This window comes from Pempheris klunzingeri, chromosome 17 (assembly GCF_042242105.1).
Source record: "Pempheris klunzingeri isolate RE-2024b chromosome 17, fPemKlu1.hap1, whole genome shotgun sequence".
Lineage (NCBI taxonomy): Eukaryota > Metazoa > Chordata > Actinopteri > Acropomatiformes > Pempheridae > Pempheris > Pempheris klunzingeri.
In genome coordinates, this window is record NC_092028.1 from 20631320 (window position 1) to 20775498 (window position 144179).

Genomic DNA, 144179 nt, shown 5'->3' on the forward strand with positions numbered 1-144179 from the left:
TCCCACGCTCTCTTGACTGCCAAACACCCAGTAGCCATTGTGCTCCAAACACTTGTCCACGCTTTCCTCCCCCTCACCCAATCACCTTCGCTGCTTATGTTCAGGTCTGGTTTGCAAGTAACTTAATATTTCATATTGGCTTGGGCACTAAATTATTCCAATCAGCTTCGGCATTTAATGTTTACAATGGCTGATCTCCTCAGCAGTGTTTTGTTTTTTATACAGGGAGGGAAAACTCTGACCTGCATCTCATACAAATTCAGAATTCGCCATGAAAGTATACAAATACCAACTCGGTGTGTTTATTTCATGAGAAAGCTCCTCGCATTATGTAGCTCGCTCCTGCTGAACTTTTTACTGGTTACTTATTTACACATCCAGCAGTTATGAGGCCACATCATCATTTATTTGGAGTGTGTTACCAGCCAGATGTTTAAAGCCCAACGTTCTCTCTCATTTAGCTCCATTTTTGGTCTCCTCCACCTCCCGTCTCCACTATGTTCAACAGTTAGTCGCCATGTGTCTGTCTGCTGTTTGGTACTGAGCTGGTAGTGTCGTTTTTTTGGAGCTATTTAGCCAGAAACAGCAGGAACCTTACACCGAAACAGCAAAACTACTGACAAGACGGCTAAACAAGGAGCTGAAACGCTGCAGATTGAGGTGCTAATTCTCTGTAGGGTCATCTCCCCTTTCACGTTTCATACTGATTTATTAGAAAAACACTGCTAGATGCTTCAAATTGAGACGGCACATTTCTCAGTACTAGTGATTCTCATTACGGAGCAGCACATGACGCTGTGCCACCCTTGCTCTGGTGACGACAGGCGGTTAGATGACACAAATTTGGTCAGGCAACATATGCACGTAAATATTTTCCACATCCCCAACACAGAGGTGGAAGTACAACGATGGCTTGCCGGTCTGTGAGTCAGGCGTTGCAAATTATTTGGGACCCAGTCCTCGGTGTGACGCTGGCTCTCCTGGTGTGCTGGAGGTGTGATGAATGAGATTCTCTAATACAGGGAGACATTTCAGTGGCGTGCAATTTTAAATCCTCATATTGCGGCAACAAAGTGTACAAGTTAAGGTCTAGTGAATATTCTCATCAGTGATTATAGTCTGCAGCCATGTATAATAAATTCAGTGTGTAATACGCCTAAGCAGCAGCCCTGTCCTCAGCATTATGCAGAACACAGGATTGTTTTCTGCATGTGCTCTCTTGCATTTAGAAATAAGCAGGGGGGGGGGGGGGGGGTCTACGGCCCCCATGACTCATCGCTTTAGGTCATAAACACAGCCTTGCTCCTCATCCAGTTTGAAACATAACCTGCGTTCATATTTATCAGGATAAACTTCTTCTTCTGTCTTTTTTTTTTTTTGTAGATTAACTTATGCAATGCTCCGCAGAAAACCAGCAGGGTGCAGACATGAGCTTTCTGTAAAATGTAATCTCCATCAAAAAATAATCGTTGTGAGATGGAGTTTTATGGTGAACTTTACGCAGCAATGAAACAATTCACAACGTAATAAGCCCTCGTGTGCAGCAGCACGATCATTCCCAGCTCTGCAAGTGGGCACATGAATGAGGAGCAGCAGCTCTCCGCACCTCCAGATAGCTCAGATAAGGAGATCTGACGTTTGGAGTCCTACTTGTGCACGGATAGAGGGGAAAGTGGGTGTACACACTAGTTGTGCCGTGTGGCTGCACGGTGCTTCAGTTCGGATGAGCTCATCCAGCCGATGCGCACATCGGAGGATCCTACCGATGTGAGAGGAGCGAGGAGAGCAGCAGCCAGAGGGGGGGACAGTGGATGATTTCTGCGCAAAGGCTGCAGACTTTCTGCACAAAGTCCACAGAGAGGAGCGTGAAGGATTGGAGAGATTGAGTGGATTCGTAGGTTCCCCGCATGGTGATGTGAATCCACTCCTGTATCGCAGACTGGACTGGACTTCGGGCTGCTGAGAAGAAAACCCACTTTAAACACTCACTGCTGTTCATTTTCTTTTTTTTTTTTTTTTTTTTCCCCTCCACCTCTTCATAAAATGCCAGGATTCCGTTCATCATACTCTGCCCAGTTCAAGCCAGGCTGCTCATTTGGAAGGACGCCAGACCTCCAGCCTCTCAGATCCGCAAGTTCAGTCCAATAAATTGTGACATTGTCCGTCAGCCTTAGAATAAGAGATCGATACTCAGAAGGGGCGCGATATTCTTCCGGAATTTTAACGATCTATTTCCCTGCTCTCCTTATAAAGATGCTGTTTGCTCGGACCAGGCAGCTTTGGTGTGGCTGCACGCTGCTTTAGCTGATACTGACTGATTATTGCTGTTGATTTTTGTCCATGCAAGACTCTGGGTGGAAACATGTCTGGCCACTTCTTTGAGAGGATCACTGCTATCAGAGATGGCATTTTGGTCCAGCACTTCGGTCTTCACCTCTAAAGTGCCCCGGAAAATCTTATTCATGTTCACCCTCTCCCTCTCTGTCACCTACTTGTTCTATAGCTTGATGAGCTGCTACAACTCGCTGCAGTTCCCCCTGCAAGAGAACTACGCGTACCAGGGGAGGCTGGTGACGGAGGAGACAACTTTTGGGACGCTGAGGGAGAAACTTTATTCCGCTTCCCAGGGCTTTACCCAATTCACGGAGGCCGAGAGGACCACCGCGGTGTCCGCCGCGAAGGACCATGCCGAGGCCGAGCACAGGACCGTGGAGTGGATTAGGACTCAGCCGTCTCCGACTAAGTCTGCGGCGGCGTATCACACCACCGCGCTGGAGCGGGAGCACCAGGAGGTCAGCACCACGGACAGCGAACTCAGGGTGAACTGCACCATGGATTACGGAGAGAAGAAACTTCCCCAAGCCATCATCATCGGGGTGAAGAAGGGGGGGACCCGCGCCCTGCTGGAGGCTCTCCGGGTGCATCCGGACGTCAGAGCCGTTGGGAATGAGCCACATTTCTTTGACAGGAACTACGAGAGGGGGCTGGACTGGTACCGGTGAGTTACCCCCCCCCCCCCCCCCCCAATCCCCCCCAGTGTTTGTGCATGCTTCACCAGAAATGACCACAAATTAGTGTGTGTGTGTGTGTGTGTGTGTGTGTGTGTGTGTGTGTCAGTGATCACTTCATTTCAGTGCAGGATGGAAATCAGCCCTGCAAAAGACAGACAGACAGACAGACAGACAGACAGACAGACAGACAGACAGACAGACAGACACAGAAAACCTGCTAGAAAGAGAAATAATCCATCGCAATGAGCAGCTTTCTCTGCCAAAGTTAATGTGCTGTAAACTTTTCCAGTCAATCTGCAGATTGCAGCACAATAACAACATGACAACAGCAAAGAACTGATGTAGTGGATCTGCACACACACACACACACACACACACACACACACACACACAGGCCCACATATAGGCTGCATGGGATCAGCAATGGCAGCAAAATAATGCCTAAAACAACCACAGCAGCGACGCTCACGTGGTTTATGGTAAATGTCTAAAACATGATAAAACTCTCTTCTGGTCCTGTAACAATAATTTGACTCCTCCTGCAGGCGAAGCAATGAAGCGAGCTGCATAATCAAACACACACTAACACACACACACACACACACACTAACACATGGATCTGGTAAAGAACAAACCCACACTGTGCCACAGGTCTGTCTGCCACAATCTTAGTTTAAGCTCAGGCCCTTTAACAGGGTTACACACAGGCTTTTTTAAAACATCCAGTCCTAAGCTGCTTGTTGCTAAATCACGTTTTAGTTTACACACATGTTAGGTGCTTTGCTGTGTTCTCCTCTTGTAACAATGAAAAACACAACACGCAGTGAGAGAATCGTCATGTGATGCTCACATTAAATTATTAATGTGATGGCGGTAATTTCTAGATGCCATCTTTGACACTGACCAAGAAAAACTGGCTGCTTATTCAGTTCATTATTCCTTCAGTTTGAATCTCCCTTCCAGTCAAACACACTCATGCATAATCACGCTGGCAGATTAAAACAGAGGGGAAGAGTCCTTTACATTTTGAGGTTGTTGGATTGTGTGTCGCATTGGCTTTATTATTTTGTAGACATAAAAATTTAAAGGAGGACAAGCTCAGTTTTTTGGTTTTGTTTGCGTTGTTTCCGATGTTTACTCTGTTTTGATTTCACAATCATTGGGGATTCAACAAAGCATCAGTCACCGGAGCACCTCCTTCACGTGGATCTCATATGATCTGAAATGCAGTCGTGCTGTCAGCGCTTCTGGTATTTTGTTTCCCAGCTGCTTCTCAAAGGAGCTTGAATTGTTTACACCACCTCTCGTGTGTGTGTGTGTGTGTGTGTGTGTGTGTGTGTGTGTGTGTGTGTGTGATGGTTTGTGATGACATTCACTTTGAGTCCAGGTTTATTAGCCAGAAGAAGTCCCTGTTTATCATCCCCATGTTCATTGGAGAAAAAAATCAATTTGTGGGTTCATTCATGGTCAGTTGGTCATGGCTCAGCTCGGCGTTGTTCCCGCATAATGATGTTTGACCAGGGGAATTTAAGATTTTCTAATGGAGTCAATGAGCTGATGAGAATGACGATGACTCAAAGTCCCGTCTGTTTCTCTGTAGATCCCGAGTCTGTTACGCCGGTGTTTGGGTTGTGGAGCATCTGCTTTCATCTTGCTGCATTGACATGGGAGCTCTCGGCTGTTCATTTAGCCTGTGTTAATGCAAGCTGTTTCATCGCGCTTACGGTGAAAGGCTCATTAGACAGGAGGATGACATGCTTACATAAATAATAATAAGTGTGCTTGTGTGTTTTAGGGCCCCTGAGCCAAAAAAAAAAAAAAAAAAAACACATCCCAGAAGGAGCCGTCTGCCGTTGTCCTGTGTACGACATTCACCTCAGTCGGGTGCATTCTGGGGGCAAAGGACCATACAGGCACCAATGGGTGCTTGGATAAATGGCTAAGAATAATCCCAAGCTGAGCCTCTATTTCAGATGCCAGATGCTGAAATAAAAGAATCATTCAGACCACGTTTGTTTGTTTGTTTCTAAATGATGCATTATACTGCAGCTCTCCTCTCCGTTTGTGACGCTCTGGCTAATGTGCACTTAATGGAAGTGAAATTATGATCAGTTACAGATGTTTGCAAACCATTTGACATTGGTGTTGGTGAATGAGACCAGTAATCTCATAGAACGTGATTCATACATTTGAGCCTGTCTCGGTAACACCTGCTCCACATTATGATGGATGTGATGACAAACTATGGGGAATGTAACCCAGTGGCATCTTCTGAGTGTTTGCATTTACTCCAAAGCTCATTCAGTCTGGTATTAACACAGTGGCTCTGTGAAGCTCGTGTTGCTTGGTGATTGATTTGTCCTTTACAGTTTATCCTACAGATTTTCAGGTTTAGTGATATTTACGAAGAACGGTGTGTTTGTGTCCGGTTGTTGCTGCTGGCGAGCGTTTAGGGGATTATTCTCCTGCGACTTTGTGTGACGCTCCGGAGGGAAGGAAACAAGACGGAGGAAGGTTCCATTGAGTTTTGGCTGTGAATTAAAGAACCTGCCATGAGGAGAGGACATAGTGTGGTTTCATTCATGCTCGCCTGGAGCCTCTGCTGCTGCTGCAGTGTTGTGTGGGTCACTGAAGGTCATGGGTAGTAGGGTTAGTCTACCTGAAGAAGACTGTGATATCTTTTCAGCTGAATCTTCAACATTTAGTTCCCACCTTTCAGCTGCAGACACCTGATTTGGAAACAGCGTCTCTGTGCAGGAGTTGGACAGTAAATGCTTTTTGCTGTCACTTTTTTTTAAAGCTTAGGCAAAGTATCATAAAGAACCAACCAAGGATGTTATCATTACCCTGGAAAAGGCTTGACATGGTCAAACGCCTGTGACAGTGAAAGGAAGAAAAAAAAAAACAGGAAATATGTGCTCTTTTATGTAGGCAGCAGTGAACGCCCCCACCTTTTCCACAGCCTCTGTGTTGGGAGGTAAAGCAACCAGCAGGCTCTCACTGAAGTAATACAGGCAGCAACCTGTTTATAATGTGTGGAGGCTGTACGTCTGTTCTAGAGAGTGCCGACCCTAATAACTGCAATTTAATTTTTAAGGTATTTAGAAAATAAATGAATAGATAAATGCAACGTAATTGACTAAGTGGAATATTTCCAGGGGGGCTTGAGTCAGTTATTTTTAGGGGAGGATGCACAGTAAACTGTGGACTGTATCACAGTCTGTGTTACAGTAGTGGGATTGACTAATGCTAATGTTTCCCATAGACATAGATGTTTAACATAGACAGATGCTTTTCCTACAAATCATGCAGTGTGTTTAATTCACTGTTAGAGAAGGTTTTCTGATCCATTTTCTCCACTGCTGTTCCGTTTATTACTGAAGATATACTAAAGTCTTACTTCATACAATCGTGCCTCAAAAATAGCACAATATTTTTACTGTTATGTTGTTTTAGCTGGAAAACTGACCCATTACAGACACCGTGAGCCGCTGGAGGAAGAGGAGGAGAAAGAACAAAAGTAATCTGAACTAGTGGGAAAATAAGAAGCAGCTTTTCTATTCCTGGGGGTGATGCAGACAAAAAAAAACAAAACAATGCTTTAAAGACCAATATTTTGTCTACGTGGCTGTTTGGACAAGTTCAAATGAAGTCTGTGAAGTATTTCTCATGGATGTGGCATGGAGAAGGTTTTTAGCCTCCTCTATGAACACAGAGCTCCATGTCTATTCAAATGTCTGCACACATCTAATATTCACATCAGGACTCCAAGTTTAGTGTGAGTCTGCGACGAACCTTCATAGACGGGCCCAGATTGGTGATTGGTGCTGCCTTCCTGTTTTTAGCACTCTTGGACAGTTTCTCTAGTGTGCTTTGGGCTTACTTGAACAAGTAATTAGCGATGTAGTGCCATCATTACCGTACACAGAGGACTTTCAACAGCCAATTGGCGCCTTAATGTTGCCTCTATTTCTGAGTAAAGAGGATGAGCCACCACCACAAGGATTTAAGCATGTCTCAACCTGGTGCAAACGCCCATCCTGGAAGAGGAAATGTTTGATGCACGATGACCAACACAGCAAATGTTGATCAGAATCTGTGCCAGTGTCCTTTTACACCAGTGGGAAGACAATGTGCCTCACAAATTGTGCTAAAGAATATCATCGATTATCGATCATAGTTGAAGATGTACGTCTGCTGTGGGTGAGCGCTCTCAGCAGCAATTCACAGTAGTTAAATAGCAGCTTAATGAAGGCTTATTGTTGAGGTTGACTGCCAAACAAATAGCATTTACTTTATTTTAGTTCTAACCAATAAGGTTTGAAGGGAGCCGCGGCTGAAACAAGAACCAGAAAGAACAAAAGTCTAAAAAAAATGCTGTCTGAAGAAGAAAAACACAAACACGCTGTGATCAATTACAGAACGGACATCTGTCTGATTTATAGATGGTTAAACTTTTACGTTACAAAACGAGAAAATGCTAAATTTTCAGGCCCACTTGAGTTGACGTGCAGATTAACAGAGGCAGCATCAGCCAAGCCACACCGGGAGAAATAACACCATCTTGAAAAGTGTCAGATTGTCCGTTTCAGATTAATTCCAGTCGAAAAGCATGTGTGTCCAGATCAAATAATACCGCAGGAGGCATGAGATTTCTCATCTACAGAAGCTCAGTGGAATTCTGCTCTGCATTGATGTGTGAACTGGACAGTCAGCAAAGTGGGAGCAGCTATATCAGTCTTTCCACAAGGAGCGAGAATCGGCTGTCTTCACGCCGAAAGCCTGGTGTTGTGTTGAGAAATATGCTATGTAATAACGGGGTTATGCAATAAATATGTAATTAAGTGATTTGGAACGCTGAAGCACGAATGTGTCCTCAAACATCTCTAACTTATGATTAAGATTCAAGCAGATGAAAAGTGCATTTCACTATATGCTGGTACTCTAAGTTTAGGCTTCGGTGTCTGCGTCCGCCAGAATTGCAAAGTTGAACTATTGCTGATCAAAGAAAAAAAAAAAAATCGATACAAGAGTCTGAGATGCAGCTGCGTCGATTTGAACCAAATTCTGTGTGAAATTCATCAAAAATCAATGTGGCTGCGAAACACTGATCTTAAAACTTCAAGTAACTCTGTCTTTGTGTCCTTGTACTTCTGGTCTGTGTTTATTGTGTGTATGTGTGTGTGTGTGTGTGTGTGTGTGTGTGTGCACGGATCCCTTGTAACATACAGTACCTACTTTAAGACATCCACATCCTGAAAATGATCCCACATGGAAGAAAACCGGACTCTGCTTTGCATGAGACTGAAATCTGGACTGAAGAGCTGCTACGCTAAAAAAGATGCATCAATAATATGAAATGTATCTGCAGCGGTATGTGGACCGTGTAGCTGAACACATACTGAAGCATCGGAGAGGACGAGATGCACAACCTTACATCCACGCCACATAAAACACAGAACAACATGTGCGCTGCTTGTAGAGGTAGAATCAAACCCTCTAGAACGAGTCGTCCATCCCTTTAATCTGTGTATATGAACAAGCCTGTTTATTGTTTTACACTCACATCCAGTCCAACAATAATTGGCCAAGAGTCATAAATTATACGTCGCTCATAAAGTTTCTCAGTGTTAAGACTTAACAGGACATGAAATTGATTTCTATACTGTAGTGAATCAAACCAGCCGCCGCTGAGAGTGTGTACTCCAAGGTAACAGCAGGCCCAACGACAGACAGTCCAGTGATCTACAGAGAAACATTTGTCCCTCTCTGTAACTGGAGTGCAGATGCTGCATATAAAAGCACAATAGGTATCCTGAATATCTTATCGCTCTCTCAGGCCAGCACGCTGCAGCTGCCTGCCACCCTCTGCAACACCGAGCTGCACCGCAGACTCTACGGATTTGACCCAGTGTTAGAGGATTTACAGCCAAACTCGCCTGTTTATGAGGTGAACACACCATTTATCAAAATCATAGCCCCACAGTTGGGACTTGGCAGCATTAAATTAAAAGCTAGATTTTAAGGAGAACAAGGCAAAGCAACAGCAGGTCGTAATATTAGTTTGAAGTAGCTTCATGACTTTCATTTGTACGCTGCACGCAACCCTGATCCTGACCAGCATTAGTGAACAGGAGGAGCAAAGTAAAGGACAAAGCGAGAAGATTATGACGACATGAAATTTAGATATTTCTGATCAACATATGACAAAATTACCTTTTACATTGTCTCCTGTGGACGGTATTTATAAATCAGCTAACTGTTAACCAGGACCAAAGTTTAACTGAGGTTTGCAAGCTCTGATATCTCTGTGTTATTAAAACGTCACTTAAACGCCCCGTGCAATAAAAGTGGAGGGGATGTGCCTGGAAATCTTTAGTGCGTTGCTTTTACCCTTTGAGGGGCTGCGTTCCTGGGCTGAGAAACGTTTCGGCACCGGCTTCCAGCTCCATGGTGATTAGTCCCAGGAGACATCGTTTTTTTATTCCAGCATACTCTGAAACTTTAAAAGGATGTCACAGAATGAGCCTTGCCATTTCCAAGGACCTTTCTCTTTGTGCGAGTTGTAATTTGCTCTAATCAATAGATCCTACGCAGCTGCAAAACTTTTACCCCAACCAAGGTCACACAATAGAGTGCGTTCACTCATCACCTTATCAAAGACATAGATCCTTTCTTTGCTCTGCATTGTGAGAAATTCTCTCTCTCTCTCTCTTTTAAAAACATTTTTTTTAAGTATATTCATGGAGGCAGTGTCAGTGTACTACATCTGATTCACCTGCTGTGGGACTTTGAAGGAACACAATGTACCGCAGCACCGGCTTCAGTGTACATGCAACCTCCGGTCGCAAGACAGGACGCGGTGACAGGAGGTGTGTAATGGAGACGTGGATCCACCGCCGGGCCCAGCAGCAGAAAGTCTAAATCCAGCGCTTATCCGTTGTTTAGCCCTGCTTTCCCTCTCTCGGCTGCTCCATGGGCAGCTTAGCCCCTTACTCTTGCCACCTGACTGGGAGCCCATGACTCCTCTCAGTAGGGAGATGGGAGAGAGCAAGGTGGGCCAGATCCCCGAATAGGCAGGATGCCATCCCTTCCAGCTGGGCCTGTGTGCTGCTGCAGTGCTTCCCCGGGCCGCGCCTTCCCAACATGGCAGAATCTGCCTACGCCTGATAAGACGTCGCCAAGACTCACAAGGACGCACCTCTGAGTGCTCTGATGCCAGCGCTGCAGTTGTGGAATTAAACTTTTTAATTAGCAGCATACCCCTGCGCTGTCAAGAGAGTGGACCGCTTCAGTACAGCCTTTCTCATTCCCCACCCTCTTTCCACTTGATTAAACTCCCGAGCATCATGGAGCTCTGAGGTTCCAGTTACCAAAAGAGTAATCATGTTTATTTCTTGTTTGAGTATCTCTTTTGGTGCAGCACAGCACAGGAAAATTACTCATTATATCATACAGCTAAAAAAGGGCAGCCTTTCACCCCGGTGCTCTACCTCACACACGGCACCACGTAACTCAGTGTGTTGAATGGAGAGCCTGCTATCCTTCCACGGTATTCACGTCCATCCTGTTGGTTCAACAATACGATGAAGTCATTTGCTCTGTGAGTGAGAAGTGACTGCTTATTAAAGAAAAAGGCCCTCCTCCTCCTCCTCCTCCTCCTCCTCCTTATTAAACATTCAGCTCATCGAGTGTGTGTGTGTGTGTGTGTGTGTGTGTGTCAAGTGTCACGGTCGTCCCAGCGACTGTCTGTGCAATCTCCAAACTAAAAACTGACTATCCACATATTTTACTCTTGATATAATACCAGTTAACGATGTCTTGTGTGAGGAAATGAATATGTGAAGTGATGTGAATTGTTAAAAACTTAGCACCGTATGTATTAATGAATTTATTTATTCAACAGTTTTGATGTGCGAGGCCATTTCTTGACGTGTTGGTGCCCTTGGCCAGACATCCATTAAAAGCACTTTAAAGAGCTTCATCTTTTCATTTCCAACAAGTCCAATTATCATTTAATACTTTACGCTAAATGTAACTCAGCCTCTGGTCGGCGTCGTGCAATCAACGTGTGTCATCTTTACATCCACACTAGATTCTGTTGTGTCCTCTCCTCATATTTTGGATACCATATGAAACGTGAACAAGCGGCTCATCAGTACTATTATTCTGACCCCTGGAGGTCCGTACATGAGCGTGTTCAGCAGAGTTAGTCATTAGTCAGTTCTGTGTATCTGAGGGATGTCCACCACTTTGTTATGATGAATTGTTATTCTTATTTTAGGCTGCTTTGAAAGAGAAGTTTGACATTTTGAGAAACGCAATTACTCGCTCTCCCGCTGAGAGTTAGATGAGAAGCCACCAAAACCACTATCATGTCTCTGAGACCAATATAATCCTACCAGCCTGCAGCCGGCTAGCTTAGCTTAGCTTAGCTTAGCTTAGCTTAGCACGGGGACCGGACATGGGGGGAGATAACCGGATAACCCATCTTTGTCTGTGGGTAAAAAAAAAAATCTGCCAACCAGCAACTTTAATTTATCATTCAGTATCATCTTATTGTGTTAATGCATACAAACATTAGGAAATGATGTGCTTGACTTTCTCTAATTTATTTGAAGAGGTGTTGGGAAATTAAATGTGTTACATTTTGAAGCAGGCTACACTTGTGCTAGCATCTGTCTCAAGCTACATATTTAAATCCTTATTTATTTTATTTTATTTTATTTTATGATACATAGTATAAATATTCCATAGTGTAAATATTTATTTATCATCACAACACATATTTATTTTGCTATTGCTTTATTTTCCCCTGTGGGGGATCAATAAAATAAGTCTAAGTCTAAAGAAAAGACATGAGTTTTTAACTTGCAGCAAGAATGCATGTAAGTGTATTTTCCATATTTGTAAAACTACTTTATGGTCAGTGAGCGTTTTGGGTTTTGGGCTGAATATTACAAATACAAATACATGTTGCGTAATTGATTTAATTCAGTGTTGCCTTTTCCAGTATCTAGCCAAGCCGAGGCCACAGACGTAAACCATAACCACGTTGTGCGCTGGCAACAAGTGGATACCGCTGGAAAACAAGCGGACATGAAACACACCGTCAGCCAACAGCGACGTGTGCAGACATTTTGAGGGGCTGTCGCTCTCACCCGAAGAAAGGGCAACATTTCCTTTTGTAATGCACTGATTAGATTTGAATTTCAACAAGTGCAGCGACAAAGCTGCAACTATTTCAGCACAGCTAATTAGTACGACCGTTACACCGCTATTCTCCAGGTTCCATATTTTCTGCAGCAAATATCCTAATACAGTGGATCAACACACCCTCGACAGAGCTCGGTGCTGAATTACCTTTCAGGAGGGTTTTTTTCCTTTCACTGGTGTTTTGTTTTGGCTGAATAGAGGCTCTTTTTTTCATTCCATTCCAGGATTGCAGATGAGATTGATCTTATTCTTGCAATTTCTATTGTAACATGGGAATTATGAAAGAAGTAATACAGCTCCATCCTTTTTGCATATGGAAGAAAAAAAAAAAAAAATCTCTTGAGCAGTTAATGGGTATAGCCAATTCCATCCTGCCTTTGGTCCTGTTCAGAATTCATGTGCATTCCTCCTCTCTCACACACACATTCATCCCTTTCTCTTGCCCCGCTGTGGCTACACTCTGATGCTTTCAAGTGGAAGTCTATTTTACTTATGGTTAGAATTTAAGTCACTGTTTTTTCCCCTTCCATTGCGATGAAGTGGCCGTGGGTTATGGTTCACCATCAAGGCTCATATCCACTTTATTTTTGTGTCCATCAAAAGAGCTAGATAAAATTCAGAGCAGCCTTCTCCTCCGTCATTGCTGGAATAGAAGGGAGGACTTAGGCTTGTGTTTTTGTTCCACGACATGGACAGATTGTCTGAAAATGAAAGACATAGCTTCATCTGTTAAATTATTTATTTTGGACCCAAAATAAAGTATAAGCTGAAGTCATTTTATGCTCAAAGGGATTCATGTCTCCCAAAAGATTATTTGCATGCAACAGAATTGCCGTGATGTGCTTCTAGTCTGGGGGAACAATGATTCTGTTCGGCAGAATGCTGGTTTACAAACGTCTTTAAATCTCTGCAAATAAGACTACCTTGGGACAAATACGCATGTCAATCATACTTGTCAAGATTCCAATTTTCCTTCCACATCTCCTGGAGCACTTGCAGCAGCTCGTGCTCCTTATTGGCTGCGAGGGATGTGGTCTCATGACACAAGCTGATGCATTTGTTCAGTCAAAGGGAAAACCCTGACAGGAATGGTCATGAAGCCAAGATACAGGGACTGCTGGGAGTATGTTTCAAATGTGTGTCCATGGGCTGATAGGTATTTCTGTAGTGTGTTATGCTGAGGGATGGGGGAGGAGGGGGGGGGGGGGGATGGAAATGTTGGCTTCTCCCACTTGTATAGGCAGTGTTATCATATGACCGCTGCGCAGTAGACATATACAGGAACGTGGCTTTTTTCCATCAAGGAAACCTTTGCTATTTTGTGAATGTGCAGAAATTAGCATCTAATGCCGGCTGCTACAATTTCAGCTGTTTTTTCAGGATTCTCACTTTTCACCAATTCCATTTCTTCAAGGATTTGATTGAAAGGAGAAGTTGGGACCATTTATGGAGGCGATCTCTGCAGCCTAAATGCATCTTGTGCTCGTCACAGCATCTACAGTTCGGCAACAACCTGACAGACTTAATTCAATTATGGCTGTGTGATGTGTTGAGACTCCGGAGGTGCGAGCTAATTCCTCTGTTTACACCCCTGAGTCACTGTCACAAACAAAGACAAACACATTCATTGGCTTCCAGGATCTTGTTTGCTGTGATTGTCCCATCGCCTTTGAAGTTTCTCATCACTTTATGTTGCTTACTTATTCATGCTCTTTCGTTCCCTCAAATCACCATGGGGTATTCCGTTAGAATAATTTTTAGCACAGTGTGAAACAATGTATGAGCTGAGTATTAGATGTGTAAACTGCACTCAACACACTTCTTACATACAGTGGAGAGACGCTGCCGTGCTGGACTGATTTGCACTTTGAAGAGGAAATCTTCGATCAGTAAAATTCTGATTTGGTAAGTCTTTGATGAAACATATTGCTGACTCTCCGCCACCAGCGCTCTCAGTGTGCTTGGTGTGTTGGAAGTCATTACCACAAGCTGTGGCATTTGTCAAACTCCCCTGAGACTCGGATTAAACCAATGAAATTCAAAAGGACGCTTTTAGGGATTATGCTAATTGCTAATGGCTGTATCAAGAGGCGATTGTTTTCCCTGGATAATTTGGATTATTGGCACTGGAGATTTAGGAGAGTGTCGGCATGTTCTGCCTTTCTAATAAGTTTGTCACCTGCACTCGACCATGAAGCCAACTCTTCCCTTGTAGGGCCGTTGATACGTCTGATATATTGTCCTCTATGCATAATGCACGTCTGGTCATATTACATGAATGACTACCAAAGACACAAGACCTGATATATTTTGATGATTTCATGAGACACTGAGGTATTTGGATGAATCAGGTGTGTTAGTGAGAGGGCTGGTTTTGATGTTATGTTTAAATAAACTTCACAATAGGTATAAAAACACGGCCCAAAGCTGGTGCGTGTTTTAATCGAGGAATCCATCAGGGACACAACTGTAAAAACACCCCCGTGTCCTCTCAGGCTGGTGTGGATTAGGATCCTTGACTTCTTTCTGGGGCTTTTTTCATTAGGAAGTTCATGTGAACTGCGCTCAGTTAGTCATTCCATGCATTTTAAGTACGTCCATGGTGAATCTCCCAATAGTCGCTTTCTACTCTGATCGACCTCTAGTTTGTTTCATGTCTACAAGACGAGAGGAGGCAGAATCCTAAGTATGAATTGATTTTTGGATGAGCATACATTTACTTTTAAACACCTGCAGAACACACTGGGGCTATGCTGTGCAGCAAACAGGCTGTCTTAATTGATTTGAGTAATGAACAAGGACATGCTCTCTGTCTTTTGACTCAAGGTCATTTTGTCATCACAGCTTTAAGGTGTGTCCTCTGGTCTCTATAAAGGAACAACTTACCATGAAAGTGTATCTGGGCCGAGGTGAGAAGGTAGCTGCTGTAACTAATGGGTTTATTTAATTCAATTTATTGCTTCAGCCGCTGCATCATATGAGACATGCTGGTCACTGGAAGATTGAGGTTTCTTCATGAAAGAAAGAGAGATTAACCCCTTTTTTTCAAAAGGGCAGAATAGATTCTCATGTCATGCTGGATTTTTGTGCCTAGATAGCTGGATGTATAAATCTGCAGAACTAAATGAATATAGGTTTGTGGTGAAATGGGGCTCTCAGGCTTATTTCGTACAAGCCTTCTAATCAGCATCACGCTGGGGCTTCGCTCGCCGGGCTGGGAATCTGTAATAAATGAGGGCTTTGTCAACATGTCCACTGTTGGATGCAGGGAAGCAGCGTCTTTTGATTTCAATGTGTCAGCCGAAAGGCACTCCAGCATATTGGTCCGAGCAAATGTTCAGCATTCACCGCTATCTTTTCATCTATTATGTATTTCTATGGATTGAGGATGGCATTCTGTTTTCACCCTCAGCATATTGTAATAATTAATTCAACCGTAATACTATTATGTTGGCTACATGTCAGAGCATATCTACCTCTTAACACATTGTCTCCAATTAACATTTTCCAAATTTCTGATACAATCTGTAGAATACAAATGAAGTTGCCCCAGCGGCTGCTGGCTTTGTGTTGTTTCAGCTCACAGCGAATTGCCTTCTTTTAAATTTGTTTTGTAATACACCTCATTTTTACAGGAATAAACACGTACGCTCTGCACACTGGGTAAACTCAAACAAAGGCTTCAGGGTTTCGAAAATTAATGTGCCATGATAATTAGTTAGGCAACGGAGCAATGCCAGAGGAAGGAATTTCACACCTTGGTTTAATAACATATAGTGTAATTTGCCTTGGTTGTAATGTGCATATGCTTCTCGGTCTTATTTCATGCTGCTGTATTGTAACATCTGAAAAGGTGGATCATCACATGCGGGCTACTTATTTCAAAACATTGTTATTGGTGAGGATATTTTAGTCCACATGTAACACGTCAGGCATTTTTCTGATGTAGCACGGCTCTTAAATAAGTTCTATAAGATGTTTGCAGATTGTATTTGATTTGAAGACTGTAGAGCAGCCTAAAGTCTGTCGTTAATGCCTCAGCATATACGTGTTCAAACAGGCATCTGCATACCAGAAAACATTTAGGCTTCCTGAAAAATCCTCAAATGCAACTCAAACTATGAAAATATGGCAAAATACACGAACAGGATGTTCAACACAGGACTGTTTGTACAATTGTAAAACCATTTGTTACTGTGGTCTTGAGGACCCAGAGCGCTGCTTCCCTCCTTCCTGCCAGGTAGTTGATTGCAGGTAATTTCCTTCACCTGGCGTCCCAGGTGTAAACCAATTCCTGATTACATGTTCAGAGTGAAAACCAGCAGGTATTTAGGTCCAGAGGGCTTGGATTGAGAACTAGTGCCTTAAACGTTCATCTTCTTCCAAACCAATCTTCTCTAATTGCTCTCCAGCTATTTCGGCAAATGTTTTCTTTTTAGAATGTAATTTAGTATTACATTTCTTCCTGGATGCAGCCAGAGCATTGCTTACCTTTATATATTTATATATATATATGTTTTTATTTTAAGTGTTCTGAGGCCATTCTTTCATTCACAGAGGAATGTCTGCAAAAGTGCAATAGCAAATTATTCTGGGTTATAATGAGACGGTGGGTTGCACAGACACTTTGACATCACTGAGGCTGTGCCCCCTGCCCTGGATAAGTGCTAACCCACAGAGTCAGACATGGCTCTTTTTCTTAATTACATCATTGCTTCATTGTTTCCTTAGTCATTTTTTTTGACTCCTGAAAGCTCAAAATCTGAAAAGCACAACAATGTCCACCACACGTTCTGTCAATTTTTGAAAGTTGCCAGAGAAATCGTGCGGTGAAAATTAATGTAATCATCCAGCCTCCCGTTGATTTGACGCGATTACAAAACAGAGTGTCAGGTCTTGAAGCTATGAGCATAAACCAGGGTCCCTCCCCGCTGTCTACTGTATTTTAGATGGAGTATCTATGACAGGAGGAAGTTTAGAGAATAAGAAGCACTAGTTTAACAGAAATGAGGAGTTTGACGTTTCTTATCTGTGTGAACCCAGGAGTGGTAAATATAGAAAAGTGATGAAGGGAAATTATATTTAGCATGTATGCAGTAAATATGTCTATGATTGTAGTAGGCAGCCTGACTGTCCTTTATACTATGTAGTTAAATGACCTCTTCTGCTGTGGACACAGGGATCATGTGACACTACAGCAAAACACACACACACTGCATTTGGGATGTGATTTTGATCGTGTGAAGGTGAATGAAGTGATGACTGACCCTCATTGGTAGATAAATGTGTTGGTATTAAATGTAGTTTAGCCAACAACAAGTCAAAGTCAAATGGGAAGTCAGAGATGCAGCTAATTTACAATGTACAATATGTTCCAATTAATTTCTAAAGAACATTGTGTAACATAATCACAGGGCTGAGAGCTTTTTTAAGGCTCGACTACAATGAAAACATTTTAGTGAAATTCCAAAACTAGTTTCTCACTTTCCAGCAAGTTTATGGATTTTTCTTTATGAAATGTTGCAAAGCAGCTTTCTGCATAGATTTTGGGAAAAGTTCATGTTTGACCATCATTAACTATCATCAACCAGCTTGAAAGCCTCAACAAAGGAGGGGGGGGCATGCAAATTTGACAATTATCAACTTTACTGAATTTATAATATATTTAGTAATTCTTCAACCCAAAAATACAACGAGGCATGTAAATCAGTGTCAGTGTATTGTTGTTGGAGTAAAAACAAAAGACAGCATCATAAAGATGGTGCAGGGAGAAGAGGCTGACACACAGGTGAGTAGTGTGGGAGCACTGGCCAGGTGATCCCAGTTGGCTTAATGCCACAGCTCCTCCCAACAGTAAACCTGCAGGGCATAAGACACAGCACACGGTACACAGGCACGAGGGCTGCAACACACACCACAAAAGCCATAGACAAAAACACCTTTTAAAACATGCAAGGTATCATTTCTAAACTCCAAATCAGTTGAACAAGTTAATTTCCTTTTTTTAAGCAGTACTCAAGACATCAGTGAGTCGTGCTCCGCAGCTCTGTCAGGCAACAATTGCACTACAGTTGGACTTAACCTTCACTAGAGTCTGAACTCCTCACAATGTGCCTCACACACAGTTTGATGTGATGTAAATTCATGGCCGTGATGTAGAGAGAGTTGATGGGCAAACAGGAGGGCCGCATAATCCCACTTTTTCACAATAAAACAGCTAATCGGTGTGAGTTACAAGGAATTTTACATATTAGACAATAAGTGTATGAGTCCAAAAAAATGTAAAGGCTTGTGCAAACATTTTATGTTGACAGACAGATCAAGTGGATGTGAGTAGGAGTCAAGAGCCCGGTTGGCTATGTGGAGGCTGCATCTTAAGAGCGTTGTTTGCATGAAGCGAGAGCTCTGGGGAAGTACATTGAATGAGGTGACGCACACTCTTGGCCATAATGAATATTAAGTCTGTGAGAGGAAAAGTTGTGCGGCAGATGGTTGCCGGGAATGTGTGTGCTACGTTTGGCATTTCACCAAATGAGCACAACGTCATTGTAAAGTCTTGACTAAAAAATAATTTGATCATTGGGGAAATTTTTCAAAAGTTTGTTTGGAAGTGACAGATATGTTCACTAATATGGAGCCACATTCTGTATTTCTTTTGTGGATTATTTAAACATTCTCAGTCCTCCGAAGAGATTTCTTCCATTTTTATAGTTTGCTGTAATTGTTGTGATGTTACCTCCAGACAAACTGATGCTTCTGCCATCAGTATAAAACTGGTTCAACAGGCTTAACAAGCCCAATGTTTCAGACAGATTAGATGCTCCACACAGTGGCACAGTTCCATATCAATGTTGGAATAAGCAACAGTCCTAGTTTTTGCAGCCATTAGTTTTTCCATATAACCATTTGGATTGTGCAGGTGGAATAGTGAGCACACTTGCTGTCAACAGCAAGTATGAAAGCATCATGTTGATGCCCGGTTTATCATGTTAGCTGTCGTGCTCTTGTCGTGTAATTTAGTAGACATTCGTGGTCCCCAAAGGGTTGAAATGTAATGGTTCAATTGATGAGTGAGTGTCATCATCGCGTCAGTGCATTTATCTGTCCTGTGACATATCTCAACATGCACTTGATGGATTTGCGCAAACCTTTATAGACAATTATGGTTTCCAGAAGGTCCAAATGACAAACTACAAATTACAACTGAATTTATTGCCACAGGAGTTCATATTCTCCACAAGATCACATTTAACCATTTTTAGGTCTTTTATTTTTATGACGGACTAAATACCTGCAAAACTAATGACTCTTTGTCCTTAATGCTGCCAAGCATTAGCATTAGCATGTTAGCATTGCAACTGGCTACTGACATTTTAAATGGTTCTTTGCCTGAGAACAACCTTACAGAACTACTAACATGGCTGCAATAATGTATATTGTATATAATAATCTTGTTAAATCAAGAACCAGTGATGCACCTACAACCTTACTGTGAGCTTGCACTCACCCAGTCCGGTTGTTTTATCTTGGCCATCTAAAGGAAGGGGAAGAGCTTTACAACATTTGAGAATGAACAGTCAGCTGCTGGTGCTGTTGTACCGACACATGATGTTGGACTTCCATGTTGACCGTATGAGAGAAGCCTCTGGGTGGGATTTCACCCTCCTCTATGCTGTGTTGTGTTGTGGTTTGTTTATTTTGTGGCAGGTTCACTGCCTTAGCTAGCCTCTTTATTACTGCATTCCCTAATGCCTTGATTTAATGCACTCTCAGAGGTCAGATATTGTGCTGGCAGCCACAGACCACTTCCTTCAACGCCGCCCCATTAATAACAGCAAATAAATCAGGGCGCGCTGTGGATTTCCTTACTTGCATGCTGGAGCTATTTGGGAGTGCTATGGGGACATCTTTATTACATAAAGGAAGTGTATTGCCAAACATCTGTTTACACCTCAATCCCGAGTCCAAAATGTGTGGTCGATGTCCAAATTAATTAAAGGTGCTATTCCCTGTTGGATGCTTACATTTGCATTCCATTACAAATCCTCAGAGGGCCTCAAATTGATTCGTGGAGGATTCATAAGACCGTGTAAGGTTCACTCACTCCACAACTCTTGGAAAAATGATTCTTTCCTGGAAAAAAAACAACTTGAGCTTGTTTTTAGGTGTGTTTTATGAATGAATGCAGACAAGTATACACCTCTTATCAAGGCTTGGGTCTGTAGTTTGTCACAGAAACCAACACGATAGTACATTTGTTCACTTGTAGCCCAGGATGTGCGATCCAGGTTTGTAACTAACCTGTTTGAAATCAAACAAAGGGTAAAATGAGTTATTCTCAGCAAGTGGTACGGTGCCAGAGATTTGCCATTTAGCGGCCCGGTCTGTGCACATACATATCAGATTTCGTTTCATCATCTGATGATACGGACGTGGTCAGACAGAAGAATTATTATTGTTGTCAGCATGTGTTTATCTTGATTTGGCTCTGTATAATCAGCCTTACCCAGCAAGCACTTTTCGTTTTATTCAAGTGGAAATGTGCCTTCAAAACCCTTGCGTGTCCTTTGAGATTAAACCTTGAATTATACCAAATATCTTCTCTACTACATGAACAAAGAAATGCATAAAGATTAAAAAAAAAAAGAGATGCTCAGGAAACTGGTTCAATGCTTACAAAGTCATTTATATTGTTTATGAACCATTAATCTCTGACAGCATTTCCCCCTTCACTTCTCACATGAAAGCATAAATTGCTGCAGGCTACTCTCATGCAACAGCAGCTCATACTGTCCGTACTGTAACAGAGAGAAGCAGGCATCGTGTTCACATAACTGCTCCCCGGGAGTGAAAGAATCAGTCTAGAAGAAAATAAAAAACACATAGGACACCACTATTCATGGTTGGAGAGATTTTATTATACATAATTATGATTTTGTGAAAATAATTTGCCTAGAGTAGAATATTAATTTCAACCTCCTCTCCTCTGAAGTAATCAAAGACTCGGCATTAATTACATACACAAACAAAGGAATCTTGTTAATGGTGATAAACACCATCAAAGTTACTGGAGCAACTTAATGCAAATAGGATCCTTGGACAACAAATACACGTGTGTGTGTGTGTGTGTGTGTGTGTGTGTGTGTGTGCTGGCATGAGTACTGTAGCCTCTATATGGGCAGTCCATGATTCTGTGATGATTCATGCTTGTCTCAAGGAAAACCAAACATGTTGGTCTGCCCAAATGAATAATCAACATCATTAGCTATTCTATTTTTTCTCCCCTTGCTATTAAAAATGAACAAACCCACTATAGCTGCAACACTTGGCAGCAGGGACTTCGTCTTGATTTGCGAGGCAGCCAATGAAATGTCTTGGCGGGGGCGGGCATTCTCTCAGATGTTAAGACGTATGAATAATGCAGAGAGCAGCTATTCCAATATTTATCACTATATGTGATATTCGTTTCTGCATAGGGGGAAGCAGGCGTCATTACATGACACATATTTAGATTGAGTAAGCAAAAAGTGTCCAATTATCAGTTTTTCAGTTGTTCAGTCACCATAATCTCATTACAACGCTGCAGTCAGCTTAAGTGGATGCTAAGAATACAACTGAGAGAGTGAGAGTGAATGGATCTTATGTTTTCACTTCCATGCTCAACTAAATTATGCACTGGAGCATTGTTTATCCATCAAACCAGGCCCTGTTCCAGCAATCCACTCACAAAGAAATTCAGAATTAATTGGCAACACCAAAGTGGAGACACAGCAAACAGACAACTTTCTTTCTCTGTCCATGATGCAAACAATATCCAGTGTGGGGGGGGAAAAAGCAGAGCTGGCTGTCTTTTATGTCTCGTCCCCTCGATTCTTATGCCAAAACTCAGTTGCTGTGTGGAGTCTTTAACCTCTTCACCCCCGGCTCCCTGAGGCACTGGCAGGAATATCCCGACTAAAATTAATGCAGTAGTGAGCAGCGATTGAAGAGGTAAATGAAGGATTGTGAATGACGGTCTGATAATTGGGGTCTGCTGCAGCTCCCTGTCCTCTCTCTGATCTGGGGACAGGAAGGGAAGGGGGAGTCGGGAGGAGGGGGGGGGAGGACGGCAGGGCTTACTCAGCAGAAGAACCCATTTGAAGCAGGGATACACATCAGCCCTCTACCTCCTGCTCTTATAATAGTCCTTTAGTACACTCTCGAGCGGCTTGCTTGGATATGTTGCGTGTGTCTTACCTGTTTTGAAAGTTACTCTTCAGCCGAGCTATCGGCACACTCGTGGAGAGTGCTGCTCATGCTCGCTCGTAAGCGGAGGGGGAAGAGCTGCTAAGTGGCGCACCTTGGCGAGAGCCGTGTTTACCCATGAGTACTGAGCACCACCACGACACACGCTTTCGCTTTGGCTAATAAATCATTGAAGGTCTGATGTGCATCGATGGGAATGCAGTGTCAGTTTTGATACTTGATTAGCATTTCTGTCACTTTGCCTTACGTTTAACATAACTCCAGCTGTGCAACTCAATTCGCACTGCCCATGGGCACGGCTACGACGAGCCATTCCTCAAGCTGACAGCCTGTCATAGTAACACATCGACAAATGTGCAATTTCACTGAATATCTGCGACCGATCAGATGTGTTGCAGGGGGCATTTGCATACAGTATACAACAATTAGAGTAAGAATCTACAGCAGCATTTATCCTCTCTCTCTCTCTTTAACATGTATGTTCTTCCAATTTTAGCTTCTTCACTTTGTTTTATTCTCTCGGATGCAACACGCCAAGAAAATTGCCTATATTTCTCTTTATAGCCACGAAGCTTAGTTGAGTCGTGTTCAGATGGTCGGATTAGACGGAGCCTAATCTGTGTTGAGGAAACAATCCCTGAACTGTTCTATACATCACGCTGCCCTGACTGCATGTATATTTTAGGTCACGATATATAGACACTATAGCAGCCGTTTGAGGGTCTGGTACCGACAGTTATGACACATTAAGAGCAGCAGCCATCCGTTCTGCCTGTTCTAGTGTTTGGATGAACAGTAGCTGAACCCTTTAACCCTGCTTGTATGTTCCTACATCCGTGCTTTATTTATATACTGTGTGACTCACTGATTAAAGTGAGCTGGTTGCATGCTCAGTAATGTGGAAATTGCAGAGTGTATGTTGTTTAATAGCATGTATGTGGTTCACAGCCCCCCTTATATTATGTAAGCAGCGTGCTCTGTACAGATTTGGATGGAATTACCACCCTGCCTTAGCGTATGTTAACCTGCACTCAGCTCAGTCGTCCCATCTGTCGAACTCCACTGTTGGAAACAGCGAAGGGGACACATCTGTCTGCAGTGCCGGCTGAGGAGCAACACAGGAGGCACGGCTGAAGACTTCAACTGTCTCATTTCTGATTGTTACATCCCCGCTAATATGACGTCCTCCCTCCGCTGACAACACGTAGCATTTACTCACACCTTCATCATTTCGAAGAGATTATTGTTTGGTTTTTTTTTTTTTTTTTTGCAAGCGTTTCAGGGAGTCTCTGTCTACAATATCTGCCATCTGAGCAGAGTGATCTCTGCTCTCGGCACAAAGCAGGAGAAAATAATTATAAATACAACAAACACCCTCACACTCAGACAAAAAACACTCACTTACTTAGCTGATAAAATAACGCCCTCACATTGTTGACCCTCTTTTTTCACAGAGAATATATATCACATATTGGGCTTTGAAATGCTGATTTATTTAGACTTTTTGAAGGATCAGAGTTAATGTAGCAGCGACCTTGGAATTGAACTGTCGTTTAATTGAGGCAGGCCACATTGCGCACTGTTAATATGGTAATGAGAGAATATGTTAATATCCACCTTCATTCTTGTCCTCATTCATCCTGGCTGCAGTGATACCTGTCTGTGGGGATGCTCGCCGCATCCCTCCTGATAGACGCCGGCCTGCCTGGAGGTGACATGCACTTAACCCTTTCACAGACCAGCTTTTCACTCTCCTGTTAAAGATAGTGAGGTGCAATACCACATATCGGTCTGCAATCATTTATTTATTCATTCATTCATTCGTTCACTCACTGATGGACTTGCAGTATCTAGTCAGTCACCGCAGACTCGGCACAAACTGACAACCACCTGTAAAAGGTAAATTATGGCAGTGGATCATTAATTCTAAAGCGTCACCTGTAAAATAACGAGTGCTTTTTAGATGCTGCATCAGCTTCTATTTTCTCCATTTAAACCCTTTTCTCTGTGGCACTTGCCCCGCAAAGAGTTAACCTTGTGTTTCTACGACCTAAATGAAGAGGAGTTATGGATTGCTGATGAATTTTTAAAAAGAGTGTGAAGAGCACTTAGATTGCGGCTCTTCGTGAGACGATTCGGAAAAATGCTTTCTATTGTTTGACTGTAAAACCTTAAATGAACACAGTAACAACACTGGTGTGTACGGTTCTTGTTCTTTTCTTGGACAGGACATCTGGTTTTTATCATTCTAATTACTTAGATTCATTATCGTCAGAGCAAAATCCTCTTTTAAACTGGTGAGATGAATAATGTGTGATGCAGTTTTCCATGGTAACTGACTTTCTCACTCTGCTAGCCAGCTAATCAAAATCAGCTCTTGACACTGCACAACAGATTAGCCAAAGAACTACCCTTGAATCAAGGAAAGTAATGAGTCTCACTACTTGCGACATTATTCAGCTGAAGAGTGTTCATGTAATTTGCCACTCTGTGATGGCGGGTAAATAGGGCTGCATATGAATGCGAAATGTGCTGAAAGTCCCAAGATTCTCCTCTATTGTACTGAGTAGGTAGGACCGAGGAGCTGCTGTGTAGCTGAGCAACATCTCTCACAGTAGAACAAAAGATGAGAGATGACGTTTATCAGCGTTTGGGAATCGGCGCGAAGAGTTCTCACTTGATACTAATGCACCCGCTGATGCTATAGTTTTGAAATTTTAATATGCATCTCACAATAATCCAGGAACTTAATAAATGTTTAAAGATTTTTTGCCAAGATAGCACTTCAAGCTAGTTTCAGCACTAATAATCAACAATCATGCAGAAAACAAAGTGTTATATAAGTTTCAGTGAGGTGACAGTGATATTATTGAGTGATGAATGATGAATATTTAAAAAAAAATCATGTTTTGTATCATTTTCGCACCACTTGTTCAGTTTCATCTCCTCGTCAAAATGAACATGTTCGTTCATTCATTTTTTTTTAAAAAGCAAAAAAAATAAATAAATATTAACGTAATTAATGCAGCTGAAGTTTGTTGTGTTATCGTGTCGTCTCAACTCGTGATAATCTCTAAATACAAACCCCCACCTCATTGTCAGACGAGTGTATTTCTGCAGCAGGGACTACGGTTTAAGCGATGAAACCAAAAAAAACTTAAAATAAAAATCTCTGCTGATGTTTATGCATCTGCTGCTTTGCTGCCGTCGCACCAGATGAAGCTGCAGCAGCTCCGTTAAAAACTCAACCACAATTATTTTTTTTCCTTTTTGGCTTTATTGCTAAAACATGTGAAACCTGTTGTCACGGTTACGGCCGTGTCTCCAGTCTCTCCTTGTGTTCCTTGGATCTCCTGCACGTCCTTGTTTGTTTCTCTGTGTGTGTGTGTGTGTGTGTGTGTGTGTGAAGTGGGCATGGCGCTCTGTTTATTCAGCCTACACATGAAAACCTGTGTAGCCAGAAGACGTTTGAAGAAGACGCAGTAGATCTACAGATCTGCAGTGGTCTGTCTGTCTGTCTGTCTGTCTGTCTGTCTGTCTGTCTGCAGAGGCCAGATCTGTGGAGGTGTTGGTGTTAAGTGCATATAGAAGAAATGTTTGCCTTCCAAGCTGATATTTAATTTTTCAATGGCCTTGATGGTTTCGAAATCCAACTGGCACTTTGACATACCGGCCTGGGAGTTGTTGTTGTTGTTGTTTCTGTTTTTGAATACAAGAAATCTGCCTTTCAAGCTGACAGTCGGCTTCGAAGCTTTGATGGGTTTAATTGGAAATCTGAATAGTTCAATGGTTAAAAAGATGCTATTAAACAATAGCGGTGACATTTAAATAGCCTTCATTTGTGTAGATTTGACCTCAAGTCTGTTATTTTACATGAAAATATCCATTATTACAAGTCAGTCTTAAGAAATAAGATAAATCGTGATTAATTACAGCAATTTTCTTCAATGAAGAACTATTTAATTTGTTTTTAATCAATTGGCCGCTGTAGTTTTAATCAACAAAGCTTAAGTGCATCTTTTTAGGCTTCAAGGATACTTCCTCTTTAAACGCATTGTTTTGAGGTTGTGAGCTCTGCTGAATGTGTGGACAACATGCTCCTGATGACATCGAGTATCTCAGACATACAGTTGGATTAAAATGACTGACTTTACATTCACTTTATAGTTTTAGGGCGACGTAAAACTAAATGGTTCTCATTCCCAACATTTACAGTAACCCGCTCGTGCTTGGGTTTATTTTCAGGTCAAGCTCAAGTTAATGAGGCTTCCACGGTAATTAAAGCCAATATTTTCAGTAATGTGTAAGTGTAAACAATGAGCGATAAACTGATCATTAAACACAACACTGGTGCCATGAAGATGGTTTTTAGAGACAAATGTTTTCACGTAGTTCATTACTTTGAAATCTGAAGAAAACAAACAGACTTATGACCTTGTTTAACTGGATGACTTTGTTTGTGAGTAATTACTGTCTTTTTTTCATAAATAGTTCTTTATGTGTTTAAAGCCCTGAAACGCTGAATGAAACTGGGATGTTTTCCGGCATCATTATCGTCTAATAATGACTTACACAGCTGAACCAGGCGTTTAGGTTGCCTGCTAGACATCCATTACAAGTCCGGGATATTGACACACAAATAAAAATGTAACTACTAAAATGACTTGAGTCATTTAAGAGAATAATTCTCATGTGAGAAGCACCAACGAGGGGAAACTGTGTGTTGCATAGCAGCAAAATGTAATTACTTGTGTTTACTTTGTTTGTTTTTACTACCGACTGTAATAACCTAGCAGAGCATGAAAAACTCCACCGGACCAGTCTGGGTTTGGTGGGCTTTCTTCTGATTTGCTTCCAGAGTTGGTTGGAGAATACTCTGTGGGGCTTGACCCTCGCTTTAAGGCTTATGGCCTACATTGTATTGAACAAAGTAAATCTCCTTTGTCTTCCCCTCTGAGGGCCTCTGAATCAGAAACATAATGGACACAAAAAGAAATGTTTTTTGAGGGGGAAAATGCTCTTGGGGATGGTGTCCTCTTGCTGTAGCTCTTGTCTGCATTATAATGACATCTTGGTGTGTCCTTGTTTTGGAGGTGGGGGCGGATCTATACGCTAAAACAGTGCGTTCGTGGAGGAGTGGTCTGTGAAGTCAGTCGGCCCGAGATGAAAGCGCGACACAGCTTTCAAATCTTCTCATCTTTAGAACAAAGGCACGTCGCACTGTGGTTGTACTGTCTACGGTGACTGTGACGGTCTTCATATGTAACAGCAGCACGTGGCGTCCGGACATCACTCACATGATTATCACATCATCCATCTGGAAGTCTACGAGGTTTAAAACACTTTACAGTGAAGCAAAACTACAGAATGAAATTTATAAGCAAACATTGACAGAGTTCAACATGTTCAGCTAAGAGGCCATAATATAAAAGACTTCTGTCGACTGGTAAAAAGGCCCACAATGAAAAATAGTTTAATGTTAATTGGATTCTTTTTACACATCAGGTTTATGACCCGCTCTGCATCCGTAGCTCCAGTATCTCCGCATGGCTGTTGACTGTAGCACCAGTAATAGCATTACAGAGCTTGCAGCTGTACATCTGCCCTGCTGTTACAGGCTCTGACAGGTTTAGTGGCACAACTGCATCAACCCAATACTGAGGGAAAGAGCTGAGTCTGCCAGTCCGCCGTCCCATTTTCACAGGCTGATCTCACGCCGGACAAAGCCTCACACTTTGATCTGTTGAGTGAGTTCTGCCAGAACGTCTTAACTGCCTGCGACTTCCCTCCTCAGTTCACTCTGTCGCTCAGACGTGTGCTTGTTCTTCAGGGGGAACAAAAGACGAGCTAAAAGATTTGGCTCGACAACGAGTGTGACTGCCACTGTAAGAAAACACTAAACATTATACAGACCGGTGTGAATTCACTCATTTAGTGTCCAGATTAACATCCACTGTCACGTTCATTACTGAAGGTGAAAAGCAAATATTTACCGGCTCAGTCACGATTTAAGTCCCTGCAAAATGCACCAATAGTGTTGGATCTTAACGTTTATCTCATCCTGCCATGTTGTCACTTTTAAAATGTACTTAAAGGTACAATTTTAACACTTGAACCGTTGCACACGACTGTGCGCCTCAATTTACTCGTGTCTCTAAAGTGGCACATAATGATGCTAATGCCTTTCCAGGAGGAACCGGTGCCAAGTATTGTGGTTAGTTTTCTGCATTTCAAAGTGGCTGGCTCACCTTTTACACTTCATATTTCCTTCTATCTTCCTATTTGTATATAATAAATACGATACGATCAAGAAAACTCCAAACTTTCTTTGGGGAAACCAGTTCACCGAGGTCGGGTCCTCGTTGTTTGACCAGCGAGTGGAAGTAAAGTCAGAGGTGCAAATTCAATGAAAGAAAATCCCCTTTTCCTTCATCTTCACACTCTGTCCTTTTATCATTTAAAATGGAGTGTAATTTCATTATTGAATAATTTATTCCTAAGGGCATCACAGCTATAGAGTTGCAATGCCAATTTGGTTACTGTTAACAGCATTGAAGGTCATATATTTGGAGTAATTGTTACTCAAAGTCTGTGTAATTATATCGTTGAATAGCCAATTAAAATCCTTGTTAGAGGTTGAGCTATTCCTTTATTTACCTTCTCTCTGTGGACTTCCCTTGCTCTTGTCATTCCTTAAAGCTTTGCAAGAGCGCACCGCTCTGCACACCCCACCACCGCCGCCGCCGCTGCCGCCACGTCTGCTCTTGTCATGCTGGTTTAATAAGAGATAGCATAGAATTAGAGGAAAGACAATACTGGATGTTTGCACTCCCCCATACTGGGGTAATGGCCTGGGGAAGCTGATTAAATACCATGGGAGCTTCTGTCCAACCAGCTTAATCTGGACAATACAGTATGTGGGTGAACACTATTCCATAGTGTTCACACCCGCCTATACAGAAGAATGAAATTAGACACACATCCCCCGTACTCAAGTCTGTTCTTCCTCTGCAATTTCTTTTACATATTTTCTGTCACACACGGTAATTATATCAATTGCGTAAAGCTTTATGTGTTAACATCGCACTTTGTGTTATTTAGGGAAGCGCAGTCAAGAGACACCTAAAGCTACAGGAAAAATCTTCCCAATGCGTCAGTGCCTGCACCTCCGGTAGTATCAGCACTTAAAAAAAAAAAAGCAGTCCCCAGGTGGAACTGTGAGAAAGTGGGAGGGGATGTGTGGATCTGAAAATAAATCTTGCGATGAGTAAAAAGACAGACTGAACAAATGTGAAAGGCTCACCCAACGTATGTGACTTTTATTGTGAGAATGTGCGTGAGGGAGGATTTTCTTTGTCTAGCTGTGTTTCAGTGTAGTGATGCTCATAATAATTTGATATTTAAAGGTTAAAAGACTGCTATATAATCAATAAACTGCTTTACAGCAGTGCGATAAAACATTTTTTTGCTTGATATTACATAATTGTGTAATATAAAACAATTGCCCTGCAGCGAACGCTCATTTTCTGAGCTCTTACACTTGTGATGTTGTTTGTTTGGGGGTGAACTGTCCTGGTTTCCATATTATGAGGCCTAATTCATATATAGAATGAACAGTAACACGTGACAATATCATACAACTCTACACAACATTTGAACAAAGTCACATGTTTGATGTGAATTTGACACAAATGAGCTGCTATATTGGGTTTCAGTATGTGTTACTGTATCTGTGTGTACTTTTAGAGGTGCGCTGTCCCGTTCGCCTGCCGTTAGTCAGGGACAACCACAGCACATGTGCGCTGCCTCGGTGAACCCAGGGGTTCGCCAAAGATGCAACACCGTGCACGACCTGTGATGCCGAAGAGAAAGCTGCAGCTGATCCTTTCTCATTTCAGTGCACTGAGCACGTTGGGCCCATAATGCCTTGAGTGCTTGCCTGAGCAACATGACATCACTCAGCTCAGCCACTCTCCAATTCTAGCTTCTCCTCCGATGTCCAGGGCAACAAGAACAGAATAACTGGAAGAAAGAAAGGTGGAATAAGGGTTTTAACAGTGGAGTGTGTGTGTGTGTGGGGGGGGGGGGCAGGCAAAAGCCCGCCTGGGGCAGAGCACACCAGAGAGCTCTCTCTGGTGCACACTAATCTGGCCACCCACTAGTTGTGACCTATGTATTCCCGGTGTGAGCAGCGTACTCCAGGACAGGCCCACCCTTCCATCACTGTCGCACGCTGCACTAATGAGTGCCAGAGGGCACAAGGTCAATGACTAAGCTGATTTGCCTGCTGATAAGTAATCGCCAGGAGGTACTGCAATGGAGAAACTGAAAAGAAGTCCTCCATGAATTTGCCAGCCCAGATCTCTTTTAAAAGAAGATGGTGAAAATGATTGCCTGCTCCGGCTTCATTCCATATTCTCAGCAGTGAGACGTCCAGGGAGCTAAACTTAGCAAATAACCAAATCACTGCTGTTGCATTTTCATTTTTTTAGAGAACGGGATGTTACCATGGGTGTAATCACACCCCAGTAGTTTTTTAACCTTAAGTAGTGTTTAGTGCTGTAAAAATCCAGCTGCTTATCATTCTCCGTGTGAGTCTTTGTTATTCCTAATGGCAGAATAAGTGATTTGAGAGTCAAATTGCTCCTCAGTGATTTCAGCATACCATTCACATAGGTAAGTGATAACAACTAATTTACATGAGATTATGCAGCTGTTACTGTCTAACTTTTAACATGTGATCGCAGCTATTTGCTTCATGTAATCCGACATGCTATAGTGGGAGAATGAATTAAAGGGGTGTGTCTTGATTCTTTGCTCACATCTCACCACTCCTCACATTTGTCTTCTTGCTGAAGTGTGTTTTTCACCTTTTTATGTAACACTCAGGAAGTTTCCGAGGGGGCACAGGTATTACTTCTAGCGTTCTTTTCGTGATGTGCCGGGCGCCGTCAAAGGCAACATCTAACACCGCAGTGGATGAAAGGATAAAAAAGAGGAAGAAGAATCTGTGGAGTAATTACCTTTTACCTCGTCGAGCTGAAAACATTTTTGTTGTGTTCTATAGATAGCTCTTCATCATCGTATTCCCAGCTTATCTTGATTTCTTTCAACTTCACCAGAAGCAGCATGAAGCTGTCAATGACTTTAATCTCCCTAAAGATCCCTCAGTCTGGAACATATATTCCAGGCATCAGGCAGGATGCAGTTTCCTGTCCACTTGCAGAAGGTCTTAGCTTTGTAATTGTAGATACACACTTGATGCCTTTATTTTGGCAAGACGCTGGATATTGGCAGTTCTCAGGAAGACTGGCAGTAGCTGTAATCAATCAGGTCATCTTGTGTCAGGAGGAGACAGCCGAGCCCAGAGGCTGTCTGTCCATCAGGGAGCGTGGCAGCCATCCCGGGGCACGGGACTATACCTGCACTACCTCCGCACATGTGCATAAATGAAAAGGTTGTTTTAATTAGTCAGTGCCTCCTTGAAGTTTATCCAATCTTCCGACCGCTTACTGTCATTAGGAGGTGGTTAAATAATGCAGCAGGTACACAGAGAAGAGTAGGTTTTTGTGCTCCCACTCAGAGGATTTGCAAATATCCCTGAAAGATTTAACAGTTTGCTCTGAAGCTTTTACATCAGAACGGTTTCAGCCTACTTCACCGGAAACTCATGCAGACATCAGTGTTAGTAGTTCACGGTTAGTGAAGGGGTTTCTGTTTGGTGGGGTGTTATTAAAGAGCAGTAACATCTAGTTCAATATGTATCATTCAGTAGCTTTTGTTGGACTTGTTTTTGTATTCATTCTGGGGTTATTTGGAGATAATTCCACTTAATTTGTTCAAGCAGGAGGACGGAGACAACATATGCCACTGCAGGTGGTGTTTGTTACGAACCCAACAGCAAGTCTATAAAACTAAAACGTCTCAAATTTCCTCTAGATTTCGTCGGTATTGAATAAACACACATAGAAACATCTTGTAGTTACAGCTGAGGAAATAAACATTGGCAACAACAATGTTTTTTTATGCCTTTTGGATTCGGTATTCTGTTTTCTGCCACCTTGGAATACTTCGAGAAATTTTTTTTTTTTTTTTTCAAACCTGAAAGGACACACTAGAGTTTGGATGTGTTTTCATTTGTTTGCTCAGTCTGTTTCTTCTCACAAATGGAGCTTTAAAAGCCATTAATAGTTGGAGTTTAAACACTTTTTATAGCCCAAACATGCATGTAAAATTCATACTTGGTTGTAAATTATTCATTTGGCAGAAACATGTCTGTTCCTAGATAAATAGAATAACAATTCACCTGTGCTTGTTGTCGTGGAGTCAGGAATTAGAGCTTTTAATGAAGGGCAGTTAGACTTCTGCATGAATCTCCAGCACCTGTTTGGTCAAAAGTTTGACTTGTGTGGGTTCTTGTGCATAAGAAACCTGGCAACCGGTTTTCCAAACCTGCAAAAACTGCAGCTACGTTGAAGGTCCAGGAGTTCCCTTCAGTCTAAACACACAGCATCTTTTCATTGTTATGCTCTTCCCATTTTCCTGGAATCAGTTTCGGTGTGTGTGTGTGTGTGTGTGTGTGTATGATGTTGCCAGTCCATGAATGATGCATGCACAAGTAGAGCTGCAGGGGCTTTCTAATAGTGACCCTCTGTCACCTCGTTCCCAGGACTGGAAAGGAGGGAAAAAAGTGGCAGCCTGTAACCGTGTTGACATTTTGGAGCGAGTGATCCACAACAAATGTCCATTAATGGTGTGCTGTGTTTCATGCAAGTCTGTTGTATTCTTCCAGCCCAGCGCGGGTCATCTCGGCCACGCCAGCCGAGGTGATGCTTCATCAAGCTGCACAAATCAGCTTTCCATTTCACTCTGCATGAAAGACACTGTTTCAAAAAATGGTTTCCGGTTGATAAGTGGTCGCCTCCCGTGATGGAAATACAAGTCACACTTCCACTTGCTGTCCTCCAAGAGCAGCAACCGCATGGTTATAGTCTCACACTGCCATGATGGTGAATTAATGCTCCGCTGATGCAGAGTCCGCACCGAGCATCCTGCCTGCAGAGTGTTTGGTAATCAGTGCTCAGGACTGCAGGGATGGGAGCTATTAAATGGAGTTTAATAGATATGAGACGAGACGGTTTTCTGCCCCTCAAGAAAAGGGCAGTTAATGTGGATATGATCTTAAAAACATGTTTTTTTTAGAAATGACTGTCCAAGTCCCTTTGCTAACAGAAAGCTGTTCTACCTAAACACCTAATTGCTTTAAGGCTGCAGGAAGCTCACAAAAATAGACAGAGAGGACTGTGGAGAAATGTTCCATTGTCAATCCAAAGCAGTGGGCCTGGAGCCCATTACTCCACACACCACAGGCAAAAACATTGATTTTTCATGCACCGGACATTTTGGACTTTTTTGCTTCCATGACATGTCTTCTTCTTTCAGACAAGTTGGAAAGAAATTGTCCAAAATACAGTAGTTCATTTAAAAATGTTTATTTTACGTCACTTTGTCTGTTTGCATCTGTGCATTTCTCTTTAATTTATATATTTAAAGGCTGTGAGTTTGTTTTTTTTCTCTCTCTGAGCCAAAAATCTCCACTTCAGCAGCACTTAAAGACACCAAACTTTCCAATTTCCAGTCTGTATTCTGAAGGTTGTTACAGAGGGGTTTGTTCATTCAGAGCCTGATTTTTATAAAAAAAAAAAACAACTGGTGAAAATAGTTTTCTATATGGCTGCTGTTTTATATTGTGCCAACAGAATCAAACAAGACTTTTGAAGATGGCTTCATTAAATGTTAAGACTCATGCTCTGCTATGCAAATAAGATAATTTAAACATTTAAACAAAACATTTCAGAAAACTTGCATAACAAAAAATAATTGTTTTAATGTATGCAAGCAGCTGGGGAGGTTTGACAGTGACAATTCTTATGTTCTTTTATTGAACAGTGGAGTGAATATTTTGGACCGTTGGGCAAAGAAAATGACGTTTGTAGACATCATCTTGCTCTCTGGGGAGCTCTAATGGGCTTCATTGATTTATCTTATTGCATTTTATAGACAAAATGATTAATAGAGGAAAATAATCGGCTGACTAATCAATAATGAAGATTATCAGCGTGCGCTGAGACTGAAAAAACCCACCGGATCATGATGATTATGAGGTAAATATCTGAGAAGTGTCTTAATGGGTGCTCACACACAATGGATACTGCAGAGACACCACTTTCTCTGAAGGCTGATGCCAGCAGGACGTGTATCATGTCTGCATAAAAGGGGGCGCCAAGTTATTTTATTTTTTTGAACACCTTCTCCATGTGCCCCCCCCCCCGCCACCACGCACATGCCCGAGGCAATCGCCTGGATTGCTTATACCACGAACCAGCACCTCAAACTGAGACACCTACGTTCTAGATTATACTTAATTTGTGCCATTTATCCTGTGGGAGAAGGAGGATTCCCATGTTGTATTTTCTTGAGGAGCTCCAGATAAATCATGATAATGAGAATAACGTCGGCATATTGGAATAACATGTAATGGTATTCCTCTCAGGCGTTCAGGCACAATAGGGCTTAAAGGGAGATTTCTTCCATGCTCCACTCCCATTATCATGGAAAACTCTAAATCTTAGCAGATTATTTATCTTACTGGCTTTAATTGAAAACTTGACTAGGTAATTGTTAACATGTTTTAAAAGGGGAGATAAAAATGGAGCTCCAGGTACAGCACGGAGGCCCAGTTATCTCCGTGTGTGAAAGGATTCTTACATTCTCTCCCTTCATGCATACAAATAAAAGCTACACAGGACATTATACTGCCAAAGGTCCAAAATACTAATTACCTGCTGTTTACTGGGCTTTGTACGCCCCACCTTTCGTGGGACAATCAATAATTACACACAAAGGCCAGGGGAATGAAATCACCCTGATAACCATTAGCATGAAACTGGATGAAGTTCATTAGCGATTCTGCGGGCACAGAGTGTAATATCCAATATCGGAGACAACTAGCTCTGTTATCCCTTTGTCTTTTGTTCTCAGCCTGTGTACAAGGCACACAAGTTGGTATTCTGTGACAATTCATTACAGCCTTTCACAACATGCAGTCTAATATATTCTCATAACAGCAAGATGAGCTCTTTTTGATGCTGTTTTTTTGCTGTTTGCTCTCTTCCGAATGGCCATATGGATGCTGCAACCTCTGTGATCTACGTGGAATTACATTCCCCACGTGAAACATTTTAAGTTTGATAAAATGCCAAATTTAGAGGTGATTAAGGAAAGACACCGAATCCCTAAACATGAAGTTGTGATCACACTGTAAGGTGAGACAGTTTTATTTATATACCTCTGAATTATCCTCATGGCTTCTGTGTATCTATGTTCTCTTTTTTATAATGTGACAAGTTCCAAGATCACAATTACCACCGTTTAACTTATAGTTTAATGGTTTGGCCGTCCGCTGTGTGGTGGAAAAAAATGAATTTTCTGATTTGTGAAACCAGAAATCCTGTCTCCCATCTCAGCGTGGATACTGTGCAGCTTCGTGTGCCTGAACATGTCATTGAGTGTCACACGAGCCTGAGCTCCCTGCATGCTCTAACATTATGCTGCATGACTGGCTTCCTATATGCGCCGGAGAAAGCTCCTTTCAAGCCGGGATGGACGGCACAAAGGGGCCGCGCATGCAGAAAATAAATAAATGAAGAGATATGTTAAAAATTAACTATCTCTGCTTCTCCCACAAATGACCAAGTGCCTTTAAACAACCACAAAAGCTTTCAACAGGCGAAGTAGGCCGGCGCTCGGGATCATTGTTTGCTTGAGCCTCACTCGCTCTTAACCAACCAGACTGACTGAATACTGTGACACTTCCCGACTGAGGTAAAAAAAAAAGTAAACTACTACAAAAATTGAGCATTAATTTTCCATTCAGCACCTTTTTGTTCATCATCTGTGTGTGCTGTATTTTTACTCTAGTCACTGAACCCCAATTTGTATCCCGTATAACTCACTGCAGTCATTTAATTAGTATGCGGAGGCACATTTACATTTCCTGAATATTTATGCTGAATTGCATCCTATTAGTCCAAATATCTTATCAATTAGAGTGATTATGCACATGCTGCTCGTAAGGCGTAACACTGGAGAAGGGAATACTTTACTTTATGGTCCTTTACTTAAGTAAAAGTATCAGTATCACAACATGATAATCCTCCACATGTACAATAAGTACATGTTTAGTAGTAGTAGTGGTATTTAAATGTCCCCTGTGACTGATGTTTAACCACATATGACATTACTAGACTGCTATTACTGATGAATCTGTGTGTGAGTTATATTTTACAGCTGGTTGGGACGGAGCTCCTTCCTGCTACTTTCGCATCAAAGGCTGCGAGTGAAGAGTGAAGAGTTGTGAGATGATTAATGAAGTAGGAAGGAAAAAAGTGACTTTCTGTTTTTTTTTGGATGTTATTGGATGATTTTATTTCTCGGGACCTCAAACATTTATTTATGAGAGACGGTTAGAGGGCAGAAGTCTGTTTGGTGGAGCAGCTGTCGACTCATAAACACCTGACATGCAACAAAGGGCCCCTTATTAAGTAATTATAAGAGATCCTAAGTGAAAACGGTTGAGAGTTACTGACCTAATCTTCAACACTGCATTTTATTCTGTCCAGTTTGTCCGTCCCATTCTTGTTACCTCGATACCTCAGAAACGCCTCCAGTCAATTTCCTTAAATTTAGAACAAATGTCCACTTGGAGTAAAGAATTAACTGATTAGATTTCGGGGGTCAAAGGTCAAAATCACCGTGCGCTTACCGAAACCCATTTCTGGCCACAGCTCGAGAATTCATGCGGTAATTATTGCAAAATGTCACACAAATGTTTAATAAGATCAAATCATGTGATGACATTTTAGATCCAAAAGGTCGAAGGACAATTTCACTGTGACGTCATAATGTTCTGCAAAAACACTTTTCCGGTCGTGATTCAGCACCGTAACTCGGGAACGGGAGGGGAGAGTGTGACCGTATCCTCCATCTGGTTGGACGCTGACTTGGTGACGGTGATCTTGGGACTCAGATGTCAGCAGAAGCCCACGACCACAAGGTGGTGACTCTGATGAAAGCTTAGAGTAAACACATGCAGGAAAAAATACAATATTTCTCTCTGAAATTATGAAACATCATAAAATGGAAACGTTAAGCACCTTTTTAAAACTGTGCAGTACTTCAGTAAATATACTTAGTTACAAAAGACCCAAGTGAACAAAGACAAATCCTATTAGTCTCCTTTTTAAAGATGATGTACCTGATATTAAATAGTTGATTGATTAAATGGATTGAGTTTGAACTGAGAGCATTCACATATTTATCCTGCTGTCTGTGTGCATACGTTCACGGCTGTCGTAAGGGATAAAGATATTTGACCTACTTAGTAAATGCTTGGCTGATTTTCCTTTTTTGCTCTGAAAATACCTCTCACTCCTGGTGAAGCTATTGGAAACCGCCGTCCGTGCAAAGCGTTAAATGTGGAGAACATTTGCCACATCACCAGATGTCAGGAGCAGAGAGAGGAATCTTAATTTATCACAGGAAAGCCCTTTTCACCTCTTTATCCACCACTGAAGGGATATTAAATCACTGCTACTTTATAACAAGAAATTTTAGGAGAGTATAAATCTTTCTCACTCCTGGTAAATGTTAGTGCTATGTTCAGATATTTCTAGGACAAGATAAAGTCTCCTGCATTTGTGCTGCTCAGACCTAATTAGGGAACAAGGCAGTTTGAGTACTCTTCACCAAATTGTAAGTACTCGCATTTGCACACAAATGGCACCACTCAGTGCACAATTTAGTAACAGATCCTTAACTTCAGAGTGTCTCATTGCAGCTAATGACAAACCTGTGGAATGTAGCAACGAGCTTTTAAACTCACAAACCACACCCCCAAAAAAAGAGCAACATTTAAGAGATATTTGAATTACAGCACAAAGCACAGTGGCCCATCGATGGACAGGAATGAAAAATAGTGAGGTCAACAGGACCTGTGAGATAATCAGTGATGGTGTTAGTGTGCTGAAGAGTTTACCTCCTTTTACCCCAATTTAACAATGTGAGGACGTGCAGCACATGTATAAACCTGATCGTGACATTTCACACAGGTAATAATGATAATAATAACAACAATAAAAGTATATATGCTGTACTTCTCTAGCAGAAATGTATCGCTCTCAACAGATGTCCATCTTTCCACTTAAAGGCTGTTTTTCTACTTCTAGTTTAGCTCCTAACTTTCAAAGTGAAAAAGATAATTTAGTGTGTGCCGGGGGAAGCCTTGCTTCACTCTAGTAAACCTATGTCTTTCAAGTTTTCTTCTTTGCAGTCTCTGCAGTAAATCAAATGAGCGCACTTCTGTTTCTCCTCTCCTGAGACGTATTTTGTTTCAGTTTTCTGAAAATCACACAGTTTAGTCAGGGTTTGAGGGTGTTGTTTACTGCAGCAGAGCCACTGCTTGGGAGGAAATCTGCTCTGAAACAAATATACACTTTTTTTTAAACAGAATTTTGAAGCTAAATGTGTTTACTTTTGCTTTGTATTTTGTAAAAACACCACGCTGCCACCCAGCTACTGCTGCGTGAATCATGCAGTGGGTTCAGGGTGTCACTAAAGAGACCAGGGATGGATGGGACCAAAGACATGGTTGTAAGTGCACCTCCTTCACTGAGAAGGGATAACTTGAGTCATATGATCAGCTCCACTTCCTTTCTAACCTCACATGTGAAAAAGGATGCAGCCTTTACAGCCAAAACAATGATTTCTGGACCAAGTCTATATTTTGAGAATTAGAAAAGTTTTATTTTGAAAAGCATACCAAGGTAGCAGTTGAGAGGCAGTGCTGGGGGAGTGCCTGCCTGCAGATGTACTAAAATCTGCACCAGATGAGGTGAGGCGGGGAAAGGCAGTTCTCTTTTCACAGAACACTGAGTCACGTGACACCGAGCAGATACTGCAAGAAAATACAAAGCTGAAAGATTAAAAAGCACCATTGTTGAGGAAAAACACAATGACAGCTTTCTTCATTTAGTGCACATGTTCTTGAAAAAAAAAGTTCCCTGTGAAGTTTAAAAGTATCAGCAGCGGCTCATCATTGTGAATTACAGTCATTCTTCAAGTGATTTTGTAGTCAGTTCTTTTTGTTCTTGGTAAATGACGGGAAGATTTTTTTAGATGCTGTCTCAATTTTTAATTCTTCTCTCTTACTGACTACATTTATATGCACAAAATATTCCAGCTTTTGTTCCTATTCCAAGACAATAATCCTACTGAGCACTTTACACGACTGTGAAGGGGAATATTCCGCCGATGTTCTGCGTGTGCACTCCAGCTCTCGGCTGTGCTTGACAGACGGCCTAACATGTCGCCTATCGCATCAAAATATGGAGAAATGGCTTCAGCCACTTGCTTCTTTGAATGAAAACACTGAGCGGACACAGCCTTCCTCTTTCATTTCTGCAGCCACCCTCTTGAAAAGTTGATATTTGTGCACATCTAACAACTTATCTTACTCTATCCAAGACTTTCTGTATATTTAAAAGTAGGCTTGTCCGTCCAGAAATGGACATTTATCTGCACTAGTTAGTTGGTTGGAGCTGACTGAACGGTAGAGATGACATGAGAACAACGAATGCTCCTAAAACCTGAATAATATCAGCATATCCCACATGTCTTACTCAGAAGATGCTACATTCAGATTAAGGCCCAATTCAGAATATTCAAACAGATCATGCTGTTTATGACCTGCATCGAACACAAAGTTCACTCAGAGTAATAGTGGAATATTGGTGTGCATGTAGCCTCACTGTTACATTAATAAACTACTGTCATCTGAAAAAAAAACCAGATTACTACTATTATTATTTTAGGAACTTTACAGGAAATCTGTGTCAGTCCCCTTCAACATGACTGTGCATGCTTTTCAAAAAGCACCAATTAAAACAGAAACGATGAAACGATGATATGAGGTCATCGGGAACACGCTGATCGACAAAGTCATGAAAAACTGGACTGATAGAATAAAGCAAACAAAAAGTTGACTTCTGGGTTTTGCAATCAGCAGGATGATGAATTCTGTGTTGGAGGAGCTGCTATTTGTATGATATTGATATTTGATATTTGTTGCTTTGCTCTAACATGAAATATTCAGCAGGTTGTAGATTCAGAGACAAAAAGTGATCCGGCCGTCGTCTGTCTCCCTCGTGTGATGACCGCAGATAACCTCTGAGCGCTTGTCCATGTCTGGTTGGATGCTTGATGAGAGACAAAGAGTGTCTCAAGAACAGAGGGGATGTTAAAGTGCTCAGCATACCCTTCCACTGACACTATCTCAAGTGAGACTTAAGTGCAAGTGGACAAGAACAAAGTGCAGAAAACATCGCGGAAAAAGGAGAGATAACATTGATCAAGGAGAAAAATAGGATCCTCCTTCAGAGTCGTTCATCATCACCTCCCTGTGCTGCTTCGGTCCAGACGGCTCGAAAGGATACGTTACGCTGATTACTACTTAAAATAACAGCGTTTGAAACCTGCTTTCTCTATGAAACCAGAATAATTAAATGACCCCTCTATCTCAGAATTTCTTTATTCCTGCACACACTTGGTGCACATGTGTCACAGTGCAGGGTTTCCCAGTGGCCTGCTGGTTATGATGGATACTGTATAAACACAGCTTTGGGCCTTTGCTGCATGCGTGACACCCCCTTCCCATGTTCCCTGCCTGTATCTGCACCATCTATCAAATAGATGGCAAAAAAAACCAACATGAAATCTCTACAAAATACTGTTTTCATGGCGCTCGGACGTTTAAGTGACAACTGATGACCTCTCACTCATTCTGCTGTATTTTAATCATTGCATGCTTTACATCAAATATCTACACAGGACATTATTGCACTTAAAAACATGAACAATAACCCATTTTAAAGATTTAAATCAGTAGATCAAGAAGAAGCTGAGGAAACATTTTAGAGAGAATCTGTTGTTAAAGGAAAATGTTGCAAACACACAAAGCATCCGTTCTTACAAATGTTACAGAACAGGGATCGTATCTATTAACGCAGGTGTCAGATTTCTACAGTTACTGAGAACTTTAGCACCTATAAACCATAAAATACGATGTAGAAATAAACCATTTTCTTCTATTTTAAAATCTCAACAACTGTAACCAAAAAAAAAAAAGTGCTCTGATCCTGTGACCTCATTTATTACTCAAGCACATATCAGTAGAGTCGCTCCACCATTACCAAGACAAACATAAAGAAACAGCAGCCCTGACCTTAAGTGCTTCCATGCCATTGAGCATCCTGTGGATCAGACAGCAGCTTTGAGCAGACCTTAGCTTTTAGCGCCTTTTCACCCCGGGCATATTGCTTACAATGGCAGAACACAGTATTTCTATTTAAAAAAAAAAAAAAAAAGGGTCTCTGTCTTATTCAAGGGATATTTTGAGGCATTCAGAGAAGAGGAGCCCTCTGTAAACATGTCCCCCGTCCTATAACCGCTAACGCAGTGCAATAAATAAATAAAAGCACATACAGGTCTGCAGTTTACCCCCCCAGTCTAAAGTAAAACCACTGTCGTACATCCTCTGTTTCGAGTTCTGACAATTTAGGAACATCTCTTTGATGGGGGTGTTTACTTTAAGACGTGCTTTGAGCAGCAGCTAAAATTGTTTGCTTGCTCAGTTCTATTCACTGTTTATCCATTCAGTCTCCCTCTCCCACACGGATTAGCTGGAAATCTATGTGCCAGTTTAGAGAGGGGTTAGACCTACTTGACAGTTTTTCCTATCTCTCTAAAATGACAAATGCCATCAAAGAATCTGGAGGCTATGGTAACACTGTTTGGCTTGCAGTTTTCCAGGTAATTAAAATGGGTGGGCAGCTGCCTCCCTAATGTCAGAGTGGTTTTCCTTATCAGCTTCGCAAGGCGCTATGAAATGAGTCTCCGTGCGCCATAGTCTTAGCCGTTCCATATCTTTCTCCTCAGACTCTGGCTTGAGTTGCAGTTTTAGACAAGGTTGCCATCCTGGACCCTTGACTCGATCATTAGAAGGTCAGAGGCACACAAAGAGAGACAGATTGCGCAGCCACCTCTCAACAGGACTCATCTCATCTCGTTTACAGCACAGTGGGCTGCTTTCACAGTGCTATGCCCAGGAAAAGTGACATGGCTAACACTGACAACTTGAAATGTACATGAAACGCAGCTAGAGCTGGCGTACCGCCCTGCCCAGTAGGAAAAGATTTGTTTTGAAATGCAAATTTTTTCGCTAAAACGCGTTCACACCTCACTTTTCTGACAGTGTTGTCACATGGCTGAGTACTGCTCCCAAAGCTTTTAGCCTAATGATGCCGCCGTTGATGAGACAGAGTTTGATGACAAACTATTTATCGTGCACTGAATAGCAGCACTGCATACAATTCATGCATGCAATATATGCTGGCATGGAAATGAGAGCGGGTATGAAAAGCTTCTCAATGTGCATTTTCAGCTCATGAATGCAGCACATCTAGTCATGCACGTAACGGCAGGTCTCCAGTGCGATACAATGGAAGTGAATGGAATATCATTTTTGTGTTCAGAGCGTTGAAAAAGAGGATTACATTCAACAGAAACATGCCCCTGTTTCTTTAAGAGGAAGAGATATTTGGATACTTCTAATATGGTGGAGGCAAAACGTCAAAAAAAAACAAATATCTTGTTAAATACCACTGTGGATAAATGAGAGAATACTTTTTTTTGTGATTTTGGAAGAATCAACCCTTTAAGTCAAACGTAGGTTTGAGGAGGGCACGACATCCTCGAGGAAATTCAAATGCACACTTGACACGGCGCTCAACGATGTGGATGCTGTGCCAAGTGTGCGGGGAAGCAAACTGCGGTGTCATACAGCAGGACAGAAGTTCATCACTTCTAAATCTCAGCCACTGTTTGATATTCCAACTTCGCGCTGGATCAGAATATTGTCAAGTATCCCTTGGCACTTTCATTTGAAGGATGGACACCGAAGGTAATAGGTCTTCTCATACTCTATTTTCTGTCAAAGAAAACACACGGCGAGCTTCAGCCCTCTCATCATATGTCACCGCGTCCCATATCAGAAGCACTTATTTACACACATGCTGCTCACTATGGAGGAGAATACCCCGGCACTTGAAACATCTCGAGTAATGGCTCTGTCGCCCGACCAACTCCAGCCTGATGGCTGTGGTTGTTGTAATTTGCGCTGCAGGTTTCTGGATCTCAGTTATGCTAAAAGTGAGTCTCTGTGTGGAGCCTGCACATGACGCTGGACGGTGTTACATGGTGACTGGGCCCGATACCAAAGCTGAGCACGCGTCATCCTCAAAAGTGCTACATCACCAATGAGTTTTTTTTTTAAAAAAAGCAGGTCTCTCTGCAGCTTTAGGGAGTAATTAAACCAGCTGCATATGAAGCGACTGAGTAATTCTAACAGTTGCTCCTTCTGGCTGAACTGATGTTTGAAGAAAATGATTGTCCAGTGTTTAGCAGACACTTTGTGTTATTTTTCTGTTTTTCTGTTTTTCGTACCTGTGAGCTGGTGTGTTTTCACCACAGAGGGGAATTAGCTGGTTTGTAAGATCAGCCTACGCAAACTTTCCAAAACGAATGACCCATTTAAGGTTTCAGTAAAAAGAGGTTTTTCAGATATAGGTTGGAAAGTGAGTTAAAATGACCACCTATTATCTGTATACCTATATCCCCACTTTCTCTCCCCCCCCATCTCTCTCTCTCTCTCTCTCTCTTTCTCTCTCTAATAGTATTTTTTTTCTTGCTTTTAGTTTTATATGACAAACCCCTTTTTCTGCCTCTCAGTCTCTCCGCGTTTATAAAGCTTTTAAACATTGATAGCGCCTGCCGAGTGCACGGAGGCCCACGTGGGAGAAGAGTTGGTGACCTCAGGTGATTTTGAGCACCTGGCTCTCAGAGGAGACATGTGAGGAGCAGCTCCGTAGTCTCTACTTTGCTTTTAGACAGAAGTGAGCAGGCTGCAGACCCACTTTCTCCGACTGCTGATGAATTCCCACGTGTGCCTTTGATCACTCTGTCTATTTTTACAGTCTTTCATTGTCACCAAGAAGTAAAACTAATAGAAAAACATAAAGAGACCAGTATTTTGCGGTATGGAGATCCAGAGGAAAAAAAGTGGATCTCGGGCTTATCTCGGATGTTTGACATCAGCCCTGTAAATTAGTGATAGTATTTTTCATCTGTATTTCCTGTGTCTGGCTGCCTTCAGCGCTTGTTTGAAGCTCGACAGACAGCACATCACAGTGTAATGAAAAAGACAGGCAAACACAGCACACAGCTTATTTAGGATTTCCATCATAGTCACAGCACATTTAGAAATCATGGGGTTGTTCTTTGGCATGCAGTTTTCTGCTGATTGCTGATTTTATGTATCTGGCACAAAACCATATGCCTCTGCATGCTGGAATGTTTGGTAAAGAATGCAATGAGTCTGTTTTCCAAAACCTAACGTATTTCCGAGGATGCATTTAGTCATACCTCATTTGGTTTGAGGACACTTAACACGCTCAATTAGTTGGTCTGTTTTTGCTGTCATTCATTTTAATAACGATTATTGTCTGCTTTATTCTCAAATAAAATAATTATGACTTGCACGGCACCACCTTCCCAGCACTGATGCTCGCATGTGATCTCCCCCAGAGAATATTCTCCAACAGGCTGCCGTACATGCTGCACATTACAACCGACTGTTCTCCCCCCCACGCATGTGCTGACAAACATTGATTTAGATGTCAGAACCGTCTCTGTTCACCACGCTGCTGTGCTAAAGCAGCACAGGTATATCAGAGCGGTCAAGTGTGGCATTACTTTCCCAAATTCCCTGAATTTATTGGGTTTTAAAGGATTACCAGGGAGCACACAGCTCAGTGCTGCTCTAAAATTCCCAGATTTTGAATTTGTAGTGATTGATATTTCCAGCCTTTTTAAAAAAAAAAAAATCTGTGGCTGCTTATAATCTGGTCAGGCTGGCAAACCTCCACTAACATATAGCAGCAGCCTGAAAATAAAATGTGACTGTCAAACAAACCTTTTGTGTAGAATGTAATATGTCTTCTGCTATCTGTCTTGACAAAAATACCAAAATAATGTCTAAGAATAAATAAAGAAACTGGTCATTTTGGCCGAAAAGAGTAAGAGCCATCCACGACACGCTCATTTCTTTTATGGAGAGACAAGATTATCTTCCTAATAAATTACCTTGGGAGGAAATGATCCCTCCTGAACAACGAAATAAAAGAATTCCCTTTGAAAAGCTAAATACATTTCATGTATTACTTAATGCACATTTATCCTTCACGGCAAAACACATAAATAAACTCACGACGGTTTATAATTCAACAACGATCCATTAAATGTCTTCTCTGAGCTGTTGCTCATTAATGGTTGCTGAAAAATGCATAGTGTTAGCATTTAAGCAGCAGTTAGCAATTAAGGGCAGTGTAGGGACAGGTACTGCAAATTAGCTTGAGGCTGTGAGTGCTATGAAATGTGGCTGCAGTCTGATGGGTGAATATTCATGTGGATTTTTATGTCCCTATAAAAATAAACAAACCATTTCTCATATTGACCAGGGCTTCTCATTAGCAGGAATAACTGGGCTCTATACTGCTTTAAAATAAGCTTTTAAGTAGGTTATATTATCTGTCAAATGTCTACGTCAGATAACTTTATACCAAAAGGCTCCAACAAAGGGATTCCTTTCTCCTGAAGAGCCATTGTTTCCTCCTCAGTGTTATAGTTGGAGAATCATCAGAGGCTGCTGCTGCTCAGGTCCGGTGGGTCATTACTGCCATCTTTATTACAGCGGATGAAAAAAGCACTTCTGGTCCCAAAACAGCTGTAATATTCCCTCATTTCACAGAGCTAATTTGTTGCATATTTGTATTGTGCTAATTAAATTACCTCTTCCTTTCTGATTTGCATTTCTTATGTTTCGAGTGTGAGCAGCGACGCCCTGAACACGTAGCACGGCGACACGTGCTCTGGCGTGTTGAGGTGGAAGTTGGAGGAATTTCTTTTTTTTTTTTAACTTTTTATGGGTTTTTTCGCCACCTTATGGTCCCAGAGGAGTTTATTTTTTCATGCTGTGACTTCATATGAAGGTCGGTCTCTCTCTGTGATGAGCAGCAGCTGAGACTCCCATGAGTGGAGAACAATCCTTGACACCAATCTTTTATTTACTTTGTAAATATGTGTGCTTTTATTATTTATTCATGAGAGTTACATCATGCTAGATATCTGTTAACCTTCATCACTCTCATTCCAAGTTAAAGTGAATGTGACATGAATGACATTCACTCTACACTAGTATTAACACATGAATATTAGAAATGTACATTTCTAACAATTAATACATAAATTTAATTATTCCTCATCTTTTAAACACTGTTTATTATCAGCTCATTTTATTTTGATAGGAACTTCCGCCCGTGTTTGAACTTCGCACCTGCTGAATTTTCCATGACCATAAAAACGTGTGTATGTGAGTCTGTTTTTGTCTTTTTTACTTTCTCTTCATGTCTTGTTTTTTTTCCAATAAACAGATGGCCCTGGTATGATCTTTTCTTATTGTTACCATGGTAACCACACAGTTCAGGTACAAGCCTATCCCTCACCCAGGCCTGGCTGGATATGAGGCTCGAGCGGCTTCATTTACACAGGATATATATACATATATTGCTCTTTTTCTCTGAACACTCCACTCTTGTCAGTAGACATGTCTGTGCTGTGTGTTCACACGCCTTTTTACCCTGGCTGTCATTATCACGCGCATTTTTCATTTTGCTGTGCCATTTAATTTCTCCTTGCCAAGATGAAGTGATAAGAGTTTAAAAGTGCTTTTGACTTGGAGATGATGGATGAGAGGAGTAAATAAGCCCTGCGGCTTTGCACACTCCACACGGGGGAAGTTTGCCACAGATAAAACAGGTTATATGCTTGTAAAGACATATTACAGAAAACTCAGTTGTTGATCGTGAAATTAAGAAAAGCCAAAAAAAAGGAACACCACTTTCTGCGCTTATGTCGAGAGAATAAGTAAGGGGAAGAATAGCCATAGGTATATCTGGTGGCTGAGTTGTTGTTGTAGACAAACATCACATCTCATAAAGAAGAAAGACGGTGGTAATAACCGATAGCGGATAAGCCCATTATTGATGTCGGTGACTTCTGTCCCAGCTCACCTTGAGTGAACTCCAGAAAGGCTCAGTTGTGACACTGATGCAGAGGACACGTTATTAGCTACAGACACATATTCAATAGGTTTAGTCGTCCTTTTGCGGCTGAAACTTGCCGTCGTCTCTGTTCAATCGAGTAAGCAGATCTCCCGCGAACAATCACACCTTTTACTGTCATCGCAGTAACTGGAAATCAATACATTCACATCTATTAGCGTCATTGACACAGTGCATGGGGAAATGGAAGACAAAAGCGCGTGTCTAATTGTGTTATTCTCAACCACTGTAAGCTAAAGTAGCAGGCTTGATGAACGCCGGACGTTCAGAGGAAAGCGTCAAGGAAATCAGTTCATCTCAAGTCAAAATCTAGCAGCTGTAGCCAAACCCTGTCAGACTACTAAAACACTTGTGAGTGTGTGTGCAGATTTCCCAAGCACTTCCACTACAGCATCATCCCGCTGCTGAGTAGTGGCCGTAATGTTTAAGATATGCACTATTTTTCACCGCTATCATATACTCTCAAAGGGCCGCATTGTTTCGCTTGAATAGCTCCTTTCTTTGTGTCTCAATCGCTATGTGAACAATCCATTACTTGGTCAAATGCGCTGTTTTAGAAGAGAAGACAAACATCCATATTTAATGATATTGTTTGTTTCTGCCTTTCTTTTTTCTCCAGGGTGCCATTCCAGCTGCTGCACTGCATGTCTAGTATCTGATCATCCAAATTCAAGTGCGTCCTTTTTATGCACTTACGTGTAAAATATCTGGCCTTTAATGTGGCTGAGTGATTAACCTGTTAAACCCCAGGCGGGGTGAGATGACTGCCTCACAAAACTGACAAAAGGCATCAATTATTCAGTGTCTGGTGAGCTGAACGCTACAGGCTGAAGATTAATGTTGCATTCTTTGTTTAGTTGTAGCTACAGTACATAAACTCTGATATCGCTCAGGAAACATCAGGGTTTATAATAAAACAGCCTCTGGAGCGTCAGGCTCCCCAAAAGTGTGAGTTTTGCAGAAGCCAGTGTTGAGACAATCACGTATAAAATATTCAGGCCCACATCATTTTCAACAATAATGATTTGATTTTAGTTCTCGCGGAGAGTAGAAGCCATGAAAATAAAGCAATCAGGCACAGTAACAGTGAGAATTTCAGTGTATTTCAGCAGAACTGTCAAATAAATCCGAGCACCGGTTCGATAAGAACGCTTCATTTAAATATCCATCACTTCCTGCGTAATCAATCAAGGTTTACTTCATTTAGTCCAGTTGTTCTTCTCACCAGGCATTTGCCACTCATTATTTAATCAGTTTAAATCTCAAAAAGGCAGCATCCCCTCAGTTTAAGCCATCCGGTCAGCCGAGCGTCCCCCACGACCACTGGGGGAGTAATGACAAACCAATACTCATTTCCATCATCAAATGGAATCCGTCATTTCCATTCTTCGACGCCAGTTGTTGCTTTTCATTCCCCTGGCTGAGGGCGATTGCTTCAACTGCAAAGTTTTAAATTGTTTGATTCAATAAAGCTTTTTCAATTAGTCTCGCCTGATGAAATTAGCAAAGACTCTCTGCCATGAAGGTGACTATGTGATCACTTCTATGGGCATTCATTATTTCAGACCTGTGCAGAGGAAGAACAGGGGGCACATGCTACATTGCTGCTCTGTACAAATTCCTTTCAGCGTTGCTGTGTCTATATTAGCAACGTTAGCACTGGAGTTAAAACCTGAGCGAAGGTTAATCGAGTGCAGAGGATAGAACAGGTACAAGGTGAAAGTGAACGCACCGTCTGGCTCACATGTCGATCTCTGATAACAAGATTCATAACACATCATATTTCTGCTCAAGTCAATGAAATAGTGGAAACACTGAAAAACCATTTTCCCCCCCAGTCTTCCTTTATGCCCTTAAACTGTTGTTGCTGCAGGTTTGGTTTGCGCTGGAAGACAAGGGAAGAAATAATTGGAACCACGGGTCAATTTTAATGGCAACTGTACAACATTCAAAAGGTCATGGAAGGTGTTTCTTTATTTTTCTACCTTATAAAGGCCATCTGTTGTACATCATGAAGGGCATCAACAAGCGAGGGCTAAAAAGAGGCCTGCACGTCGGCCAGGAGGTCACAGGATCTGCCCTCCTCGTGATATGTACACGCTACAATCGTAGGAAATACAGTACCAAAAACTCAACAATCTTCAAAGGTCAGAGGCTTTGATTTGAGCTAACGCGTGTCATGTGCCAGGTCTGCAGAGCTACTCACACTGTGCTAAGCAGCTCAGCCTTCACAAGAACTTTGACTCTACATCAGGCTAATTGCTATGAAATGGAAGTGACCTGATAACCTAACGTCTCTCATATCAGTCTGTGGCATATTTATCTTTAATTGGCTGCAATGAAGTTTTAGGCCCTGATCCACGCTGTATTTTAGATGACATTTAACTGCTTTGACTGACATTTTCCTTCATTTTTATTCAAGATTTCACAAGACCACGCTATCAAGACAGCTATCGAAACACTCCTGCCAATGCGGGTAATAGCCTCACCATCTCCTTTGTGCAACCTTTGAAATAGCTCCACTATGGCGGAATGACAGCCGTTTAGACAAGATTTATCCTAATGTTAAAGTACAACAAGTAGTTCATGCAAGTGCAGGGGGGGGGGGCAGCAATGCAGGATAACCTTCTTCGGTATCAAGACAGGAAAGTCAGACTTATTTCCTCCCTCAGATAGACAATAGAGACACAATGACAGTATGCTTAAAAAAAGCATGAGCATCTGTCTTCTGTTCTTATCATGTGTTGACGGCTTTAAAAATATCTTGGATTTGTAATTGTTATGCAAACTCGAGGGCTACTTCAGACAATCTCTCCACGTGAAGGACTACTATTCCCTATAGAAATCCTGAGCTCGTTGATCAGTCTCTGCTGACTCATGTTCTAATGACTGGAAGACGCTGTGACATATGCAGGCAGTCCGCTGATATAACCAGATGTGGGAAGGAAAGTCATTTGCACAGCTCTTAGCTTTGGCCCACGAAGCTTCACCTGCACCGTTAACAAGAAAAGAACCAACTCCTCGTGTCTGAGAGGCAGATTTGTACAAACAGCAGTCATGAAGGCCACAGCCAGTCGGTTCGACAGTAAAATATGTTTAATAATTGTTTCCAGAGGTTTTATAGTTTTGGTTTTGTGTGCCATCCTTTTCCTCAATTCAGCTTTAGACGTAACGGAATCTAATATTTAAAGGAGGTTGATATTTTGGGAAATAACTTGCTGAGAGAGTTAGATGAGAAGCTTGAAACCCCTCTCATGTCTGCACGGTGAATATGAAGCTGCAGTTTGGCATCCAGTTAGCTTAGCTTAGCATAAACACTGGGAACAGGGTGAAACAGCTAGCCTGGGTCTGCACAAGGGTAACAAAATCCACCTAGCAGCTCATCTTAAGCTCACTGATTCACACATTAAATCATGTTTGTTTAATCTGTACAATAACTGAAGCATGAAGCCAGCGTGGCTTTACCTCTTACAGTTACTTCCTGGAGACCCCACTGGTTGCCTAGCAATGTCACGGTTATGACGGCACTCTAGGGGTTCGTTACGCTTATGCCCAAAAAAGAATTATAAATATATATAAAAAAAATAACACCCAGTAAAACCTCAACTTGTTGTTTTACACTTCAGTTTTAGTATGTTGTGAAACAAACACGATATCAGGTGTTCGCTGAGCAGAAACACACTGTCTGTCCCCTCTGTTTGCAGTCTTTATGCTAAGCTAAGCTAATGTGCTAGAGCGTCACATTTAGTGGTGTAAATATTCACATCTAACTCTTGACAAGAGAGTAAATAAGTGCATCTCCCAAAATGTTGAATGATTTTAATTATCTACGTTTTAATATTTGACGGAAAAAAACATGTTTAGTGAGTTCATGTGTGAGGTTTTGTTGTGATTAGTTTTTTTAATCTAACTTTTCAGGCTCATTGTTTAGCTCAATAACAACAACACCGTCTTAAAGTAATGTATGTCATTTCAAAACGGTTGAACGTTCACAATTTCCTGTTCCCGGTGGATATTAAACGGCTAAATGATTTTGACACAGATAATGAAAACAGTAAAACACCACAGATTTAAGTGTCAGCACAGCTGTTAATTATTCGGCTCTCTGAGGCATTGCCCCTGGGGTGGTATTGGAGAACACTGGTGTTCAGCATATTTAGGACAGCTTATGTTAATTGAAACAAAACAGCGACAACAAGCTTAATGCTACTTTCTTGCCAACAATTGTGAGAGTCTTGGCAAATAATGTATTGAATTCAAATCGAATGTAGAGATCAGTAGAAAAACATATGAATTAATTAAATTAATATTAACATAAACTTATGGCCAAAACTTTAATGTTGTTACTTAGCAAAAAAAAACATGATTAGGTTTTCCAGATTAACACACTTTGGGATGTTTGGTGATGATACTATTCTCTGTACAGTGGCATGATTGGCGATATGGTTGAGTTGGTAATCCTGTATGGAGAAACACCATAAAACTACCAGCTGATAAGTCCGCTGTTGGGCTCTTGCTGCAGGGCTGGATGAGTTTCCATTGTGCTTTATTGAATTGCTGTTTTAGTTTAAACTGCCAAAAGGAGCAACGCTGATGTGTCCTGCCAGGCATGCAGAGCAACCTCAGAACCATTCCCATTACAGATAGTAGGGATGTCTTTCAGGGTCTCCACATAGCTCATTCCAGCTTAGATAGAGTGTCAGTGTCATAGGCAGATTCGGTGCAGAGGAATGTGTGTGCACCACGTGCTCCTCTGTCATGGTCAGGCCAGACGACAGTCAGAAAGGACACTCTGTCACTCAGCTGGCAGCAGAGGCTGGAGATTGTCTGGGGCCAAGAAACGCACACTTAAAACGTGGCGAGAGAGAGCACCATACCGGCGAAACATCAGAGGAAACACCCCGACTGCAAGTGAAAGTGATGCTAGTGAAGCTTCTTCTTATCTAAAACCATCTATGACGGAGGGAACGGTGTGCTGTGTGTTATGTGATATATACAGATTATCAGGGTTAAGACGGAGATGTATCCAATCAATCATTTGCTAAACCCCACCCCAAAATAGTGATCGTCTAATCATGGTTCAGCAACCATAACTAGGCACTAGGGATTGCTTCTTCCCCCGTTTCTGCATCCCAAAATATAAAGGAATGAATTAAGATTCATTCGGTTAGATCAGATTCAACTAGTTGTGTTAATTATATCCAATCAGTGTGAACATTCAGTCTCTGAATATGCAGCTTAAGTAGAATAACTCCTTAATATTTGTTTTAACAGCTTCCTGTACATGCCTATGGTGCTCCATCAGATTGCACTGAACATCTGTTCTGAGAATAACAGGGAAATATCATGGGCACACTATGTTGCTAAATACTAATCAAATCAACATAATAAGTGTGTGATCTGATTACTAGTATGTCAGGGACATCAAAAAGCACAGGCTAGGATAACAAAATTAACCTTTAAGGTATGCAAACACACTAGTTAGACATTTTAATTACCTGGGAGCAATTAGAGAGCGTCATAAACCAAGTGGGGGCCCCACGTCAACGCCTCATCCCTTTTAAAGACCCCTCAGGTTTGCCTTGAAATTTCCAAGTATTACAACGGGAGAAAGAAAACAAGCCCAGTGTCTTTGTAACAAGCTGCTTCTCTTCATGAAATAAGTCCAACAAAACACGTTTTCCGCTTTGGAACACTTAAGCAACATGAATAATTGCAGGCTTTATTGGGAATATGTGACAAACATGGTCATGAGATTGGTTGTGCTTGTCACAAGCTGCACATTAAGTCATCTTGAATACAAAGCTGTTCAAAAAGGGGCTTGTACCATATCTTTATCAATAATATAAGTCTTTCTTTCAGACTTCATCATTCTGTCCTAGAAATGTCTGAAGCAGCTACGTAAATACCTCTATTTATGCATTTCTTAAACTGGTTTTTGTATAACCTGGTAGCAAAGAGGAGGAAAGTGTAAAATAAGTGAAATTGTTTGCATGTTATCCTGGTGTTACCTCGTCACTCTGGTCATTTATACAAAATATAAACACAAGAAAAGACTGAATGCATATGAGGCTTATCTCAATTCCCTCTGACAGGCTTGAGGCTGGTCACTTCAGGGTTTTTGTTTGAGATGTCAGCATCCTTAGCTGTGAGAAATAATGAACATCCAGAAGGAGAATAAAGCATCTTTTAATAGCCTTCTGTCTTGCTGAGGTAAAAGTCAATGTGGAGACCATTTATAATGAGGCAATCATCAGGTGGAGCTCGTGATAATATTGTTTCTCATAATATGCCCTGAAATTCTCCTGGCTCACAAATCTTCCCCCAGACAAGCAGCTCTTCCTGAGCTCGTTACAACCGGAAAAACCAGCAACACATTACATGCTTCTGCAGTGAGTGAATATTAACATGAATCATGCAAATTGCCGAAGGTTTTGCACACAACATTCAGCTGGGCTTGTAAAAATTAGTAGTGCCTGTTGACTTGAAAACGTACATTTGAAATGTGATCATATGAGCAACTAAGCAGAGGATTAATTGAGGGGAAAATTCTTTGCGACAGGCTTTTAACTGCTATGCTCAGATATAAAAACTGTCCATTAAAAGCATTAATAACTCTATACCCATTTCAGTTTATCTGTGATTATCCCTGTTGAAAACACTCTTAGTTTCGTAATTTCTTCAAGACACAAGTGGTGGAAGAGGCCAACGGTTTGAAATTCCCAGTTTAAACAATGAGCCATGAATCCTTGTTGTGTGAAAGATGACTGCGGCGTGCAATATTAATTACTACAACATCTGCTCAGAGAAACTGGAGGAACTGACAGAAATGAATGCACTGTTCAGCTGAAATGGAACAAAAACAACCACATTCTGTCCTGCATAACGACGGCAGGAAGAACACAGTGGGATAGAATTCAAAAATATTGCCTCTTACTCTTTTTTTTTTTTTTTTTGGTTAAGATCCAAGGTCAAAAATATGTGGACGCTGGAACGTTCCATCCATATGTGATTGTTGAACATCTCATTCCAAAACCAAAGGAGTTAATCTGCTGCTATAACAGCCTTTACTCCCCTGGGAAGGCTTTCCAAAAGATTTGGGAACCTGGCTGCAGGGATTTGCTCCCTAAGAGCATTACTGAGGTCAACCACTGATGTTGGATGATAAGGCCTGGCTTACACTTGGTGTTCCACTCCATCCCAAAGGTGTTGGATGGGGTTGAAGTCCGGGCCTCCACGCAGGCCAGTCAGTTTTTTTTCCACACCACAAATCCAGGAGAACCATTTCTTCATGACCCTGGCTTTGAGCACGCTGTCACTGTCATGTTGAAACAGGAGAGGGGCTTTCCTCAAACTGTTGTCACAAAGCTGGAAGCACACTATAGTCTGAAAAGTCCTTTTAAATATTTATAAAGCCCTACATAACCTGGTGCCTCACTATACCGGGGACTACGTTTCATTTTATGCTCCAGCTAGAACTCAGAGATCTTCCACTGCTTTTCTACATGCTGCTGATGTTTCCCACAAGAAACCTGGCGAGGGAGAAAATCCTCCACTCTGACTTTACAGCAGAAACCCTTGATATTTAAAAAAAGAAATGAAACATCGATCTTTTAAGCTCTGATTTGGGGTGGTCCACTGTTGACTTGTAAACGTTTTGTACTTTGGGCTGCTTCTTTTTGCATGAAAGGTGCATCATAAATAGAGTCAATATGAACACTAATAATATATTTGCATAAGCCGAAATACACCATGAAGCACCGGGCGTAACAGCTTCTTGTGAAATGAAAGAGTTAAATGAAATAGCAGCTTGATATTTCTGCTCTCAATTGTTGTTCTTCACTCTGGAGCCTCATTCACACTAAATTTCTGACTGGTGGAGATAATCGTGCATTACTCGAGGAAACAAACTGTATTTCTTCAACACATATCCGCCGTTTGAATGAGCTGATTGGCGAGGTTGTTTTGGAGTTGGTCTCGCACATTTATTGCCTCAACAGAAGAAAATGTGGAGTCACGCTGTGTTGTGAATGATATCTGAACTGCCATTACAAAACTGCAAGACGGCAGAAGCTGCAGTGAGCTCTTGTTGGCTCTTTTTTTGTTGGATCTTGACTGAAACATTAGTCTTTGAGAAGCCCTCTCCTCTGTCACCGCTATCATGAGAATATACGCGTTGCTTTACCGTGTGTGCAAGAGCCATTAGGCTATTAATTTATTGTACAACTTTACACACCCCTTCGTCCAGTTGGCTTTACGAGCTGATTGATGGTGAAATGATATACTTGAAATGCCTGGAGCGTTTGTGTCATATAAGGGGACGGCCCACATCCACAGAAGCGTAACATGGAGTTCAATGATTGGTCAGCTTCATTGATGTACACACCAAAGACTGTTTTTCTTGGATGATAAATCAGCTCACGGTGGTTAATGATGTATAGTAACACAGACCTCACTGCCTGGGAAACCTGGGCACTGAAAGAGATGAGTCAACAGCTAAAAGTCCAGGTTTTTTTTTTTTTTTAAATGGCACAGTTCGAAAAGATAGCTTTAATTTACAAGTATCCACGTATGACGACATCCATCAGAAAACATGTCATGTCTGTAATGGACCTTCAGTGTAGGGTTCTCTTGCGAAGCGCCAAAAAGCCGCAATGCAGTTTTCTCTGCCAAATCATCTGATCACGGTGCTTAATTGAATACTGATGTGAAATGCAGACAGCTAGAGATAGCAAAGCGGGTTTCACAAGTAATTAAGACATGCTACTCAGCTTGTATGGATAATTTTGTTTTATCTCATTTATCCTCCGTGCTGGAAGTGTATACCTGTTTCATGGTCGGCAATATGCTGACCATGAAATTTGCATCTCAGAAAATGAATACACACCCGTCAATGTGTGAAACAGCGCAGTAATGGACTGAGCTTTATAGTTTAGCAGCTTTTAATCAGGTAGACTTCTGAGAAACAGACCAGTCGGAAAATGAAATCAGAGTCATTCCCCTCTGGCTACAGGAAATATTCCGGGACAATCAATGTACAGGAATTAGTTTGGTAGCTGGAGAGCAGAAATAAAGTCTTAATTTGCATTTGAACACAGTAAATATACTGACAAACTGTTGAACTCAGGCTCCTGTTGTCCTTGTAACGTGACCATAGAGTCTACACATTGCTTTGCAAATATGCATTAATCACTTAATGAGCATGTGCGTGGGGATACTGTGGTACACAGTATGTTTCTCACTGCATTATCCAGTCAGCAAGTTTGGTTGGCAGAGGCGTGGGCCAAATAAACAGCCGAGCCGTGGCACAGATTTAGCAGGGAATGTCAAGTTTGCAGCCAAGTTGAACCATAACACCTGTTGGGAATAACTGATGTGGCGAACACCTGGACTTCCTTCAGAATTTAATTTCATCTTCAATCAGAGGAAACTAGGAGATGCTGCGTTGATCCGGGCTGAGCTACAGAGTGGAGTGACGCACGCTTGCCACTCAGGTGAAAGTGGTGCAGCTGCAGCAGGATGTGTGGCATCAACCATATGTTACCCGGAAGCAAAGGTTTCCAGGGTGCTGTAGCTCATACTGTACGACCCCCCAGCCGCCATTTCTTATCTGGGCTGTTTACTTGAATCCTGACCGTAAAGGTGCGCTGAAGCAGAGATGGCGACGGCCCAAACATGCTGTGCCGTGCCATTCTGAGCTCAGTGCAGCTTTCAGACAAAACATCATCAGAAACACAGCAGCTGCTTTACTTTTATTTCATTTTGCTGTCAGCAAAAATGTGACCTCGTGAAGCTTAAAGCACTTTGTCGGAGCTCAAGAGTGACTTCCCCGGCTAAGGAGTTAATCACTGGCTATATTTTGAAATTCATTCTTGCATCCCCCCCCCCTCCCCCCTTCTACTCCCCCATGGTCAATGCACAACATGAATACCAAAACATGAACCCTCACAGTATCATGTTACTGTGCGTGTCGAGTCACAGTATTTCATACTTTGTTTTCCATTCGAAAGCAGCACAGATTAAAACCAACAACAGAGGATATTTAAAATGTCAAAGTAACCGTGACAACAGGTCCTCCAGGTTGCATCCTGTGCTTCAACCCTACATGAGAATTAAAACCGATAACTGCAATTTTCATCACTTTGCACTTCTCCAGTTGATGCGTCGCTGAAGTGGCTGCACATCTCCCTGCAGAGAGAACTTGTGTTTACGTGTGTGTCGGCGGTGGACATCTTTTTGTGTTTAACACCCTTGTCTCCTAAATTAATTGCAAATTGCTGTGTGACACTGAAGCACAGCAGTTCCATGAAATTACTTGGGAAAACCATTTGGATTAAGATGACTTAACTTTATTCACTGAGTTTTGTTTCAGTCCCTGAATTTTCTTTTATTGTTGACGTTCATTCAAAGAAGCATTTTATTTTGTGCTGCTTTAAACCCGAATAGACTCAAAGCCACGCGGGTGACAAACGTTATGTTCTGCTGTTTAAAGATGAATGAAAAACTATCTCAAGTCAAGTGAAATGATTGATTAAACTCTTTTATCCCATAGTTTTGTAAAATATATGTTTTATTAAGGTTACTTACATCAATGCTATTTAATTTGACTCCCAGAGCAGAGCAGGACATGTGAGGACAATAACAGAAAAAGCCTTTGGAGATTAAGGTTTAATACTCGGTTTTATTCTATCTATAAACATTTGACACATTTCTCTTTAAGCTCTCCCTTTGGCAGCCTGGATTACACAAGTTATCTCTAAAACATTATCCTGCATTTGTGATGTGTGTTTATGGCAGATTCACTTGCTGTGTCAAACTACCTCTGCTGAGGAGATTAAGGGTCTACAGGGGTTTACTGGAAGTGCTCAAACAAGCTGCTCAAAGGGCTGAGGGCTATACCGAGATTCATTCAAGGATTACATCTTCCTATCTCCTCCCATCTTGAGTATTGAAAACCAGCGAGATGTTCAATGACTTGCAACAGCCATTTCACAGCTGAGATGTTGTTTGTCCATTTTCTCAACGATAAAGAATATCTTTCTTTTGGTTTGGGGCTGTAAGCAGCAGAAACAGTCTTAATAAGCAGGTTAAAGGTCCTGCAGAGGCTTTCTGTGCCGTCTTTGGTTGGCGTCCCCATGTTGTGCTTCGGGTCTTTGAGGGGAAAGTGGGAAGGCACTTACCGTGCTGTGATCCTGAGAAGTATTAAATATACATGGCAGAAAGAGTGACATTTAATGGAGTGGTTGTTTGGTCGCCATTTTTGTCGTTGTTTTGTTCCAGCACAGAGAACCCACTCATGCTGCCAAGTTAGTGGACTCTGTCTCTAATCCCTTTAGTCTTTAGCAGGTACCGAACTCCAGGAGGAGAAGCTTCCCATTGAGACTAAGGTGTTAGATTAAATCTAACAGTGATTAAATAACCAACCATTATATGACTGTAGCAAATTAATTTCCCCAGTGTCATGTCGGCCTGGCTTGCACAGTGCATCTGTAGAGCCAAGTGTGAGCTGCTGATATTAGCTGTAATCTTTACTAGCTTTGGAAGAGAACAGCCAACCTAGTGGCTGGCCTCTGCACAGAAAGTCTCAGTAAATATAAAAACTCCCCAAAGGCAAACATGAATTTAAGGCCAAACTCTTGGATTTGCACTCCCAAAAGGAAGATGACACCCTACAAACAGAAGCCCCTCTACAGGAGCTTTTTTTTTTTGACAGACATGAGAGGAACATCCATGTGCCTCTGCAAGTAAACACAGCAAATCTTACATAAAAGAACACTTTCCGTGCTTTCCCCTGTCTGCAGTCGTAAATATAACTGTCACTCAGCACATTTGAGAGTGATGCGAGCAAGGCAGCTGGGGCTATTAAGCTCGTGTCAAATGAAAGCACGCTTAAGGCACTTCGAACTGGTCATAGCTGGCATTTATATGGTAAGCAAATAGAATATCCGCCATAAAATGAGCTTTTCTATATGGAAAAATAGCTCAGCTTTTGTGCACACAGAGATAAACATCTTATAAATGATAGCAGCTCACATGGCAGGTGAACTATTTAGCTCTTTTTTTTTTTTTTTTTCTCCCAGCAGACTGTCTGAATTGAGCAATCTCTGCCAGCTAAAGCACAATTTGGATTAGCAAAAGCTCCACTGATAGGTCAGCTTAGCCCGTAATGGAGCAGCTTAGGCCTTGTCTGCATGATTATAACATTCTTAGCAGCCTATTTCCTCACGTCCAGATGTTAATGTACAAACATCTCTGCCTCCCTTTAAGCCCAACACACATTTAGATCGCAGGGACATGAAATGATGCACTTTGAATGTGTTTCCGCTGTATATGATGTATTTTGACAAGAAACCTAATTAGAACCGTAGCGCTGTTTTTAATAAACTTCTAAATAATCTGGTGTCGCTGTAAAAGATTTCAAGCAATATTCATTTCTCATTCATTTGCCACATTTAATTTATTGTGAAAGTCATTATCTTGCACATGATTTTGCCATTTCATCTGTTTACTGAATCAAAGAATCATAATGTCAACTTTAACAACGTTTTAACTACTTTGGATACACCAGACATTTCCGCGGTGACACTTCATTGACAAATGCTGGCATATAAAGAATGGCTTCTTGTTAATTGATATTTAGGAGCTCAGACATTTTGTTCACACTTTGCTTTTAAATTGCCATAAATTCTTGCTGAAAAACTATATTTCTCAAACCTTTCACCCGTAATTTATTTTCAACGGCTCAGTTTGTGGCTGCGCTTTAAATTAGCGCTCCCTTTAGACTGTTGCAGCTGTTCTGATGAAACACACAGATGATAAAGTGAAGTCCCTCCTGTCACAGATTGTGTGTGTGTGTGTTCATTCTACTCACCTACACAAAGGACTCAAGGGTGTATTGTTAATAATAATACCGAGTGATTCTCTGCAGCGTTCTCAGCACAATCAATAAACAGGCAGAGCAGGCCAAGACCAGCACCTTTAACCGAGGGTAAAGGTGGCGACGGTTCATTAGTGCTGTTGTCAATGATGGAAATTAGTTGAAAAAGTGATTACCACAAAAATCTATAGTTTTTCCTTATAAGTGACAGTCTGGATGCTTGTTTGAGCTGCTGAGTGCTTCGGTTCATGTTCAAAGTGGAATCCGGCTTAAAAAAGCTCTTCTGATCACGTTTCTCATCATTCCGCTGTTACCATTAAAGAAAATATGAACACACGTGCTGTACAATATTCTCATCATGTTTGTGGCCTCACTTCTTACTAAAAAGTCTCTTTCATGACGAGATTCCTTTTAAAAGCTTCGAACATTAAAGTGGAAGTTTATGAGCAGCACATGCGGGCGGCAGCGCTCCTCCAGCAGACCGCTGCAGGGCAGCCCACAGCTCCATGAATGCAGAACATCTTGGAGGCAGTGAGATAAATATTGTGCTTTGGGATGCACAGCGTAATAGTTTGGCCTCAGAACGCTGGGGTTATCCTGAGCAAGTGAATCAGGATAATCTGTGGTCGTCACTTAGCGGTTTTTAATACAAAAAACATCCATTTCTGTTGTTTTTAAAAAGGCGGCTGGTCTCCTGGACACACATACTTCTGTGGCTGTTATTGGGACTGACTGACTGACTGAATGATTGATTTATTGGTGCTCTTCTCAATATGCTACCACAATAACATAAGGGTTATCACTGTTACACCTTATAAGGGATACAGTTTAACTGAGTACCTGATTAAGGTCATGATTCTGTTTTAAAAGGGTGAAATCCTCTAAAACTACTTCTAATTTAGAATAAACGCAATAACGGCACAAAGTTATGGAGACCTCCTTACTCTAGGTGCCGCAGGCCATCGCTGATCAGATTTGCTATTCTTGCTGTTGAGGAATGAGCTCATATTTCCATTCTCACCAGTAAGAAATCACCATCTGCAGACCAAATGTTTGAATATTTAATGTTGTCACAGATGAGTTTCAAGTCAAGCTAACTTAGCAAACCAAGATAGAAAGAAATGTAGCGACTGACCAGCTGATGTTGATCTGTCCTGGTGTTTAGGAGCAGCCGCACAGCCTGAATTGAACTGAAGAGGCTCCTGGGGATTCTAAAATTAGCACGACTAACCGCTTTTCTCCCAATGTCAGTTTCACCACATTTTAGCCTTTCCCTGTTTCTACTGAGGACCCATTTCCAGCCCCTTTCTCTCTTCTATTGCCATGGCCCACATCAATATTTTACAGCGAGTACTGGGGTGGGCCAACCTGCCCAGATGACCTGCCACAGCAGCCGCAAAGAATTTAACTTGTGCCACAGTGTTTGATTGGTATTTAAGGTGCCTTTGCAGCACACTACACACCTTTTGTGTGTTTTAAACATACGTGAGAGATCTTTGGGCAAAGAAGTGGAGATGGGGAGCTGGTAGTAATAGACTTATTTCATCTTTTTCTTTGATTTTTTGTCTTTTAGGAGGAAAAATCTTGCAGATTTTGCAAATGCAAAGGCCAAAGTACGACACCTTCCTCAATATAGACCTATAAATAAAATACCTGGAGCTTAAATAACATTTAAAGGGGTCAACACACACCTGCAGTGCTCTGGGAGGATGTCATTACCAGGACTGACAGGTCACAGACACACCGTATCACACGTGTTTAGAATGACATGCTCTGTTTAAAATCAGCACATGGTCATAAATGTGATGGTGGATCTAAAATCACACACACCAGCAGGCTTCCACACTCACCCACTAGTATAAACTCACAGCCCTCCTCAAGAGAGGAAATTTATTCCCGTTTGTCACATTTAGTTGCTGACCAGTTGCAGCTGTGAATTGCTGACCAAACACATACATTTAGCTCTTTTTAAACTGCCTTTAAAGCCCCTCATGTGGTCCACTCCGCTCTTTAAATGGCACAATCGGTACACATTCCACTGATATTTCATGTAAGTGTGCTGCTGCATGTGTGAACAGTATTATTATTCATTATAACAAGGGGTCAAACATGAGTCACATGGCGGTGGTGGCACGTCTACTGCAGTGGACACACAGAGGAATTACAATTCTGCGACATTTTTATTCAGTTATTACCCAACGACTGGTCATTAAATCTCAATGATTCAATTTAGAACAAAAGAAATTATAATTGAAAATGTGGGACATTTTCCGAATGGAGAAGAGCAGGAAGGGACGGCGTGGATATGGGCCTATAGTGTTAATGAGCTAATGGATGCACAACATCGAGGGAACGCACGCCGTCACATTAATCTGGTGCATCTGATCGAGACCTGGAACACAGAGAGTTACACGCTCCAGGCCGTTCTCATCAAAGCAGAGTTTTAATACAACCGCGATCTGTCCACAGAGGAATTCAGGCATAAAACTGATGGCTGCATGTAGACAGAGACCCTCGGATCATAATGTATTCCATATTAGCTGGAATTCAAAGTTGGGGATTGGCAAGGAAGCTAAACTAGCTCCCCTTTTCTGCTGATTATTATAGAACTATTTCAGGGCTGTGGATACAATTTGTCTTTGTCATCCTCATTTCCCTGCACATTTTAATTCATGACAACGCACACAAAGACTGCCACGCTATTTATCCCTGCGAAATCCCCGCTGAGTTTGTGATGGAGAGCAAAACGCAGCAAAACTATCCATTTTAGTTTAAACTCTCAGATTTCACTGGTTAATTTGTTAAACATGTTAAATCTTTTTTTGGAGAAGTTTTCTCATTTTGGAAAAAGGGGAGTTTTTGATTAAAAATCAAAGCCGTGTTTACAACTCTCAGCGACACAATGGCCTTTACATGCTTCGATGACTGTTTTCTCACATTAAAATAAAAACCCAGCTTATTAATAAGCCAGTTTGAACAGAGTTTTAACTTCAATATGCAGTTTAACAATTTAAAGAAAACAGTTTGCTCCGTGTTGAGAAATATTTGCCCCCAGCTGAAGGAGGTTCATATTTGTCCCAAATTTGGTCCAATACAAACAAATCTGGTAGAACGGGATTCGTCGCAGAGAATTATCACACAAACGAGCTCGTCCCGGTCATAGCAGCTAAGAAATGGACGCTAACGTGCACTGAATGGAACTATTCAGGACTTTATAGGGCAGCATTGAGTCGAACATGAGCAGACAGAGAGAACTGAAGCTGGTTACACATGAACTCACTGCCACCAGTTTACTAATAAAGTCCCAAAAGCATCTTGCATCATTCAGATTTCAACCTGGAATATTTATAGTCCGTTTGGCATTTGGTTTTATATTCTAGGGACTGTGTTTTTGTGCATTTATTGCAGCTTACCAGCTACGTTTTGCATTATTGATTTATACATATTCCTCCAACTATAGCTTTAAATAATGTTGGGAGCCTAACAAACACTTTTAAAGAACAAATCCCTGGGTGGCAAGTGTAAGTACCTAAAGGTTGATAAAATATGTAGACCCAGCGGTAGTACCGCTGTTCTCTGGGCAGACAAAGACCGACGCTGACATTTCCCAACAGTTTTATGGCACACATTACCAATTTTTGCGATATGAGAAATGGCAAAAGTAACAAGTTTGTCTGCAATAATTTCCCCCTGATATTCATCCTGACATTTTGTGAGTTACCTTAAATTTCTATCAAAGGAGAAAACTGTGAAATTCTCCGAATCAGGTTCTGACTGTATTACTGGATATATGCACTAATGTCTGGCTCAGACAATGGATGGAGTTTATGCAGCGTCCTCCTTTGTGGAGTCACACTGACCTACAGCTCCATAATGAATTGGAGGAAAGTGAGGAAAAAGTGACTGTGATAGGTAATTTCCTGAAAAGGTTCATGTTCAGGTGTTTAACTGATTGTGCTGCCAAAAAATAACCTCCTGGATATAAAAAAAAGACAGACAATGCCTCTCTCCTTTAAGCTTTCCCTGCACCGAGCTCAGCATACCTCAGGGCAACCTACAGGTCCAGGTGATGTATCAACACATCATAGTCAAAGCTAAACACAGCTCTTTTTTCCTCCTCTGCTGCAGAGAGTGGAATCAGACACAGATGCTGCTTAATTTGGTGCCTTTAATGACCAGTTTTATTCCATTTGTTTCTGATGATGACTACAGCCATATGGCTTTGCTGGGATGGAAAGCAGTTTATATCCTCTGTAGCCACTTGTTTATCTGCGCAGTAATTGATGCCCTTCAATCTTGTCATCTTGTCAGATGCCGTATCACTGCCCGCCTGGTGCGCACTGTGTGATTGGAAATGAAGAATGCCAAATGCCAGAAACGCTCTCATTTTGAAAAATTACATTTGATCATTTTGAATGTACTTGTGTTCGTTATGAATCACGTCAATATGTCGTGTAATGAAATAGGTGATAAAGGAGAATTTCATGTAAAATGTTGCTGTATACGCTCTGGTCAGACGGTGCACAGTTTTATCTGCGGCCAACCTCAGCAAAATGATTGGACACTGAAGTGCCAACCATTTTTCTCAGGCAAGGAAATCTATCATGTTCAAACTGTCATATTAATTGGTTCTGCTCAACTGAGCCAAATCTGCAACACTTCCAGGATGTAAATTTTAGCCTTTGACTCTGACGTATTCAGGTGTGACTTCCAATTACGGTTGGTGTGTTGTACTTTTCTTTGAGCTAATGCACATTTAGAGACAGTTTAAGTAAGAGCCTGCTGTTGGTAGATGCAGAGATAAATGAAAAATAATTTGTTGTGTGATATAGATGAAAGTGAACCTTTTGACCTAAACACCACTGACAGCATCTCACAGGCAGAGCTGTGACCTCAAGTGCTTTTTATGCTACAAGTCTATTTTTTTCACAACAGACGCATAAACAAAGAGTTTGGTGCTCAATAAAAACAGGCACTGATTAGATGAATGTATCCACATTTTTTTCTTCCTTATGATTTGTTATAATTTGACATTCAGTCTCGGCTGTTTGTAATTTTAAACGTAATGGGTTTACCACAAATCACTACATATTTTAGAGTTTTATCATGTTAATTGTTAAACGTCTGTCGTATCTTCATTTTCTTTCTTATTATCAGACCTTTTTCTTTGATTTATTGTTTCTGTTGGCGGTTTTAATTTATGAATGACTTGGTGTTAAATAGATCAGGAGCACATCAGAGGAAAGTTTGGCTGCTCCTTTTCTACGCTGTGAGACGTGTGGACAAGAACGGGTAGTTTTTCAAAGGACGGCGACGTCAAGTCAACAAACATCCTTGACTGGTTGGGTTTAGGCATGGGGGGTGAGATGATCAGGGTAAAAACATCAGAGCTAATCAGACACGTAGAGGGGGCAGGACCTGACTTCACCATCCTGACAGTCGCTTCAGTGACGTGAACGCTTACAGTATAGATAATGGGGTGAGGATATCGACTGTATGAAACAAGTAGGCTGAAGCTAGTATACTGAAGCTAGTATTGAAGTTCCAGCATTGACCTGCATTGTTTTTTTTTTAATGTCCAGCAGGGGGCGTCTCCACTGGTTGTGAAAAGAAGCCTGATTGGATGGAGGTCAATGAGAAAATGAGCCGACTTCTCACTTGATTTATTACCTCGGTGCACATTTTCCTAATGAGTTTATGTTCGTCTTCGACACAGCAGGATGTTTATTTAGTTAATTATGGTCCCATTTAGGGGAAAATAGACAAGTTTAACAGGGCAGGACCTTGTGATCAACTAATCAGAGGAGGAAAAACTTCTGGTTCCAAACCCACGGTGGCCAAAATGCCAAATTCGGGTGAAGTCACTTGTCTATGGGTATGATTAACTGTAATTAGAAGAAATAGCAGAGAATATTAGATGCCATCTGTTATTGGCTGGCCTGTTCACATTGCACATGGTCTATCTCAGGTGATACCTTTCTCTCTGCGTTCCAACTTTGTCAATGAGTCGCGCTGGCGACGGCGAAGGCGAGCCGAGCGCTCGTTCTTTTTCTCTGGGCGTGTTTGCTGCTGCCTCAGAGCGAGGACAAGCACATCACGAGTGCTTGTTTTTGTAGTGGCAACATCAATAACAGAATATTGAGGGCAATTGTGATCAAATTGAATGATTGTAGCCTGAAGTGCTCTCATCAGCTCATCCAAAAGCAAATAAACAAACAGACGAAGAACAATGAAAGAAGAAAATCTTCCAGAGGAGTGGCAGACTTCTGCTGTTTTATTAGAGCACAGATGAGCCATTATGTAAGACTTTTATTTTTGGTTTGGGGTTCGTACTGTATATTTTTTTCTAGGTTTATGAGGAGAAATCAGTGCCTTTTATAGCCAGTAATGTTAAAACTAGGCACTGAAGATGAAAAAAGTAATATCCTTTGAGTCTCTGATTTAAGATGAGACTGCTTCCATTTTCTCCCCAGACTTTAATGCAGTTAAAAATAGACTAATTTTGCAGCTCATACGCGCTGTTGTGGACTAATGATGCAGGGTGGTACAGCATTCCAAACATCCCCATAGTTTCCCTTGTCGCCACACTTTATTTCATAATGTTTTATGTCCAAAGGGCATCTGAACACAGCGTCAGATCTCAGTGCTGCAGCCTTGTGATGTGGGGAGAAGTACCTGGCTCGCCGACTGTTGGAAGTGCGACGGTCTTTGGGGGATCTCGGGAAGAGAGCAGGGAATAAGGTTTTGATCAGGACCAGCTGTCACTTCTGTCCTCAACTATTCTGTTGCAGCCCACAGTCCTGATGAAATACAAGTATAATAGGCTCATTTCGAGTGGGGAGGCTGTGTTGTGTTTTAATTAGTCTCACCATTTTATTCAACAGACATGGTTTACTTGTCACTAAAACTAAATGTGCTCAGGAGAGACCGGCGGTAATAATGTATATTAATAATTTTATTTGTGACAGGATCGTTGGGCTTGAATCCCACCAGCAGGCTCAAAATGTTGTATTCAATTACTGAGAGATGTGTAGGAGAGTTTGTGTAGGTGAGATGATGGACTCGAAGGTCCATCAAGGTCTCGGGCGCGTGAGGTGGCGGAGAGCCGAGTACTTTGGCACAGTGAAGGACAGCAGTGAGAAGGATATAGAGTGGAGGTTGGGTTATAGGTTTAACAAGTAAAAAGCCAATTAATCTGCTTCATGAGGGCTGTTTAACCCACCAAATGTCATCCGACTTACTCTGATTCATATGTTGCTAAATCCTGATTGGTGCACAGAAGTAAGTGGCGTCACCTTTGTCCAAGTGAACCAGCCCACTTCAAAGCAGTGAGAAGAGCCCAGAGAAAACAAGAAACGCAGAGATCCCACATGTAAAGTGACCGACGTGGTTCAAACTGAACAGAAAATGCTCATTGTGACTGCCGGAACAAGAGAGGGGATGCTAAAGCACTTTGATTTTGATGGGATTGACAAAATATTAAATACAGATATATAGTACAAATACAAAATACAATAATAAGGACAAAACCGAACACTGTAGGATGACGTATGTGACCGCAGTAGTTTTAGCTCAATCTGTGGCAATTGAGTGTATTTTTGTGTTGGATTTGGAAGCAACCATTGGAGATGCTGGATAAATTATTCAGCAGGAGCCATAAAAAGCAAATAAATGGACTGACTGGTTTGGGGAATAAATGTGTGAACAGGAAGTATTCTTATTAGATAAAAGAATATGGAGAAGTAAAAAGGTGTGAGTGAGGCGGCAAACAGCTCCTTATTACAGGTCTATTGTATAAAAAAAAAAAAAGAAAGTGAGGATAGAAAGGGGTCACAAATATACGATGAAACACGATACTGAGAAGTCTGAATTCAGTAGGTCGATGTGTGCGGCATATTTAGATCCGGTGTCAAGCCCACCTTGAGGAAAACAAACAAACCAGAGTCTCCAGCGTTACTTGGTCCTGATCTGATCACGAGAACGGCAGCGTATTCTGTATTTGTTTTCCTCTGAAAAGTTGCACCTTAACCGTGACAAAACAATGCCTCCCACTCCATAACAGACCCACCAAGACCCTTTGCTGTGGCCTGTAGGCTTGTTTTTGTGTGTATACGCATCCACTTGTTGAGAGCCAAGTGAAGAATGACTCATTTGACCGTTTTTTGGTTTTGTTGTTTTTCCTTCCTCTTCTCAGTAAACTAATGTCTTTGTTCCTTGTGCTGCTGTAATCACAAACATGTCACTCAGGGTGTAATAATGGGATTATTCATTGCCAAGTGACCACAGTATCTCTCACTTCAAATGTCCTGACTGACTGTAGTTGATAAAAAGCCGCTTCCACCCTCCACTGATATTTGTTACTCAGATACAGCTACTGGAACTTGTCCTGTGTGCTGTTTGGCCTGCACTGAAAGTTACGCTGCTGCCCAACTCTTAGAATTTCATGTCCAAATGTCATTTTCCCAAAAAAATACTTGACTTTAGCTTTTATCTTAAATCATCTCTTTCATAAGGCTTAAATGAAACAAGTCTCTTCTGCAAAGGGCAAAGATGACTACGAGTCCCTAACAGAGGGATTATTGTTCGCCACTGGGTCAAAACAAAGGAGAAAGTGTCATTTCTATAATTTTAGACCTCAGTATCATCATATTATTCTGCAGGAATCATTCTGATGATGACTGTAGTCTGCCCACATCACTGAGACCGTCTCCAAAATGTACTCTCGGAGGACTCGGGAGCTTAGTATGAGTGGACTCCTTTAGAATAATTGATTGTATTTGACATGACATGGAGGAAGCTCTGCAGATTGATACTCGGCAGCAGAGACGTGATCAATCCAAATGAGAAACTGGGGGAGCTTTTATTTTTCTGCCAGAGTTTATTAGAAAGAACTTAGCTTCTCAGGAGAAGAGCTACTCCTCCAGAAACAGCTTGGACCTATTAGTATCTGGGAATGTAAATTAGCGCGATCCCTCACCTCATCATGCCTCAAAATATTCCCGGTGCACTAGTTTGACAGAACATAATGAAACATTGAGTTAAATGCCTGGGTATAATCCAGAGCACTCTTGAAATGGGCGTTTAGGCATGAAGAGTTGTGATTATCCACAAAGATTATTTTCTGTCTTAACAGGAAGATTTGCTGTGATGAATCAACCTTTAGAGTCCACTGGACAGCCTTGGGATGTGAATTTCATGTGGAGTGGGTGTGAAATGGATTTCCTTCCTAAGTTATAGTGTACGCCTTCAATACAACTGGAGGATTGTAGTTTTAAAGGTTGATTTTCTCCTTTATTATGTATTTGTCTGACTTGGATAATGTTTTAGCAGCATTTAATGGATCTGGTTGTGAGGGATTTTGTCAGCATTTGTAAGAATTATAGAGCCGTAATGAAACTGCATTCAGATGTTTTCCAGGGCAATTTAATGGCTCTCAACTATTTTCTGTTCGGTGAATTATCACAGAGTCCCATTTTGCATGAGCTGCTATTAGTCTGTCTGTGTTATTTACCTGCATTCGCTATCTCTCAATGGAACAAAGGCAGCTCTCTTGCAGGCGTATTGTAGCAAGCCTCTACGAACTGGGAATGAAAAATGGCCCCGGACTTTTTGGCTCCTGAACCAGACACCACCTCCCTCACGGCCCATATCACACTTTAACTGAACGATATTTACAATAACTTCAATAAAAATGAATGTAAAATAGAACAAGGGCAACATGTTGCTCTCAGGAGGAGGCTGCTAGAGTGAGAAATTCAGCCTCTTCCGATAATCAGAACCTGCATGAGTAATTAGTATAAATTAGTAGTGTAGTATAATATTATAGCATTGATTTAAAAAGTGTGTTGATATAGTAGAATGACATCAGTATGATATTAATGTATCATCACATAGTGTTAGTCTATTCATATAATTTAATAGTATAGTAAAACACACAACCAGCATTCATCATTTTTGTAGATTTTGTTCCTTCATTAAATCCTTGTACTTGTGGTCGGTCTTTAATTTCTTAATGTTATTTACTAGTTTTCTTTTCTGTGGCACATTTTTTTTAAATGTCCCGCCCCATCCAGGCTGCGATTGGTCTGTTCAAAAGAAATTGATTTTGACGACTTTATGAAAAGTTCAACACGTTTACATAAAAGGGGACTCGCTATAGCTCCATAGCCAGGAGCAGTTGGCCAGCAGCCCGCTCTCCCGGGCCGGTCGGCCTCACAGCCCTCTGGGTCCTCTTATTCAAGCGACGGCTGGGGTTATTTGGAAATGTGAATATTTTGCATTGTTCCCAGTCGTCGAGTGGCGCTCCAGGAAAAGTCCCAGTGTTCCAGATGGCCAGTCCGACTATGCCTCCCATGGTAGAGATAATTGAAAGTTACATTAAATGCTCCAAGTATGAGGCACTTTTATCTTTGAACGTCTGTTTTCCATGTAAATGATACTTTGCATGTGCGCTGAAATGCGAGAAAGCAAATGTGATGTGGCATGTCCTCCGTCTGAGGCAGTGAGCAGCAGATGGTTTGCAGGGCCTCTTTAGCACTACGGATGTTACCTACCTACCCACCTGAATGACCCGTGTTTAGCTGTGCAGCTGATGCAAAGAAGGAAAAAAAAAAACGAGAGCTAACAGTTTGCTCTTGTTTACTCTAGTTCCACTAGACTGCAAGGCCAGAGGAGTCATTTTCCATGCACAGAGAAATTAGCTTGTTTATCAGCATTTTGATTTCCGTCCCGCCTCGCCGTCCCGCTGACATTTTAGATGTAGATGATCCATGACTGATTCTCAATCAAAATGGACCCTCAGTAACATAACAAAGTATTTCGCTTGTGCAGTCTCTGTCGTTTTATAATTAAATGTATGATGATTAACGTGGAGCCAAATGAGGACAATAGCTTGTTGTGTGCATGCCTACGAAAAGGTAACCTTGAACATCGCACATCTGCCCCGTCTATTGGATATGCTCCAAAGATGCACAGCACATTACCAGAGAGACGCTGCAGCTCATGTCCATACAGAAGGATACTGGTCGTTTCAAGGTGATATGATGTGCTGCGGTACAGTTGAGGTTTTTATTTTTATTTCTTTCATGGCCATACGTGGTGGCGTCGCATCCTCAGACCACCTACTGTACTTTGGAGTTCAGTTAATTGACAGATGGAGCTGAAGTCCTTGAAAGGTTACAAAAATCTTTAGCCATTCATTACTGTAAGGGAGGAAGTGTGGAAAGTGATGGAATATAATGAAAACTAATACTCTTTCTGGTCACCATGCTATCTGTAGATATGTTTAATATCCTATTACAGGCCCAGAAGTAACCACAGTTCTATACTGTCAAGAGACAAACATAATCCGCAGGGAAATTACCCATCAGGAAGGCAATACTGTTACTGAGATGCAATTACTAGGCCACTTGTGAGACTTTCAGCTCAGTATCCATGGGTGCATGTGTGTGTGTGTGTGTGTGTGTGAGGGTGGTCGATATGTGCATAACAGCTCTTATGTTTTGCAGAGTAAATTGGATTCTTTGCTGGAGAACAGTTAATTTAGAATATGTCCAAGATGCAAATGATTGATGTGACTATATCGTTACAACTGTAGGTTTGGGGTGCAGGGCAGTCTAATGGAAAAAATATTGCAGGGAAAAGGAAATAGGTTTTATCCCAGAATTATGGAGAATATTTCTGCACTAACTCTGTGAGTCTCCAGATGGAATAATTTGGATTTTGGTTGGCTGTTTATACATTAATTCCCAAGCAAACATTACTTAATGTGGGGAGGAAAAAAAACAGCATGCAGACTTGGATTCTTTTTTCTCACTTTACATTATATCGTGGAGCTCCTGCGCTCGTGTTTGTTAGTAGTTAAATAAACGGCGGGTTTCACAGAGGATTTAATGCACCAATTTAGCTCTGAATCACATAGCCTACAAACAAAGAAAACAGCACGAGCAGGAATGAACATCAGCGTAAACATTTGATAAGGATTTGCCAGAGGCGAATGCTATGCTTTATTATTGATACAAAAATAGAAACTGTAGAAACAAGACTTGCTCCTGTGTGTATGATATACTTCCCTCTGCACCGTCGTGTCCTACAAGTCACTCTCGCAGTCCAAGTTTTGTAGCAGTGGCAAATCCCGTTATTCAGGGGATACATTTCTCGAGTCGGGGGACATTTCTATTGTACAACAAATTATAACCTTGAATCTGACAATTAATCACTGCTACTTTCAATGAACAGCCTCTAACCTTAAACGCAGCACAGAGAGGAGAAGAGAAAGAGCCGCCTGCACCCATTGCATTGCCAGTGCATGTGCATGAGAAATAAAGCTGCCTGCGATGAGTGTGAGCCTTGCATGCATAATAAATGTATGACAAAACAATACCCCAGGCACCCCGGTATTAATGATATGCAGCGAACTCATTATTAAAGTTCCAAAACAGCTCCTGGAGTAACACAGATGGAGTCAATTAAGCAATGAGCATACTTGCTTGCCTGCCGTTTCATCTTCTTTCTTTTATCTCTTGCATATTACTCCATGGATGTAATTAGCTGTATGTTTCTCCTCACAACATAATGTCCAGTGATAATAACAGTTATTTTCACTTGTAATTTCAAATAATGTACTGCTTAATAAATGTACCAAATTTGCTTGCGCTGTGTCCTTGGGTATTCCATTTGCACTGGAAGAGGTGTTGAGGATAATGCTGTGCTAAGCTACTTTTTTTTTTTTTTTCTCCTTCCCCCTTCTCCTGTTTGTGTTCCCAGAGACCTGATGCCTTCAACGCTGGAGGGGCAGATCACCATGGAGAAGACACCCAGCTACTTTGTGACTAACCATGCCCCGAAGCGCATCCACTCCATGGCGAGGGACATCAAGCTTATTATTGTGGTGCGTAATCCTGTCACTAGAGCCATTTCAGACTACACACAGACTTTGTCCAAGAAGCCTGAGATCCCCACCTTCGAGGTTCTGGCTTTTAAGAACCGGACGCTGGGTCTTATAGACGCCTCATGGAGTGCTCTACGTATAGGAATATATGCGCTCCACTTGGAGAGCTGGATGCAGTATTTCCCTCTGTCTCAAATGCACTTTGTCAGCGGGGAGAGGCTCATCGTGGACCCCGCAGGTGAGATGGCCAAAGTCCAGGACTTCTTGGGACTGAAACGGATCGTCACAGACAAACACTTTTACTTCAATAAGACTAAAGGATTTCCGTGTCTGAAGAAGCCGGAGGACAGCAGCACTCCCCGCTGCCTCGGCAAGTCTAAAGGGAGAACTCACCCTAAAATTGACCCGGACGTGATCAGACGGCTGCACAAGTTCTACAAACCCTTTAACATGATGTTCTACCAAATGACTGGCCAAAACTTTGAATGGGAGCTGGAGGAGGACAGTGAATCTCGTAGCTCTCAGGACTAGTAGACTGCGGCATGGCACGGCGCAGCCACACCACCAGCCTTCTCAATAAAACTATTATTGTCTCGCTTCGTCTTCAGAGAGAGTGCTTGAGCACGCCAATCAATCATGGCTGTCTTTGCAGTGTCTGTATCCATTAGCAAGAGTTTACTGACATGCTTCTTCTCTCCCTTCAATACTAATGTTATTGATGATGGCAAATCATTATTGTATATACTAAACATAAAATATATTTATATTTGTGAAAAGGAGATGATTTATTCATTTTGTTTTTAAAGCATAGAGCTGATATAAAACTCATGTTGACTATGGCAATGCATGCGATGAGTTAAGTGTCCTTACCTCATGAGCCCTAAGGGCAAACTTTGCCTGTTTCTTCTCCCTTTACTTTCCTGCAGTTTGTTGCCCTCACACCCACTCACCAGCATTCAGTACAAAAAGATATTCTATTCTAATGGCTAAGGCCATGAAGTGCTCTGTATTATGTCTTTTCACACAGTCCTGCTGCTTTAGAAGAGAGAGAAAAGAGAAAAGTGATGACATATCGTACGATAATCCTTTGACATGTGCTCATTCTTTTAGTTGTCCATGTTCTGAGTGGAGACAATCCTTTTTTTGTCAGTCTAAGTTTACCAAAGTGTTAATTTACTCAGTGTCAGTGTTCTTGTTGCTCTGCACTCATTAATTGCACACATATTCAATAAGAGAGCTGATGTACAGTGGCCATCATTCAATAATTGGATTGTTTCACTGCATAGTTGAGCATTAGCATACTGATGACCACGCACTCCGATGTGGTGCAGTATCAGTGGTTTTGGCAGAATTTGACAAATGAATCCATGTATTACAAACATGGAGGGTTAGCTGTGGATCAAACAGCTCTGCATCTTGACAAAAACAATTTCCTGGTGCCAAAAAAACGCACCCAAAGTATCAGTTAACTCTTGCGGTCCCGAGCCGTTTTGCCTCGCGACCCTCTTCTTGTCACAGTAATACATGTCAATGAGGGTGAAGAACAACACTGGAGGACCGAGCAGAAGTTTGTTAGCAAACATCTGCTGCGACGCGGCCTTCTGTCGTTGGAGATTAATGGCCTGTTAAATAAGCCGCTGCCGGTGGAACAATGTCAATGTCAGAGAGAATTTGCAGTCAAGGAAAAGCCACATACATGCCCAGGTAAATTACCAAGCCATTGCTGTATGTACATAACTTGAATGAGATTGTGTGTGCCAGGGAAATGTGCTGTAACCAGAGGTTTACTACCAAACACTTGTGATCAGCAGGACAGCTGGACAGATGCTTGTATCTAAAAAAGAAAAAAGAAAAAAAAAAACAACAGGGTTTTGCTGTGAAATGCTCCTTTACTCATGCAATGAAATAACGACATGACCCATCATCTTTTCTTTATCATTTTGGGGTTTTTGCATAACTCGCTGTGCGTCCGTCTGTTGTCTCTGGACTTTTCATCAATTGAGACAATCAATACAGTCAATGAGTCAATAAATACAGTCTGCTCCACATCACTGCTTGCTACAGCTATGATGCATTGCTCTGTTAATCCTCCCTATTCTCTGGCCATGGATGGCTGGATTGGTTCACTCTCCACAGACCTCTCTGTCACCCTGGGGAGGCCGGCACCAGCAGCTACTTACACAGAGCAATTGATTCAATCAAAGTAAGCACTATACTGCCCTTTGTAGCGCCAGGCCTGAACACTTACCTCTGAGTCTCACTATCCCAGAGTCACAACTTCCACTTTAAGGCTTTTCTGTGCAGCCATCCCATGGTGTTTCCTCGACAATCTCTCTGCACCTCTGCACTTTTACCTTCCCCCTTTCCTCCCCCTAGCTCTCCACACGCGACATCCTGACTGAGCCGACGCAGCGTGGTGGGAATCTGCCTCACAAAAGGTGCGGCAGTCTGTATAAAGATAACTCCAAGCAAGACGTGCTAATCATACATTTAGGGAAAAGCCTTTATCATTGTCTATTAATTCACATTTTCCCCAAGCTTTAGAAAGTGTATAATCCACCTTCCAAACCAGACGGTCCCTCCCACTCAGTGTAGAGACGCTCTCAGAAACCCACAGAAGGCCCCCTGCAGTTTTAGTGGGACAGATGAGGACTACATTCTCCATCTATGAATATGCACTTGTGCCGTCATTTGCATTTCCAGGATCACACGCATGAGGGAATTCCTCTCCAAAGTTAAAACTTAGATCCAACCTCTGATTAACAGAAACACACACACACACACACACACACACACACACCTCTTTCTTTTGTACCTCTTGCTTGTTTTACGTACAGGCGGAGCACTGTGATACATCCTGTGAGAGGTACGACGCATGAAAGACATGCTAAGCTGTCCTTCATGTGTTCCTCCCGGTGGGGGTCATGCTGCGTTACGTGGCTCATCAGTGTTTATAGCATCAAGTAAAGAAGACGGTGATGATAAACGAGCATCGCCTGCTCATCAAACTGTCATTGCTTAAGTGCCATCACTTCAAATTGAAGTACAAAATCAGATTTTTCAGTCATTACAGGAGCTGAAACAGTAATCCGTGGCGTGAAAAAAGCTACATGGACGTACCTAGAAAATGATTTGCAGTCGCAGCTTGTGCATTTCATTTTGGTTGAATGGCAATAATCTGTGTATGAGAGGTGCTTTAAAGTGCTCTGTTCAGTTTCCTGTTAAATGATCCATAATTATACGCTGCTGAGGGGCATAATGAAAGGGTACAGCAAAAATAAGATCCGTTTCAACCAAACCAATGTGAATAGTTTGGCACTAGAAACATGAATATTTGGGAAAAAAAAAAAAAAAAAAACCACTACTACCAGCTAATCATTTTTTCACTTTTTTTCCACAATTTGAGTGAATGATTACTAGCTGTGGAAAGAGTCACAATGGTGTCCACTTAAACGCAAACTTGGACTTACACTAATCATCTCTGTAATTAGTCTCTGAGGTGGTCTCAGTCCCGTCCTAAACCAACTCTGGAGCGGTTTGCATGTGGTGGGAACATGATCCAGCCCCACTACCAGGCGTGCTCCATACGTCTGAGCTAAACGGCTCTTTGGCCAGGTGTGCTTTGCATTCTGGGATGCAGCTGAGCACCTCATTTCTAGTATTAGTGTCTCTCACAGAAATAGTCTTGAACACAGGACTTTTGTATTTCTGTATTTACTTTCTTGCTCAGCAGCTGCGTGATGTATTTTGGTTTTCTCTGTGTGAAGAGGACAAACTATAGGTATGAAAATGTCTTAATGTCCTTCTTGTAACATCTCTGACATCCAAATTCCTAAAAACAAAACAGATGCACGCTGCGCAGACTTGGCAAAGATTTGAAACTGGGTAACAACCAGTGTGTGTTTGTGAATCGTTAGCATACAGGAAAGGTTGCCAAACAAAATGTAATAAGTTAAAAATGAGTTGCAACAGTACACTCTCCTGACACACTCATCTTCTCCGTCCCCAAAGGAAGCGCTCATTTATCCACACTGCAGTTGTATCTGCATGGAAATGTTCCCAAAGTTGGCTCAGTCACTCACTGAATGTAGCTGCTGCCCGTGCACCAGAATCTTATTGATCACCAAATTAAGGATTAAGCACAATCCCCGCCTCGCTCCCTCCACCCATCTTTGTCCCTCTGTTTTTCAATATCGCTGTCTCCGGGTGTATGGAAGGGTGAAGGGGGTTAGAAATGAAGACAACGCATCCACTGCCTGCCAAGAAAATGGTGAACATGGTGACTACACATATTGAGATTCACAACCCAAACATAATCCTCCATTTCTTTAGCATGAACAATTTAGCTCCTTGCTAAATTCTCCATGAATCCTAAAGTATTTAAGTGTTGCTCCTCTGCAGTATAAGAGATATTCCAGATACTTCAGAGCTGAAACTGGGACTGAAGTTGCTGCAGTAACCTTACAAAGTTCATAGCAACAGGACTGAAATTATTTTTGAAAACGTCTCCTATTGTCTGTCCTCACTCCGACAGTTCCTGCCATTTCCACAGATCACAGAGCCGCTACCAGGAGTAATCATTTCATCTGCTGCTGCTTCCTGAATAAGGAACTTCCTCTTCAACCACCTCAGGAGAGAAAAAAAACAAAGCATCCTCTCATGAATCTTGACTATCCTCTGCTCCACACAGTTTGGGGGGTGATTTTTGATCCCCACTACCTCCACCGCTCCTCCTCATGAAGTCTTTCCAGTGGCGAAAATTTGAGTCATCCTTTGTGTTTTTGCAAATGCTTGAATGCTCTAAAATACCTGTTTGAGTTCTCTGATCAGAATCGTTAAAACTGCCAAAGTTGATGTTAGAAATGACAAAAAACTCCATTTAATTAACGTCAACTTTGCAGAAATACACGCCGACTCATTACTGTTGAAACACAGAAAAGTCCAGCTGACTCATTATTTGCTCCGAAGCTATTTTTACCCTCCTCATGTTGTTTACTATTAATTCAGTGTTCTGTCAGTTAACAAGATGATGTGTGTTTAGTGCAGCTTTTTACAGGACATTTAAAAAACAGTCCACTTGAGCAAAGATGAGTTCAAAAGCAAAAAAAAAAAAAACAACTGCCACTCATCCTCAGTTCTCAGTTCTCATCTAACCACCAATTAAACAGTAATCACGGAAAGATAAACCTGTTGATAATGTAGACCAATAAAACGGGCATGCATAATTAATGTACGTTTAATAAAATCAGCAGAAAATCGCATTGGCTGCTAAAACTGTGCTATGCTAATGTGCAGTAATCCAGTTGCAACTGAATAGTATTAACCCAGTACTCCCCCCCACCACCACCACCACCACCCCTCCTCCTCCTCTATTACTGCTCACAATAACAACACCAAATCTTCCTCTCACACACAGAGGAGCCCAATCTGCTGCTCGGAGTTTACTTTTTCAAATATGGATCAGTATCTGGTTCCTGTTCTCATCAGAGACAGACAGGTGACTGCAATTAACTAGCTGGTAGCGCAGAAAACACAGAGATCTCACGAATACTCTCCTCCTGTGACTCTCTCCACAACATCAATCATGTAGATTTCTCCCCCGTCAAAGAAATGTACATAGATTATTTAAGAAGGAGTCTTGTTCCCCTTGAATGACCTCCTCTCCTCTCTGATCTGTTCCCTAACTTTACCTCATTGTCTCTCAACACGATGATTTATCAGAAACACGAGGATCTCTCAGTGTCGCCTGATTTCAGATCGTTTTAAATATTTTCAGCGTATTTGTTTTTCACTGAACAGAATCAATTTGTTGTGTAAAAAAAGAGGTCACTCCGACATTATTTCTAGCTTCGGATAATTCACGTTATATTCCCCCAAAGCGGTGTGAGCTTTGACATGTCGGATTAATATGTCCAGCCAGAATTTTGGAATTTTCTCACCTTTTATCTGCCAAAAAAAACAAATAAGTATGATAATTATTCATTCAGCTCCCACAAGCCCAACTTGTGAATTTCTATTACAGAAAGTTGAATCATGACTAAAACTGAATAACCAAGGTTGAAGCTCCTACTAGGTGGTTGTACATGTTTATAAAAGGACAGTGGTGCATTTCTTTCTGCCGAGGTCGACATTCATACGAGTGAGAATTAATGCCTGGCATATAAAAGGTACCGTGTACTTCTTTAAAAGAAGCTTGTGAGTACATTAGAGTGTACATGCTAAAATAGTACTGCTTAGTAATGAGAGATAGAATAATTATTATATTCACATAGAAATGAATTATCACTATTACTGTAAACTGAAGCAGTTGGGGACACCTCATACAAACCAGTCCAGTCCAAACTTATTTATTCTGCATTTATTTTTACTTATTCCATTAAAAAAAATGTAATTTTAACAGCTATTAGCCAATAAATATTCAGCTGATCAGTACGGCGTCGGGGCAGCTCCACTTGTGCTGATAAACACTTTCCTTTTAAATCCAATGTGTTGCAGTTTGTCACCCTTGAAAACAATTTGGTGCCTAATTTACAACTAAAAACTACAACTAGAGATAAGGCAGCATTTTTAGTTCACATTCATAAAGTACCTGATCAGACCCACAGAGCCTTTTGGCATTATTTCATTATAATATCCTGAATTAAACAACACTATATATATAGAGAAGAAGAAAATACTGCTTACAATATAAACCAAACTCTTCATTAATATGTCAGTGGTGTACAATACATTCTCCAAAATGTACTAACTGATTTAATTTGATTTAAATGACCTTTTTTCTGAGTTCTTCAGGTTCTTTGGTCACCAGATACGACACATTTGACACTCATGAGGAAGAATGAAGGAATGAGATGGAGCATGCAGTGCAGAAGAAGAAACCAGAACATTTCTTGTGTGATGTGTTTATGTACTGAAATGAAATGCTCGCTGTCTAACTTGGAAGACGTTCAGACTAACCTGAAGAAATCTTGAGGTAATGAAGAGTTTTGCATGTAGCAGCATGTGATTGGACATTCAAACAGCCGTCGACTCGACTGGGAAAACTGGCAAAAGACAATTTACATTTAATTTCCATCGTTCTGTGGAAACATTTCTACCGCTCTGGCCGGTGGGTTCTTAAATCTGATCCTCCAGGGCCAGAGTCCTGCAGATGTGTGATCCTCCCTGACAGTTAACAAGGCACGCCTGGTCTGTATCTACTTGGCACCAAGTGCGGCGCATTAGCTATCAAGAAGGATCAGAAGGAGGATCAAAAACCTGAAGGACACCAGCCGTCGAGGAGCACATTCGAGTGTCTAGGCTGCAGGCCAAAGCAGAGGCTTGTCATGAAGCCCGGCACTCCTCCGGCAGAAAAGCTCTTCTGAGGTGGTTCTCTGTCACCTTGAATCGAGGTTCTTCAGACAGCAGAAGAGAAGCACCGGGGCAGCAGTGTCATGTTTTTCAAGGGCTTCGGAAAACATGAGCACTCTGCAGAAACAGAGACTCTGGTGGATCTGAAGCCACCAGGCAGCCATGGAGGATATAATGTCTGTTTATTCAGTGAACCTTTGAGCCCTTTTTGGACGGGATTAGCTCCGAACGCCTGATGACGTCTAAGAAATGGTTTGAATGGGTCCACAATGTTTACAATATATTATGGAAAAGTCAATTCAAAATCATTTTCAATTTATTTCTTATAGTTTTGCTCATAAGAACAGTCCTCAGCAGGCTGTATGAGTCGGCCTGAGGCACCGACGTCATCGTTGGATTCAGTCGGACTCTTATCCAGAAGCCAGGCCTCGGCGTTAATGAACATAGTCAGAGGCTTCAGAGTTGGCTGAAGGACAGCAGTAAATTTATGAGCTGTGCACGGTGTTGGAAAATAGAAGACAGAGGGCACACAAGCAAACATCAGTGTCAGAAAACAGTCTGTTTTTAAGATCCACTCGTGTTACAAAGAGCCCAAAACACTGAATTAACAGCGTGGCTACGCAAACAAACTGAGTATGATCAATGGTGTCACTGCCAGGGATCATTTGCTGTTTGGGTGATTGTTGAGAGCACTGAGGGTGAAGAATTCAGCAAACTGTGAAGAAGAAAATGGAGCATTCCTTTTAAGAAATTAGGATCCCAGCAGATGTTTACAGAATAGAAAACATTTGCATAACTGGAGTCATTTTGGAGATGTGATGAGAGACAAATGAAATGGAGTTGGGTGTCACACAGATTCCAGCATCTATGGGACAAAACATAGAAGCAACATATCCAATATATCTATTTATTATTGCAGCATCATGCAGTATTATAGGAATAAGCTAAGCACAAGTAGTAAAATGAGCTGTTTCTATCTAAAAGAGGCACTGAGATGAAGTAACAAGTAACAATACAGAATAAAAATCCCTAACGAGGGCTAGTTTGTTTAGTTAGTAGCTAGTTTATGTGCCAGTCATCTCTCAGTCTAGTGAGTGAAATGAAGCCAAGACACCAAATGTGGTTCAATAATGATGAAAATTAAGCGACCATGAAGCATGAAACAGTTAAATGCACTAATACGGAACTACAAAGTGTACTTATCCTTCCTGAGAAGGGTGAATGAAAATGAAATGAAATTAAACTTTTATTATGTGTAATATGAAATCTGAATGCTAAAACATCTAAATGCTGTTTCTGAGCCCTCAGCGTGCTGCCAGGAATAAAAATTCTGGAGGAGGATTATAAAATCTTTTTTAGTTATTTTATTTTATTAGTCTTTTTATTAATCAAACTGAATGCAAACTTTCCAAGGTTGTTTAACAAAAAATAAATAAATCCAATGGCCGGCGCCGTAGTGAAGCCGCGAACGTGAACATTTGATGGTAGAAGAAGGAAGGTAACCATCTGTCTCGTTTGCAGATTTGGTTTATGATTGTGAAAGGTGTAAAGCACAGTCCGGCTACAGGCTGCAACCATGTGAAATTTCTGTTCTGTTGCAGATTCTGTTTGACTGGTTAACTTTGAAGTGCCGTTCAAATGACGAATTGATACATGAATCAGCCCATCTCCAGAGCCTCCTCTAAGTACCGTCGGACTCCCAGCCAATTAATAACCCAGTACAATTTTCTGCAGAGACATATTTCATGTGTATGAATCACTCCTGAAAGTACTGTGGGGACCTGCGGATAGTTTAGCTCTTCAAGACTGCAAAAACAGGCCGGCGCAAGAAAAACCTTGAGACTCTTCAACAAGGCTGATTTTAAAAACTTTCACACTGTTTGAAGAAAGAAACATTTTCTTTCTCAATTTGCAAAAATTCAACCTGAACAACACATCGTTTTTTTTTTATTTATTGAGGTCACTTTAATGCTTTTAGGGACAGCATTTCTTTTTTAGTCTCACTGACTTCTATCAAGTATCGCCTGGTATAAAGGGCATTCCACTCAAACGCTAGCCGTTCTTTTATTGGCTGTGACCTCCAGCAGTCAGGATCGCTCAGCACAGGCCATCTGGTCAAGGGCTCCACCGACAGATGCATTATTTTTCAAATCAATACCTCCACATCCCAGAAAGTCCTGCTTTTGAAAGAAGACTAATTTCGTTATCAATCCATGCAGGTAATGATCTCATTAATTCACCGCTGATTCATTTTCAGCTGAGTGGATATTAACCTTTTGCCAGTAATCATTAATTTCCTGTGGAAGAGGTGTGGTATGTTGTGATTGGAGCTACATAAACAAAACAATTAATAGGCTCCCGACATCAGAGGTCCTTCATGATGTCCAGCTGACTTCTCACACTCAAATGATCGATTTATTGATCCCTTCCCCCAACAACCACCACCACCACCACCACCACCTCCAGAGCTGCTCTAATCTCTCACCTCACACGGGGTATGTTTTGTCCCAGAAGTGACAAGAGGGATTATTTGTGTTATTTTGTGTAGTCATGCATGTACTTTGAGGACAATTATCATGCTCTGAATACTCATCACTTTTCAGCAGGCAATCTGGGATTACCGTACTGCATCTGGTCACTGCTTCACAGCCTAAACGAGCTGCCTCTCAGGCCACTGTTTACTAAGTTAAGAGAAAAGTTTTAATTTGTTGTTAAATTGTTCTGAAAACTGTCCTTAAAGGACTTCATATTTGTCGTTCGAGGTCCAACTAGAACAGGTTTGCATGGTTATTTTTCTCTTGGCAGACAAACACAAACAGAAACAATCTGCTGCTTCTCGCTCACCTTCAGCTTCATCTTCGTGTCACCAGGAGCCGCCGTTAGGGAGGAAAAACAATGGCAAACACTGAAGTGGACTCAGGAGATTTCCAGTGGGCGGCAACAGCCAGCTTACAGACGGGCTGGAGGAGGTCACATGATCAACAGATCCCCTTATGACATCATAAAAGGAGCCAAATCTAAACAGCAGTAGTCTGTAGGGACATCAGGGGCGCATGTTTATCATTAAAAGACATTAAAAAGTGCATTTAGCAGAATATGGGACCTTTTTAGTGAACATATGATCTGTATATAGTCACGTTATAACATCTGGCCTCATCTGTTTTAATGAGTTCCTGTTATTTTCCCATAATAACTCCTCACTTGTACTCAGGACTATTATAAAGACCAGTCCTTCAAACATTTATTTGCCTCCTGAGAAAACATTAGCATTATCTATTTTGAAGTGGGGGCTCAGCATTTTTAGAGGCCTAACCACCACCTGTCACTAACAAAGCTCCCTCTTCTGACAATAAATAATAGTTAGTTCCTCCGAGAAGCCTCCACCAGCTCCATTTTACCACACTTTGCATTAATCCAATAAAGAACCCTTTGCTCATAAAACTGCATTACAGTTCTGTCACACTGTACCCTCACTGATGCTGCTGTCACCATCTCTGTATAGAACACTAAAAGGCCTGCAAGTGAGTGTTAAGGTGATAATAATTTCAGTTGCCAGTTTCCACTAATGTGACTTTGTTGAAATCCTCATTCTGTCCACATCCACTCCTCAGGTCTCTCCCAACAAAAGCTCATCCTGCGCATCTTTTCTCGTAACCCAGCCTGCATTACAATACTGGATAATATCCCACATAATGCTGGGAATTACATTTGCTTTTTTCAGCACCTCTAACATGAGCCTCACTTCAGTTTATGGGCTTCCACACCAGAGTATCACACTCATTCATTTTTTACTGACTGCTCTGAAAGGCACCGACAACAAGAGTCCAGTAAATCCTCCACCAAACAGGGAGTTTTACAGAAACAAGACAACTGGAAAAAGGCACATAACGTGTATGTGCTCAGAATTGTAAGGCCTGAAACGGTGCGGCCAAGTTTAGTAAGTGCTGGCGAATGCGACATACTGGTTTTATGTGAAAGAAAGAAGCTTTCCATTGAAAATGTTTATCGAACAACAGGGGATTCACCAAATAAAAAAAAACACCACATTTCGTGTCACTGTGACGCATGAATGCTTAACCCTTCGGAGTCTAGGACCGCCACACGGCGTCAAAGTCACATGTCGCACGTTTGAAAACGTAAAGCTGTGACACAAGCACAGCAGGTGCTCCATTCAAAGACTGTTGGAAAGCGGACACTTCAAACTTTTTACAGGTGTTTGAATTTTGTCCATCGGCCTATTAAGACTAAATTTATGAAGAGCCGAAGTCGCGCACTACAGCTCTTCTACGAGTTAGAAGATGCTGAATCTGGGGAAGAACGTTCTGATCCTGAGGAAGACTCCTTTCAGAGGATGAAGTGGATGCTGCGCGTGAAGACGAACGAGAGGAGGTGTCCGCGCAGACCCCCGCTCCTCCAAAGATCCAACTAGTTCCTGCTCGGATTTTGTGTTTCTTTTGCACTTTTACATACAGTGTGTCCATATATTATGTCAAAATAAATAAATACTTGTAGAATCACATAGGTGAGGTTGTGCTGAAAAGAAAGACACGAAGAAAGACAAGAAAAAGGTAAGCTTAATGGGAAACACAAAGGTAGAATGAAAAGTAGTAAAAAACGTCGTTTTACCCCAGACTGTGAAGGGTTAAATCTGAGTAATATTCTGAGGAGATGAAAAAACTGTATGTCTCAGTTAGAATCAGTGAGTTTGCAGCTTAAAGGAACCAGATGACAGTGTTGGAGTGGAGGAAGAAGTACTTTGCGTAGGTAGAAGAAAGAAGTGAGTGTGCTGCTTTACAACAAGTCTAAAAGGAGGCTGAAATGTTCACACTTCAGGGAAGCAACACCCAGTGGCCCATCGTCTGGCACTAATGAGGCTATTTTGTGTGGGGAAAAGTGTCAAAAGTGTATGCATTCATTTTCCTAGTCGATTTTTTATTTAATTTTTTTTGCCATTAAAAAAAAAAATCTGAAATATTTCAAAAAATTAATGGAAGAGTTTGTGCATTTCTGCTGTCAGTGGCCAGTGGTGCAAGTCAGACAGATCTCCAACTGTAGGCAGCGTGTGTCTGAATCTTGATACAGTTATTTTAGTGCATAATGTACTAAAACATGATAGCTGTGATACATGAAGAACATAAAAGAGGTGCAGAGGTCAAAGGAAAATACAGAAGGGTGGCTAAAACACTGAGGCTGACATGAGACAGTGGAAAAGATGCCTTTATATTATTATTATTATTATTATTATTATTATTATTATTATTATTATTATTATTATTATTATTATTATTTCCCTCTTATTAAATCTAAGCTCAGCCAAAGGACAGGAAAGCTGACAGCCGCATCTTTTCATCATGTTTGATTGCTTACTCTTCCAGCTGATCATGACAACGGTTTACATTTTCTATCAACATAAATTTCCCCCCTAAATGTTACTAAATGATATACTGTCCACGCCTGCACCAGCACTGCCTCTGTCAGCCTCTGGGAGACAAAGTATAAAGGAGCACACGTGACCCTACATGTGGCAGGCATAAATCTTAGGGTGATGAAAAACGCATCCCAGGCTGGAATGCAAATAAGAGCAGAATCATGATTTTTTTTTTTTTTTTTAGAGATGCTGAAACTCCACATGTGACATGCCGTATTTCTCAGAGCAGACGGCTGCACTCGGTGACCTTGGACTGAGTTTATCCCTCCACCTTAAACTGGAACATCTTCTATAATGTTAGTCTGTTAGTGCCTTTATTCAATCAAGGTGTAATATTCTCCAAAATGAAGATTGTCAGAGGTCACCCAAAAGATTTATTGAACTTTACAGGAATTTTTATTACATTTTACCCTCCTCATCTCTGCAACTGCTCCAGCATCAAAAGGAGACGTTTAAAACTTACAGTAAAATCCTTGACACTGGTCTTGATTTGAGCTTTAGACATTCTTTTTTTTTTATCTTAAAGTCTTATTGTGATGTGTTTGGTCAATTATACACAATGTCCACATGAAGGAAAAGTCTCTTAACTTCCAGTTACACACACAGAAACATCATGGTTCTGAATAGCTTCTTCATCTGGTGGATCACAAAAAGTATCATGCGAACCAACAGATCATTATTTCAGTTTTCAACAATATTTGGAGGTTTTTGAAAATACACGAGGAGGATTACAGTTCAAGCATTACAATAGTAATCTTTCACTTCATCGTTTCCCCAACTCTTAACAGACACGCTAACCCAAGAAAAACCTCTAAAAGTAGTAAGTAGTTGCCAAAATGATCTCTTTTTACAAAAAACAGTTCTCATTCTCAAGGTCTGCAAACTGTTTCTTTTGTTTGAAATTACCAAAATAGTGAAAAACCTTCACCGCCATCACGCCGTGGTCAGTAAACCAGCACAGATCCGTTCATGTGGAGTGCGTCATGCACCCAAACACAGTTATTTTTGTGTCTGGAGGTTGTTTTCTCTGTTTTATTTATCCCCATTTACTTAATTTCTTTTCAGTCTCTGCTGACAGACTTCAGTGTCGAATGCACTTTAAATAAAAATCTGATTTGTTTTCGTTTGCAACGATACGGAGCAAACAATTGCTCTGATTTAATCTTTTAGTGGGAGGCAACATGTCAATATGTTTGTTCAGTGGACTGAGTCTGTTGCAAACCATTGCATCCTGGTGCTGACAATGCATAAATGATGCAGGACTCAAAGTCATGTCAGGTGCCTGCCTCAAGCCATCCAGCTCGTAAGTAAAACAGTGCAGACCAATGCTGAAGTGAAAAATACTGTTGGTGCACAAAAACATCATTAGTCTCTTGCAGATAACCCAGACTCCTCCAGCACGGCTCTGAAACACACACTAAACTTCACTGTTTAGTGTCATAATTTGCAGTAGAGATGTTAACTGAATGACAATGAGAGAGAGGGAGACACCAGAGTACACGTTCAGAGAGAGAGAGAGAAAAACTATTAACAAAGGGAAATATAATAAGTAAGAAAATGAAAGACAAAGTGTCTTCAAATATCGAGCATATGTGTGTGTGTGTGTGTGTGTGTGTGTGTGTGTGTGTGTGTGTGTGTGTGTGTGTATGCACGTATGTCTTTCACATGTCCTCCTGGGAATAAGGTTTGAGCAGGTTTAGTGTAATGAACCTTCTTGGGATTACGCTGCTGTGTGCAGGTATTCCCAGTCTGCTATCCGCGCTGTCAAACAACAAGCGATATGTTAATGTCTTTGACAAATAAGCTGGTGGAAATGCCAATTTGTGAAGCAGAAACCAGCTCTTCTAGTTTACAATCAAGAAGGAAGAAGTGGGTTCATATTACTAGAGGTGGACACAGATTCTGTAAAATATTGAACTATTGAAATATTTACTTTGTCTTGAGAGTACAGAAACGGCATCGAGACTTTTGGTAAGAGCAGCGAAGAAACTTTGGGGGTTTATGGGTAAATCTTTTTGAATAAAAGACCTTAAATAGAATAACCTCTGTCCCTGAAAATTGTTTGGACACCCTTCCTTCATTTGAATAATGAAAAAAAGGCTTATCATTTAATTGAATAGAAAATTGACAGCACATGAAATCACAGCAGATAGTAAGATGAGGGCCGCTATGCAGAAGACACAAAATAACTGCATCCCATGAAGGTTTAATAGAAAGACAGAGCAGGTGGGGATTCTTTGTGGAGGAAGGAAGTGGAGTTTTTGTGATCCACAGCTGGTGGAAACTCCACTGAGGAAGATTCATTTGCTACAGAAATATGAGGACGACTGGCCACTGGAGTGTTTTCACTGTAGTACTACAGCAACTATACCTCCCAATTATGATTAGGATGCATAGCTTTCTGAGTCACTGATCTGTTTCAGGAGGAAGAGATTTGCTATGCGTAGGCTCGCAGGCTAGAAATCCTCATCCTGAGCATAAAGACTCCTTGTTGTTTCAGTGATATGCAAACCAGACATACAGCAAGGAGAATGTGTCCCTACAATTGAGACAAAATTCATTCAGAGAGAGTCAGTCTGCAGTGGACTGAATATAGCTCACCACAATGACCAAGTGTCCAAAGGCTTTCACACTGTTGTGACTGGAATCAGAAGCACGCCTGAGGCCATGCGCTGACAAACTAAAACATTTGGAAAACCATTTCCTTAAAAAAAAAAACCTTCCACATCACACCTTCAAATGTGTTTTATTTCCTGACCTATTTTTGAAAAACAGCAAAGGGAAACAGCGTGACGGCTGTGGATACCTGTGCACGAGGACAACGCCGGTCTGTGCGTCACATGATGTGGAGGAAAAAGGAAAGCAGAGAGAGAGAAATGTGCTAATATGGCACATTTTATGTATTTATTCATCCTGTAGGGCAAAATTCATAATCATAATTATAGCTCTGCATGTCATGATACAGAAAAAGAATAACTAGTATCTATGTGGCACCACAGGTAAACAAAAGCACCTCCCAAAGCACGACACCAGGCCAACACGCTGCCTTTCACCTTTCTATTCCAACACTGACTCCCAGGCAGCTGCATCTCATTTTAAACATGTTTGATTTGGCTGAGGATCAAACCCCAGGAATCCTTCAGACATCCACTTCCTGCTGTCTGGTCCTGCACGTTTTTGTCCAAGTCATCATAGTTAATATTAAATGTCAACAGCTGCTCACGCAGAAATTACCTTGTGTTAACCTCTTAGCATATGGTGGTGGGGGGGGTGCTGCCTGTTTATACCTCTGTGAGAGGAGGTCTTCTGTTTTTGGGTCGTCTGTCCGGCGCGTCAGTCTCATTCTGGTGAAAGTGATTTCTCAGGATCACCTCGAGGAAAGTTCTTCAAATTTGACACAAAGGTCCACTTGGACTCGACAATGAACTGATTCGATTTTGGTGATCAGAGGTCAAAGGTCACAGTCACTGTGTCGTCATGCCTGTCCCATTCTGATGAACCAACATCTCAGGAGGAAAATTCATCACGCCTGAATGAACTGATTAGAATATAATGGTCAAAGGTCACTGACCTCAGGAAAAACATGTTTCTGGTGTGTGTGTGTGTGTGTGTGTGTGTGTAAGAAGCAAGAGTTTGTTGCTTCTTTGCAGCGACATCCATGTTTGAAGCGTTCTCAATACACACTAATAGACATACAGCAGAGCAAACAAAGCAAAGCTTAACCAAGTCAAGTCAAATCAATCTTATATCCTTATTCCACAAATCAAAAAATTTGCCTTCAGGGGCTTCACAATCTGTTCAGCATCTGTCCGGTCTATCCCTGGACCCTCAACCCTCAAGATGAGGAGCACTTCTTCGCTGCATGTATTATGAGTCTGAACAGACATGGATGGAAAACTGCAACTTGACTGGCTGGTGGAGACAAAGAACCACGAGGTGGTAGTTCTAGTTGAAGTATGTGTGCATCATGTCAATGTAGGATTTTTCTTTGTCAGTCAGGGATGGCAGGAAGTCTTTCAGGGGTAAACATGTATGTTCCCTCGTCACTCCGGGAAAACTGATTATTATCAAGGTGAAAAAGGTTTTATGAAGAAGAAGAAGAAGAAGAAGAAGAAGAAATGACACTTGTCTTCCTTGTGTGCTGATGAATACCCTTTGACACTTTAGGGGTATTGGATATTGCTGTTCTTTCTAGCATTGTCATATTTGTATATTTGTATCTTATTTCTATGTGCACAAGTGAATGCTTTATGTACTTTATGTGCAAAAGACAAACACGTACAGCAGAGAGAGACCAAACAGTCATTACATTCTGTGGAATATCTCATTTAAGTCCCATCTGGTGTCACAGCTATGATATGAAATGCTAAATAATTTGACAGCTACTATTCAATAAATACTATTCAATAAAATCTGATTCAATAAAATCTGGGAATAGATTGAAAAAGGTTGTTATATATGTGTTTAAGAAACAGGTCAGCGATTTGAAAAGAATCTACATTTCTTTGTGGATTCTTTGATTTAAGCAAAGCAGCCGTTTTAAAACAGTGATGTTTCCAGTGGAAGTGTGTATCCGTGCACATGGATGTTTAAATGTTTGAATTTGTCCTGGAGCTTAAATCAAACGTTTGCGAAGGAAGCCCAAACAGTCCGTCTGTTGTTTACGAGGCTTTGAGGTGCGGTGCTTTTTCAAGACTCGGAGAAACGCTCCGTGCATACGAGAAGCAGTTTATACTGTTGCTGCTACAAAATAATATTTGATTTCGAGGCTGAGGATTTATCTGCCTAACAAATCAAGGTTACACTGAGCAACAGAGGATAACTCACCCAATTTCTGTGGAAGAAACGTTCACTCTTTGGATGACAAAAAGAAAAATCAGCTCGCCTGGCTGCTGTGATATAGATGACGAGGTCAAAAGGAGAAGGCAGAGGACTCTTAATTAAAAGTCACTGGTGATACGACCCAAATTCAGCCTGTCCAGTCATTTCTTTACTGACAAAGAATCATTACATTAGATGTCATAGTGGATCAATATTCTGACAGGGTGAGGTACCCTCATTCCCATCTCCCTCTCCAAACCTGTGCATTGACTGCAAACCTTAAGCAACAAGAAGGATGAGGTCAAAGATTTGTTCAAATCAGCACCTCCATCCCCGCAGCTAAGACAGGGGGAATCACTCTTCGTTTGTTGAGGCAGACTGTACCAGTGAGGCATCATTAAATTCCTTCTCACTGCTTATTGTGCATAATTCATATTCAGCCGTTGAAATATGAATGCTGCTGTGTTGCAGAAACTCTGCTAGACCAAGGCACAAGAACCAAACCTCAATTGGGACTTCAGGCTGAAGGAAAAATGTACGGGTGAGGACTCCTTTGGACAGCTCTGGATCACCTGCAGCAAAATCAATTTTGAATGTTCTCCTGAGACGCTCAGGGAACAGATAAACAAAGACAGCCATTTAATTGGCCATTACATGAAACATTTTCTCTTTCGGATTATGCTTTGCAAAAGACTTGAAGTGAGTGATAACACCATGCACAACTAAGATATTAAAGTCACAGCAGTACTTCATAAAAATGCATTGAAGAGTGAAACGTGTTGTCAGAATTTCCTCATCGCTGGGACGTCTGAACACGTGTCTATGCAAACAGGCACCTACAGGCCTCTAAACCAAAACTGTGTTTTCTTTCATCATGACAGTCGTGCATGTTAAAGAAAACTATTACTAGTGAAGTTTGGAAAGTTGAAGGACAAAGTAGTGCGCAAAATATCCTAACCATGAAAGAAGTCCATGTACTCCTGACCTTAGCAGAGACAATATCAGAATATTAAAGTCTAAAGAGACATTGATTAAACTGTCCCTTTGGTTTATATTCCCCCTGTTAGAGGGGCAGAAATTAAGGAAAACATATTGAAGCTCAGCACCAATTTTACTGCCAGTCATATTAGATTATTGGATATATTCAATAATGTTTATTTGGAGCGTTTGGTTCCAAACGGTGCATTTAAAAATCATCTATTATCATGAGCTAGACGCCGATGTGTATTGTAAAAAATTAGCATCTGTAAGCTCATTGTTTTGGTTTAACCCTTCAGAGTCTAGGACCGCCACACGGCGTCAAAGTCACATGTCGCACGTTTGAAAACGTAAAGCTGTGACACAAGCACGCAGGTGCTCCATTCAAAGACTGTTGGAAAGCGGACACTTCAAACTTCAGGTGTTTGAATTTTGTCGATCGGCCTATTAAGACTAAATTTATAAAAAGCCGAAGTCGCGCACTACAGCTCTTCTACGAGTTAGAAGATGCTGAATGTGGGGAAGAACGTTCTGATTCTGAGGAAGACTCCTTTCAGAGGATGAAGTGGATGCTGCGCATGAAGACGAACGAGAGGAGGTGTCCACGCAGACCCCCGCTCCTCCAAAGATCCGACTAGTTCCTGCTCGGGTTTTGTGTTTCTTTTGCACTTTTACATACAGTGTGTCCATATGTTATGTCAAAATAAATAAATACTTGTAGAATCACATAGGTGAGGTTGTGCTGAAAAGAAAGACACACAGAAAGGCAAGAAAAAGGTAAGCTTAATGGGAAACACAAAGGTAAAATGAAAAGTAGTAAAAAACGCTGTTTTACCCCAGACTGTGAAGGGTTAAAGGCCCACAACAACTGGACTAGACAACTAACTGTGTCTGCTCTCATCAGCATCCTTCCCAGATGCAGCAGACAGCTGATGAACCCACCGGACTACCTGGACTAACATTTAGCAGTGATGAACCCAGATGTTTCCCCTCAGTAGTTGGTAGAGACCAAAACCAGAGCTAAAAGAGAGGGAGTATTGGACTCAGGTGTACACAGACATGACTGCAAATGAATGCTGATTATTGGTGCTGCATGTGTAAAGAGGCAACTGCATCCACGTGGCCTAAAAAAAAAAATCAATAAATGCAGGTTTAGGGTGCAGCAATGTCTGTAAAAGGCTTGGCTAAGGTTACTGAAGATCATGCTCACAGTAAATAAAACAGCAGTTAGTTACAGGTCTCCCACAAGACCATCGCCTCAACTTTCCTTTACTTCCCACCTGCCCACATTAAGGACACTCTATTCACTGCATAGATAATGAATGTCGGGGATGGATCGGGCATAGTAGGTATACATGTAATGCATGTTTTCATTCAGAAGAGAACATGTGTTACATAAATATCACATTCTCTCTATGGCTCTTGACATTTTCCAATTGTACCCTTAATATCCTCCATCCTTTTTTCTGCTTTCTATATAATGATGTGTCACATCTCCACGAGACTTCTGTTGGCGCTGTGAGCTTTTCTCCCTGCAGGGATCACCAATGGATCAATACAATGTGGATGTATTCTTGCCTTATTCACAGAGATCTAGCTCCCCCAGCTTTGCTTGCATTTAGGTGAGCTGCTCCTCTTGTGCAGCGATCCCTACAGAGTGATTCACTGTCCCGTCTCTCCCCTACATCCTCCCAAATCCCTCTAAAGTTGGCCTGTTTTCAACCCCCTGAAACATTATCAGTCAGCGAGCATCGTGTTCACCATCGAGCGCGAAGCATCATTTATGGAAACATTACATTTTCCAGCTGCTGGTGCCTTCCCCCCCGCACCACAATGAAAAACTTCCAAGAATAAAGTGCCACCTGTACCCACAATAATGGGCTGGAATTTTATCTTTATCTCTCTGCATGATGTGAACAAAACATTTTAGAGAGTTTTTATCACAGACCAATATTGGACAAGCCTTCGTGTGCTAGTGTGTGTGTGTGTGTGTGTGTGTGTGTGTGTGTGTGTGTGTTAGCGGTCACTTAGCAGTGGCCTTGAGAACAGGTTACATCCTGACTGTAGCAGAGTATTAACGATGGGAGTGCAGGTTGGTGTAGTTGATCCTATCCGTGGACCTCATTCATTTTACCTTTCCTGTCACAGCACTGTGTAGAGAATGCATGTAATGAATAATATACCAGAAGACTAACAGCAGGGTAATTACAGGATAATGAATGCACCTGCATTTTGTCCACAATGTCAGGAAAGAAACAGCCAGCAATATGCTGGAGGGCAGCTGGACCGTGGCTTTAAAGCGCATCGACCACTCTGTGTTTTAACACGTTCAGCTGGGCAGCTGTCCGTCAAAACAGCATTTTCCAGTGCTGTTGTTTCTACTGTTGTACTGACCCAGTAAAATTAGCTTTTCAGGTTAAAAACAAATCCATTTTAAGCATTGATGAATAGATTGCAAAAGGGAGACCTGAACCCAGAGAAGACCCAGAGAAGACCCAGAGCAATAGGCAGGAACAATACAGGACAGGTATATTGACAAAGGTGTTTAGTTATGTGTCCTCTGGGTGTCCAGGTCACGTGACTTAATAGATGTCCTAAATCCATACATCACTGCCCTTATGTCCAACATAAACTATAATAAATAAATAAACTGCATTAAATCCAACTCCTGTGAAACACTTGTCCGTGTTTCATCCCCGCCTGACTTAAGTACATTAGTAAAAACATATCAGGAAAGCATTTCCCTGGTTTAGTTTATTATACAATATTAAATCACAAAACAAATAAAGCCTTCCTCTGGTATTCACTAAAACGTATTTCATATAAAATGGCCATTTTTCTCACCTTTATGTGCCCACAGAGAACCCCTGGTGTGTGTCAGTATGTTTCTTCACCAAATGAGCAAATAACACAACTGTAAAATTGGTTTGAAAAGTAAACTTAAAGGAATATGATGCATAACCCCAGAATGTATATTTACATTGATATTTACAACATCTTCCTGTTAAAATCTGTGCTCAGATGTCTTTTCCAATAATATCATCAAAAAACTGTATCTAATAAAACTGAGCAAACATCCCTCGCACCATAAGTGAGCTTTAGTTCTGGTTAATGGACTGTCCTTGTGGTAGCAGCATGAAAACTGTTACTAATCCAATAACAACAATTTAACTACCAGCATATAAACTCCAGAAAGAGCCAATTCTTTCATTCTTTCAGCCGCCGTCGCCATCATTATTGGGAGATATGGACATTTTGTGCCTCACAGTCCACATGGTGCTGTGTAGACCTGTAGCGTCTTCCTATGACTCATCACAGTGAAAGGCAGCGTCATTAGTCCGAAGTACAACCACCGCTACACGCCGACCACATCGAGCCACTGCTGAGAAACTGAGTGTTTTACTTTGTACTGGCAACATAATGTGCTATTCATGTTTAAAGTCCCAATGATTTAATCCCAGTTTCAGCCCAAGCAGTTCCTGCTCTGCCCTCGCTTATTTCCTGTGGCTAATCCATGTTTGTTGAATCAGAGCGGACTGGCAGGTCTGTTTCTCTGTAGGATTAAAGACAGTTCCCCTGCTAATGGTTTCACAATTGCTCACATACTTGCAGTTATTTCATATTGCAGCCGGGCATTTCTTTTCTACCATGTCACGATGATGTTTTAAAATGTAAATGACTTTAATATGGTTGAGAACCAGCCCTGTGTTGCCAAGGGCACGAGCATGTGAGGTGGTTTTTTTCAGCAGTGTGAAGTGCAATTTCACCATCTGCTATTGTGGCAATTCAAACTAAAATTAAAAACACGTTAGCAGATTTTTTTTTTTAGAACGTGTTCTGATACGGTACAGAGAGAAAACAAATGGTGACAGTTAACAGTAAATCGCTGTTCGTCTTTACAGGACAAAATGGGAAAAGCAAACAAAAATGCAGAATATTTGAACCTTTCCTTACCAAGTATCTCACTGAAGATTTTTTCTGTAATGCTGTGATACTGTAATTCACCACTACTCACGCTGGAGTAATTGTTTGATAGAAAGGAGTGATGAACATGAGCGTGGACGAGAAGAACACAGAGCAGAAGAAGAAGAATTGCAGTGATTGAATCTGCGATGAAAAAAATGCAGTTGTTTCTAGTAAAAAAAAGAGACAGATATTGATTATTGGAACCTCTGTCCTCACGTATTATCCTGTGTGCAGGTATAGCATTGTCTTCATTCATGCCTGAGCTGAGGGTTAACCTTTGTTTGCATTTTTCTGTGGCAGTAAGGGAATTATGAGATTGGCCATTATGACAATATTCCAGACAATCTACTTATCGCATTAGCAAAGTCATTACTTTATTGTTTGGCATCGGAAATTTGCAGAAATCTATCTACATGCAGAGGAGGTGGGGAAAAGGAATCCACAACAGCTGGTCTGAAAGATGTGGATTTGGTGTGAACAGGTTCATCCAGACTGATGGGGTTGAATTTTTAAACTGATTTATTTGCATGAAGTATTTCAGTGTCAGTGTCACTGTGGTCCAGTATGAAATCTCCCAACATCTGAATGGATTGCCGTGAAATTTTGTGCTGACATTCTTGGTGCACAGATAATAAATCCGTTTGTGTTTGTGGACTTTTCCTACAGCACCATGAGGGTGATATTTATGTTGGGGTTTCGAAAGTTACACCAGCGACTATTGGTTTGTTAGGAGAAACCGTTACACCCACTTGTTCCAATGTTCCTCTCAGGGTGAACTCTGACTTTTCATCCATCACCGTTATCAGGTCCAAATTCTACTCCGTCCCATTCTCTGGTTCATCAGCACCTGGAAAACCAATGATATTCCCACCAGCCACAATAAATAAAGGAAAATATAATCAACACTCAAATGTAATCCATATTTTTGAGTTTTACTTTTTTGAAATCAGCACACACTCACACACAAAGACGTTTCACAGCAGCCTTTCTGTACTCTGCACTGTGTGGAGCACCTCAGCAGCAATAAGTGCATTCAGTAAATGACAGTTAGCTAATATTTGCCATAGTCTGTTGTCAGATGTCTCAAAAGAGACGAAATCTGACAGTGACAAATTAATGACACACAGCACTGTAAGTCTGAGCAGAAACTCAGTGCAGCTTCCTGCATGTAAACACAGCATGAATCACTCTTTTCAGTTGGAATTTATTAGGACATTTATTCAAGGCCACATCCGATTCCAGGAGCTTGTGCTGACAGTTTCCTGTCAGGTCACACAAACAGAGCTTTCAAAAGATAATAATGTTTTTAGTGAGAGGAGAAATGAAACTCAGCATCTGCTTGTCATCAATGCAGTTTCATGTTTATCCACAAAAAATGATTTGTCACATCAAAATACAATAAGACCACATGAAGGTGCCTTTATTGTTAATAATGTAGGTTTCTAAATAAGGACTTTTGTGAAGTTAACCATTAAAGCTACAGCCTTTATATATCCCAGGTCTTACATTGCTTTCTGCTTATTCTTACCCTTCAATGAGTGTACCGTCTTTGTCACTCCACATGCTGCAGGGCACTGCTCTGTTTATCCAAATTTAGTTTGCTTGCTAACAATATGCCAAGCATGTGTTAGATCATTTTAGCCTCCTTAGCTCTTTCCGGCTCCCTGTGATTGTGGTAAGATCGGCTGCAAACTACTGGGACACGGTGACTGAGGACTGACCTTGTCCAGGACAATCTTTCAAAGTTATCGAGCCGGGATGGTGATGACAGTTGAGAAATGCTGGGCTACACCGCTGAGGATACATCATTGGCTAAAATTGTCTTCATATTGACCTCCTTGAAAAGAATGAACTCGTTCTCGCAGTGGCCGGGGCGGAGATACCGAGAACTGGGGAGGAATAGAGAGCACCCAGAAACAGCTTCTGTGTTTGTGTGTGTTGTGCGTGCAGCTGTCCGTGTCATATCTGAATGTGTTTGACAAACCCTGAGTAACATCAGGCCACAGGAACTCCTTAATGCTCCACACGGGTTCTATCAACCACAGAGAAATATATTCAAGCCATAAAACAGACTACTAGGTAGTTTCTAATCATTGCATTGTGCCATTTGAATGTTAAACAGTTTGCTTATGATATCAAATATGCACCCCAACCAAAGACTGTGCAAGAGTTTACACATTGGTTACCAGTGTGTCGGCCTTCAGGGGCCACCAGCAGCTCTACAGCTCGTACTGTCAGGTCGCTGGTCGGTCCCCAAACATGTCCCCAAAGATTTTGTAGCCACAGTTTTTGCTCTGGAAGTGTTTGAAAATGTGTGTATTTGTTATCATGCCAATTGCCTAAAAAGGGGGGGGGTGTGACTCTGAGCGTGGTCTATCGCAAAAAAACGTCTAAATGGGTTCACAGACTTGAACAAGATCTGGCACAAAGGTGGGTCATGAGCCCGTGAGTGTGTGACTGGATGCATCTGTAGATACATTTGTGTACGTGGTTGCGGCTTTTCCAAATTGGCGCTGGTTTAGTGTTGAGATGATTGCCGTAGTGTGGGTGAAGGCAAGAGGAGGAAACATGCGCTGTGTTTTCTCAGGATTGCACCACAGGCTTTCACCTGCTTAGCAAAAATAACTGTAGTGCCATATAGCACTCAACCCCCTCCTTTTCTCCTCTCACAAGGCTGTGAAAGGATCTATATGACCCAAGCTGTATGCAGTCTAAAGACACCCTGTGAAAGTTTCATGATTCAATGCGCTTCGGTGCACCTACAGTTTCTTTTCAGTCATGGTGTGTCTTGTATATCTGATCAAATCAATGCGTTATGTGAGAATATTGCATGAATGTCTGTGTTCACACACCCCTCTCCCTTTTAGCAAGTCAGCATCATTTCTAAAGCAATGAAAAATAAAAAAAAAAAGAGCAGACAAAGAGAGGACACTCGCTCTTGTGCACCTTGATTCTCTTTGTCTGGTTTGAGGAAGCAAACTCATCAAATGAGAGGAGCGTCTGTGATGTGGGGCCGATCAGCCACACCGGGGAGGAGAGGCTTTGATGGTAAGGAACTGTATGAGAAATTAATAAGCTCTGTCTCTCTCTCTCGCAGCAAATAGGTAAACAAACCATAGGCGTCCCAGCCAAGACCTGCATGCAGCACACGTGCATGTACGTACGGTGCAGGCAGACAGTTATTTTGAGAAAACTGTCATTGCTTTGCTGTGATATCTCTTCTGGTCATGGTCCTGTGTTATGTTGGGGGTCACAGTAGAGACTGTAAGAAATAAAACTGAGGTCATGTGTTGTAATTTTTGGTCCTGCGAGAACAGTTGGAGTATTGGATAAGTGAGGGTGCAGTGACCGTAGCTATAGATAACCTATATGGTACGTAATATATAGTATGATGCTGTCGATCTCAGAGAGACGCAGGCAGTATTCCAATTAAATTTATTTAAAATACATATTTAATTACAAATTAGATGTTTTATAATTTGTATTTTGCTTGTCAGAAAAAAAAATGTAACAAAATACTTTAAGAGCTCACATTTGTGTATTTAAATACTTAAATACATCATTTAATGTCCTTTTATTATCAGATAAGACACATGTAAGACACATCTGACCAGGAGCTGGTGTTAGCGATGAAAAAAAACAATATGGTGGACAGCGAGGTGTAAACAGTAAACAGTAAAGAGCTGTGGAGGAGGTCACATGATCAACAGATCCCCTCCTGACATCATAAGGGGAGCCAAAGCTAAGCAGGAGAAAAGGGGAGAGGACGGTGTTCTGTCCGTCTGTAGGCACATCTGGGACACATTTAGGTTTAAAAGTAGTAACTACTGAGTAACAATGATGGCAACTGAGCAATGTCTGTTTTATATCTCTAATCTGACACAGTTTCATCACTGAGCATGAACACTGAACATACGGCAGAAACACACTTGGAATGGGAAAATGAAGCGTGAGGTTTGAAATCAGAGCAGCGGAGCTTGAAACGATGGCTGCCCACAGAACAGAAAGTAAACAAAACACAGCTGCATTAGTTGCATTCATTTTTTTTTTTTAGCATGTGAAATATTTTTAATTAATTTCAATTGTCAGAATTTTGACAGCACTAATAACTATATGAAAAACATGCTCCTAATATTTCTCTTCACATTCTGGCTTGATTGTTGTGTTTTACAGGAGCGTGATGTAGATTTAAATCAGGTGTCTTCATCATGTCACTGCTCATGAGGCGAACTCTGGTTTCTGATGGCAAACGGCTCAGTCCTTTGCAATTACCCCCCATTCCTGACTTGAAGAGCAGTATTTCACATTAGTGTACGGGGAGGCAAATTAACACTGGCCACCAGGCAGATCAAATACTACTGAATCTTTGGCAGTGACGGGAAAGCCTGTCAGCTCTGCCAGACACACTGGCAGGAAGCCAGCCATCATTTCCACGTTACTTTCACATTTGAAGGAAAGTTGGATGGCGGCGTGTTATTTTTCCATGCCAGTGACAGCATAACATACAGTATATTCATATAACGAAGCGTTGAACCAACTATAGCAAGTCAGGGAACAACAAGAGGGCCTCTGGTCAGGATCTTGAAAGTAGGAACTGTCCTCTACTCACAAGTAGAACGATGAAAGCTTTGGGTGAAACTATAAGTCTTTTATTTCTGTGCCACATTCAGACTTGTGTTGCTACGCACCTTAAGTGATCTCAAGCACATCACTCATCTATTAACCTTATAGTTGAGTCAGCATATCTTCCTTCTGATATTTATACATGTTTTCCATTACTGTCACAAAGCTACGTGGCCATGACATCTCCATGTCGTTTCCCATTCTGATCTGTATACAACCAGGTAAAGAAGTGCAGTGACTCTATTTTCTAAAGGAGATGCATCGACGGTGGAAGAATGCAAGGCTGTTTTTCAGCAGCCATACAGTAAATATTTTATTGTCCAATATTTTTGTCTGTAGCTCATCTGTTGCCCACATAAATGATTGACCCTGTCTCTGGGAAATTAAGTCTGTAAACAGTAAGTATGTTTTAGGGGATGCAGGGAATGTTTTACTGATCCAGTCACATTTGTTTCCTAAGTATAAAACATAAATGTAAGTCAGTCGCTATAATAATTTCCTCGAAACGTATTTGCTCCTGCAAATATGAACGTCATTTCTGGGAGGAAGGGTTGAAACCCTTTTCCTCAGATGACTCGGTGGCTCTGTGTTTGATTTCTGCTCCGTGGGGTGATACAAGTTGACTCAGCTGCAGTCACGGCGATGCTTTTCCTGTTATATTGACCTTTACGTGACGTTTTTTGTGTTAGGTTTGAAAAGACTCCTTCTGGTGTGTGCATGTCCCCGTATGACTGTACTACCACGGGAATGACTGCATTTAAATAGAAAGTTAAGACAGATTCTTTTTCCAGAGCTACAGTACGTAGTAATCTACAGTTGCTTCACTCCACCACAACCTTTCACCACCACGTTTAAACAAAAATCTTTATGGAAGCATTTTTCAGTTATGGCTGCAAGTGCTTCAACCAAAAACAGTAAAAAGATACAAACAAGCACAAGTTTGTTCAATCAATTTAGGCTGTTCCAAAGTTTTTAGGGCACAGATGGCAAATGCACAATCCCCTTGGAGTTCTAACCTCGTCGTGAGGACGGAGCCCGAGGACGTACTTTTATAGAAGGACATGAATCCAGAAGCGTTGCTGTGTAGGTCCGAGCACTTCAAACTCATCCATGCATTTAGTTTTTGTCACAAATCATCAGCTCATCGTCTAGAACGACAAATTCTGTTTTAGCTTTACGTTTTCCTCAACGGAAGAAGTGGGACCGAGTGATTTTCATGGAAACATTCAGACGTATATAAAAAACAGCCAAGTAATCAGCTCCATTTTTTTTAATTATGATTTTTGTGAATCTAAATAGTTTGCTGGCAACAGTGTTGATTTAATGCCAGTAACTAAACACTGTGTCATACTTCTGTAGCCAAATGTTTAAAAAATAATTAAGGCATTATTGCCAGTAAACAAAAAATGATCAGTATGCAAGAAGGCATGTTGGGGAGGTTCTGCATCCCTCTCTGTTACAATTCCTTTTCTCCCTCTTTAGCTCTCTCCAAATAAATGGTATCAGCCATTCCGTTTGTTGCATTGACAGCTACTCTAATTGCCTTAGGGCAGCAGATTCCCTGGAAGAGGGATGGGGAAATCTAAAGGTGTAGTATGAGTTCCTTTTCTTCCACAGCTTATTCATACATAACGCATCATCACGCAAGATGTACGGGAGGTTTTACATAATTCAAAAGGCAACATAAGTCATGTTAGCTTGGTCATGGAGCCGACGCTCCCATGGCTCCTGATGAAAACTTTGGTGTGGAGAAACATAAACATATAGACTATATATAGACTGAGTTTATACATTAAATACTTATGTTTGGAGCCAGAAGTGAAGCTGACATTTTAAATGAACAGAGCTGCTTGTGTGGACAATTCAAAATAACACGTTACGAGGAGGTTGATTATTGTGCTCAGTTCTCAGTGACATTTTGTTTGTCACAAAATGTGATTTTTTTTTTTTTGGGCTCAACTCAAAGCTACTTATTCCTTACAGTTAAGCATTTTAATTTGAACTTGTTCTACATTAAATACACTAAATACAAAGTACTGAGTGGTTTTAATTAACAATAATAGCATGCAGGGAGACTTAAAATACTCCTTTTTCACTTTCTTATTGTAACACTTTGACACATGAAGCAGTAGCTCTCAGTTTTAGTTTACTGCAGCAGGTAGGGAACGATGTTATCCCTCACAGCCACTCGCCCCCTAAACGCCTCATGAAACTAAACTTGAATGATTCATTGGTTTATTTTCTGACTGTGCTTTTCTGTTTTGAATATCATAAAATGACGTTCCTCTCGTCAGATTCCCATCCATTTGCATTCCCAAGTAGCTTCAGGGTAACAACCAGGAAGTGAAGCAGGAAGTGGTACACAGGCTGAACGAATGCTGCATGGGAAGTCCTGTTTGGCACAACATGGACGCCAAAGGTTTCCTGGCTGTCGCAACAATTTAGCATCAATTTATCAAAAATATCAACATTTTCATAACGTGAAATGACATAATACATGACAAATGACAAATATTGATATGGACTCGTACTGTGAACAAGGTAAACACGACCCGTTTAAAAATCATACATAAAGACTGGATTCCTGATTACATGCTATTTAGTACACTGAAACAGTATGTGCGATTAAATTAGTGCTAGACCTTATGATAAAACCAGAAGTGGATGCTATTATTACACCGATAGACACCGACAGAAGAGACAAGGTCTATAATGCTTCAATTCAAAGTGTAAGTTTAAGATTCCAGTTTTCTAGCTGTGATATATTGTTTAAATTAATTAATTGTTGGAGTTACATGATTACACTGAGCTGTGCATCGGAAAAGATACTTACTACAGTGTTTTCAGACAAAAGTACGTAGAACAGTAGAACACTTATTGGGTATGTAGTGCGGCTCAGGATGCTACTATCTTATAATAAGCTAGTTCATTTGGACATTCACACAAATATAAACCATGTTTTGAATTAACCTTGTGCGGTTTTCAGTGACAAGCAATTTACTTTTTTTTTTTTTTTCACTTGTTGTTGGTTGTTCCACATAATATTTGCATCTACATACAGTTAAATAACTGTGTTACACTTGGCTTTTTCCAGAGAGCAGATTTCTAAAATGCCATTTACATGAGAAACCTAGTTTCCATAATCAGGGTTAATTAAATATGATTTCCCCAGGTAGATTTCTCCTGGAGAATGCCAATCGCTTTATCATGGATACGGGTAACAAGGTGTCTAATTGGCTTTTTAAGTATGCATTAGCAGGACAAAAGAGTGCAGACAGAGAGAGCTGTAAAAGTGTAGCTGCTCAATTGGTGAAAGGAGAGACAATTACACTGAGCAATGCTTCATCCAAGGTTCGACTAAAGCCGTCTTATTTATGTAAAGGCACTGATTATTGTCTTTACCACCAGTTTAACACTGTTGCACTAATTTAAAACACATGTTGAAAGTCCAGTTACTGAGTGTTAATCCACAACCAATCCAGCCAATCAGAACGCAGATTTCTCAGAGGCCATATAAAACGCAGTGATCGTTTTTTAAAGTTGAGAACAAAACACAAGTGTGGTGAGTACTGGAGCAGCCAAAGAGGGAAATCCTCTTGTGACTTCAACAAACCTGAGAGATAGTGTTGCCGTTACCTGTGGCAGGTATGTACTGTTATGACAAGCACATCTGATGGAGGAAGCCACTCGGTCGACCACGTCGTCCTCCACACTGTTGCTTCTCCTCTTTACTAGTTATCCGTGTAGCCGACGTTGATGTTATTAAAAGATGTCATTAAAATGGAAATAAGATCATTTTCAAACAATACATTATATACTCTTGTTGCTCGAAGCTCTGATGCACAGTATACAATAACATTATCATTATCTTTATTGATCCCCCATAAGGGGAAATTCACATGTAACAGCAGCAACAATGAGTAAGAAAGAAGAGTAAAGAAAACAGTAGAAAATAATTAAATATATGTTCTAATGATAAATATTTACACTATGGACATCATGTATTACTGTATAAAAATCCGTTGCACTAGTTAAAAGCAGTGGTGTTGTGCTTACAGACGTTAAAATGCCCAGCGGCCCCGAGGCAACTATTTTATTCCCATGTGACTACACGTGAAAGTCTGAATTAGTTTAAACGAGGCAGCTTTTAAAACCCAGGTCTCGCGAGGTGTCAGATTGCTCTGCGTGGCAAGAGAGGCGTGATCAAGAGAAGTTAACTGTGATGTGCTGCTGTGATCAGTGAAGCAGGAGGGTGTGTTCAATTAAATATTTCACTTAAGACTTGTATTGCTGGAATGCAGGTCCCAGGGCTGTCGGCCGTTGTTCACCACATTCCCCCTCAGCAGAAGATCTCATAATTAGAAGAAAGAGGAAATGGTTTTCTAATAGTCATTGTGCTTCACATGGAGGCTGAATGTAACTCTTGTTCCGTCACAGAAATGAGTTATTTAGTCTGACGTCTGACTGCAAGGCTTGAGCAGCAACAGCACAGAAGCAGTAAAGCTGCAAAAGATGTGAAAGTTTGAATGCAGTTGGACTTTTACCAAACAAGTCAGCCAGTAGCTGCTAGCTCCACATTTTTGGACGTGTCGAATGCTTGCAGACGCCGAAGCCACCGTGCTGCCAGTAATCACTATAGCTCTTGAATACCATTTAGAATAACACTTTGTTATGCAAATACATTGCCAGGTGGCTTAAGATCTTTTAATATTTGAGTCCTGCATGACAGAAATATTAAACGCTAAAGAATAGTGTCTGAATTATCATTGAAAAGGGATTTATTTACTATCCTACACACATTGTCTTTGTTTCAGATGTTACAAAGATAATGCCGTCCTGTTGCATCTACAAGTAAAGCTGTTTGGGTTCTATTACTTAAATTAGATTTGGTTTTGTACAATAAATTGTTTTCCTGAGGTAAGAAAAACGGGTGGCCATTCTGTGATCTCCCTAAAACAAAGCGCCAGCTGTGCTGAGCTGAGGTTATTTGAAGCTGCGTTGGAGAAGAAAAGAGAACAGAAGCGAAAGAAAAATCCTTCCTCCGATTGTCAATTCTTACTTAAAAGCACTGAATTTGTATCACTCGTCTTGTGAAATTTGATATGTGAGAATTGTGAGAATTGTGTTGAATTCCCTTGATTGCTGCTTCATTTATTGCTGCTGGGCAGAGCTGAGGATGAAGTGGGTGGAACATGCGGTTAATGTCAACCTACGTATGACAAAAGCCACTGAAAATATTTGTGTGAAAGGGATGTGTGATTACAGCTCTATAGCCAACACGCGATATTACCAGAGCTCTGCTAGTGTCAACAGGAAGAAACCCAATAAAACCACCGAGGGGAAAATATGCTGCAAAGGCAAGTCAGCCCAAAACTATAGAGTATTTATTTTCACTGCTACAACAATCAAGCTTCACATGCAAAAGGGAAATAAACACAGTTCATTCAAATGTAATGGCAGTACAAAGTGGCACGTGTGTGAATAGTAGCAGAGACGAGCAGCCGGCAGACACCAGGATGTTCTGCAGATTGGCAGGTAAGAAATAAAGCAGCCAGCAGCGTCATCGGCCTTTTGGCTTCATGTTGATGCGCATTGCTATGCAAACAAACAAAGACCAAACAGAACTAAGACATTGACATGCACGTGTCGGCACGAGCGGCAAGCTCAAGCTGAAGTGGAGCAGCGGAAAGTTAATTCCCCTCAGTCAACAGGTCCCAAGGAAAGAAAGCATCTCCCTCAGTCCTGAGAGGTAGAACGAGACATCTAGACATCTGCACCTTTTTTTTTTTTTTAATAACACACCTTTAACAGCAAAGAAGAGAGATTTTTCAACACTGATATCACGTTTATCCATATTTGCCAGCGAGGAGTCGGGAGGGATACTGAAGAGTTAAAGTGTGGTTGGGTTTAAGCTCACAAAGGTTCTGTATATTCAGTCCTTTCGGGTGCAGCAAGCAGAAGTTAAGATTTCACACAGCTATAGTATCAATTAGCATATTTAGCATTACTACTGGCAGGTGTCACATATCTGCGGTTTGCACAGCGATCATCTCGGAATCACAGGGGGAGCATTTCATGATGGGACCGCTGAGCATAAAGTAGAATAAATGGAGCCGTGGAATACTTTATTTCTCATAATACACGTTTTACTGCTGTTTAAACCTTGAATTCTGACACTGAAAAGTAAATGTGCAGCATTATCATGTTGTTCACAATAAACAGATGTCAGCACAAGTCTGATTTTCCTTCTAAAAAACACCTTTCGTATGAAGATCATTCAGTGTGTCTTTTCACTCAGGAGAATCAAAGAGGAAAATTCCACCCTTATAAAGTAAAATACGCTCCCATTTCTCATATAAGATGTCCTGGTGTCAGCGGAGAGAGTAATGACTGCAATATGATGAGAATAAATCACTGAACAAAAGATTGTGGTGCAATACGGCTTTTCAATAGCTTAACTTTAATATGCTTTTCAGCGGAGAGAAAAGAAACCGATTTGGGGGGGGGGATTGTCAGATTTTATTGTTTAGATCATGTTTATTGGAGGTCAGTTGAAGTGAAAATTACACTATTACATAAATTGCACTGTACAACTCTGAGTTCTTGCATCCGCTGCAGTAAATAGAAGAACTGGGTTTGTTTCTGTCTGTAACAGCTGTTATTAAATAACTTCAAAGCTAAAATGTAGCCTGAATTCAGTGGGATGGAAGGACACATTTTGGACAGACATGTGTGCTGTGAGGCCTGCAGCACCCCAGGGTCACATGGTTGCACCCCAGGATCACATGGTTGCACCCCAGGGTCACATGGTTGTCTGCCGAATACCCCGACATGACGTCGCCTCAGCTGCCCAGAGCAAAGTAAAGTAGACTTACAGCTTCATACTCGTATTTGGGAGTCTTACTAGAAGATTTTTACATGTTGTAATGTTCAGTATTTTTCTCATACTGTGCACACGTCACTCTTTCTGAACACTCCTGTCTCTTTAAGACTCCCCCACCCTCCCCTCCCTCCCTGAAACCCTCCCCTCCAAAGGGGAGCCACATCGGCCGAGCAGCATGCTAACACCAAGTTTAACTAACCTGCCAAACAAGCAGTGAAACAACGTAAAACAAAGCTTACAGCCAAGTTCTGTTTTCTGATTATGTTTCTATTATCAATATTAATGGAAGATTAATGATCAGAAGGTTTTTGTCATCATTTTCATGACGTTGTGCACTTTAAAGGCATAATTACACCCAGCAGCTCGGACTGTGTGCTCCTGTTGTTCCTGCTCTACATCTGAACTCTTAATGAGCATCTTAACGTCATAGACTGACTGCTTTCACTGCTGTGTCAGCGTTTTATTTTAAACATCCTTATTATTTGTGAAGCTTTACCATATTTACGTCGCAACATGAAGATTTTAGTTCCTGAACTTGTTCGGCATTTTATTAGTCCCTTAATAAAAACATGTTGGACTGCAGTGGATACTGTATTATGTAGTTTTATTTTTAGCTTGAATGCTTCTTTTTTTTTTCTTTCTTACTCTCATTTAAATGGCTTTGAATGAGTCTGTTCATTAACATTTCACACTGCAACCAATGCTGCCCCCTGAGGCTTTTAAGGTGGTGCAGTACACATACTCATTATTTGCTCTTTGTCAACTGAGACTTCATTAAAAAACCTAATTACAGATTTTAATTAGAATCCTTGGATTATAGTTTTATATTATCAATATAATAATCACATCCACTTATAACCCTCTGTGTTACCTTATCACCAGAGTACAACATCATTTCAAATCTGATACATACAAAAAAATAATCCTCCAAAAGTATGTTTACATTCAGAAAAACACTAATAATCTCCTTAGTTAGTAATCAGTGTCTTCCATTATTTGGTGATGTTGAAACCTTTGTATTTCTGTAAGATTAAAGCAGCAACTATCATTGAAACTGACTGAAATAGCAACACTGACCATTAAAACCCCACTAGCATCACTTTCAACTATGATGTCAGCTTCGCCAATTAATCACCTACAGAATATCTCATGTGTGCAGTTAACGCTGGACTAAAAACCAACACTAAAGCTAAATCTGTTTTGCATGAAGTCAAGTGGATAAGAAGCACAGCGCCATTTGTTCTGATGTATAATTAAGAGGCTGCAGTGAAGATTGTCCGAGCACATATGCTGTTCAACCACATTTCACTGCAACAACACTGTCGCTTTGTCACAAACATCCTCTTTAGTGAATTGTATTTATTTTTTAAAGTCCAGCTCTTTTATTGTAATCCTTGAATAAAAGTGAATAGTGAGACATAGTGAGGCGTATCTGCGAGGTCAACAGGATCCAGGCAGCAAGTATTCTTACCGCAGCACCTAAACAGAATGCAGACTGGTTCACTGCATCGATTTATTGAAGGGAATAAACTAATCCAAGGACAGTGGAGTGGTACATTTTATAGTGAAGGTAGTTTACTAAAGTGTCCATTGCTAAAATGAGTGTAGTCTCCTGTGAGACAGTTGGTGACTCGCTGTAACCACTAATTTCCCCTATCGTGCCACGACTGTGTCGGCCTCTAATGTGATGAAACCGGCCGTGTGCAGAACACTGTGTCACGCTGGCAGCGTGCCACAGATAACACTGTGAGGCCAGCTGAGACGCTTGCCCCTGTTGCAGAATCTCCGAAGAAAAGTCAAACACACCCTGCATTTCTGCAAAGAGACAGCCAGCCACGCTGATAACCGCTGAGAGGTTAACACTGCTGCATATTTTAAGGCAAAGTTAGAGAATAAAGCCGGTGAGGATGAGGATGCCTGGGGTGTGAGGGCAGGACCTGCCTGTGGTCTGTCAGGGTCCAAGCAGCTTCGCCCTGAGGGCAACAGATGATCCAGCTAAGTGCATGAATTGTTGTTTTGTGCCAACATGGATCCCACTGATGAGGTGTTTCTAATCCGCAGCAGCTTCTTTCAGACACCGAAAAGCATAACAGGAAGCGAAAGACTGGACATTACCTGCTTGTTGAGTATTCTGGGAGGCTGAGGGGCTCCTCTGCCAGGGAAATTTGAAAAAGCAAAATTCAGCCAGGAAGCAAACCACTTCCTCTCTCGTTTCCGTCTGTGATAGAACAAATTTTAACATTTGCCAGACTGCAACATTCAAGTGCAGCCACATGAAAATAGTTAATGTGTGTATGTTTTGGTGTGGTGTGACAACATACAGCAGAAAAAAACATGGTTTAAAACACGCTGAATCAAAATGACTGACCTAATGCACAGACCTTTACTTGTCAGACACAGTTTGGGTTCAGTAAAGTCTGGATTCATTCTGTAAACATAAGAAAATGCATTCAGCCTTTAGGATTAAAACGTGTATCTGCTACCATCTCTCCCACCTGTGCAGAGTTTTTCTTGTTCAGCACCAGTTAAACTCTAAAACATCATTATGTTTTTCACAACACCCTTAATCCTGAGTATTTCAATTAATGTCGGTTTTGCTTTAGATATCGTCCTGCATCTCAGTGTGACAACAGTGGGACACTAAAAAGGGGAAAAAAATACATAAATCACATAAATAAATACCCATTCATCCAAAATTAATATATTTTCAGATGTAATTAATTTAAAACACAAGCTACAGACATATTAGCATAATTATTCAATTTCACCAGCATGCATCACCTGATATGATATTGTTTTATGAATATAAACAGAACATTGCTGGCTGTTGTGTTTAACATGCAACACAATAATGTCTGATTATACCAATTAGATGCAGAGCCGGTGATCAGTTTTAACCGCACAGAGTGACGCAGACCAGCTGCACTGTGAGGAACAGCGTCCCTGCTACCAGGCAGCACAGCCGCTGTCCTGTGGACGCCACGCTGAAAAGACAAAACGTCAGCTTCCCCCCCCGAGCTTCAGGGATATTAGCCCTGTTTCAGCTTTGTGGCGCAGTTTTCAGATAGTTTGATGGGATTTCATGTAAATGGTGTCTGTACCAAAAAGGAGAAGGAGAATTTCCCAAAGTTTATCTGGATGAATAAAAATCTCCAAATGCGAAGACACGATCTTCAGCCACCACATGATGACGGCTGCTTATATGTACATAGTTCACGTCTTCCAGCTCTGTCAGCTCTGTGTACGACGACTCTGTTATGAATGACTATGCTATGCTATTTTTTTATCTGAAAGCATGATTATGCGAGCGTGGTCTCACTCACTTTCTGCTCCCTTTGCTTTGTGGATACTTAATTTGCATGTAGCCACTTTCATTGCTTGCCCCTAGGAGAGCAGAGGTCCATATAATAGTTATTCCAAGAGCTCTGCTTTGAATATTTCAAAGGGATGCAACACAACTCAGAGAAAATTCAGATCAGTACAGATGGATTAATCAATGCTCTGCTATTTCACAAAGGAAGCCTGCATTAAGTTCAAAGGGGAGAACTTGTTAGCCAAACACACACATGCTGTATTATCTTCAGCTTCTCTGGAGCTGCAGTCTGAGCTTCTGATATTGACATTTTTATAGACTCCTCGGTATCGATCGGTGTAAAATGTAGGGAGTTTAATTGAAGAAAGGAGTCATAATAAAAAAGGGAAGGCAGCTCACACTATGGGTTGCTTCTGTCCACGTCGCCCTGCGGTGCCAAAGACATAAGAGTCAGAGCCATGTGCTGAAAATATGAAGGACATGTGTCTCCTATTGTATGTATCACTCTCAGGGACTTTCCTCCCTGCGCTTTCCTGAGATCTTAATTATGCATGTGATGTGTTGTCAGAGGAGTTGTGTGTGTGATCTGGCTTCTCTTCCGTCGTCCGTGCAAGATCAGATCTATTAATTGTGCCTTTAAGAAGCTTTCTAACGTCTCTCTGACGTGTGCTGGTTTATCTAATGCTGTTAAAGGCCGTTTTGGACACAGTGACGTGTGAAGTGTCTGGTGCAGGGTCGATCGTCTACAGGGAGGCGTTTGATTTTACGCCCCCTCAAAGTTAAAGATGGAGGTTGTCAATACTGATGCAAAGCATGAAAAAAAAAAAAAACAGCGGTAAAATTTCATTAATGGCGCAAAATCTACGTCATTAATGAAACACTTGAGCCTGTTTTCACACACTCAGCAGCACAAACAGGAAATTAGTTAAACAAAAAGTGCAATTCAAAAAGATTCAAGAATACAAAATGTACTTTTCCTCTGATCACCTTAAAACATTGAGCTTTGAAGGAAACTAAGCAGCAGCTCACCTGAACCTCAGGTGAAACATCTCGCTGCACAACACTGAGGTTTTGGTCCTCCTTTGTCCTCAATGGAAGAAAATCCAGACCTCATGTAGTCGCTGTCCTTCTTCCTCCTTTAGCAGGAAAACAAACTTTGCGGCTCTTCTTCTATCCTGTAAAATGGCGGCTGTCAGTTAGCATCACAGGGCTTTATAGCCACCTACTGTTGAGGAGTGTGAACAGACATATCCCCTTCACAATAAAAGCACAGGATTTGCTTTTTCATAACATTTTTTTTTTTTTGCCCACTTTTGGGTCGCGACCCACCAGTTGAGAATCACTGGCGTAGACTAAAAAACAGCTTCTATGCAAGAGCCATAGTTGGTAAACACTGTATGACTTGAATCTTGTGAAATGACGTGTTGTTTGGGTGTGGATGAGTTTTTTTAATTGCACTTTAGCGTCCTAGACACTTTTTATTCTGCATTTTGTTCTCAGCTATTTATTACACTGCATTCTGGTGTGTTTCTTTTATACTATTTTAACCTGAGGAGGATACAATGACAAATAAAGACATTCATTCATTCATTCATAGATGACAGTAATGCAAACGGTCCAGTGCTACAAACTGGAGTGATACATTAAAGCATCCAATCACGAGGAAGCACCTGACAAATATTAGCCAATACAAAGCAACCACAGCAAAGTCAAAAAAATAAAAAAAACCTTCTGTGAATGTGAGTTAGTGAATTAGCAATAAATATACTGCGATGAACCCAAGTTTCTTTACTATAGTAATGAACACAACATCACAGTTAGCAACTTCTTTCATCATCTCCCACAGCGAGTGATGGCAGCTCCGGTTCTTAGATAAGCTGCTCTGTTTGCTTCCCACCTGCTGAAACATGTCAATACTCTGTTTTCATTTCTGCCGAGCTGCAGCCTCTCTAACTGACCAGACTGTGCAATAATTGTCATGCTATTTCTTTGCGAGGCACCAGTGAGCAAGTGTTGATACTTGCATGTTGAAAAGAGCCCTTTGCAGCACCTGCAGGCTTTTATAGTGGTAACTACCGAAAATCAGCCCAAACTCGGCTGGAGCACGCAGAGAGTGTCCTTATGACATTTTATCCCCCCCAGTGTTTACCCCTTATCAGCCCCAGTGAATGCAGATGTTGATATTTATGTAGAAAATCCAGTGAAACGCCTCATATGTGATCATGTTTTTAAAAAATAGATCAAATGTGACACATTTCATTAGAACAGCTGATAATGATTGGATGGAGTGAACTGGTTTATACAGTGTGAGACTCTAAAATGACTCCAAAGCCGTTAAGTGTAGCTTGTGATTGATGACAAATGATTCTTTTCTGGCGGGCTTTGAGAATGGCTGAGGGAAATATCATAGAAGTGTGTTTGAGAGGAGCTTTTCATTTCATTGATCTGCATCCCTCCTGACATTTCTGTCCAAGTGAGCTTCTGAGGCTCAGGACGAACGAGCGGTTGTTATTTATTTTGGCTGCAGTTCATTTGACTTAGTTTCAGGTGAGTGTCAGGTTACTTTTAATCTTAGATACAGGATTAATGTTACAAACAGAGTCAGGCCGGATTGCAAATGTCAGTCAGTGTCAGAGCAGCTGAGGGATCTAAAGATGTGGCAAATTACATTTTGTTTAACATTTATTTGTGTCTTCTGATAGGGGGATTCAGCACTGGATTACACAAATAAAATCATTTCTTAGACTAAAAGTTAAACAGTTTGGTCTGTGGATTTTCATACTAAGTGTTTCATATTAAAACCTGATCTTTACACCACTGATAATCCCAAAGAAATGGTATTTCTTATTGTTTGGCAAGCATATGCCTAATTTTTTATCTCTACCACAGACCACATCCGCCCCAAAATTCATTCCATTTAAAAAAAAAACAAGGATTTGTTTATCTCTATATCAAGTGCAAACCATGTGTATTGAAGTCATTTCAAAGGATACAACAGCTTCAGAACTTATGAAGCCCCCAAACAAGATTGCGGTGTACCTAGGGCGCAGAGTCAGATTTAGTACTCCAAACACGTCATGCTGGAGCACAACAAGGCTGCCGAGCCTGAATGCTTAATTTGTGGCCAGTGGGATGCTTTATCCAGAGATATAAACAAGTGCAGGCCCTATTGCATGCACCGTCACGTGGGGTGAGCATGGGCTGAATTGTTAAATAGTATATGGAGCCTCCTTGTTAACCCCCAGAGCCAGATTCCAAGCATTCATTCAAGAAAGACTCCAGACCTTGAACATCAAGTTGTGCATAGCAATTGAAATCATAACTCCAAGGATCTGGGCAGAGCTACGCGGCAAGTTTTTCATTATCTTTGACTGTTAGCATCACAGTAATAATGCCCTGTGAATTCAAATAGCCCAGAGCGAAATGAAAAGCCGTAATTAATAATTGTCATGTCAGCCTGGATGCTGATATAAAAATCATGTCTTATAATTGCGATGTAGCAATCGAGGTATAAAAATGATATCCTAGAAATATAATGTGTTTATCAATTGTTCTGACAAAAGCCTTTTCTTTCATTGTGTGCTCATTGTGTGAGTTTGGCTGTACAATGGTGAGCACGTCAGGTGCACGAGCCTTCGGTGTGTGAAGAATCTACAGTATCATCTGTGTGATTGATGGCTGGGAACGCAGTATTCTTTAGTGCCTACGTGACGTGTGTGAACCCGTTATGGTGCCTAATTTACACATTGTTGCACACTGCATGGCCTGCAGTATTAATTATTTGTGTTTATATTCCAACGAAGGGGCTGCAACTTTTGTGCAGCCATTATGCAGCCCCGTGTTGTAGAATAACAAATGGTGCAAACGACCTTCACGCCTTCGTATTACACCGAATGGCAACGTAACGCCGAACCTGTGGTTGAAGATAATAGGTGGATAGGGAGGTGTAAAATCACTGCTGCTCTTTAAGCACAGAAGGCTTGTTGGCATCCGATGTAACACTGCAACCACAGAGACGCATTCAAACGTCCTTAAGATTCACGTTCAGCATGTGCAGATGTTTAAATAGCATTAGTTTGTCAAGTCTGACACATATTTCTGACCGAAGGATCCTTCAGACCTTGCAAAATGTAGATTTATTTAATAGTTTAAAAAACAAATTAGAAAAGAATGGAATAGAAATAGTATTGTCTTTAGGGTACATTAAAAACACTTAACACACATATAATCATGAAACTAACAGGTCTGAGGTACATTTTCTGGAAACATTCACTGTCTATATGTGAACTTTTACAGTACAATCCAGTTATGTAAGAAGAAAACAGTAATAATTGCATCAAAATCAGTTTCACTTCACAACACACAGATGCCAGAGAAGGAACTTGCTTGAGAGCACTCGAGGAAGAGACATCAACCTAATACAGTTCTGAAGAAATTTCCTTTGAAGAAGTTTTCTGGGATTCAGGGAGGCCTGCTAAAGTGAAAAAGCAGTTGTCATTTCTGGGTCACACTGTTGAGCCGAGGAAGGACACAGAGAACGTCTCAATTAAAGATAGCATCCATCGCATTCTGCCTGTCCTTAAATGCTTTTGCACCAATACGAGCTCAGACAGTTTCTGGGTGGAAAAAGCTCTTCGGTCCAAATATCACTAAATTATTCAGCCTGCAGTTCACATAGAGTGAGTTCTGATCACTTTTGGCACATGCTCGTTAACTGTTAACTGCAAATTATTATTTCATACGTTGTATTCAAAAATGAAAGTGCAAAGATTCAATTTGCAACCGCACACATTTCGTGTTTCATCTGCTCATTTCGCTTGGACATGAGCGTAATGTTTCAACATTCCTGGACGCCCTGTTTGTTCTGATGGGAGCGAGGCACACAAATGCTCCCAGCCAGTGCTGGAGAGGGCTGGTTTTCAATCCAATCAGACCTCACCCACTAATTTTACTAATCAGCATGCCTTCGACCAGGCAGAGAGGAACAAATCAGCTGGTGTTGAATCTGGCGAGAATTTAAACCTGCATATCTTCCAGGGCACAGGATTGGACACCACCAGCTTAGAGGAAACATGGCAGCACACACCACTGATCTGAGCCCTATCCATGTACAATGGATGTACTGAATATCAAATTCGAAACATTAAAATAATTTGTGAGGCTCCCTCCATGTGCCCCGATTGTCCTGTTTCTTTTGATGGCGTGACAGAATTCAGCCGTCCTGTCTGCGTGTGACAAAGCTGTGTGGATTCACATTCAGGAAACTTTATTGTCCGTCACAGTCTGATTAAAATTGTGCACACGAGTGGAAATGAAAGGCACGAAAAGACTAACGTCCAAACTAAAGGCCCCCAAACGTCCAATGAAGGATGATTTTTTTATTTTTTTTATACATTTATTTTATTATATTGATGGATTTTAATTAAACATTCTTGCTGTAGTTGTTGTCTGCTGCATCTATTAGCATTCAGATCAGTTTAACATCGGGAAACAACATCTGGAAAAATCAGATGTCGCTGAGTCTCGGGTGCATAAATAGTGTAAAATGATCCGAGTTCAGTCCACATATTAAAGCTTGAAGGTGGCCGCGATTTCCATATTCATGACCTCCAGCGTGCATCTCGCAGGTGGCTGCGTATCCCCAAGTGTGGCTCCGAGGCTGGAGGACCGGGCACAGTCGGCTGTGCACTCAAAGCGGCTCAGAAGTGTGTGGAGAAAGTGTTGAGGGTGTTGTTATATGTCCTTTTGGCTGTAAAAGCTTGATAGCTCCCACTTGTTCAGGACTGTTGAACTGATATCTGCTCTACTTTAGAATTTTTCACCTCGATTGTTTGAAACTGTAAAGTTTGAAAAGAAAAAGTTTTAGCTTAGCTTGTTTTTTAATGTTATTTTTAGATAGAAAATGTAAAAACATGAGCACATGATCTCTATTAACATATAAGTATTACATGGAAGACTGGTCTGAGCCAGGTTTCATATTTAGAATCAAATATTCTAATTAAAGCTGCAGCGATCAATACTTGTATTAACGATGGATTCACTTACAACATGTATCGTGTACGGACACAGAATGAGTTCCCCTCAGCTCTACTGAGCATCTCAGCATCTTTCAGCTCGTTGGTTTGGTTTTAACCCTTTAACCTTCTGCTCAACCACATGGTAGAGCACATTTTGACTATATCTTATTGAAAACATGTTTTACTTTCGACATCTCAACCGTTTGAGGCCAATATTTCAAAAAATGTGGGGTCTGTTCATAAAAAAACATTGATTTTTGTAATTAGTGCCCAGAGGAAATAAAATAAAAAATTTTCTCATTGCTTTTTTTCTTGGTGAGGAGGTTAAAAGGGTTAAGGCCTGCAGTGATACTGATCAACAACAGCAACAGCAGGCAGTTGTTTTTGGCAAAAAGCAAACACTAGCTGACCCACAACGGTAACAAATAGTCGGTGAGCTTAGTGCGGCGTTTAGCAGATAAAGAGCCTGCAGATAAAAACAGTTAAGAGGAGAGAAAACATGAAGAAAGGCCAGAAAGAGGACTGCAAATGAATTCAGTTAACACAGACTAGACAGACCTGTGGTCATTATCGTGTTAGAAAAGGAGGAAGTAAGGTGAAGTCATTATGGCTAGTCTAGTAATTTACTGAACCTTCGCATTTTATGTAACTTCAGCACCGTTTTTAAACAGATTAAAAATGTTTGTAAAGATTCAGCCACTAATAATTATCTTAAGTTACAATCACAGCCGACAGCTGTCGTTAATCAGCGGGAGGACTGTCGGTGCCACGGTGATGTGAAAGTGCACATCTTAAAACAGAATGATTTGTAGGGAGAGACATCACTTATCGTGGTGCCCTGCTGTCCATAAAGAGCAAGTAATTCATTACTGTCACCCTTAAAGTACATAGCCCTGATTGCTAATGTGAGGACACAATCACCATGTGGGCACACAGAGCCAATGTTGAGCAACACCCGGCCTCCTCTATGCTAAACAATAGAGGAGAATTGCCCGTGTAATTTATGACTCAACATTTTGTCACAAACCCTGCAATTGACTGTATTTATTCTGCCAGACTCTTATTTTGTGATGATATTATTTTCTAGGTGTTTTTTCAGTTGTTTCTCGATGTATCACACGCTGGTGTATTTGTTGGAAATCTAATATTAGAGATGTGATCCTGAGGCAAACTGCTCTCTCTCTCTCTCTCTCTGTCTCTCTCTCTCTCTCAGTCTCCTGACGTTAGCCCCCGTCTGACAGGCATGTAAAATATCTGTTTACATTAAAGCTCGACAACAAAGTGCTGACATCTCTATTTCCCATGTGACCGCGTGAAATAACCCTGTCAAAAAAACGTTACGATCCATACTTATGACATTTTGCTCTCTTCAGTCACACAAGGTCACCTGCGGATGTGGGGATGCAAACACACTCCAAAGGCGAAGAGCTTTTGGTGCAATTTTAATGATGTCAATAATCATTGACAGTGAGTACAGTTTCCAGGCATCATTTTCTCATGTTCCAGGTGAAATAGATGGAATATAGAAATCTGTTTCTGCTCCAGTCTGAGGGAAACACTTATTCAACCAATGTAGGAAGAAAAAAAAAGAAGAAAAAGAGAAGAATTTGCCTTAACAGCATCCGACTCTGTGAGCTTTCAGTCAGCGTGTATTAGATTTATCACTTTCTTGTCCCTACACCTTGTTGATGCCTCCAGAGTACGACTACATTGGTATGGGAGGAAAGGCCTAAGCTGTGACTATGACATCTTTCTTGGTGCATTATCTTCACACTCAATCTCCTTGGGGTAGATGGAGTGCACAGAGGAAGTGCTTCCACCGGTTAAGTCCTAACATGTAACCAGACATTGCTTTTAGGGGTCGACTGTTAACAGGGTTGACAATGCTCTTTTACAGCCTTCAGATTGAATATTCCCTGAGTCTCCCGCTGCAGAGGCCATGTCATTACAGCTGATAGCTCCATTATTTTTTGAAAGAGTTGGCAGGACTTTTTATGTTTTGTATTTTCCCTGCACTTAATGGCTGTCACTGTTCCTTACCTTTAGTTGTACGTACTTTCACAAGGACATTTTTGGTTATGGCGCCGTGGCCTCTGTTCTCTGTGGTCGCTTTTTCTATTTATGTTCACATTTTTTCCGCATAACTGAGGGACATAAAATCCATGACTTCATGAAGATGAAGAGTTTGAGATTCTAATTATAAACAGACAAAAGAGCGACATTTTGCCCGGAACAAAATGGAGTTATGAACAGCGACGTAGTCTTTTTTTAAAATTATTTCTGAGTACTGACACTTGGCATCTCTGCATCATCATAAGACACACCTACCCAGGAAACCCACAGGACTCCGTGTGACTTTAAATCCCACTGCGATCGTTTCAGAGGCCAATTAGTTAACTGGCTCACATTGGGTAGATTTGACCATCTTCCCGTGATTCTCATGCTTTTAACATACCGTATTTACCGGACTATGGAGCGCATCGGAATATAAGCCGCACCCACTAAATTTTAAAAGAAAAAAATATTTTTACATATATTAGCCGCACCAGACTATAAGCCGCAGATATATACGTTATGAAATGAGATATTTACACAGAAAGATTTTGTAAATGTTTATTTACATACCTTAGTTGTTTCCAAACGGTGCCTGTAACACGGCAGTAAAACGGCTGATCGAACAAAACAGAAAAGTCATTAATGTTTTTATTCATCCTCCTCCTGTGCACTGAAACGTTAGCGAAGAAAAATCAGGGTTCAAAGCGTGGGGAAAAAGTAGCGGCTTATAGTCCGGTAAATACGGTAAGTAAACAGGCTACGTTTCTCACTTTGTCTGGTTTAAATGTGTTTCTCGTATGTGTTTACTACTTTGCTGTGCTGTAACCTACAGACGGCGGATTAGAGTGTTTTTCCATCCGTCTGGTCGTCCATGGAGTTAAAAAAAACTCTGACTGGTAGACCGTGAATGTGTGCTCAAACTATGTAGATCATTATAGTAAAAAGTCATGAATAAGTTGTTCATATTGTATATGTGTGCATCATTTGAGCATCAGATACTATGGGGCCGAGTCATAAATAACTGACGTCCATGTTTAATGATGGAGGAGAAAATACACTGCGTCAAATTGCCTCGACTTTCCCTTGTTCCCTCCTCTCTGCCTCCCCGTTCCTTAATGTTTCTGCTCCAAATCACTGCCTGAAGGAGTAAAGAAGCTCTAGGATTCATTCCTGATCGGCAGGACTTTGCTGTTGTTTTTTTTTTTTCCTCTAACAATCTGATCGGGGAATTCAGCAGAGTAGGTGGGAATGAAAACAAAAAGTGCTCCGTCTCCGGGACGGCGGGAAAACAACCAACAGATCAACTCCTCAATCAATTTGTTTCATTTTGTGAGGAGAAAAAGAACGATGCTTGATACTGTGATGAAATTACTAGAGTAAGCAGCATGTGGAGGTGGAGGGGGTGGGTACGTGAGAGAAATATATGAAGATACATGTTTGGGGACACAAAATAAATGTATTGGCTCATAAACAACCCTGATTTTGAAAAACTGAGCGTCTAATTGCAGCTGATGAGAAGAGCTCTCTGACAAGGACCCCGTTTTAAAGCTTTCTTTAATGAGAAGCTTTACAACTACAATTATATATATTAATTGGTTCCCTGTAAGAATAAATGAGAATGACAAGGTAATTAAACTTGTAGTGTTAATTTCCCTAAAGATAATATATTATGTAATACATTCAAAGTCATTCACTGAATTGCTGAAATTATCCAGAAGCAATTCTACTGCTCTCACCTTTAAAAGAGGTTACACAGGTGGAGTAAACCTCGAACAGCATAGATGGTTTTACTGACCACCTCTTCGGCTAAAAATGAGAAATAATAAGAATTAAAGAATCATGAAAAGGGAATGGGGATATATGTGTTCCCCATTTGTGGATGCACCCATGGTGGATACAATGGAATGTGTGTTAAAAAAAAACAGGAAAAAGCTGTTTGATAATGAGGAAATGTGCAGAAATTACACATTTGATGTCTGTCTGACCACCAGAAATGCACCTGGATTCAGATACTGAATAAAAAAACCATCAATTATTAATGCCAAATGCTCAATATTGAATGCCGGAGTAGCTCCTGGATTGTTAAAAACGAGATTCATCAACTCATCTGTGTGTGTTTCTGCTGCCTAAAAGAGACGTTGTACATTATTGTCCACACAATAAGGACACATGGACGTATAGATTTGTGTCAGAAATAAGGTTTGATATACACAATACAACATGTTTCCCAATTTAACAGACACACAGACACAAACCTCTCCACAGACGGACTCAGGGCAGCGCTCAGTGGAAAACAGTGAATAATTTGATAATCATGTAAACTCACGTGATGTGCAGCTGCACCAGTCGAAGGAAAGTTTGTCAAACTGCACTCCAAAATTCTCCGTGCTGAGCGGCCGTGCCCAGAAACTGTCACTGTTCTCTGTTCTCACTAATGTTTGTTAGATTATCCACTGATTCGTCTTACACGCAGCCCGGTGTTGTTATTTTATTGTGAGACAAAACTGATGAAACTATTAACTCCTGTTGATGATATCAGGATTACTTCTATCTGTCAACAGTCCTCAAAGATTATCCACCCTGTAATCCCTATTTCCCTGAGAATTGCTTTTTCCTCACTACAAATATACTCACATTCATCCATCTGCATTACCGACTTGGACCAGTCAGGCTTTCTGCAAACCACAGTTTACCTGGTTTCATAATATGTTGTAATTCTTCAGTATCTGGGACTTGATATATTCAGTGATGGATATTCAAACATAATTACCTCTAGGAAAGCATTCAGAGGTCAGAACCTGCACTGAATCAGTGTAAAATAATAAGCACAAGTACTTTGGCATGAAATTACATTACAGCAATAACAGTTTTCCATTTAGAACTACAAGTGAAAGGCTGCATGTTGTTCCAATGCAGTTGTCACACTTGCTTTGCAGCGTCTCAGCACTTTCAAACATGCAGATGCACTTACCCGTAGCATTCAGGGGAATTGAAAACAGCTTCAGTAAAATGAGAGACATGTCTGCTGAATGCTGGCTTCACACTATGTAGTAGAAATGATTATTTACATTATTAATTAGAAAAATGAATGAATGCTAAACATGGCTGACTTCTATCCAGGGGCGTGGCCTTGGTTCCTTTGACAAGTGGCGACTTTCGGCCGAATGCCTCTGTGGTTGTCATAGTTACGACAAAAAAAAGGTACGACACATACACCCAGAGAGAGCAAAGTGCTGTCATATGAATCTTATCTTCACAACAACATGTGCTCCATGAAAAAAGAGGAGCTTAAGCATGAAAAAGTAGTCAAATTATGGGGGATATAAAACAGACCACAAGGAACGCATCTCAGAACTTATTTTGGAGACGGTCCAAGATCTGAAACGTTAAATATTTGTCACAGCTTTATTTTTTTAAGTTGTTTAATATCAACTTTTTCCTAAAACATGGTCAGAACAGGTTCATTGTAATCTAGGACAGCGTTAGAACTGTTAAATTGTTTGAAACTCAAACAAGCTGTTTAAAATCACCCAGTTGTGTCGCAGGTTTTAATCAGGCAGACCAACATTTTGGAAACGGTCAGTGGGTCACATGACTGCACCAGGATGTTTAGTAGCCGTCACTGAGGGTCTTCTGGAGTTAAATTCAAGGATGAAGCTGTAAAGGAGGCAGTAAAGGTCTGTGACACCTGAGTCACTGTGGGTTCTTATGGGTTAAATAATTCAAACACCTATTTCCTTTTGTTACATCAGCACAGCGGATGAAATGCTGCAGTCTGCTGGTGTCCGTGGCAGGAGCAGCAGGAGGTGATGGAGGAGGTGAGGATGGACTTGACGGAGGTGTAGAAGTGAACCATCGAATGTCTTCTGCAGCTACAGGAAGTGCTGAGTCATCTTGGTGAGGCTACCGGCGCTCCGCCCCCACTCGAGGTCCTGGGTGATGACGGCACCCAGGAAGCGGAAAGACTCCACAGTGTCTTGATGGATGCAGGAACAATTAAGACGTAATCTGGTGACACTAAAGTCCTCGTCCACGTTGGGCCTTGCCTGCTACACAAGCCCAGTGGAACCACAGTAAACAGGAGGTGCATTCAATCTGAAAGAAAATAGATAAATTAGATTTTTTTTCAGGCATCCTCCAAGTAAAAAGCTTTGAAAGCTTCCTCCACAGTGACCCGCGGGTGCCTCTGAGGTGTCCCTCTCCCCACAGTTCTGTCAGACTGTCTATTAAAAGATATTCTGATTTCACAGTGGGTTAGGTGTGGGCAAATGTTTTAGTGAGGTTGATATAAAGCTGATTGAAGCTTATCAGAGTCCTGCCTTGTCTACAACAAAGTCTGTGCTGCCTTCGTTCAACAGCAGCTCTGAAAATACAGGTTAGTCTTATTTGTGTCCTTTTCAAAGTTTTTAAATGCTTCATGCTTCGCGTACATAATCTCACTCTGCAGACCAGCGCTCCACAGGACCTGGAGTCCTACTGACGGACACGCTACGACTACATTTACATTTTTTATTTTATTTTTTTAGCATTAAAGCTCTGAAGCAGAATAACTAAAACATGTCAGTTTGCTACGTTTGTTAGTTGCACACCAGAGACCATTTAACGTACAACAAATAAACACGTGAGAAGAAATCCTGGATTTGCTTACCTTGTTGAATCCCTACAATGTGCTAGTTTATTTGAAGTGGCTCCAAACGGGTGTGCAAACAGAGCCTTCCCTCCTTTGGGTGCGTCGCTTTCTCCAAGCTGTAAATATGGTTGCATTCATTGTATTGATTAAAGTGCACTAACCACCGATGTAGATTATAATGTCCCACTCCAATGTGCCACGCTGCAAGTGATCATATTAGTTTTTAAGATATAATTGACACCTTCAAAACTTATTATTCTTAACTTTCCCATCTCCCTCAGTGTGACATCATCATTTCCAAAGTGTTTCTAAACCCCTTTTTGCCACCCATATAAATTCAGCATTTATACTAAGACAATATTCAGATTAACTTCCATATCAAAGAGATCTCCAGAGCCCCCCACCACCCCCCCAGGAGCCGGGCTCTGGAGATCTGCTGATAGTTTGTTATATGGCCCCAATTTTGACCACAGAATCTCCCCTTTTCCCCATTCCATATATCTTCTAGAGCTGGAGACTCACAACATCTCAGTCATTTTGGAGGAGAATATAGTATTATTACACCTGCTGTCACAGCGCTGAATGGGATTTACCATCACTATGGATGGGTTGACTCTCTCCTGGTGATGTGGCTGCCGGAGGGTCAGAGGAGCTGGTGGTGGGAGGAAGGTGTGTGTGTGTGTGTGTGTGTGTGTGTGAAGGGTGGGGGGCTGGATGGAGAGGGGGGCAAGCTAAAGGGCAGTTGCTAACTTTTCTTCACCTGACGTTGTCCTCCCATCATTTTTCCAGCTTGTTTGTTAACGTATTTTCTCTACATTTTCTTGGACTGTCTTTTATACCTCTCCCTCCTCCTCTTCCTCTCCCTCCTCCTCTTCCTCCTCCTCTTCCTCCCTCATCATCAAACTCTTCACTTTTGTTGTCACCTAAAGCACAAAATGCTGAGTGTTGTCATAATCGGAGCTATTTATCCAAGTAACAACTTATGTTTTACACCTTTGGGATCTTTCAGTGGCTCTAAGAGATCAACCGCTACAACCACCGAAAATACAAACGCAAAAAGCCAACAGATGATGGCAATGAAACAGCTGACTATTATTGCAGGTGGACTATTTCCTGGACAGAAGTGTTTGCTAGCTAACTATCGCTGTGTGATTATCAGAACTAAATAATGTTTTTATATTTTCACATTCATGTACGGCTATTATGAAACTAGCTATGCAAAAACAAAAGTGTTATTACACAATCAGATGAATGAAACTGGATTTTAAAATGTGGGAGACTACAAACACGACGACAGATTTAACCCACCAACCGTGACACATTCACCCCCCCAAGGCTCGTTTGAGCACATTTAGCTTGCATGGGACATTTTAGTTACTCAAATAACCTCTGAGGGGTTCAACTGTCTTTTCCGTAAAACCGTCCTGCTTAGCTTGCTTGGCGGTCGAGCCACCTGAAGCCAAATAACGTTCAAACTGATGTTTAAAATAGACCTCAGTTCAAACTGGGACACTAAGTGAAGAGCATGTGTCACATAGAAGTGTTTTAATTGAATACATTTAATGAATGCTTTAATTTTGACTGGTTGTTGAGTAGGAAGAAAGTTTGGATGGTCCTTATAAATGACCCATTTGTGCTTCCAGCCAGTAACAGCATGGCGTCTCTTTTAAGAGACTTAAGACTGCTGCAGAGCCTCAGTTCCTCAAAATCTGGTATATCTGGTAAGTGTAGTGGTCAAAAAGCTCAATTTAATGGCAATAAAACAAACTTACCACCCTTGAGAATGAAATTTGAAGCTCTTCCTTTTTATGTAAAAGCATTAAAACAATTCCGTGGATGTTGAGGTCAATAATTCCTTTAAAGAGGATTGCTTTAATTGTTTCTTTTTCTTTAGTTCATTCTGCCCCTTTCTGTCTTTTATCTCCCTACTTTCGGCACTGTTGTAATTTCTGCACAACCTTGTATAGGTTTCCCTCATTTGGTGCTAATGGGTTAGTTGGCCAAAGGCTTGGCTCAATGGGCTCAGCCAATTTGCAAATACATTGCCCTTCATTACACGGCCAATTATGTGGACACAGCATGTTAATGACCACGGTTTTTCGATGAACACTCACATATGGGTGTAAAGTTTGGGTGCCCATATTCTTCTGGCCACATAGAGTATGTTTTCAATAGTTAGAGTTAATATCAGCTTATAAATGATGTTTATTTAAGTGTTTTAAGTAGCCTATGACTCAAGGCTAATGTCTACCTTACACTAGAAAGACACTGTGGATCTGCGTGGTCACTGCGTGGACTATAACTATTCCGTTTGAGATTCCCCATTATTTCCTAGGTTGTTCCACATCAACAGTGAAATCACATGAAACCTTTGTGAGAAATAGGAGAGAGAAGGAGCCCTGCAACCAGATTAATATCTATTTAATATGTATTAAGCCAGCAATCTTAAAGGTGGGGTCCGCAACTTATTTTAGGAGCAGTTTTTCATTGTTTTATTCATTGAAATTCTCATAACAGCAATGAATGAAATAGTTTGACCAAAAACAGAAAAAGAAAGCAGCCCGGTGAGCAGAAATTGTTGCATTTAATAGAGTTGTTTATTTGTTAGACTGAAAACCTAAGAGAGGCTGAAGTGTGTGGACAGTGTGGTCATAAGTTAACCAGACTGCACCTTCACTTTAATAATGTGGTGATAATAGTAGATAATAGTGATAATAGTCTACTTTCCTTAATTTCTCCACTTTTGTTGTTCTTGTTTTGTTTTTTTACGCTGAAACGTTCTAAATTGTTCCTCTATGTGACACGTTTGTGGCCGTGAGTGACATTTCAGATTCACATTTATGTTTCTGTTGAAAAATACTAAATTGACACAGAAATGATGAAACAGGAGCTGTAAATTATTTATTGTGTATTTTCAAGTCTGTTTAGTCGAATGATGGGTCACAGATACAAATCACTCTGCGTTTGTTTGTGCATTGTGTATTACAAGTTAAGTTTTTTAGTACTAGCACACAGTATGTATTTTAACACCAGGCCAACTGAAAAGCAAAGCACCCTGTACAGTCTACACGCTGGTGTGAGAGAGAGAAATAGAGGGAAACAGAGCTGGACCAAGAGAATTTGTGGGCACATTAATGCATCACGTCCACAGTCAGACCCCTGCTCCATGCCTGCTCAGACCAATATGTTGATGTCAGATATGCCAGAGATTTTTTGTGTGTTATTTAAGGTCTGCCAAGAGGCACACAGAGGGGAGTGTGTGTCATCACCGCTGCATCCAGAACACTTGTTTCTCACCATATAACAAACCAACTACCCCCTGCAGTGTGCTGATCCAGCTACAAAGCAGCCTCTTCCTAGCTGCTGCACGATGCACTTCAGGCGCTGCTTTGTGCCGACAGCCATCCAGACTTCCGACTGTACAGAGCTTCCTGCCCCACTGGCCCCAGCCTCAGCCAGCCAAGAGGGTGCTGAAGCAGGATGTCTGCACATGCTGACTACCAGGGAGCCTCTGTGCTCGGGGCTACTATGTACAGCTCTGCCTACTGTACACGAGTACATGTCTGTGGTTCTTAAATGAGCCATCATGCTTTTGAAATGTATGGTTTCTGCTGCTTCTGACCGCGCCATCCTCGGACTTGATGTAAAATGAATGTAAAATTAAGTGAATCTATCAGGAAAGTGTATTTTATGAACCCACTTCAACACTTCTGTTCATTTGCATGGATTCCTGCAGAGCTGATAATGAGAATGATAATGAGATAATGTGAGCAGAGCACACAAGCACACTGATGTTATGCAGTTTTCTCCCCCATGTGGTTCTATTTTTCTGCTACTTCTTATATATCACCTATATTTTCATCTTTCCACTCTAACAAAGTGGACATCTCACATGTTGCTCACACTGATGCTTTTATATTCATTTCATATTCATTCTGTAGCATTTTTGTTGATGTAACATTTTCCTAATTACTGCTGCAACACTCAAATTTACACATGGCTAACATTAATGATTCATCATCTAATCACCATCTAATCTATAATGCCAAGGTTGTAACAATGAACTGTATTGACTGAATCATTATTTAAACTGCAGCACGCTGGAAACTCATCACCGTACGAGCAAAATCTAATGGCAAAGAAAATACGTAATGACTCTGGGGCCCAAAAGCTGGCATCCGTTAACCATAATAGAGTGAATCGACATGAAAAATGTATTGGCTTATGTTGGTATCAGTCATATTTACCATTCTGCTCCCACACGGCTTTCGGGCCATTCTGCATATGCATCTGGGTGCTTCTGCAGATTACCTCTGCAACTGTGATGCAGAACGTACTCTGATAGCTATCCCATTTGCTCGGAGAATTCCCCTTTGTTTACTTAAAGCGCAATTCTTAGAGTAAATATTTACAGTCGGTTAATAACTGGTGGCTGTGATTGACATGCATCATTTAACACTCCTCATTTGATGCTTCCATGCTTCGTTGCAAGCATATGATGAGTTTGATGTAAAATGTCAGTGGCACCGGCAACTGCATTTCAATACCACACTGAGTCACATTAAATACATCTCCTCGTATATTTGTTGGTGGCTTTAATGTCCAGGTTCTTATTTTAGCCATATACTCATTATGTGGTGTGTTGCCACTACAAATATGACATAACATGCACTTAATTTCAGTTAGCTAGACTTAGGGTAAAGGTTGTTATAATGTTTGGTGTGATAATGTGTAGGTGTACTCACGAAACAGTGACTCAAGTATATTTGTATTGCCCAGTATCATGTGCAACGTTTTAAAGGGACTTTTTTTCATCTTAATCCATATCAGACCAGGGATTTACATAAAAAAGATGATTTCAAACATTCAAAGCATCCATTATCTTAAAAACATGCATACATTAACAAAGCCACGGTACAAGCGCTTGCAATTAAAATCGGCAAAGGCAAAAACAGCCTCCACCACCAGATAGTCTGGTGGACGACGTGTGCAGCTTTTGGTAGGATTTAGCAGCGCATCAATTATGCAGCTCTCTACCTTATCCAATCTGCACATACATTTATACATAAGGTTGCTTATCACTGCCTCACATGTGGGTACATTTATGCTGACAAACACATGACAAAATAACTCCCTCGTGGTGTCATTGTAAATGACTGTACGTCTGTTTGCACCGTGTGAGCTGTATACAGTAAGACCTGTTATTTTGTGTGCATGTATTATCTGAAATAATCTGCACTGAAATCCTGGATGGATGAATAGATGATAAATATATGAAACCACTACTTTGCATGCCATGAATACAGTGAAAACCTGTATGTGAAACCTGTGATGTGTTTGCTCACATTTGTTTCTTAAGCACTTACAGGCCACATGGCTTGTTGCCCTCTTTTCTCAACCCTCAACCATGTGAATGTTAAGCTTCTTGTCCAGGAATATTTAAGGTAATGTTTTTTTTTTTTTCTTCTGGAAAACCTGCCTGAGCTGATATTTTTGCAGATAAATTATTAATCTGAACATTTAAAAATGTGCATGACAAGTAATAAGAGGTTAAAAGAAGCTGAGTGCATCAGAGCATGTCAGGTGAAAGATACTTAAAGGGTGGATATTCTCACTGATGATCGTGGAGAAATGGCACCACACTCAGCCAACCAGTCCTCCAGCCAGAAAAAGAAGTGTTGGTAGCTGGTAGGTCAAAACCTTCTCGATTTGGTCCAGTAGATTGCTTCCGCAGGCAGTCGAGAGCAGTCGGTTATGGCTGTAATCGAATCTTTTGGGACAATAGTGCCCAACCAAAGTAGGTCCATTAAAAGTGCTCTGTAGAAAAGATCTCTACAGAGAGAGACCTGTAAGATCCTTTTATGTTTTAACCAGGAAGAGACGTTGTACCACGCTGTTCAAACCCACCAGACTCCAATAACAAACACAGTACCTTCACCTTGCAGGCCGGCTGGTCCTCTGCTGCCTTGATCGGTTAGCTTGTTTGTGTTATAGTGTGTGTTGGATCTGAACTAAACCACTAAGTCACACAATACAAACTGATCGTGTTAAAACATTGATTTTTTCTATGGAGTCTGGTGTGTGTGCAGAGAGCAATATAACGGCTGTTTGTGGTTAAACCAAAAGGATCTTCCAGGTCTCTCTCTGTAGGGATCCTTTCCATAATGCTGTCAGACACTTAGAATAACACTCTGAGCCTGTCAGTGGATCAAACAAGCTCTTTTAGTGACTGGGCGCAACCGAAGAATTAACGTACAGCCATTACAGTCTGTTCGCTGTCAATTCTAGGCTGCAGGTGCAGGCGATCTACTTTTTGTACATCAGGTCGATTCGAACACAAAATATGTAAAAATAACAATGTGAAAACTGTGTGATAATGTGAAAGAGGTTCCTTGTACAGATGAACCCACAGATAAATGTTTCCCAACTCTGCAGCACAGCCTTTCAGCTTTGAGCTCAGTGTTTAGCTGCAAATTGTTAACAGTTATCTGAACTGTTCTGGTTCACACCTACTGCTCTCGTGTTCTCGTGTTGTTTTTAGGTCACAGCAGGCAGCTGTTTTCATTGGAAAAGCTCTAATAACTCACCGTACACGACCTGATCAGCACCAAACAGCAGCCACAGCCACCAAGCAGCTGGTGAACGTAGAAGCCGAATCAAAAACCAGAAACAAGATTCCAAATAAAGAAAATTACGTACTATTCACACAACCAGTCTTTTCTCAAGAGGTCACTCTCGAAACAAACATTGCTGCCATTTTTCTGTTGAGGTTTGTCGCCACTCTGCTCATTAGCAGAAAGACCAGGGGAAAACATCCCGGAAACTCTCGCCATTATCTTACATCATTAGGATCTCGGGCAAGTGGCTCGGGGATTACAGGTGAAGTTGCATGATGCGGTTGATGTAGTTGCATGACCTTCACAAGAAGGGACCAGATGGCTCAGCACAAGCAACCAAACTGTGGTCAATCGTGTGTGAGAAATCTCTTATTCTTGACTGTCATGGTCATAGAAAAGGATGAAAGCTACACAGAAATAAACGTGTTATTTATCATTATTATTTTCAATCACAGATATTTTAGATGGCCTCATATTTAACACAGCAGCACTCACTGTGAACAGGACCTTCACCGTCTCATGGAGATCTGGATGGTGAAGGAACCTACTGGTGATCTCATCACAACACTTAATAAACTGGGCACGGCATTATTTCATTTTACATGCTGTTCATTTACTGCCATTAACCTGAAGCAACCTGAATGTTCTCACTCATTAAGAGGAGCTTATCATGCACCAAGTGTAACTCAGGACAGAGATGTTATTGTGGAGGATGTGGAGGTGGTTTACTAGTCATGATTAATTTGTTTACTTGCAGAAAAAAAATGTGCGAGAAAGCAATAAATGGAGACTTTGGCACCGTCAGCACGAAGACGAATATTGCAGGGCAGGTGCAACAAGGGCGAGGGGGCTTAGGCCTGGAAGTAGGGCAGCGTTGCGGAGTAAGGCAGCGTCGTCATCAGAGAGAAGAAAAATGGTGGTGGATCAGATACATCCACGGGAGGAGGCAGCCAGGTGTGCTAAAGCGGGGAAGAAGCAGGGTCAGTGGGTGAAAGGGGAGAGCGTGGAGAGGAAGAAACCCAGCTGGAGAGAGCGATGAAGAAAAACTGCATTAAATTAATCTTAGGTGCAGCTACAGTCTGATGTGTTACCTTCTCCCTGAAGTCTGAGCTCGCTGCTGGATCCTGGCTGTTAGTTACATTTAAACATGAACTGTCACACTTTCATTTGCTTCTGTTCATTTTTCTTCTGCTTCATGATAATAGTTTTTTTTTTAAAAATACTTACTGAAGCAGCTTTAATTCACCGTTAAAGCTAAACCCGCTCATTACCGACGCCTGCTGCACAGCCGCCTCACCTGTCAGATCACTGTCTTGTTGTTCTGACAGATGATGTGATGTTGAACTGTTGATTGGACACTGTATTCCACAGCTTTCCCTATTTATGTCAAGATATTGTTTAACAGCAGGCACAATGAACTCATAATATTACCATCCATTTACATATGCGCAAAAACTTTGCATTTAGACGGCTATAATTTGTTATGTAAGTGTGATTCACACTCTCAGACAGTTGTTTTTCCTTTTTCACACCACCACTTCGTCTGTTAACTTCTGGTGCTAGATCTTAATGAGGGGAGTTGGAGCTTGATAGCGTCTACTGTCACCACAAATGCTCCTTACAGGAAAAATGGCAGGTTGAATTTCCCCTGAACTCGACTGAGTACGAATGGAAGGGAATCACAAGCTTTTGCGTCTGTGATAAAACTGCTGGACTAATGCTCGTGTTTATCTGTGAAATATATATTATAGTCGGCTAAAGTTTGCTAACATTAACTAGCAAAAGCCACCGTAACACACGAGTTAAACCAGACAAAGTTAAGGTCAAAGGTCGTGTTGTTTCCTCTTAAAGCTTCCACACTGTAGCTTTATGTGATTGTTACGGGTCTGTCTAGTCTCCTTCCCCATTGTCTTCCTGTTTTCTCCTCCCTTTTGTCTTTTGTGTGTGTGTGTGTGTGGGCGGAGCTGCCAGAAGAACATTCAGCTGCACACCTGATCCCCATCCAATCACCCACCTCCAGTATTTAAACCCGGTCCAGCACTCCACTCTTTGCAGGTTTATCTGTCCTCCTGCAGTGGTACAGATGTTATGGCCAAGTCTCTAGTTTCCTCGTGTTCTTGTGGGAGTTTCCCTGAGATATTTACCTCTACCCTCCTGTGCCTCCTCTGTCTCCACCAGCCACGCTCACCTCTCTCTGGGTCTTTGTGTCCTGTTCCTCCGCTGGCTGCCAGGACTCCCAGATCTCCAGCCTCCATCTGTCTCCCACTGCTAACGATCTCCTCGTCTGCCGTACTCACTCTCTCTCAATAAAAGCCTGCTCCTCTACTCGGCTTCAGCCTCCAGAGTCTGCATTTGAATCAATGATGACAACAATATTATTAGTCAAATGTTTTTTTTTTTTCTCAGTTTATGGATCCGTGTGAGAATTCTCAGACACAAAGTTAAAAAAGTTGAAAATAAAGATAAACTTCGCCACGTCCTGTTTTTTTGTGCATTTCATTATTTAAAAACTCGGTATGCTTAGTATGTCTGGAAATAGTTAAGCACATGTTGAGCAGGGCAACCCTTTGGCAAATGGAAATTAAACATCTACGAAAGTGTTTCTGTCCGACACAGTGATGGATTACTGCTAAGATGCCCTCAGGCTGATCAAGAACAGCTAGATTGTTGTGAAAATGTGTTTTATGGTTGATTTGTCATTCAGACGTACTTGTGATGCTACAGTGGTTTTATTTAGATAAATAGAGTTTAGATAAGAGAAGAAATTCAAAAGGCTGTTGACACGAGGCGAAGGTCCTCCTGTCTCTACTGTCTCTACTGTATCTACTGTCTCTACTGTATCTACTGTATCTACTGTATCTACTGGGCATCAGCAGGACATTTGGTGTTCTTCTAAAAGAGACTTAATGCATCCAGATCTTATCATTAAGTTAGGAAACAGGATCACTGCAGACCCATCACACCCTCACTGTCCCTAAATATTCTAAATTATATTTTGTAGTTTAAAACACAGCTTTTTTTTTTACCTACACAGTTTTCATTATTAATAATTGTATTCATCATTTAACCATATTTATTTCAGTGTATTTGCATTGTTCACATTTCATTTATCTACATCTGTACATACTAGTTAAAATGTTTGTTCAGCTTTGTTCACAGTGTCTCAGTACAGCTGAGTCTGAGTGTCACGGGGAATCATTTCTGCCTCTTTTACAGATTTACATTCAAGGTGTTAAAGTCTGAGAAACGAGTCTTTTCCTCCCTCAGCGCAAGAGATGTCAAAAATAATGTCTCAAAGAAAATGTCTTCTCTGAGCTTTGCTACATCTGATAAAGTGAGTAACCCGCCTGACCTTTGGGTATGCCAATAGAGATTTTCCTCCCTTTCATAGTGTAAAACTATTAAACACAGTCTAAACATAGCACTGCCGCTCTTACATACTTTAATTTGGAAGCACATTCACCCTCAGAGCTAAGTCATGTGGAACTCATTCTGGCTAAAAGACTCAGTTAATTCCTTTCAAATATTGTCTCTCAAACAAGATCACGAAAAGCAGCGTAGGTCTCATTCACGCCTGTGACTCCTTAAAGCGCCCTCTGCACCGCCGACGGTTATGAGATTTAAAAGACATATGGAGAACTGCCTTTTGTTGTGCAATATTTCAAATCTATTTTAAAGAGAAATCATTATTTGAGGATTGAGACACAGCTGCTGTGAACTGAGACAAATAGTTTACAATCAGTGTGATAAAATGAAACGCTTTTTGTTGAAAAATGATGCTGAGAGGTGCATTTAGTTTTAATACCTAACCTTGTCAGTGCAGTTAGATATTCTTCACATAAGACACAAACTAATTACAGCTGTATCCATGTGGGTAAATACTTACTGGGGCCAGCCTGTGGCATTGGCCAGCTATGCATCTGCTCGGCCCTTTCCCTGGAGCCATCTCCTACAAAGCCTCTTCTTTTATTTATTCATAACATGGTTGCAAGGTTGCATCCGTGTCCAGCTCTGAGGAGGGAGGCAGGAGGGGAAGAGGGGCCGCTGATTTTAATCCATTGTGGGCCCACTTCATTGACCCCTAATAATAAAGAGCAATAAATGCATGAAACTGATGAGGATGGGTTGTAAATCCATTTTTATAGGAGCCAAGACCGCGTATGAATAAACCTTGACGCTATTAGCAGGTTTGAGCGTCTTCTGCCGCTCATCCATCATGTGTGTGTTGTCCATTCTCTGGCTAATGGACGCCACAAAAGAGGGTGATATAGTTGGGTGATGCATATTTTGTAGGCATTAATTGCCCTTTTATAAGCCGTTTAATTAGTGAAAACAAGAGCAGAAACAACACAGCAATTTAGAGAAAGATAGCCACTGACTCAGGGGGGCAGGGTGAGACAGGAGGGAAAGATCATCCAGGTTATTTATAATGTCTATTAAATCTAAAAATACTTTACATCCACGACCTAAAGCACAATCCTTCTCAGGGCCCCAGAGAGACCAGCCCTGGTCGGCTACAGACCGTAACCATTACAAACCATTACAGCAGAACCTCTGCTTTTACTGGTCCGTCCAAGTGTCTGGATCACTGTCGCTGATTAATATTTGAGCCTAAGTGTGATGGAAATGTTTTGCCCCCATGATATAAAACTTTTTTATCATTAGTGGTTTCATCCCGGAGACGTTCATCCTGTGTTTGTCAAACTTTATTGTCTTTACCTTACAAGAGGTCCGAGAGCTGAGTAAAAAGGCAGAAAAGCGTGGACAATCAGCAGAGTACGTGTTAAATTAGTATGCCTAATAGGCATGATAACTTCATTGGCTCTTCCTTGCACCGCGGCTTAGAGGCGGGTGGTGGAAATCTGTCTCCAAAGCTGCCACAAATTAAAGAATCAATTCAGGATGGCAGGCACGTCTCTTAAATGAGCCATCTTGAAAAAGGGTTCGAATGTTGAAGTTGGAGCACTTCGATATTTGCTTCTCCTGCGTTCCGGTATATTGCCGTATTTCCTTCCCGATATCATATTTGCTGTGAAGTTTCTTTATTTCTCGTGTCCATGTGGTGAAGGTTTATTGATCCTCTGTGCTTCTTCCCGGCATAAAATTGAACCGGCCATTTTGTGCGTCAGCTCACATAAACATCTTCACCACTAATGAGCTCCTGCACCGACCGCCGGGTGCATCTGAGCCTGTTTTCCTTATGTAGCCTTGACAACAATGCTGAACCAAGTGGTTTTAGTTGCATTTTATTAAGAGTGCTTTCAGCTGTGTGTTGGTCATAGATCTAGTATATCTACTTCTATACACCGCAAGCAAAAGGAACTATTTTTTCTCTCTCCACACACACACACACAGGTGAAACAGTTTTTTCTGAGGCTGCTGATGAAAGCTTCTCTGCCATTCGTGGTCCATGTGGCCTGCAGGAGGGAGAGAGCTCTTCAAACTGCAGCAGCACAATAAATTTCACTGAGGGAGTTAAGTTGCTTTCTCACAGAACACAGCTGAAGTTTTTGGGGTAGGCTTTTGTTTCTTTTTTTGTAGATCTGTAGAGATTATGTATAAGGACAGAAATGCAATGTCATGAAAAGCAGCGTAGGGCCGAATTTAACGAAACATCTCCGTGTGCATGGTTACATTCAGTTATACTGTTGATTATACATTAAAAAAAGAGATTTATTGGTCCCCCCTGAGGAGGAAAGGTTTTGTTTGAAGTGAGAATAGTCTGTTTTATCTGGTCTTATAGAAGACTTGAGTGGTCGTGCTTCAGACAGGACCACCAGGACCACCACTAAAACCCTGATGCTGGGCCGTCTGAGACTTGGGAAGGCCGACTTACTACACATGATGTTTTATCTGTGAGTATTTCCGTTGATTTATGTTTCATCCAAACATTAAAATAGTGGTCGTCTTGAAACACACGCAGGAATAAAAGCGCTTGGTGAGCACAACATTAGAAGCACCGATAGCTTTTAGCATTTGGAGCCATATTTTTTCACGTCTGCAGACATTTTTATCTCTCTGAACTTTGCTCGTTTTAAATCCACTTGTTAAACAGTTCCACCGCCGGTCCTGTGACCTGGAATACTGAGATTTCCCGCCGACATATTTCACGGCTTTATTTTCCACATAGTCCTCTCTATTTAAAAGTGTCTAATGAAGATAAATTAAGCTCAACAACGCAACAAAGCCTAATTCAGACGTACATTTCCCCGAGTCTGCAGGGAAATTACTGCTCTTGTGACACATAATTTTAGCCCGTTGCTCGGCTTTGTGAAGGCATCTTAATGTGGACATTAACATTTGAACCCTAACGATTCTGTGCGGAATGAACTCATCAGGACATTAGACTCTGGGGAGACCCCTTCAAGTACCCGGTCATGGTCACATTACTGCTGTCATCTGTTGAATGTTGGGAAAGTGAGGAGCGAAAAACTTTCAGCAAAGGTAAAGTGTGTCTGAGATGAAAGTGATACACCAGTAATATAAGACTGTGTGACACTGATACCATCCTCCTGCTTTATGGCTGTAGCTCCGTATTATACAAACCAAACATGCACATATTTCCCAGGAGGGTTCCATTTATTTATCATTATGTTTACTTGGCACAACATTGGGTAGTGAATACACCCCTTGGATTCCTTTTGCTGCCAACTGTAAATTAAAATTTGTCCTTGACGGGATAGTTGGGATGTTTTCTTATATTATGTCAGGCTCGTATGGAATTTAGTTCATTTCCTTGGCAGCGGCACAAGCACTCTGAGCTCCCAACATGCCTCATGAATACTGAGACATTTGCAGTGCAGTGACAGCAGTATGGTTGAGTAATGCTAAACAGATTTTGCAAAATGGATTTTAAAATTAGGAACCCTTCCTTTTAATTGACCTGCCTGGTGGTTAAATAATTGTATCGCTACTGTAATAGCAGGTGCCCTGACCATGCAGTATAGCTCGCCCTTGTTCACCCTTTGATTTCTCTTTTGATGAATATAAAGTGATTCAAAGATTACAGGGGAGTATTTTTGAGCTGTGGCATCACTGTTAATAGATTTCCCTCAAGAAAATGTTTCCTTTTCAGATTTTTCCCCTTGAAAATGAATCTTGATCATCCAGCTGTCAGTACAGCCAAGATAAAGTGCGTTAAACAAAGTGGATTTATCTTGTGATTGGAAATACACTCGATCATCAATCGTCAATCTTTAGAATCGTACTGTAGTAATAGAAGAAGCCTGCCACTGTGGTATAACCCTCATTTCTCCAGTGCCACTTTGCTTTTTTCCACAAACTAAAGCAACCTTTCCAAGTTTATAATGACATATAGTACCTTTTTACCTGAAAAGAAAAATATAGGTCTGTCTCGGCGTCACTCGGAGGTTTTCAAGCCTTTACGTGCTCCCCTTGTTTTGCTCTTGTACAGTATTTCCAGTTTCAAAATGACAGTGAATGTTAAAGTGAGGTTGATTTCTACTGGACAGTCAAACCTAGCAGTCCCTGCTCTACAGCAGTTGTTATTTTTAAAGATCAGCAGAGCTCCAGTCGCTGCAGGGTCTGTGTGATGCAGACGCAGCCATGCAGAACTTCACTTGGCACAACATCAGTTCATTCTTAACGATACCTGAGGCATTTCCTTTGATAGATTAGCTTAGATTATGCTGCTCTTTTATTCACCATTAAAACATTTAACCCTCGACTGCTGTGATAGATAAAATGCTTATTAGCAGGGACATCTTAGTTTCTGTTGCCATAGCTACTGTCATTTTGAAAATGCTTATTATGCACTGACAATGGCATAAAAGAAACGACTTGCATTGAGTGAAAGCACGTGATTCAATATGCCATACTAGTTTTATGGTTCTGTATTGTCATATTATGAGCAAAATGTGAATGAATAAAGACTGATGACAACCATGCACATCTTAATCAAGGGTTATATGAGCTGCATTTAAAGGAATAGTTCAACATTTGGCATATTTTGTGTCAATATGACCGCACTTTAGTCATCATGGTCGCACTAAAAAAACGATCTGAAAGTGTCACAGTGTGGTTAAGTTTAGGCAATAAAACTATTTGGTTGGGTTAAGAAAAAGATGATGACACCACACTGTCTTTTAGCGTCTCATACCGGCACTTAAAGGTGCCTCGTACGTCGGTATCAGACACTACGGGGGGGCAAAGAGGCGTTTTTTGAGAGAGTTGATACCACAGAATGACCAGCAGCTAGTTAGCTTAGCTAGCTTAGCTTAGCATAAAGACTGAAAAGAGGGGGAAACATTTTAGCGGAGACTTCAGGACATTAATGCAACGGGCTGCAAATAGTCTCACAAAAATTCTAATTCTTTTTTTTTTTTGTCTTGTTTTCACATTTTATAAGGATTAAAAAGGTATAACATGCTAATCGGAGAGCTTTAGAAGTGCTGCAAGGGAAGAACAGTAGTACAAAGGGAAGAAAAGGCCTTGAGACTTTATATACAGTAAACCAGTAAAGTACATGTTTCACTGTGTTGTAAGGGCCGGTGCAGATGTTTACCCCAAGACAGCCAGGGCTCCCTTACAACCCCTGCAATTTTCTTGTCAGTTGTCTTGTTGGCTTTTTCTTTATCTGTGGGAAAAACCCAAATTCTGCCACACAGCAGATTTAAAACTTGACAGCTGCCCAGTTTCAGTTTTACCTCAGTTCATTCAGCCTCCTCCAGGTTTGTCCACTTTGTAATGAGTGCAGGCAGGCTCGCTGCAAGTGTGGCGACCCATGCCAAGAATTTCTAGCAAAAATAAGTGAACTTTGCTCATGCATCAAACAGGGTTAAGCAAGTAACACCTATTAGAATACCAACAGCATAGCTATCTACAGCCTGTGTGTGTGTGTGTGTGTGTGTGTGTCTGGCATTCAAGATAGAATGTTTGGGTGTTTTTTCAACTCCTCATTGAGTTTTGTAAAAATGCCACAGACTGCTTGTGTTTACTGGGACGTTGTCTGATTTCAGATTTAGAACTTTTCTTTTAATCTGCAGCTTTTTCTGCAGAGTAGATCCGCTTCCTGGTGTGGGTCTCTGGGGGCAGGAGGCAGCTCAGGCCTCGGGCTCCACTGGAGGAGGTGCTCCAGGGAGCAGGAGGGGGAGAAACCTCTGCCCCCTGTGGAAAGCCAGGAGGTAAGAGAGGAGAGGAGGAGACAGGAGAAGAAAGAAGAGAGACAATGAAACCTTGGTTTGAAATAAGTGAATAACAGCATTCTTCAGCATCAAATGGTTATTTTGTGAATAAACAACCTTCAGTACAAAACACATTCATGAACAGAAAACGTGGTGACACACAAACTTCAAGGAATGTGTGAGTGAGTTTCCTTCTGGAAGAAACACTGACCTCTCCATTAAAAAAGTTTTCCTTCTAATACAACCCCTTCACCCAGCGACGGTGCAGAGGTATGAAAATAACAAAGACGCTCGGTGCTCTCTGTGTGCTTTGTGCTGTTGACTTCTCTTTGCACCAGTGGTTCATGAAAATCAGGCTCCTGAAGTTCATGATAATTATTCTCACGTATTTCTCCGTGAAACCGATGCTTATCTTGTTACACTTATCATCCGTGGCTAATCTTCCAGCAAACAGAAATCCAGAGCTTCAGAGTCATAAACAGCAGGTATTACATAGTATGGAATTTAAAGTGTCTCTTTCACTGTATGAATGCATGTCGGATATAACTTAGAGGTGTTTATACAGTAGGTTGAACATATTTAATCCACTGAATGTGCATTAAATGCCAAGGATTAGGGTCCTGCAGTCGTAATGCAGCTTTTAAAGTTTAAAGGTTCCTCATTTAGTGATTTTATGGCTCCGACAGAAGTGGGTGGGGTGAAGTTGTTCTTGGCCTGAAGGGTCTCTGAAAATGCAACTAATTATGATGCTTTTTTCTTCCTTCTTCCTCGAATAATATCTTAATCAATAAAATATTGTGGTTTAATCAAAAGTGAAAATAGTCTGAAGCGGTGTGTCGTCCCTTGACTGCAGAGTTGGTGATTTGATCTCTGGCTCCAAGCGATTAAAGTAAATGCTTTTCTTTGACATACCGTTAAAAAAGTCATGGTGTTCATTTCATTTGAGAAAAGCAATACAAAGCAATGTTATGTTGTTGTTGTTGGGGGTTTTTTTTAGCGAGAGAGAATGAAAAAGAAGGTTAAAGTATTTTGGTACATCACAGTCAGAAGATTCAACATCTTCAGACGTGCACTGAGGAAATTATTACGCAAAAGGTGCTTTTGATGTTCAGATATAGACAGCAGAGGTATTAGTGGGAATACTGTCACATTAGGGCTCCGTGAGCAGGACAGATGGCCTCTGGTGAAGAAAAAACAAGAATAGCACAAATGTTCTACTCACACATTGGGTGTTTTTTTGTAATAAAAGCTATTGGTGCACAGACAGCAGCCATACGGGCCAAATATACTGTATATAATGACTCACAACCTGTCTCTCTATTGTATACAGATCTTTTTGTTTATCTTCAGCTCTCCCACTTCTGATTGGTGTGATACTGAAGGCCAGCAAAGAACAACTATGGTGTTGGAGGCAGGCAGAGCTGAACTGGAAACCATGGCAACACAGTGCTTGTCTCTTTAATCCCTTGGCCCTGCCAGAGAGTAGACAAATACCTGCGCAAGCCCCGGCCTATTCAACACCTGCATAAAAGAAAACCTTCCCAATCTGCACAATGTGAAAATCCACCAGGGAGAAACAGTTCTGATGGACTGTTTTCCTACAGTATCTCTGTATCACACACCGCCACAGACAAACAGGCTCGGCCGCTGTTTTCACCCTCTGTCTGTTATTTTCACAAAGCATTTACAGCATGCAGACACCAGAATTTTTTTTTTTTTCTTCCTTCAGTCAAATGTAACATGATAGCGTGTATGTTTGTGACTTTAATGTTGAGGTTTTTTTTTTTCTTAGAGTCAGTTTATGAGCATTTCAAAATAAAGGTTTTCATCCATTTTTCTTGTCTTTCACTGTAATTCGTCTAAAATACACACAATATTTATATTATATCTTCATATTTATCATCTTGTGCTCCTTTTTTATAGTTTTCTTTAATGTTACATTTGACCTTTTTATAGAAAATATGGCAAAGCTCCTATAAAGAAGCTGCTGCCGCACCTCTCCATGTAACCTCATACACACAAACAACACTGTGCACTTAAGGATGTAAGTGGTGAGCTTGTTGGCAAGAAGCATACAATTATCACAATTTGCAAGGTTAATTAAAAGGTTTACTTTACTTTAAGACGCTGTCTAACCTTCAGCTTTCACACTGTGCTGTGATCTGTGAACCCGAATCTCATTGTGATATAAAAGAAAAGAAGAAAAACTCTGCTTCTTGGTTCTTGTCTTGAGTTGATGTCCTTGAGTCCTTTTTTTTTTTTTTTTTTTTTCAAAGTCCATTATTCAAGATGAATAGTGGATAATGTGATGGACTGTGTAATTACGTCTGTGATAAATAATTACTGCAAAATGGTGCTGTTAACAAAATCTAATTACAATTCAAATGAGGAAAAAAAGGTGAGATTGTCTTACAGTGTCGCAGTGAGCCTCCGTGTCACTGCACCATCGAGGACGGACATCAACAGGCCGGTGATTCAAATTCTAAAAAGAAATCTCAATAAAAACCTGTGTGTTGTTTCCTGCATTTGAATTCAGCGTTTTTGTGTCTCTAACAAGCATTCACATCTCAAGCCGGTGACTAACAACTGACAATACTGTTTTTATATCAGCGCTTCAATGTCCACGCACAACAGAGGGTGTCTACACGGCAGAATCTGCCCACCTTTAACCTTGAACCTGGGGTGACAAAGAAACCGCTGATGAGAAACCAATTCATCGACTAATGAAATAGCAAAAATCTAAAAAGAATCATCGCAGGTTGCCTGGAGGCTGTTTCATTTCTAAGCAGCAAGGACATATACATTTCATTAACACCACCACCAGAGCTGCGGTTCATTATTCATTGTAGTATTTGTACATGTATCACATCTCAAACTGTGATTGAATGAGGAGAAATCTTCCCAGAGCAAATTAGTAACCGCTAAAGAAACAGAGAGAAAAGGAGGCCGTTCTTAAAAGAAAACTGACGGCATCACTTGTCACAGTAATTGCATGATAGTGGCGAATATTTCCAGTGAAGTAACAAAGCTTTCTTGCAGTGGTAGGAGTTATGAGTCAGTGCAGGAGTGAAGGAGGAAATGTTGTGATGTTCAGTGTCGGCCAGTAAAGTATTACGCTGCAACATGTTACTATGAAGAGATTCATATTTCAAATCCACTAATTTAGTCGCAGTTAAAACTCCTTCACCATCTTACCAGGAGTCTGATGACAGGTTGAGTCTCTGACCGCTCAGAGTTGGGAGACCGCTGGGTTTTGTTCGGGGCTGGGGGGGCAGATCTTCCACTAGCACACCTCCATCAGCTTCAGACTCTCCTGCCGGCCTTATCAGCTTTAAAGGAGCACAACTCCACCTTAGATGGTTTGGCTTTTGCTCCACCGATCTCAGCTGAGTCTCTGAGAGGGAGAGTGCCAAATCTCCCCCAGTCTCCCCCAGCCTCCCCCGGCCATATCTCCTCTCAGCACAAGCCCACACCGATACACAGGCTATTTCTGCAGTGTGCCGTATGTTATTAGTGATCAGTAATTAGTGATAGTTGCTGTTATTATTATGGTTGTTGTGCAGCCCCTTGAATCGTTGGGCCTCTTTCTTAATTAAAGAGTTTGGTCCTGACCTGCTCTTTATGGAAAGCATCTTTAGATAACACTTGTTGTGAAATGGTGGTATATAATTAAAAATGTATTGATTAGTTAGCAAAGTTAATGCTAACTAACAGCTAATGGTAATATTAGGTTACGATAGGTACATGTAGCATCATTGTCGTTTATCTGGCTGAAAGAGCAGGATGAAAGCAGACAGCTTTCATCAACAAGCAGTATTTCACTTTATAGAAGTCTGACACAGGCAGCGGTCAGATGATGCACGGATGAGTCAAATATTGCACAGAAATCATTAATGTTTCTGGAACAGATATTGACGTGCTGGAGCCTCCTGCCATGTTTCCTTGTTCTCAGACTCAGACAGAAGGTGTGTGAGGGGGTCTGCACAGAAACAAGATCTTAATCATTTCATTGGGATTATCTTGTTTTTCAGTAAACAAACCTATTTAGAAGACCAATTGTTATGCATTACACATTTCTTTAAAACAAATAAGGTTGTCTTTCTCCTTTTTAGATGAGTGGTTCTTCGTAGAGGATAGAGAACCTTAAGGTTCTACTACAGCATAGAGAACCTTGATGTATCACGTAGCACCTTACTGAAGCCTCTGATCTCTCTGTTTTCTCTGTCATATCTCCCACTCGCTGCATCCTCACCACGCTGGGTGCACGGGGATGTACAACAGTGACTCTCAGCGGGGTGTTTCTTGGAGAGGCAGCCCACCCGGGATGGGGTGACTTCTCTTTGTCCCCTCTCATGTGAGCAGGGGAAAGGAGAGGAAGCCTGAGCTCGTCGCTGTGGCCGAACAAGCAGCATAAGGTGAGTAATCTCTTCCCATTCCCATTGTTACCCTCCGCTTTCACTCGTGCACTAGCTGTGCCAGCTGCACGGGAGTGCATGACCGAGCTCCCACATGGGTAATTGGAGATTATTCTGCCCAGGTCCACGGTTTCATCACAGAGCGTGGCATCCATTTTCTCCATTCTCCAGCTCTGGTTCTTCCTGAACAGAGGAGGAAGTCGCTCAAAGCAGAGTCGTTTTTTTTTCTCCCTATATTTCCACTTTTAACCTCTGCCATCGGTTGACGTTTACCGCCAACACTGGGTTGTCGTGGTGACATAAAAAACGAGGACAGCGTGCACTCAACCCCTGGGGGAGATACCTGCCAC

The 144179-nt window shown here is 41.3% G+C and overlaps 1 protein-coding gene across 1 annotated transcript; it reads left to right on the forward strand.

Annotated features, from left to right (window-relative positions):
- The first annotated feature begins 2402 nt into the window (after window positions 1-2402).
- Window positions 2403-74121, forward strand: hs3st4 (heparan sulfate (glucosamine) 3-O-sulfotransferase 4). The gene is made up of 2 exons (XM_070848122.1): window positions 2403-2998; window positions 73467-74121. Exons 1-2 carry the CDS (start codon window positions 2403-2405, stop codon window positions 74119-74121), a joined length of 1251 nt encoding a protein of 416 aa, XP_070704223.1.
- The last annotated feature ends 70058 nt before the right edge of the window (window positions 74122-144179 follow it).

What these genes read in the sequence shown, in the direction of transcription:
- hs3st4 (XM_070848122.1), top strand. Translation starts at nt 2,403, where the DNA reads ATGGCATTTTGGTCCAGCACTTCGGTCTTCACCTCTAAAGTGCCCCGG. An exon ending in AGGGGGCTGGACTGGTACCG is followed by an intron (nt 2,999 to 73,466) that starts GTGAGTTACCCC and finishes TTGTGTTCCCAG; the next exon opens with AGACCTGATGCCTTCAACGC.